The sequence below is a fragment of the Thunnus thynnus genome, chromosome 18 (genome assembly GCF_963924715.1).
Source record: "Thunnus thynnus chromosome 18, fThuThy2.1, whole genome shotgun sequence".
In the NCBI taxonomy this organism is placed as follows: Eukaryota; Metazoa; Chordata; class Actinopteri; order Scombriformes; family Scombridae; genus Thunnus; species Thunnus thynnus.
In genome coordinates this window covers 9,021,605-9,165,783 of record NC_089534.1, presented here as the reverse complement: position 1 = coordinate 9,165,783, position 144,179 = coordinate 9,021,605, and the positions used below count along the sequence as shown (strand labels likewise).

Sequence of the window (144,179 nt, the reverse complement as noted above, 5' to 3'; positions counted from 1 at the left end):
AAGTTCTTGTTGAATTCTTCAAATGTCTGTTTTTGATGCTCGCAGCACCAAAACAAAATTCCATTCACCTCCATTGCACTGAGATGGCGACAAGAATCTTAGAGACAGATATCTCAAAACTTGGCCAGAAAAAACTGGTCTGACTACCACTAGTGATGAATGGAACAATATGTCTTCTTTCTAATGTGGATGAACTGACCCTTTAAAATGGAGTGTAAGACTCCATAACAACTGAACTTCAGAAGGTCATTGTAGTAGAAAACTTTGTTGCAAGAGCTTTTTAAGAAAGAAAAACTAGTCTTTCTTCATTTAATATTGCATAAAATATTACATGGGGTTTTAATTAAGTATATACTTATGTAATAAGCAATATTAGTATTTTCATAAGGATGTCATATATTGCAATAAAGCATTTCCTTTAAGGGATGCAGAGTCTCTGGAGGTACATAACTATCACTTTCATAAAACTGTCATACTAGATTCTTGATTTATTAAAATGCAAGTCAGATGCTGTATATGTTTGTCAATAATGCCTTCACTCACAATGCAGTTATGAGACTTTGTGACAACATTTTACTAAAGCAAAGCTTTTGGATTTGGAGACACAATAACACCATAACACAGAGATAAACCAAATTGATTTGGTTTTTATTAAATAAATATAAGATGAATTGCATTGGAGCAGTGTGAGACCCAAATGATAAAGCAACAATTGACAGAAAACTAATTTAATCAGTTACACACATGCCTATGAAGAATTATTGCACTTCCAATAACATTATCTATCAGCCAACACTCGATGCAACACCTGCTTTTTCATATTGTCTGTGGAAACAACAAAATGGATTTTTGTTACTCACATCAATCACAAGCAATAGACGCAACAAAATTGTTTGATGTCACACAAATCAGCCATGCGGGGACAGTGGTGATACTGTAATGATTGGATTTAGCACAGAGAGGAATAACACTTTAGTTTATGGTAATTAGAATGAGGCTCATCCACAAGTGATAACACAGGTGGCTGGAATTTAGATTTCATGATTTTCAGTGGAGGCTTTTTGTGTAAAATTATCAATATGTGTTACATTAAGATAGACATATAGACAGACAGAGAGAGAAAGAGAATGAGGAACAGAGAGCAGCTGCAGCTGAGGAAGTAGGAAATTGAAAAGTGTTAATCAGCAGCTCAACTGTTTAATTGTAGAAGCAAATGGAAAATCCAATTTGTGTTTTTTCTGTTGTCTCACAACCACAGTGGTCTGTTTTATGCACCTGCAATGGTTGATTAAATTGTGCTTAGAACCTGAAACAAGCCCAAACAACATAAAACCAAACCAGCTCTTGTAGGGGTAGACACGATTTATGGCCATGACACAAAATGAAATTGTGTTTGCTATATTGTTACAGTTTAATTTTACGAACGATTTGCTATAATTTCAGTTTGCTTGAGCCAGACCTTGTAATGTTTTCCTTTTAAAAAGGCATTCATAAGCTTAACTCTTCCGTAACATTCAAATAAAAAGGCAGGGGAGGAGCAGAGGGATGGAATGAAAACGCTGGCATGATTCATTTGCAGCAGGATTTAGGAGAAAAATTGTATTTTGTTTCAAAATCGTGCTCAGTAACCCATTCTGTATCTGTGGAATTGCGAATCAGAATTAATTTTCAGAGGGGGGAAAAGAGACAATGGGGTTCTCTTGTTGCTGTGGGATGATCTGTCCTGCACGTTGAACACAAAGAGCTGATAAGACCACATGACTCAGCAGTGTCGCCTTTTATCACAGTGAGCTGTTAGGGAATCCATTATCTATCCTCTACAACACCATCTATGACAGAATGAGAAACTGAGGTAAGAAGAGGCTGGGAGGACTTACAGTAGGACTGATTTTGATAGAAAGTCTCCTCTACTGTACTGTCCTGTCCTGTGGCTGCATGGTCTCTCTAGCTGCGATATAATATGAAGCATAATGTGTTTCCTATTCAAAGACAGAAAAAGCTTCTACACAACTACAGTTTAGATACTTCACGTACAGTCATTAAAGCTGCACGGTAGCTTATTGCACGGCACTGTAAATGATTTGTTACCAGACATGGGCATTTTATAAGATGATGTAACTACAAGTCTGTCATAATCAGCATATCAGATCACTCTCAGAGTGTCTGTATCTGGCACAGCCGCTTTGCTATCTGCAGAAATCTCAGAGAATCATGCAGACTATCAGGAAGTAGCTTAGCCTGTTAGTCATGCCCACTGCTAGCTGGTTCTCAGTATGGAAGAAACATTAGCAACAGATAAAATGTAAGGATTTGGGATCAGACAAGACAGAAGAAAAAAATCAAACAACTGCAAAACTAATGACAGTCCCAGCCTCAGTTCTGTTTACTATTAATAAGCAAATGTTAGCATACTAACACGCTAAACTAAGACAGTGATCATGGAAAACATTATAGCCCCTAAACATTATCATGATAGCATTGTCACTGTGAGCATGTTAGTATGTTGAAATTAGCATTCTTGTAGAGACACAGAGAGCTGCTAGCATAGCTGTAGACTAGCTGCATACAGTTAGAAGAGCAACATTTATACAACAACTGAAAACTGTACTTTTCTAAAGTGCACTGTGTGATTAAAACAATTTTGTCAAATTCTATTGGTGTATCAAAAACACAATTATACTACCTGCTTAACATCAGCATGTTAGCGGTGTCATTGTGACGTATTTCTCAAAGCTATGTATAGCCTCACAGAGCTGCTAGCAGTTGTATAGCTGAAGACTCTTAGTCCTGTTTTCACCTATTTCTCTATCTTAAGCTGTTTTTCACATATGAACTCCGGACAATGTCCGAAGACTCAGGTCTGGACATTTTCTGGAGTTGCCCTTTCACAAATGTAGCACACAACAGGAAATTGTCCGTGTCAGACGCGTTCTCACTAATGGAAATACTCCGTTTAGTGGCATCAGGTGCAGGAGGCAGGACATGATGCAAAAAATATGCTGCGGTTGTAATTTAGCATTTTTAAGCTTTTCACCAGAAATAAAACTCTGTATATTTTAGGAGAAATCACAGGAATTCATCTCTCCCATTAGCACTAGCTTCACAGTGGAGCAGTCAAAACAATGCAGCCTAGCTGGACTGCTGCGTTTTTCTAGCGCCAGCCTCATGATAAAAAAAATCATCAACACGCCCATTCAGTCACTGTGAGTTCTCTGGAAAATGATCTGCTGTATTCACACATGGGCTCAATCGGATATTACACAGACTTTGCACTAGGGAGCTGGCAGGGGAAAGTCCGACTGTTTCAGACATTTGCGTTCACACACAGCTCCTCCAGATAATGTCTGGAATATTTGAGGGTTGCAGTGCATGTGTGAAAGGGACTTTACAAAGTATATTCTAAGCAGCAACACGTTTTTTCTCATGGGAGACTTTGTGTTTGCTAAAATGGGTGAATACAGAAAAGGACTACTAATATGTTGATAGGTCCCTTGGTCTTGGCACACACTGCGTAAAGTTAGCTAGTACAGAACATTACTGTGAAAGTTAAGAAAGTGTTTCGGACGGCCCATCAGCAAGAGAGCTGCCTTGGCTGCATTTTCACTGACCCTGCATATAGTCTGAATTGTAAATAAGGTGTAATGGTTTGCTTTAGGAATATTGTGTATTACTGTCTTGTTTCCCCTGCATCCAGGGGAATATTCTCAGTAGTCACTAAGAATATTCATATTAAATTCTGCAGAGTTATAACAAGGTACACTTTATCTGGACCAGTCACTTCACCTACTTTTTAGCATACTGTATAAAAAGGAAACAAACAAAATATGAATGTTCCAATATACCTTGTGATGAATGCAGGGATGCTGCAGCAGGAGTCTAACAAAGTATGCATTAAGTACAGATGTCTGAAAGATATACTGTAGATGAGGTGTGATATTTATTCTGAACTGCCTGAAGTCATTTTTATCACACTCATTCCTTCTCTTGCAGCTATTCTATAGCAACTCTACCACAGATCATCATCATATACTATGAGATGGAATGGGATGAATTATGATCTATTGTGCATTTTCTGTATTAAAGCTGCTATTGTCAATACTTTTATTAACAAGTGATCAAATTACTATGTGCAATGTGTTAGAGTTTGCTTGTAATGATAAACCAACTGAGAATGATCACTCAACTCTAGCTCCCCTCAGCTCTGCAGAGTGTTTTAGCTTTATCTTTCAGCTCATTGTTTTTGTTTAAAGGCTGCAACTTTACTGATTTGGTTCAGTCCCACTGCACCCAGTGTTTTTTTTTCCAGACAGCTGTGTTCACCAAAAAAGCTCAAAAATAACCTAATGAATGTTATACTCCCAGAACCAAACAACAGGAAGACAAAGTAAGCATCTAGCAGTTAAAGAGTAAGATACTTCCCTCAGTAGTTGGTGGAAACAAAGACAGAGCTAAAGGGAGAGTTAATATTGAATTTACAGTCATCAGAAGGACACAAACGTGATGTTTCATCAAACTGTCTTGTACTGGATCAGGAACAGTTGTCTGTTGTAACTGTTGCAAAGAAATTTTCTGAAATATTCACTATAATAATATTCACTGAGAAGAACTGAATGTTATGGGACTGTTCTGTTCTTAGGAACTGACATCTACCTTTGGATGAACCATTCATAATCCTCACATAGCATCAACATTGCCAGACCACCGACAGGTCTAACTAATAATACATGATAACATATGCACTTTCAGTCTGCTCTTTAAACACATCGGATACAAAGAGGAGAAAAAGTCAGCCATTGTCATCTAGCTGATATTATTTTAATGCGCATAAAAAAAGTCAGTAAACAAACGCATGCACATCCACACAGAGATACACATAACCATGTACTCAAACATAAACACAGTGACAAACACAGCTATCACCCCTAAAGCAAGAGGTGTGTGCTGTTATCACTTTCAGGAGGATAAACAATGTTAGTGAGAATACTAATCTTGCTGTACCAGCTCAGAGCGTCTCCTCCATTGCCGGGGTATAAATAGCATAATTAGCCACGGGAGGAAACACAAATGCCACTTATCTCACTAACCGCTGCACTGCGTTCCACATTCCTCACGCACATTTCTTCCTCCAATCCACCGTCCCGTGCCGTGCCTTTTATGACACACTCAATATCTGAGACTGAAGGGAAATGCAGTGATGTAAGGTTGGGAACGCAAGGGGAAGATGGGGGAGAAATGCCAATTTACATTGAGTTAAAATTCTGTTTCATCTGCAGAATCTGGAGGCTGGGACGTTCAGGCCTGAAGGGAGAGGATGAGCGAACGTGAGGTCTCATGTCAGATGTTATACCAGGCGGCTGCATGCATGCATGACAAGAGGCACAGATATATGGGTAAGAGCAGGCACTCAATCTCTCTCTCTCTCTCTCACACACCCACACACACACACACACACACACAAAGCAGCATGCAAGGCACAGGGTGCCGGTAGAAGTCCAGTGAGTCCTGTCTCAGAGGTCACCAAGCCAGATGTTGTCCACTGGTGCAGAGAGGAGCAGGGAGACATTCACCACAGTAGGCCAGTAATACTCAGCCAGAGGGCAATAGAGTGAACCATGACATTTTGCTCAAACGTAAAGAAAAAATGACAAACTTGTAACATACATTTCTAAAATAAAATGTTATAACTACACATACACAACTGAATACTTTTATTACAGAGAGTAGGATAGCATATAGTGGGCCATGTTTTTGCAAAGTACATCCCTCAAGCGAACCAGTTCCATATGTATTTATACCAGAAATACCAAGGCTACAGATGTAAATGAACACAGATGCAGTTAATCGGATTTACATAAAGTGGCGCTAAATAAGGCTTGATATCGGGTTGTTCTGATGTGAGTTGTGCATGCAAGGACAGTAGTCAAGTGCAAAAGAAAGTGTTTTCTACTGTTGAACTTGGACTGTGAGAAAATACTTGTGAATCTGCAGGTGTGCATTCATCATGCATGAAGGCATCTTTGTGTAAGATGAGAATTATTAAACAGCCTGATGTCAGCTCAACAAAAAGATCAGTGATTGAAAGACTTTCGGTAAAACTCATTTTACTAGATCATTTCTGTAAACAGATACATTTTAAAAAGAGAACAGCCTATTTAATTGCTGGTTGCTACAACCATATTGCACTGGACTGGAGCAGGTGTGAGTTATTAGAAGTCAGGGAGCAACTGAGGGAAACAGAAAGGTTAAGTCTAACTGGTTGTTCGATTGCTGCTGTTTTTGTTATGGTGCTGAGCTGTGAGCTCAGTACCATAACACCATATAATAACTTTATAATGCATCTTTTAACGTGTGCTTTGTCTCTCTTTCACTGTTTCTCCCTAGAGTCTCTCTCTGCTAAAACAGTGCTGCAGATTTTTCACCTGCTTTTCCCAGACTTTAAATTTCCAACACAATTTCCTCAGCTGTTATTGTATGATAAATCAAGTGCTGAGAGTGTTTGTACTTCCATTCCCTCCTCTCATATTTTGCGTCTCTAAATAGGAACGCCTTAAAATACATAAACATGCAATTTTCAGTAGTTCCGCTTTTCTATTATTTAACAGGTGCTAAATCTCAGTGTGGCTCTTTAATAAATAAGGACATACAATTTTATGGTTTTGCACCTAAAAGAGGGACACAAATCTTTAGTAAAGTAAGTTTCTTGCAGAAATACTGTATGTTAAGTGTGAATTGTCTTTACATTATTACCTACTAAATGTCAGTGTATTACCAGTGTGGTTACTTCCTTTGAATCCATACCACTAACCAAAAAATACAAGATAAAATATCATAACATATGTAATGTTCCTTGACATCCTTGAGTAGACTGTTACAATAGATGGTGGCTTTTGCATGAAAACCTTATGATTCCTAATAATTGCAGTACATGTTTAAGAACCTTAGAGTGAATAAACCCAAGCAAAAATTATTGCATTTTTTTAGTGATGGAGATAAAACCTAAAACTTTAAAACCTTTTGTTGTTTGTTTGAACTGCTAACATCTGCAGATACAAGTTTTTCCAATAAACTAACTGTCATCCAAGTGTCGGAATGACACATCATTTCCACAGAATGATGCTTGTTCTGACCTCCTGATTTATGAAATTAAAGAACATGATGTTTCAGTTCTGAACTTATGATTCATTTTGGGACTTGAGATTAGGACCATATGGTCCTTGTTGTCTCAGTGATGAGTGGGAGCTGACTTACCGCACAATAACAGTTACTCAGGCTGTGGGGCACTGTTCATTCTCTCACCTTCTTGCAGAGGACTCTGAAAGACTCTGGAGTGGTGGCCCACTTCGGAGTGATCAGATGTGACAAATGTCATGGCTGGTGGTACCAGCTGTAGCCTGTTAGAGGGCAAAACATATATGTAATGTACAGTAAAACAATGGTTACTCACTTGTAACTGCAGCTTGATATTTTCAAATTGATATTAGTACCTTAATAGTTTTACCTTTTGAAATCGAACAAAATGTGCCAAAAACTACCAAAAACTGGTCTAGAACGTCTTGTCTTATTTCTTATCTTGCTAATTTAAGACTATTAAAACTGACATCTTGGTTTATCATGTTAGCATGCTAACATGCTCACAATGACAACATTATACTTGCTAAACATGCCAATGTTTAGCAGGTATAATGTTTACCATGTTTACCACCTTAGCTTAGCATGTTAGCATGCTAACAACTGCTAATTGTCTCTAAACACAAAGTACAGCTGAGGCTGAGAGGAATGTCATTAGTTTTGCAGGTGCTGAGTATTAAACAAATGAAAATCTTGGCCATAATGATGGCTCTTGATGACAGAGGATCACCAAAGTTATTGAAATTCATTCTGAGTGGGACATAAATGTGTGAACCAAATTTAATGACAATTCACTCAGAACGGCAAGTTCTAGTTAAGGATACAACACTGCCTGCGGTAATGCAACTAATTTCTCTGTGCACACGCTTCCACAGACAGTGACTGTGCCATTCATCTCTGGCCAATGGTGTCCTTCATGGATAGCTCCTGACAATCCATATTTCATTTCCTGCAGGGTTAGGGGAAGCATCTCCCCAGAGGTTTCCACTTGTCAAACTGTCACATCTCAGAGGCCTCACAAGGAGAATGAATTTGTTGATGTTTGCCAAAACCCACACATCCTCCTCGTCTTCAGTTTCTGTTTCAATTTCTCTTTCAGTGATTTTTTTCATGACCTCTATCTCGAGACGTAAGTCGCAGCAGCTGTGAAAAAAACAAAGCGGAAAGGCATAGCATGTTGCCTAACAGATTGTAGAGCAACATCTCACATTTTGCACACATTTTGCATCATTCAAGCCTTTTCATACCATCTCTTTCAGTCTGGGACTTCCTCAAATATCCTGTGAATTAAATGTTATGCTTCTCTAAACAGAAACCCTAATCCAAAACTGCAAATTTAAGTATATGAGTTCATTTCGTGCAGCAAATAGTTCTTTTCTTTTTAATCTCTTCTCTTTTTTCCTCTTCTTTCTGCCCCTTCTTTCTTTTAATCTGTGTGGTATTACTGGCACAGAGTTCCACAGTAAATAACTTTTCAATTTGGATTTTTTCCTTTTGTGTTTGTATCTCTCTTCTTTATTACATCAAAGACATTCTTCATTCTTTGGCTGAGGGTGAGGAGCCCGATAAAAGTGTGAATTTTATATTTATTTTGGGCTTAATCGTAATTTATTTACAATGGTTATACTTGGAGATGTTGCATTAAATTAAACTAAGTTGTATAAAAAAAAGTTTGATTTCTACTGTTTAAAACATACTTCTGAGGACACCTAAAAGGAGTTTTTCTGAATGACAAATTGTGCACTGCCCTTTTTTACTACCTTATTACACTCCCCATGGGTTTTGTTGCCAAATTACTGCTGCCTTTTGTTAATACTCTCTTTTTTTTACTATTTAACTGGCAGTAATTTTACTAGGCTCACTATGACTGTCATTGAGATGACTGCTAGTTCTGCTGGCATCCACAACCTCAGGATATCACCAGTAAATGACCTATCATTAAACGGAGCCTATCCCAAAACCGTAACAATGAAACTATGTAATGGGAAAAGCCTTAAGGAATAATTTTAAAAAGAGATGTAATGAGCAAAATTACCCAAAAAGTTTCCTTTATAAGTCTATATAGTCTTATAAATGATGACTACAAGCACTAAGCTTGTCCCTGGGCTATCATTTAAGTTATCTCACCATGAAATGTAAATTACAGTCTTCATAAGGTTGTAATGGTTCACTATTTTATTCATAAGGTTATGATTACAACGTTTCTGTCCTTTGAATATTCAAGATGTGTCAAGTAGAAATGAGTGAATCTACTGTGATCACTGGGACCAGGACGTTTGCTGCATTCATTCGTCCCAAGGTTGCCACAAGGATTCATGAGTTGCTATTAAAGTTCAGATCCAGCCTGATAGTCTAAAACCTTTCATAATGAATTACCTTCAATAGTTGCCAGTCCCCCCCACCCCCCCACCCCACCCTCACGTTTCATTTACATGGGCAGGGCATGGTGTTGATATTCATTTACTGATGTAATAAACGTGTAAATGCGAACACGTGTGAAAAATGAATGCGAAAGGTCTACTACAGAGATTAATTGGGGGCTTAGAGGAACGCAAAGGGAGCGATGTATGTGTATGTGTGCTTGATTCCTCACTGCCTGAATGTAAAAGATGGATCGCTACAGAGACGGGATTGAAAGCCAGTAGGGAAACAGAGTAATTATGATGTGCTGGGAAGCAAAGTGAGAGCTGTCTTAAGAACTGGCCCTCTGGCCATCAGATACTGAAGCATACTTCATTGCATCACATGGCCAATTACAATGTGTGTCAGTGAGTGATTTATTGCACCAAAGCTAGATCTTGCTTGACAGACAGTCAGGAATGAGTGGGCGATTGTGTTGTATATTCTTAGATTAGGTCTTTTCTATTTGACACATGCAGCACACATACTGGTGTATTTTGAAGGGGTAACAGCATGTAACCAGCTTACGAGCATGCAGGAAAATGTGCACAAACATGCTGAAGCACACAAAACACATAACCAGAACATACACTCACATAAACAGTCACTGCTGGTTCAATTGCTCTGGGTCAACCCCTCTCGTGTATTGTGGTGCCTGAATTGGCAGTTAACTGATAGGGCTGTAGTCAGAGAACTAAAAACACAAGAGCAGCAGTGTAATGAGTGGATTAAAAAGTGTGTTTAAATACTCTAACGCAATAAAATCTGATTAACTAGCTGCCTACAGTAGAGTCACTGTGTGTTACTAGACCAAGGAGCATGTTAACTAACTAAGATTTGTTTGTTTGTGAGGTTTTAGTTAAAAAAAAAAAAAAAGCTCCATTCACAGCTAGCACATCCCCTGCATAGTATTTTCTCACAAAGGTGGTGATGGATGCTATCAGAGTGTAGGTTAACATTAGTGTCCTTGTCCTGCTCTTTATTGGATTTGGGGAAGTTCCACAACACTCCAGCAAACTGAGCCATTGTTACCCAAGCCAGCGTCATGCCGTCACATCACACGTCAGTCGTCATCCTAAAAATTTCTCTTGTAAAATTAAATGTAAAAACTGTATTTGAAAATACAAATTGTATATAAGCCAAGTAGGGTTATGTCAGAAGGGAATAAAAGTATGATCTTCCTAATCTTTTAATACAAGGACTAACTAGCTCTACACTTCTATGCAAGAAAAATTGAATTTCTTCATTTCCATGTCCTCTATATCCATCATCTATTGGTGAGGATGCTGACTGTTTTGCCTGGGACCTCAGTTGTCTAGTGCTATATCATGTAGCCACTAAGTGCATATTAAAGGCCCCTTTCAAAGGGTTCACATTTTAAAACAAGTAAGCTGAAAATATTAAAAAGACAGCCGGAGACTGCATTTTTAATCAACTTCTGGAGCTAACGTTAGCTTAACTAGCTAGCAACCTATAGCTTATAAAATGAGTGAAACTGTTGTCATTCAGCCGATGAAATCAATAGTCAATGGCTAGAAATGAGCTTGTATTTGTCTCCCTCTGTCTGAAAGATCTATTGTTTCAAAAATGACTGAGAAATTTGAGTTGTAATTCTGTCACCCTTATTGTGAACTGATATGTGCCATGCAAGACCAGAAAGCATGGCAGGTCTAGCAGAAGAAAGAGGAGCATGTCTTTTGCTCAGTTCGGTTCAAGAGAAAGATGTAAAGAGCCTTGCACAACGATACAACAACAAATGTTTATAATGACTCACAATAAAACACCACCTTTACTGCTCCTTAAATGTGCACTTATACCAAATAATTCTCAAGTATCTCTATTACAGAGGCCATATGTGCTGAAATTGACTAACCATATGTTTCGAAGCTGTATGCCAATATATCTGATGATCAGTTTGCAGCCTAATATAAGAATCTTCATCGAACAGATGAACTTAAATAAATCTCAGCTGCAGCACTGAGAGTATATAGAATACACTTGCAGTATTTGTGCCAACGCAACATTAATGGGACCCACATTCTCAGCTGAGTAGAAAGTAATTACTGTCTTTTTAGAAATTTTACCCTTTAGTGGAAAAAAAAAACCCAGAAGGCCACATTAAAGCACAGATGGGTGATATTTGCATGCTGATAATTACAGACTATCAGATTTTTGCTGAATGACTCTGTTTCCAACATTTTCCACTGGTAAATATCAACCACTTCTTTTCTCACCCATCAGTTGAATCGTAGGAGTTTGCACCAAAGCCACCTGTCAGAGATCTTTCATCATGTGTTACAAAGATCTCCCTCCGTTGTGTTCCCTCCACTGGTGTCTCTTGGTTGATATTAGATTTGTACCAGGCAGCTTTCCGAGACAATAAGCATGCAGACATAGGGGGATTTAACGACTGAAGATGAGAGACCTAGACAAAAATCGGAGATGACAATATGTTTTTTATCATGGAGATGCTGAAACATTCATTATGAAAGCCTTCAGCCGTGATACACAATACCGCCATCACTCCGCTGTGGGAAAAGGTGAAACTTAATCCGATTGGAGAGATTGCACAAACGTATTTTTATCCTCATCATTCTTGTCAAAGCACTACAAGGCTTGTCAGTCGACAGGCCCTTGTATCTGCTGTTCTGGCCTTTCATGACGCCCTCTTGTTTGAAGCCAGGGGATAAGGTCACCTCAGCAGCGAGGTGTTTGCAGTCTGTGTGTAGTGGGCTCAGGAGACACAAAGGTTCTGAGAGCTGTGAACGTCTCTAAGGTGCACACTCAGCCTGTGGGTTTAGATGAAAAACTGAACATACGGGGTCTCACAGTTGTCAAAACTAGCATGTTTGAAAACTAAGAAAAAAAACTATCCTCAAGAAATTTCTCTGATCTACACCTTCTGCATGTACAATATGTCTATACCCCATGTTATATCACCAGTCAAATAAGAAGATGAGAAAACCAAACGGTTCTTCAGTTAGAGGAGTAGGCTGGTGCTTGAAGTTCAGCTAAAAATCCAAGAAATTGTCTGATATTTTTTCATTCCCCCTTATAATGTAGCTGTATAACAGCTTTATATTCACAGCTTCGAGACGAATAAATTAGATGCCATCTACTGCGAGTGCTGCATTGTGGAAGTTAATTACGAATCATAACAGTAATAATTAGTTACAGAATGTAATTTGGTCAGCAATGTGCTTCACTTTTATTTGCCTCCCCCGTGGCCTTCTAGTCTGTGTAATGGTTTCTTTGCCATCATCTAGAGATATTGCATTTATTGGATCTTCACAAAAGCTTAATCTAAAATTAATAGATTATGTATAGATTCAACAGCTTTTGGAACACTATTGGTTTAGTAAACGTATAAACTGATTGGTGTACTAGGGTGCTTTCACACCTGTAGTTTGGTTCATTCATGAATAATTATGAACATCATTAATTGAGACAGTGGACCTCATGAATCACAAATAATGACAAACAGAAACAGGACAAATAGGTATTTTATATGGTATTATTACAGGGGGATAATTACTGTTTGTGTGCTACAGTTCTCTAACTTTTTAATGAGGAAGTGCTGAAATAGACACAAGTTAAACAAATCCCAGCACTTGTGATACATACATGTAACCATAGTTACAAAATGTTCAAGGCTGTCCATTGCCTATATAGATCGGGAGTTCACTTTCTTAAGAATTCACAATCAGCAGATGGATTTAATAGTAACTTTTGAATTCACGCTAAAATCACATACAGTATATACTCTCCGTCCAGTTGTTGCAGTGCAACTGAGTTTTATTGACAGATTTAACCAGTGTTTGGAAAGTTACTTGAAAACTGATTACACATTATTAATTGTACAAATAATTCCATTAATTTATTTATTACTCAGCAGCAAAATAACATGTTACATTAGTCGTCATTTTACTGTCATTACTCAGCTGTCAGCTCCGTCAAACTTGCCTTTAGACAACTCAAAATCCTCCAAACCCAGACATTGCATCCTTTGTATTTAACACATGTAGAAATAGAAAATGAGACGTTTGTGGTTTAACAAGCAGGCAGGATACAGTTTAGAAGGATTCACTGACCATCAACAGCTTCCATTCGCATAGCCTCAGCGACTGCACACAGCACTTCAGAAGTCCCAACCTCAGCTGCACAACACCCTCTAATTATGATCAAAACTAGATTTAGGTGACTCCTGAATGACTCTAAAATTGTCTTATGTGAGTAAGACGCAGAGACCATACTGATATCAACCCTCCATTAATATGGTCAGACAGCAAGCAAGCCGACCTCAAATATAAAAGTAATGGAGTATTACTGGGATAACTTTAATGTGATTACTGAATTTACTGAATTTCAAATTGTAATGTCTTACACTGCTCATTACTGAAAAAAGTAATTAAATTACTTTAATGTGTTACTGACCAACACTGGATTTAACCTGCCCAAACAAAGAACAGAATAAGAAATCAGGATATATCACCATATGTCCTTTTCTACATAAGATAAGAACAGAGGCCATTTTGAGGAGGAACTTAAAACATTAGTCAATGCTTGTCAGCAACCTGTAGGAAGTGCTACTATAGAGTGCTACAAAAAGAAGCTGTGCAATTACTGCATGATTTAGTGACTGACAGTTGACCAGTTATTTCTCTGCCTTTGCAAGCTTTGCCAAATTAATGCGCATTCAAAGGTCCATGAGACCTTTCTTCACATGATACTTCTTTCACATGTTTAATATAACATGATAATTTACCACAAGACAAAAAACCTGTAATATTCCAAGAGAGAGTCTGAGTTGCATCCTGTGAGTAGGAGCAAGCGAATAGACTTTCCTACAAGATAAGTGGTAATGAATGTTTGCCATGTTTTCTTGTTATTACTCTGTTGATTTAAACTCAGTAACGCTTTAAAAATTTTAATCAGTAAATCACATTTTCTTACTGACAACTGATAATTACTGTGTCATGTTTGTACAGACACATTCAGAATAACCTTAGAGACATTTAGAATAATAGAATAAAAACTACACCCATTAGCAAAGAAAGCTATGATTGCTCATTTAGTCTTTTTGAATGGAGATGTTTGAAAGCTAGTCAAAGGCAACATTGTCCTCACCAGACGCTCCAAAAGATGGTGCACTGTAGATTTAAAGCAAAATAATACAGTACCTCAGAGTCACTGAGAGACATTTTAGAACATTATTTTGTCTATGAGTCACTTGCCACTTGCTTCTCATTCAATCTTGACGGCCTGATCTCTGCAACTGTGTAATTATTTCAACAGCGCCGCAGAAAATGTCAAGGACATGAGTGTGTCAAGGTAGGCCAGGACGTAACTGTTGTCTTAACCCTACTTACTACAGGGACTTAAATCAGACAGAAGTGCAGTTGAGATTGTCCTGTCTGAAGCACATCACATCTGTTCCATATAAACATGTATATTGTGACTTGGCTGACTCCTTTGTCATGAAGGAAGCTGAAGAAATGCTGCTGCATTGAGTGTATAGTAGTATAGAAGATTTGCAGTGCAGTCCTGTAACATATTTTCTGAAACACTGGTAAATAATAGAAGAACCTCAACAAGAGTGTATGCCAGCATTTAGTAAAAAAGTTAAAAAAATAAATAGTTCTTGCAAATCACAAAACTGCACACCAACTCATTTCATGGCATTCACACTACATAGGGTTGATGAAAGTTGAGAGACTGAAACATTGTAATTAAATGTTTGCTGGTAGAGACAAACCCACAGAGAATTATCAACCAACTCTGCAGTTCCCATCAACATACAGAGTGTTACAGCGTTTTTTTCAGCCCCTTGTTTTGTTTTTGCAACTTTAATGCTTTGATTCAGTCTCCCATCAGTGTTGTGTCAAGACGCAGCAGGCAGCTGTTTTCAGCTTTATTTATTTATGCCTATCAAGCCAGTGGGGCCAGCTAATGTAGGTTAGCCTGAGCAGACAAAATGTAGATATAGGCCTGGGTCAAGCCACTGAGTGTCTGCTCTTTTCTTGAGGGTAGGATTCAAAGGCAGTTTAAAGGTACGTTAGGTCAATGTTAGAGAACGGTGTCACCTGTCTGAGGGCTTAGTAGATTTATGATTACAAAACTTAATTCCCAATGCAGGCCCTAATAATAGGCCAACACACAATTTAAGACTGAGACATTTCATTAAACATACTGATAACTACATAAAATGAGTGTGCAGGATTATTTGCTTCTTTTTTGACTTTATATCTTTTAATGACTAAAACTTTGCTGAAAGATCAGGAAAAATGCGAGTCCCACCTTAATACATGAGGTGACAAATTGGTACAACCAAAACCAATTCATAACTTTGCCCAACTTCACTACCTATTACAAAGAGATTTGATCCCACTGGATCTGCAGAACTGATATACAAAGTGAGAGAGCAGGAAGTCCTGTCAGCTGATCCCAGGTCTCCCCATAGTGAACTAGCAGTGAACTTTCAGCTAATTGGCCAGCCACTGTCCACTTAATTGATGGAGTCTAGGGATTAGCACTTGAGATGACCTCTCTAGTAGCACTTAGCTGAATACTTGTCACATGTCTACTGAAACAAATCTTACTGACCGCAAATTGAAGTATTGCAGGAAGTCAGTAAAAGGCCATCAAAAACAGTTACAGTTACTATGACCATATATTGGTTTGTCCATTTTTCAGCTTCACCTTGGACAGGAGCTACATTACACTGCACAGTCAGATGAAACATGAAATATGTAAAAAAAAATGTGTCTACTGTAAAGAGGACTTTATAAAGTATCAAAAAACTCCCAAGTGGTTGATTTTGGCCAAGGCAAAATTGTGACTGCACAATTAATAACTAATTGGGCCAGCAAAGCTAAGTGTTCTCTAAAAGCTGATCCCCCTTCCAGTCATGGTGTAAGTTTCGTCAGTGTGACGGAAACCTTCCCTTGGTGAGGTTCTTATTGATTAAGAGTGGCCATCACCCTTCTGGGCTCCATCTTAAACCAGGGCCCTGCAGATTTATGTGCTTTTCACAGAGGTTTATCTTTGCCTTAATGCCTCTTTGTTCAGCACTGTATTGGTGTTTCTGTCACGTTGTTAAAATCTATGGTGCAATATCACTCGCTTGGAATGGGCTCATCGAAGTGTCAGGCCTTGTAGATCTATGGCCCAATATGGCAGAGAGGAAAAAGGAAAAAAGAGGGAGCAGTAAACTCATAAACCTACACCTTTATTCTGATTGATGGTGTTAAGTGTCCCTTTACAAAATAAGCTAAAGAGACAACAAACAGCAGACACTGTGTTAAATATATTCCCAACATGACCGTTAAATTATCCTACAATTTGATGTCTGTGATGAGTGTTTCCATTTTGCACTGGCCTGGACAATTTTCTCTGACATCTCAGCTCATCCACAGCTCATGATTGCATGTGAAAACATTCAGAGGAGCGATTGATATGTGGATAGTGTCTGCAGTGTTTTTATCTTCTCGATGTAAATCCTCTCAGCTGCTGGTTTCAGAGACACACCAGCTGTTCTAACCTGCAAACCGTTTTAGACAAGCTTCTGAGTCAGCTACTCTCTGTGATTGAAATACGTTCCCTGTGATTATGGCAATCATCGAACCACTCTTTCTATTCAGTAATGCTTCCTCCAGCTGGCTCATTTGGTCCAGTTCCATGTTGCTTTGGAATTGTAACAAGGTGCCGTTACTGAAAGGCTCTGCCTCCAAATGACAAGTTTCATTATGTGAAATGTCATGTTATCGCTGATGACTGTGAGATCTGACATAAAACACCAATTATCCAATACTAGAATAGCTATGCCTTTATGTTTGATCTTTAAAAATGTATTGAATACATCAAAAATCTTCTTTTTCATCATCACTTTAAGCCCCTTCTTCACTTGCAAAACCCCGATATTTGAATATTTTGAATATGATCAAAAAAAACGAGCGAAAAAAAACATTAAATGAATGGCTATCTAACGAGTGAATACCAGTGTTGGGCTGTACTGGTGAAAAATCACTTCAACAATTTGAGGGTCTGCTTATCCGCTTTTTAACTGGATGTTTGATGGATGGTTGATATTATTCAGTTGACTGATCTGGTACATGTTAGTTTGGCATAGGAGATGGAGATGTAGGGAAACCAACCCGTCCTCACAAGAAAAAAACGACAGTATAGGTCTAAAATTCAGCTGGCAAAAACGGCCTATAGTTACATTTATGCCATTTAGCGGTTGTAGTAATTACGACCCGGAGAAGTGACGCAGTTCAGATGACATCAATATAAGGTGACATCCTTATTAGGTGAAGGCGGGTAGGAAGGATAGATAGTTTAGCTGATCATTTTAACCCAAACCATGATCTTTCCTTAAACCTAACCATGTGGTTTTTGTGCCTAAACCTAACTGGACCTTAACGACTGCGTTGTCACACCAAAAAACATTATTTTTTAACAGTAATTTGTAACGGTTCTGGAAAGTGACATATTAATGTTATGCTTCTGTAAGCTCCTATGAGTCATTCTGAAAATGCCTCCATGCTATAGAGGGCACTGAAAACACTCATATATGTCATTTTGAGAGTCATTGGAAATAGACCTGTTCTGCCATTTTGGTATGAGGGCATGTTGGAGGAGACGGCTGTCTTCTACCAGTCGGAGAGATATGTGACTGATAACTGAATGATGCAGTTATCCTGTAGGATACCTTGTGTGATGTTTGAAAAAGTATATAAACTAGTTTTCAACCCATTATTTCTGTTTGGCACCTGATCAAGGCCTAAGCAGAAACATTAGGCTTTGTTTCAGAATAATGTTTTTTGAATAGGGAGAGCAAGACTATGTGCTGTCCTCATCTTTCAAGCTATTAAGACTTCCAAGGCTGCCAGCAGCAGTATAAATCTGATGGGGTTGAGGTGCTTCTATATTTGAATGCTGGTTAAATGAAAATGTTGTGTCTACTTAGCTGGCTTGCTATGAGTCACCATTAGGACTGCATTTAGGGGACATCAGGGTTTTTGGGAGGGTGTTTGAACCCTACAGCTCCATTGAGAGAGCTGAGTCTGAGTCATCTATACAGATGATGTGATGTGTGGGTGTGGAGGTTCTGGGGTTTTTTAAAGGCACCTTTGAAAAGGCTCTACTGAGTAAGAAAGGTAAAGTTAAAAGTGATGTAAGTAATAACTTTTGCTGTTGAGTAATGAGTAATGTAATAACTGTTAATATATATTATAAATGTGATTGATTAAATGTAAGTAACTAGCCCAAAGTGGTAAATGCACATACCATACAACTGGCCCAAATGCTTGAATGTGCCTACACAAATGAAACCAGCTGTGAATGAGTCTTCTTAATCTGCCAGTGTTAACCTTGCATCACCAGATCCTTTTTTCCTTCCTGGCACCCACAACAGCTCAAATTGCCCAGAGGAACGCTTATTTTCAGGCATCAGAGCACAGGCCAGACAATGTCTGTCCTTTTCAAAGGGTATCAGGGATTGGCAGGGCCATGATCTCCTCTACTTGTAGGTCTTTTGTGATTCCCTGGAGGGGCTGAGGCCAGGCGAGCTCCCTGGCGCCATTCTGCTCTTTCACCCAGTCAGCCTTCATTAGCTTCCACCGTAACATTCCCTTTGCTGAAGATCCAGAATTCTTGATGGACTGATTCAGTGCACAAACACAATATGTTACACAAAATCCTGAGTAGTTGGCAAAATTTTGTGTAGCATACGTAGAACAGTAAACTGATATATCTAAATTAGTAGTTTATTACTCTACTACTCTATATCTAATCTGAATATCTACTGTTAATTCATGAATACCACTCAGTTACTTGTGAGGTGAATACAATGCTTTACTTGAGGGGACAAACATGTACAATATGTGCAAGATAAGGAAGTAATGGTTGGTCAGATTGTCTGCCATTTAGCACCTTATTCAGAATTAAGCAGGAATAATTAGTATTAGTATTCATCATTATTTAGAGATATCTAAGAGGTACTGTATTAATTATACCAAATTCCTAGTAATATCCTAACCCTAAACAAAAATGAGATCTGGATTCATGATAGCTAAGAAAATGTATATTATCAAGCTAACTTACACATACCACATACATTTAAACTGATGAAAAGAGTTATTGCATCTCAGAAAGAAATATGTCATGTTAAAGGTACAGTGTCTCATTCATATCATTTATGGTCCCCTAACTCAGCGTAAAACTGACTGTGACAGCTGTTTAGAGTAGGCTAACTAAATGAATTATGTGTTGGAGGGGTGCTTGTACCTTGAGGCCATCATTTTCAAATGTCATACTGAAGCTGAATTAGCAGAAACTACACTGTGGGGAAAGGGGCTGTGTACAGTAGATGATTGATTGTCGGTATATATTTGGATATGTGTCTTACAGTACATGGTATGTACTGTAAGTGTATGGTTGTTGCATCTAAAGTAAGGACAACAAAAACTGATAATTATTCTATACATATACTGTATTAGAACTGTTTGAATGTTTTAAAATATGCAATACGACGGTTTAACAGTTTGACGTTTTTCAATGCACCTTCCTTTAACATAGTACTATGTTAACGTCTCCGAACTTGTTGCCACTTAATAGTTCCTTAAAGGTGTGGAGTTTTTGACGCTAGTAGCACTGTGGAGCAATGCTTTTATGAGTAGTTTCCCTTTTTCTTTGTTCTGGTGAATGCGCACAAGTACTTATTCGTATTACATTAATGTGCAGGACACATTCCTGCCAACGTTTTCACACAATTTGACTGATCTATGTTGCAATGAGGTGCCAAGAAACGTGACTATGTTCCAGCAAAAGGCAGGGAAGAGGAACACTGCTAGCAAAACTTTACATTTGCAAATATTTTTTGAGGACAAAAATGCATTTAATGAGTTTCGTAGACCACAAAATACACTCAATGTGGTTTAGTAAGAAACACTGAATACAGAAACTTTGAAAGAAAACACCACAGGGCGTCTTTAGATAAAGAAAATAAAATTACTAAAAGTGCAGACAAGCTATTTTTGACAGTAGCACTGTCTGATGGTTAAACCTTACCTGACTGATCTTTTCAGCGCAACTTTCTTTAATAAAGCACTAATTAAGTGTTCTAAAATTAGATCCTTAAATACAAAGATCTAGGTCTTTGAAAATGAACATTTTAACAGAGTTGACCGTCATTTCTGGAGGTTAACTCTGGAAAAATTGTAGCAGACCTCCCACAGACTTTTTTCTTACCTTCTATTTTTTGACTGTTATGCACCACAACACCAAGGCAAATTCCTTTTACTTTGCAATAAACCTGTCTCTGATTCTGACATGTGATATGCTATACAGAGCATACTGTCTTCATACTTAATATTTGATTTGATCAGGCCCTTCCAACAATATAGAAAGACCTACAGACATTTTACAATTCACTTTTACTTCTAACCCACAAGGAAATACACCATGAAGTATATTTTTTAAATGTATCTCTAATTGTTGATTAGCATTAAAACAATTAATATGTTTCAAATATATGTCTAATGACGATAAAGGTAACGCTGAACAATCTCACTACGGATTATAATTAATCTATAAGGCATTGTATGCCTGAAGTGAGACACTTGGATCAATACCAGTCAATGCAGTGAATCAATCATTTGTGCTAGTTCAGCACAAATGCAGGTGATCAGTCATACTGATAGGAGAGGACCTCTGAACCTCAAATTCAACCTGTGCCGGCCAAGTCAGGCAGTGAAACTGAGCTCTCTGTGCACTGTGATGTTATCAAGCAGACGTCAGCTGTGGAGCACACACTCGTAACAACATTTTAAATTACTAAAAGTCATCCGTGTATGGAACAGCCCACAAAGACAATCAGGTCATGTTTTTTTTTGAATATCTGATGACGCCTCTCTTAGTGTGTGTCATGAATATCCATCTATCCATTAAAGGTAAGTTATTAAAGTCTATGAACGGCTGCCTTTCAACACTTTGTACTATAAGACTGTAATTAAAGGTTAACTCAACCATCCACATGTCATCCTCTGCAGTGGAAGTGGTCTAAAGCCAATATATGATGACTGACATTGGATGAAAGTGAAAAATGATGATGATCACATTGTCGAGATTGTCGACATTGTGGTGACACAGGAACATGAAGGATGAATGTAAAGCTCTGAAAAGAAGTAAAACTCTAAGGGCAAGACAACAGCTAGTAGAGCATTTGTTTATCAGCCTCAGATGTGAAAAATACTCCTTTTCCGCACAATTTGAATTTTGCGCTCGCATACATATATTTTCACATTGTTTTACTATCACCGGTGTAGGAAAGGAGTAGCAGAAAGAATGAGGCTTAGGGGAGAACGGGGTAACATGAGCCACTTTTCACATTTGAGGATTTTACTGCAAAATAAAAGCGTATTTGTTTCAAATAATAGTTACTATATATAGCTTAGGTTGTTGTGTGCCCATGGAAATTAAAACAAGTTATTATTTTTATAATTATTATTATGGTTTTAGAACAATGACCCATCAAAAAAAATTAGTCCTATGGCACAACTTGCCCGAAGATAGGGGTAAATTGGGTGCTCTACGGATAAATAGTGCCACCGTTAAATACTGATATAAAAATGACAGAAAATCAAACAATTTTGAGATAATTTTAAACTTTATTAATGCCATCATTTTAACAAAGGCAAAAACTCATACTCTTAAGTAAAACCATATGTTGAACAACAGGACACAATCCTGTTGTTCAACACGTTACCTAAACATTTTCAGTAAAAATTAAACTGTGATCTTCGTGAGAGAACACAGAGAGAATGTGTGTGTAAATGTGTTTTTGTGTATACAGTATGTACGGCACATTTGTGTGCAGCTTAAACTTAACATTAGTCAACAATTAGGTATTTATTCATCAACATTATAACACTTGTAACAGTGATTAAACATCAACATGAATAGTATCTCTAAAATATCATAAATAATACTTAAATACACCGGTTACTTTGTACATATGGAACCTATATAAAATTTTGGGGGTAAATTGAGCCACTGACTCAACATCACTGACACATTTTACCCAAATGTTTCACACAGTGGCTCAGATCCACAATTATGCTAAGTTTATGACCTTGTTTTGTAGCTTACACTGACTTAAATTAACATGTAATAATGTCCAAAACTTATCTATTTTAATTAAGATACAAGACTGATAACTTTAGTAACATGATGAATTCACTTGGCACTCTCTCCATGTGCTTGAGTTCAAGATGGATTGAGTAATGTGAACTATACTTGCTTAATTTGTGGTCACATGATTACTTTTCTTCATGGTTACCTAGATACAGGGGTGACTCATTTACCCACTGGCTCGACTTACCCCGTTCTCCCCTACACTTGTCAAACCCTTGAGACGGAAGTTTGTTATTATCTGTCGATTCCAAGAGAGCTGAAGGGTATCATACTGATTTCTGGGAACAAATGTTTGTTGTTGCTCTTTGCCTCCAAGCTTGAGATGTAGTCCTGAATAAAATGTACTATACGGTATGTGAAAATTTCTCTGTACTAAAATGGTACTGCTTACTATAGCCTCAGTGGCCTAGTGATTTAATAATTTGCAGAAAATCACACATACTGCTCTCTATAATGACATAAACTTTCTTTCACTGAACAGCCAAGAACTATTCCTTTGTAATCTTGCAATTGAGCATTTGCTAACCTCCTCCCCTGAACAGCAATTTTCCAATCAAAGCTTGGCAACTGTAACTCATCACAGCAGGTCTGTCAAGCTTTGGATTCCCCCACATGTTGAAGCGTTGTGTGTGTGTGTGGGGCTGTACTAAGAGTAATAATCCTTATATAGCCTAAACAGTTTGGATGGTGTTGTCTTTTTTTTTACCTTTTTAAAAAACAAAAATACACAAGCAAAAGCATCCTCAATGGATTGTCAGTTAATATAAGCAGCAAATGTTAGCATGCCCAGCTAACTATAGCATCAGTCAAACCTTCCCATTCACTTGAATGAGAAAGTGTGTCCACACTTGACTTTTTCTCTTGCAACATAGACAGGAGTGCAGGAAATAAAGCAATGGTTCAAAACAAAAAATCTGCTCCTCATTTATGGTGAAGTTATCACTTAGGTTGTTTTTCCATTTCAATTTATCAGACATTAGCCGAGGACTGTTTATTTATTTACATGCCGTCTACGTGGATGAACTGGTGAGGCTGCTAACTTTTTGCCTGGGATATTTACGTTCACCTGCAACTAAAAAAGGCCTGTGTAACAACTGTGGCATTTATATTGTCTCATTTTTTGTAAGCATTCATTTGAATTCAAATGCTAGATTATACATAGCCTAAAGCTGCAGAAGCTAAAAAGGATGTCTAGCCTTGTGTTCCCAGGATATCTCTTCACTGCAGAATACTATTGATCCAGTTGGTATAAAGAATCTGTTGGTGTGGGCATAAGTATTGGCTTCACCCTAATTCACTTGTAGGGGAGGTATTTTCATGGTTTGACTGAAAGAACATCTGTCAGCCAGGACACACAAACACACAAACACACACACACACGCAAACATTAACACACAGCCAGACACACAGACTCAACCCCCTCTCAGAGAGGCACAGGTTGTCTCCACCAAGAGAAAAAAAAAACACACCCAATACTAATCAAATGAATCAGTTTAAGTGCATTTCTGCCCTCCTATTTATCAGTTGGCTCTGTCTAAACAGCAGCTGATAATGCTGTGCGGTGCACATTGAGGCAGAGGCTAGAACTGACACATGTGGGCACCCATTTCACGCCTGCCCAGTTCAGGGGCTAATGAGTGCAGTTAGCATCTCACAAGTGGGCTAGCACAGTAATCGAACATCATTAATTCCAGTGCGATTCATTTTGTAACCAAATCACTGATCAAAGTCCATTTGAGCTTTTTCTAATAGCTCTGATGGAAAAAATAGATGCCTCGATGATGGGCTTCTGCATCTCAGTAAACAAATTATGTGGACTCCGTATGTGTCTGCATCCTCGATTAAATGCAATGATTATACTGTATGTGAGGTTTAATTTTATTTTTAATTTGTGAATGAAATGATTATTCTTAGTCTCTGATTGGCTTAAAAACTATAGCTGCATGTAATGGTTTGATTTCTTCCAAAGGACACACTGGAATGCCAACGTATTATAGAGCCTGCTTTTCTACAGGTTGCCCCTTATTGTTTAACCTACTGCACATCATTTAGCAGACAAACAAACAACTTTTTTTTCCTATTAAACCAGGAGTCATCTCATTTCAAAGGCTTGATTGAATATCAACAATCGGTGTCAAAGTGCATTATGGAAATTATATGGAACTCACGCGAATCACAAGTACATTGTCCACCCACCGTAAGTCATTGTAATCAAAGCTGCTTAAAGTTTTTAAGGTGTATTGTGTAATTGTCAATTGTCAATTGTGTAAACAAACATATCTATGTTTATGTCAGCAGGGAAGCTTTAAAGTTGATTTATTTCACAGCCGGTTTTAATCAGTAAATTATTACGTGGTTTAGTTGTACTTATTGTGCTTTATTGTTGATTGCATGTTTTGCAGTGTTTACTGTGTATTTATGCTGTTACCATTGTTTGTATGTTTTAGAGTGCATTTTAATGCCACTGTCATTTACCCACATGGGCTTCTCTCCTGGTATTTACATTTAGTGTTTCCCACCAAAACGCATTGTGTATATACACTTACCAAAAAAAAAAAACCTACAGATTTTTTTTATTTAATATTTTGTAGCTGGCACTGTTTAAAGCCAGCAGTGTCTTCCTCTTCACTGTCTTTTCCTGGCACACTGCTATGTTTCTCGGGCCATGTGTCAATCAGTGGAAAAGCAGAATGTGTATTTCATCATCCACTTGCTTGCGCCTACACATGTGTCTTCCAAACCCATGGGGACAGCACTAGGTCGCAAACTATCATGATTCTTTGACTGTTTTTGGATCTGAATTTGATCCATCAGGTCCAACAAACTTTTTCGTCTTTCTCGATACATCCATGGTCTCTTCACACCCACGCTAGTAGAGCAAGCAACACAAAGAAAACAAGGACCTCCATCCATCAAAATATAATAAAATAAGATACAAATAGTAAAAAAAATAAACACATAAAACATTGTGAAACTGGAAACTAAACTAAAATTAATAAAAAGGTAAGTTTTAAGAAGTAATTTAAAAATTGTCCCTAATTCTGCATTACTCAATAGCACCACTAGTGGTCAACATCTCCACAGTGTACCTTTAAATTGTACAATTTAACTGTAGCATACCAATCAGGTTAATGAGTGTAATCTTTAAATGCTGAAAAAGAGTTCCAGCATGTAGCAGTTATCCCTTCTCCTGATAAAAAATGTAAGTATAGCACCTACATTAAGCAATTTTTAAATGCCATAAACTGTGACAAAGTATCATCTCCAGCTTTGAGGGACAGATGGACTGGCAGACACAACTACATCCATAAAACTGATTTTCAGTGCAGTGAAGACAACAAAAAAGAAGAAAGGCATCACAGTACTTAATAGCCAATATGGCATAATAATCTTCAAAACATGCATTTACCAATTCTTTCAGAAGCAGGAGATGAATTCAGCAGGAGTGCAGCAAGAATGTAGCCTTAACATTCTTTGGGTTTTGTACAAAGGCTGCATGTGTTTGTCCTAGCCCCTGCCTCATGCATTTTCCAGGTTCATTGATGTGTATGTCCTGTTGCCTGCCTAAGATGACAGAGATGGCACAGTGCCTGAAGACCCTGCGCTGCATTCCAATGGCCATTAATTGAGTACCTGCCCGTCATCTCGTCCCTGATTGATGACATAATTAGAGACGGGCCTGTTTGATGGAGATGCCTGGCAAACTCCTCTGTCTGTTGGCCTTTGTGTGGATGTGAGGCCCAGGTCCCAGGAGCTTTAGTCTGTCGCTAACCTTGCTTCAGCAAGAGGAGGAGTAGGCCTTCATGACTGTGTGTCTCTGTGTGTGTGTGTGTGTGTGTGTGTGTGTGTGTGTGTGTACATGTGTGGATAGTGCTCCCTGGTCCTGCTCTCCTTAACAATGAGCACAGCTTCAAGCTTGGGGAAGCTGATTAAATTAAAGTGCCTCACAGGCAATCATGCCAAGGTCAAAGAGATGCTGTGCAAACTGCTTTTGGCACCAACTTTCCTCGGTGTGTGGAGACGCTTATCAGCAGATGTGTGTGGTTTAGGCTCAGGAGTGGCTGAGCACTCGTGGAACATGGAAAATTGAATTGTCACTGTTGATTTTGTTACTTGCATATCAGGGAGAGAATGAACTTTCCACAATAGCACAATATGAGGTCTTGGTCTGCGCCTTGTACGACAAAGATCCCAAGTAGCCTGAGAGAATGGGATCGCTGCCTGCTTATCTCTGTCAGTAAAGATAGGGTTTTTTTTATCATCATCTCAGCTTTATATATCATACTGTCCCTTAGGAATGCAGATTCTTCCATGCAGAGCACGAGGGGTCACTGAATGGTTTAATGAACATGATGTGAGTCATATGCTGTGGCCTTCAGAGTCACCACATCTCAACTCAACTCAGAGCACAGTATGGTTACTTGCTGTAGACTTGCTATATTTACTTCAATAAAGAAAATAAGGAGAATGGTGTTCATCTCATCCAGAGATGTGGAGAATCTATTAAAAGATGTGTTTCTGGAGGCTTGTATTGGTCCATCATGCTTTGATACTTTAAGTTTTACAACATTCAGATGTAAATGGATTTTTTTGACAGAAATAAAAGACTGTTGGATGTCAAAAGTAAAAGTATATCTCTATAAATTGAAGAAGCAAGTTGAATGTCTGAGTCTATTGACGCTTTTTATTCTCTGGCTTTTAACTGTATTTAATGTTGTTTTTCTGTCAGATTTTTGGGTTTTAATTTGTGCTTAAATGTGTTTCTATTTTATATGTCTTTATGCTTGTATATGTATACATACGCCTGTCTTTGTGAGGCACTTTGGTGCAAAACCTGTTTGCTTTTAAAGTGCTATATAAATAAAATAAACTTGAAACTTGAAACTAAACTTGAATGTGATCTTAGTCAAAATATGATAAGTGATTTTAGGTTAAATATGCCTCTCTGAAAGGCGTAAATCTTCAGCACAACTAATACACATCAAGGTTAATTAAAAGTCATAGCAAGTAGAAGAACACAAGAAAATTCCCAAGACCTTCTGAGTTCAGAAAGGTCAATTATGAAAAAAAGGAAATAATACAGCACAGCAGGAATTTTGTCCAGAGGAGGCCATCCTCACAAATTGAGAGGGGCACTAGTAAGAGGACCACCAAAGGATGTGTGTCAGCTTTGATGGTGCTACTGGATGTGGTTCCATAATGAGATGGGAAACGTTGTGTATTCAATGGGACAAACACTGCTGTATAATGTATACGACAGAAATTTGTGGTCTACTGAGACCAGAATTAGATTTTGGCCATCATATTAAAGGCTGGTATGGCTGGTATAAGCAGATAAAAGCACATCTGCAAAAACACACCATTCCCACCATGACGTCTGGTGTTGGCAGCGTCATGTGGTGGGATGTTTCTTTGTAGCAGACCCTGGAAGGCTTGTAGAATTAGAGGGTCAAATGAATTCAGCAAAATACAGAAAAATGGTGTTCTGTAAGTATGCATATCTCAACATATGAGAAGTTAAACATAAAGCCAAAGCTGCACGGGAATGGCTTCAAAACAACACTGTTAATGATCTGGAATACCGAGTCCAAACCTCAATCCAATTCAGAATTTGTGGCAGGACTTGAAAAACACTGTTCATGTTCATGCACCTCATGCAACCTGACAGAGCTTGAGGAGTTTGGCAAAGCAGAATGGGGTAAAATCTGCAGCTTCCAGACATGCAAGCTGAGACAGACCTTACACACACACACACACACACTCGAGTCTGCAACTGCCGAAGTTGGTGAATTATGCAATCAGGTCTTTTGTGTTTAGATCAATTTGTAGAGATTTCTTTTCTCTTTGAGCCTTTTTAATTACACACGCTGTGAGTCAATATTGTCAAACAATAAAACAGAAAAAAGCCCAATTTTTTTAATCAGCTCTGTATATACAGTACAAGAGTGCCTATAAAAAGTAAGGCATTTTAATAACTGTGGAATTCCTTCCACATCAGTAATAACACTTTACTGACTTGATGTACGGTCTAGACCTGCTCTATGTGAAAAGTGCCCTGAGATGAATTGTTGTGATTTGGCGCTATATAAATAAAATTGAATTGAATTGAAATGCATGTTGCGTTGAAGGTAACATATACTCCTTTTCAACAAGTTAATGTAGGTCTCTGAGGTCCCCAAAACATTTCTTTGAAGTTTTTTTGTTGAAAATATCACTGACATTATACATTTTAGCATGCCTCTATACTCCTCTGTTTCAGTCCTGTTCTTGATGAGCTGTTTCTGTGTCTATGCAAATAAACTGCTGGTCCTCACGACCTACTACGGAACTGGTTGTGGCTTTCCGGCCATGATACAATGCAAGATTACATGACCACAACAGGACAGACCAAGGGCTGTTGACAATATTCATATTTACCACATTCCAACCTAATACTGTCGTTATTTAGTTGGTTTCACATGAGGTTTAATGTTCACACAGTTTCTCTTGACTGTTCCTCAGTATTACATTAGTCCAACATTGCTAGCCATATTAGCTGTGCAGCATGCTAATGTCAAGTTCAACAGGCTAACCTCCATACCACACATACAACAGTTTTACAGTCTTTGTGGGGACATTTCCATCAAAAATACAGTAATTCCAACGGGTCTTCATTTCCTCAGATAACGGGGGGGACATAAAGACTGTTGTGTTGGTTCTTGCAGCCAACAACAGAACTTTGATTCAGTTCAAAATTTGATTCAGTAGGTTTTCAGTGGGTGGGGACCGTCCGCCTGTTAAAGGGCTGGGGGAGGTCTATGGTCAACAGATCCCTTTATGACATCATAAAGGGAGTGAAATTTAAACACTGTTTTTGCGCACACATTCACTGAATGATGAAGCAGGAGAAAAAGAGAGATTGTCTTTTCTAATAGTTTGGGGGTCTCTAGATGCAACAGGAACACATATTTATGTTGAAAAGACATGAAAAAGTGCATTTGCATAATATGTGACCTTTAATACTGAGCCATTCCTCAGCTGCTCTGTACTTTCACAGAATAATTGAAGTGCTAAAGCACTGGAATACAGCTTGTTTACTTCACAGACAAACATCATCATCACTGAGTGTTAGGCTAAACAGATGAGTGAGAAACAGAGATGAACGAAAGAATAAAATGTGGCAGAGGAGGATGGAGCTGAATGAGTGATAGCCAATCAGCAGCTGCTTATATTCCTCAGTGGTTTTCAGGGATGTCTGTGGCTAATGACTCACCATTGGAGTGTCTCCATGTCCCATGGAGAGATTCAGATCTGCAGGCCAAGCTTGAGCGCTATCAGATGGTTGTGTCTGAACACCAGTGGCGTCTGCAACATATGCCTAATTGGCAGTTTGATCCTCTGCTCTGCTGTCTATGTTCCAAGTCATTAACATGTAATGTGCACTCCGGACCCGGGGCTCATAAGAACCATTCCTACTCGCCATAACATTTAAACAGCTTTGAGCCACGCTTTGCCCCAGCTGTGAGACAAAAGGCTTCTGCTTTTTGTCTCGGGTGGACTCCTCTACGGTCTCCCTGTGTGAACTGTCACCACCTCTCCACAGCGGCCCTCTCCTCGACGCTTTCTCGTGGGATCTCGCTCCCGTTCAGGCCGCGGCTGGTTTTTGTCTCTGTTACTTACAGAAAGAGATGAAAGAGGAGGAGAGAGGGAGAGGGAAAGCAGGATAGTGAGAGTCGTTAACAGCTTGTTCAACATGTCTGTTTAATTCAACGCCATTCTCACCCTTCTGCTGATCTCAAACGCAACGTTCATCTTCTCTAATGCTAATGCACTCGGTTTTTATGGTCCAGATATAGAGAAGTCAATTTATAATGTCTCACATTTCCGCGTTCTGGATGGATGTGTGAGACTCTAATGAGCTCCCAATTTAGACGGAAATGTTTGCTTGGGATGGCAAGAATTTGTTCCCTAAGCATAAGTAGAGCAGGTTCAGCAGGAAGACATGAAAACGAGAGTTCAAGAGTAGGACACAGGCACTTGAATTTTCAACAAGTCAAGAACTAGATTTTCATGTTGTCAGCAGGTCGAAGAGTAGTTGAAACAGCAATAGTACATTTCCTGTTTATTTCTTGCAGCCAAGGACGGAACTCAGATCATGAAGTTCCCTGTGATGAAAACGATTACTGAGCTACTGTACCACACACAGACACACACACACACACACACACACATAATATCCCCGCTTGTGTGGATTCTATTAGCCATGTGAAGAGTTTAGAGCTCATTAGGAACTATTGCAAACTCCAGGAGGAAGAAAACAACAATTACATGACGGTAAATAAACACAGCTAATATTCTTTAATTATCATACAGAAACTACTTGGCTAAAACATAATATGTCATGGTGCAGTATCAACTAACATGATTATGAACATGAGAGTTGGACTTGACATTAACCAGATACAACCCAGCTTTTCTAAAATTTCATATTTTTCCTTTTCTTTCCCCTGCCCATTTTTCAACATATAGTATTGATTAAAACACTGTCAAAGCTTCATTTTTTTCGCTTTATTTATTCAGGGAAGTTGCACTGAGAGGAAGCCTCTCTTTTGCAGGAATTCACACAGATTCACACATTCACACCTGGAAGCTCCCCAGTGCAACCACAGTCTGATCTGCTGGCCACTGAGCAGCTTCACTGGAGCAGTTAGGGTTAAAGGCCTTGCTCAAGGGTACCTCAGTGGGGCTAATTTAGGAGGGGCTGCTCTTTCACATTTCCCCACCCAGATTTGTCCTGCCGGTCTGGGGATCAAACCGATGACCTTCCAGTCACAATCTTGCATCTCTAACCTTTAGGCCACCACTGCTCCACCACTGCCTTTATGCTGTAAATGTCCATGGTTCACTACCAGCTGGAAATGTCGTAGCTCTATATACAAATGTTATTTTCTCCCTTTTTCAACTAACCCTCATAGGGTTGGTTATGTAGCATTTAGAGATCTGAAAACACTGCTGCTGCAGCTCCGCAGCGCATCCTATGATATGTATCAAGTGCCACAGCACATCAATATAGTAGTAGTTAGGCTACTTGGATGTAAATCCAGTTCTATGAGTGCACTGTGGGACAGCAAAATGCCATGAGTGAGTCTCCCATTGCACTTGAAAAAATAATAATCTGAGCAGTGAGATTGCTTTGAAAGCAGCAGCTCAACCAACAATTAATTTATTTTTGCCTTGTAGATAAAGGCACAAATGAAATAGTTAAAACTCAAGTGAAAAGCAAGCAACAAACTAGTAAATAATGTCTGTAGCTGGGCCAACATTGTATTGAAGTGCAAAACAGCTCTTTCTCTGGAAAAAAATGCATTTTTTTCAGGGGTGGCAAGGCTAGAAATAGGACAGTGGCGTGAAGTGTTATGGGGTGGTGCGTCAACATGTGCCAGCGCACACATTGCTACCACTGGTGTGGGTGCTGTACATAGAAAATAATAGGGTTGGCTGTTTTGACGTGTGGTGTTCAGCGGAGGTGTGTTTTGGCCTTTAGGAAGATCCATAATGATGTTAAGTTTGTAGGCCTATTCCAAGCAAGCAAGGATAAACTGAAGTTAAACTTAAGCAAACCACAAGGCAAGAGTGTTCCATATCTACACATTATTGAGGATTACATTCAGTGATAATGAAAGATAAGTATTAAGTGTTTGATATTAATCTATAAGTTAAAGCTAGTTAGCTTCCACGCAGAGGGTGCAAGCTAGTTAGGCTAAGTTTTGGTTGGCACTGATTCCCAGTTAATGTTATCTTTCTAAATTTGCACCAGCTGTCTGTCTTTCATGGGTCCAGTTGCGAATTTCTTCTCTTTGGGAGTTGCAGTTTTGAACAAATAAGTAGAACACAAGTCAGAACAAATAAAAAATATATTTAATTTTTAGCAAAATTAATTTTATGAATGAATGAAAATGAAATAACAAATACCCGCACTGTGCCCAGTTTGATTCTAGATACTGTTGCATGCCCCCCGCTCTCACTGTTTCATGCCTGCCTCTATACTGTCAACTGTCCAGAAAAGGCAAAAATAGCCAAAAAAAGACTTGGACACATCCAAAGTTCTTTTCCAGTGTTACATCAGCTGCAGATGTTTGCCAGGCAACAAACTAATATTACTTTCCATCACAAATTGGGAAATACTGCATGTTTTCCTCATAAAAGCCTTGTTCTGAGCCTGCAGTACCGAGACTTTTTTTTTTTTCAAGGAGGGTATTTATTACTCCAGCCTAAAGAATGTGGCTGTGAACATGAACTGCGAGTTCAGGACTCCGGGAGACTTTATTACTCAGGACAGTCCTCACTTTGTTCTTATATTACAGTTGCAGGAGTTCTCATATCATTATGAATGCCAGGCAGAGGAGAGTCTGAAACAATGGAACGATGTTGGAACTTGAGCCAACAGTATATCTGAACCAACATCACCTGACTGCAGACTTGATTGTCTATTATCAAAGACCCTCATAACTCATGTTAAGAAAACTTGACTCTCAGTGAGGAAGTCACTGACAGTGTCATAAATAGATCCCACAAGGCCTTTGTGGAATGAATTTATTTAAAATGCCTTGCCAAAAATAATTATTCAACATTTTTTTCTCATCTTAGTCATCCTCTTGCTATTCAGTATTTCTCCTCTCACTGCTCTGTCATTTCTTAGTCTTTAATTTGAAAGAAAAGCACAGAAACAACCAAACACTTTGACGTTTACACAGGAAATTGTCTGTTTTTCCCTCTTCTAAAAATGGTGCTTGGGGTTGATCACAAATCTGATTATCTCCATGAGTAATCCACCATCTCTTACATCTTGTATCTCTGCAGAGTTCTAATGACGTTAATAAATTTCCCCTTGACTAAGGCCTTGTACACATTGAACTTAACACGAAACAAAAAAAGGAAAACCATTTTCAGAGTTTCCTCCTGGTCACCTCCAGAAAGCCGTGAGCCTTTTGCCTTCACTATTCATCACCATCTTCATTCATTACGGGCCTTACCAGACGGTGAGTCTTGCTCAAGGTCACAGCTGCTCGGTCCCACCTGGAATTTTGACTCCCTGTGACCCACTGGCCCAACATATGGAAGCGCGACCATGCTCCATGAGGTCCAGGGGAGAAAGTTAAACTTTAATCTGGCCAGCTACTGGGGAATTTGCTATAAGTTTCCCTGACAGGTGGTGTTTTAATTATTGAAAATGCTCAGTTCATATTTGGTTTAGCCATGAATGGCTTTTTCAATCAAGCAACATCTTGCAGCCAGAGCTATGAATTTATTGCAAATGTGAAGCAATTTTGAGCATTTCTGCCTTTTCTCCCCATTGTGCCGTTATGTACTGTGCATGCATAAACATCTCTTCTATTAAGCATCCAGCGTGCCTCTCTACAACATTAATATTGCATATTTTTGAAAATTCAAGAGACTGTTAGTAAAAACGCAAATTCCTTTCAATCAAGCAAACCAGACATACAGGAAGTGTTCTTTAGACTCGTACCAATTATATCCTCCACACTGATGTGTTTGGAGAAATCACCTGTCTCTTGATAACAACCTCGCACTATATGCTAGATCGAGAAATCACCAATTAGCATACAAATAAGCACAAGTTTCACTCTGTGTAGATTTGTGTATAAACTAAAGAGGAAATCTATACCACAGAAAAACTGAGTTGGAGACAGCAGAGACGTACACATTGTTAGTTTGAAAAACAAGCAGAGCTGCTTGGAGGACTTGATCATTTATTCCATGACTGAGCTGAGTCTACTCAGCCACAGTTCCACTCAGTTGTGAATGCAGATAATTAAGGCCTACTGAGGAAGCTCTTTAAAAACAGATAAGGAGAATTTAGGCAGTATCATGCTAAAAAAAAACTGTGCATTGGAATAGTTTGATTACTGCACGTTTTAATGATCTGCTCTGTGATCTGCGATGTATCTCATAGCATCAAGCATGACTTGCACAAGGTACATTTATAATAAAGGAACTCATAATGTTAAAGCTGACCACATGGATGTGTATTTAGAGCAGTGGCTTCAAAGTGAAACCCTTAGAAAGCAGATTGTTTTTATTGTATCATGTCCAAGCTAACATTCTACATTTGAGTGATGGCATGTAACTACTGTAAGAACATTTAGCCGCATACTGTATTTTTTTCTTATTACCATTTCATGTTACTTTATACTTCGATTTCCACTACATTTCAAGAGAGTTTAAGAGTTAATCTTAAGAGTTAACATACAAAACATATGAATTTATGGATTAACTACTCAACAGCATATAAATTAGTTGAAATTAGCTCCACCTTAACCAACTACAACAGTAAAATGCCTCTTATAGTACACCTCAATGCATCAGTATTAACAATCCTATATAATAATGCACGTCAGAGGCTCTTCTTGTGCATGAAGAGTGCAGCACATTTAATCAATAATAGTGGTGGATATATCTCGGTATCACTGCCTTTGCTTACAGTGAGTAAAAGAGCTGAATACCCTGCAACATTCACTATTATCTCACCTCCCCGCAGTCTGTTACTCAGTCTGTCTTACACTGCAGGGAGTGGAGAGTGCGACGGTAACACAAGGACAGCAGCATCATTCAAACGATGATAAATGTACAGTATGTACCTCCCCAGTCTCCTTAAAGTACTAGCACAATGTAGTTTATCAATCAAGCAACAGACTGGCAGAACAGGCATTTAGAATACAGGACGTGCACACAAAACCTGTACAATATAATCCATGATCTGTGTGAGAAATACCACCTTTGTGAAGTCAGAGAGGTGTTGATTCACTTTTATGTTGTAGTAGATTAAGTTAGTGTTGGTATATTGGATTGTATTACATTAAAAGGAGTATCAATTTTTGTAACCCTAGCCCTAAATGTTAGGTATACGATAAAATATAACAAATCCAATACAACAACGACAAAAACTACAGCCTTGAAAACTTGAAAATGACTCTTAATAGTTGAATCAGTGCCTCTCGGACACAGTATCAATACAAACTGGCATTGTAAGCTAAGCTTTGTTGCAGGGCTCTTCTGGCGGGTTGCATCACACTGTATACAGCAGGGGGGGTTGCTTTTATTGTGTCAACACCTGTGCCCCGTAGGCCTGAAAGCATTTCAGGCAGTTAGACAGCAGTTTTCAGTGTAAAATAGTGAAAGATTCGGTGCAGCTGGTGGGTCATTTTTCATAAAAAGTTGTAGAAGAAAGAGAAACAATGACAGTGTACATTTTTTTTTGAAGAAAGTGTTGTGGTTTTCCTGTTTTGAAACCAAGTCCTTGCAAACACTTAGGGACTTGTCAGGCAGGATGCAAAGTACTCATTTTGGTACAGAAAACATCTTGCTTATTGTGGTAGCACTGAGCTTGTTTACACAGGCAAGAATTCTGTTCGCATTTTACCCTCAAATCAACTCAGTAATCCAGAACTGGGAGGACAAATTGAATTTGCATCTCAAACAGTCCTCTGATAGATGATTGCTTAAAGAATCCCTTGTGTTCAATTTTTAAATGTTGTCAGAGGAATTTCTATAGAGTCTGCTGTGTTTTGGTCTCTTTCAACTCATGACATCAAATTTTAATGACTAGCATCAGATGGAGTAAGCACCTTCAGGAAACAGCAGTGCTAAAGAGAAAACAGAACCTGCAGGAATGCACCATCCAAGACTTTCTCTTTCCCAATCACACAGAAATAAACATAAATCGTACTACCTATTTTGACCAATTCCCCACTCATTTAGTTTTTCAGGTAATATTAAAGTAGAGCAAGGTGATCCTAAATTTATTTAGTTGGTTTATACTTAATGTTCATGCCATTCACTGTTGGCAGCAAACAGGCAGAAATCCACTGACCCATCCTGACACACATTAGCCTGACAGACTGTGAAAGAGGCAAAGGCCTCATCTGCATTCAGTCTTTAATTAAAGGCTTCTGAGGGCACTGAAAGATAGGGATAACAACAGATCAAGGCTTTAAACCAGCCAATTCAATGTTAATTCTACCACATGTTGATGTTTGTAATACCTGAAATAAGATTGCTTTAAATTACATCCTTTAATGACTTTTCCTCCATATTGAGGCCGATTAGAAGATGCTTAAATGTGGATCACAAAGTGAAGCTGTTGGAGAGCTTGTACTAAGCAGAAAAGTGAATAATCTGTTTGTAGGGAAAGATTAAAAAAAAAAAAAAAAACAGCTACTCAGAGCTAACACCTGTTCAGTGAACAATTCAAAGGCAAAAATCCACACTTCATTAGTTCTGCCAAATGGAATTTGACCAACAAAACCACTTTTTGTAAATGAAAAAGAACATTCATAAATATTAGATACTGTTTTTCTGTGTTACAATGACAATTGACAATTAACTTAGTGGCCTGCAATTGTAGTAGCTCCTCACAAGTTCAACCTCCGCCTTGTTATAATGAACGTTACTCCTAAAAGGAGATTTACACTAAGTTATTTCACCACACAAAGTAGTTATTATGTGGAGATAGTTGTTAAATATAAATATTCACACCAACTAACTACAAGGTGTAACTGCTGTATAGCTAACTGACAAAAATAATGTTAGCTTTCTAATATGACACATTTATAGTGAAGAGTAAAAGAGGTACTGTGGTAATATGGAATACTGTCAACACATCTGACCTGATACTTGATAAAATGCTGTTTAATTATAAACTGTGAAGATTGTAAATTACATTTCACAAAAATCAATGTCCAAATGTCAGATGGGTTAGCATATTTGAATATGTCACGCTCAATTTAAATTATACCAAGTGAAACACATATAAACAGTACCAGTCAAAGGTTTGGACACACTTTCTCATTCAAATGAATTGGACGGTGTGTCCAAACCTTTGACTGGTACTGTATCTCCATATATGAATGTATAAATAAAACAAAATACCCACACTTGCAGGACTGGCATGTGAGTTTTATATATTGTTTGCCCCCCTTAAAACTGTAATTTTTGGTAGCATCTTGTAATGCTACAGTGACCTTCTTAGCTGACTGATTTTGACTGAACAGATGTTTCATGGCCACAAATTTACAAAATACTTGAGTCTGTACAAGCTAAGACATTTCTTATGTTTTACTGGTGCAACCAGATTCAGTAATCCACTAGTCTGAAACTAGCTAATAATTACTAAGAACTTAGGAAGGATAAACCACAAACTTAGTGACGGATTTACAAATAGCTGATGCAACCCAATCCTGATGAATGCACTGGGGCGAGATCACACACTCTGAATCTTTCATGATTCAGAGTGTGTGAATCGTTACACAACACACAAGGAGGGGAGAAAAGCAAAGCAGATGATTTTAGTGCCAAAGCCTCGGTTCTTTTCAACCACTTGGCCTCTGCAAAAAGACTGCAAAAACAAATCACATTTTGACATTTTGGGATTTTGGGAAAAATACCAATTTCCTGCTCACAGCACCAGAGTGGCACACCCTCTTGTGTTTCAGCTGAATGCATGTGGTTAATTGTCATAGTGAATTAAGATTGGGCTAATGTGAGTTTTAGCGGGCTGGAGGTTGCAAAGGCAATGTTGGGATGTGGTCAAAGGGAGGGAAAAAACATTGGACTTTGGTAGAACACAGGGATTTGGAGAAAGAGACCATTCTGGGATTTAGTTGTGCCATACAAGTAGAATGAGAGAGTATCCTGGATTTTCCCCAGCTGAACACTAAGCTGTGGTGGCTACGCTAAGATGTCTCAAGCTTCCAGTATAGAAATAAGAAGATAACTTGGCATGGTGTGGTACAGCACAAATCTTTGACCCAGAATTGCTAGTGTCTGACCCAAAATAGATTTAACTAGGCACATGTTTCTGTACAAACTCTTCCCTCAGATAGCTTGACAGGGCATGCCAGCACACAAAACTAATATGTAAAAGACAAAGAATGTTTTGTAGGATCACTCATCAGAGCACAGCAGAGTATAAACTTTCATTTGTAGGAGGGGGGAATGGTTTTCTAAAATGAAAAAGAGTGATTGCTCAAATCCCATGGCTCTTTTATTTTCAAAAAGCTTCACTTAAGTATTTACAGTTTGTGCAAAAACATTTAAAGGTTTCAAGGACTTTACATTGTAAGTTCAACCTCAAGGCACATACATGGAACAACATCAACATTTCATCATGAGAACAGAAATTTAACTTTGGTTCCTAAGAAACATCTTGGTGTGGATGGCTAAACGTAACACTGTGGTGTCTTGATGAGAAGCCAGGATGGCAAAGTATCCCAAAATAGCCATTTTACATGCACTGTAAATTTCCAGCCTACTTTCCCTAAACCTTCTGTAAGCTCAACCACCGCTGGGTGATTGCTTGAGAAAATATTTTTAAAAGTCCAAAAACTGGTAAGTTCATGAAGAAAATGAAAGGCTATGAAGCTAAATACAGTACATGCAAAAATCCTTGAATGTATGTTACTGGCTAATAGATATTTGCAGTGAAGGATTTGCCTACAAGAGGAAAAGAATGGGGTTAAAAAAAAAAAAAAGAAAAAGAAAAGATGACTTTCAATGTATTCAGTTTGCGTTTTGTCTGCATTGACCTCTCAGTGATTAAACATAATTATTTCAATGCGAATCAATGAGCTTTAAGGAAAATTACTTCTCGGCACCCTGAAACGGTAATAAACCGACGCTAGCAGTCTGTCTAAGTCTGTGATACGTTTTGTGTAATACCATCGGTCACGGTCTTCTTTCATCAAGCAAGTAGAAAATTAAGAGTAATTTACGCTGCATAACAACCACCAAAGCTCCTTCCCAGTCTGGTTGAATCAAGCAAGGTCTGGCACTATGGATGAACAGTCTCTTGTTAGCTACTGTATGTCATGCTTAGTGTTGCTTCTCCTGTTAATACTGTTATTGTTGCTGCCGTGGCTGCAGAGATGTGCTTTCTGTTCAGCATTCTTGTTGCCGTCTCTTTATGTCTCATATTTTTTTCTTCTCTCTTTCTTCCTCCCACTTAACTCCCTCTCTCTCTCTCTCTCTCTCACTAATCATTCAGTCCTGCATAAAAGGTAAGGCAAATATCTGTCTCCGTTACACATTCACAGACAGGGGAGATACTATATGTTGCAATAGTTTGACCTGACTTCTTTGATCAGCGTGTGATTTAAAATAGGGCTTTCATCTATAACAAAAAAAAAATCCAAACAATATCAGATGGAAATGTTCAAGTGTTTCTACGTGGGATTATGGTCAGCTGGTGCAGCATGTAGCAAACCACACATGATGAACTGTTGGTTAGGTGCTCAATCAGTTAAGCTTCATGATTGTTAAGCAGGGCAGATCAAAGCGCAGGTCAGGGCAACCTGGTGCGTCTCGATGGACGGTGTGTATTCCGGTGTGCTGATATGTGGATATTAGTAGAAAAAGATTGAAATAAAAAGTGGAGATGCTTTGATAACCACAGAAGATTTCAGTATTTATAAACCCAACGTGAAAAAAAAAATCCATCTAAACAAGTCACATAATGAAGTACCGAGTCTTAAAATCTTATTTTGCTTAAAAGATGTGTATTTCATCCGCCAAGGGAGGGAGATCACTTCAGTCACTACATTTTGTTGCAATACAAATTAATTCATTTTTTTAATTTAGTTTGAGTTTTTTCACTTGAAGGAACAGTTTGACGTTTTGGGACAGCTTAATCGCTTTCTTGATGAGAGTTAGATGAGAAGACTGATGCTACTCTTGTGTATGTACGATAAAAATTCAGCTACAGCCGGCACAGTTAGTCCAGCTCAGCACAGGGGCAAACAGCTAGCCTCGCTCCGTCCAAGGGTAACAAAATCCGCTTAGGCTAAGCTAAACTAACCATCTGCTGGCGGTAGCTTCATACTTAGCAAAGAAACATGAGAGTGGTTTTTGATCTTCTCATCTAACTCTTGGCAAAAGAGTGAATCACCTGATTCCCCAAAATGCTAAAGTATTCCTTTAAATATTTTCTTGATAACATTTTGTCTTTTCAAGATATTGCCACTTTTTTCTAAAATAATGTTAAACAAATGAAACTCTAACAAATTGGTCTTGTTCGGCTGGAAAAAAAAAACATTTAAATTATCTTATTAGCAACAAGATTGTAAGACATGACACTAAATGACATGTTAGGACAGATGATTTCATACATTCATTGTGTTTGTCAATGTTTAAAATGTTGTCTTGGTTGGAAGTCTGTGCGTCGTGCACATTAAATTAAAGTAGTCTGAGCTATTGCTGGAATTACAGTAAGTGCAGCTTCTTTAACGTACTCCGACTGCAGAGGTAAACCCTCTCAGAGATAATCTCGACACTCTGGAATAACTGGAGTACAAGCCCTTAAAAATGTTTTTTTTTTTCTACATGTTCGGCCTAATTTGTGTTGACTCTCTACAGTGTATGTTCAAGCAGCTAAATCTGTGCGCCTCACAAAGAGTTAACAGACTCTCTCTCTCCCAGCGTGAGCTTCATGCAGCCAAGTGAAAATAAGGTCTACATATTTTTCTCCCTTTTTTGGTCGAGGATTATGAGGAGAGGGGACGAGGGGGGAGTGGGGGGGGGAGAGGAGGGGTCGGCAGTGGGAATTCTTTAAGCTTGGCCCCTCAAAATAAAATCTTGTCAAATCAAATAAAGTCTTCTTAAGAAGTGCATAATGAAGTCCTCTCACTGGCACCTCACATGCAAAGAGCTGCCACCACAGTCCATGAGCTGAAGGGCAGGAAAACTGCTTTAATTGGGCCCATGCAGGGATCAGACGTGTGGAGATAGGGAGACAGACGGGCAGAGAGGAGGAAGATAGGGAGAGAATCATCATCGCAGAAACTAATGTTGTAAAGTGAGCAGGTGTATTGTTCAGGTGAGCAAACCATAAATGAAGAAGACGGCCTCATAAAGGATAAATGATGAGACGCGTGACGAGCCGCTCAGTCACAACTGCACCCAGTTCATTGTGAGGATCATGGGCGGAGTGCGATCTTTTTGTTGTAATTTCCTAATTTATCAAAAAGCCTAATGACTGCTGGGATGGGGTTGAAATGATGAAATAAGAAAATTCATCATGCTCTCTTACACACACACACACACACAGACACAGACACACACACACACACAGAGGAACAGGGGGCTTTCCACCATGATAGACCACAATGGTGAAAATCCCTATCATTTAGCCACCAAACACAGAAAACACTGTTAGTTTTAAATGCTTCCACATCATTAAGTAGCTCGATGAGCAGTAATACTCTAAACAATGCTGTTTGAGCATGAGTAATGTCGTCTGGGTAATGGACTCTGGGAGAATGGTAGAGGTAAAGTGATCTATGCAGCTCTCTTTCTTTCTCTTTCTCCGTCTGTCTGTCTGTCTTGCCCTCCGTTCCTCTGTCCCACACTCTGCTATGCTGAGGGAAACTGCCCCCTTGTGGCCTCCCTCGCCAAAACAGGGAAAACATGGGGGGGAAAGAAGCAGAACAAATTAGGGAATTTCTTCAAAAGATTCTGCAGCGTCTCAGCACATTCATGCCCCTCATTACGGACAATAATCCTTTGTTGCTTTTTAAGCTCATGTTATTAATTGCACCTAGACATGTTGCTCCTCACTGAAGAAACTGAAGAAACTAAAATGGTGAAAATGGCATGTCCTGTTTTAGAGTTTTCCACAAACATCTCTTGACTAAGCCCACCTTTATTCCACTGCAAACCAATAGAACAAAGATGCTTTTAGTGTTAAAGCACTTTTGGGAAATCTCAGTCCAGGCTGTTCAACACCACTGATGACATTCTCCCTACACAATCTTCCACTATCCCTTACATGTGAGTACCACCTATACTCATTTCCTGCCTTGCTTCCATTAATAAGAAAGTGCACTTCAACTCTTTTTTTTTTTTTACAACATGCCTCCAATGAACCAGTGCTACATTTCCACAGCGCTCTAATCATCAGTGTTTGTGTTTCCCCTGTGCTGTGTTATCTTTACGACTGTTCCGTTGTACTAGGGTTTGCAGTGTTTCAAAGCGCAAAAAAAAGGCCATATTTTTGCTTCTGTGGTTAACAAAGGATCCCAGCCCTCGAAGCGCCCAACGTTTCCGAGGCTGAAAGCGTTCGTCAGAAGCTACACCCAGGGTGCCGTGATTGTACAAATCCATGTTCATGTACAGTACTGACCATTAAAACAACTTTCAAAACCCTGCTGGTTATAAAAAAAGAAACACTTGTATCTCTTTTTCTAAGAATAAAAAAGATAGCAGAGAATCCCACATTATTATCCACAGTATAAATTACATCGTAGACAGAACTTGGAAATATATATAGTACAGTTATATTTGACTAGAATTTTTTATGTTTTTTTTTGTTGTCTACACAAATGGTGTATGTGTGTGTATTTTATGCATGTATTGTTAAGTGTTTCTGGTGTGTATGTGTGTGTGTGTCTGTGTGTTTGTGTGAATGTGGGGGTATTATTTGCTGTTGCATCACGTGTGGCAGAACTCTGTACTGGGCACGTTGCTGCTCTTGCAGTAGGCTATGCTGTTGTTACTGAGGTGACAGTCTCTAAATCCAATTCCCCCATTGGGCGTGTAGATGGGCTGAATGCGGAAATCTCCCTTGAGCAGCTGCTCATTGTTCAGCGCCACTATCTGGAAACTGGTTTCAGTCATCTCCAGAATGGAGTTATCTTTCTTGGTTCCAGCCTCACAGTAGTCATCTTTTCTCCTGCCCCGGTTGTATTTCCACTTGGTCGAAGATGACCTGCTCTTCCTGTGCATGTGCCAGCAGAACAGGCTGAGTAGCGTTACCAAGATGATAAGTACCGCTCCACCTATGATGCCGGCCATTAGCAGCGTGGAGTTGATGCTCTCCTGAGGCGCTTGCGCTGAACCAGGAGACTTAGTAGGCAAAGCTGACTTGGTCCTGGCCTCAGAGCATATAGTATCCTCTCCGGGCCTGTAGGAGTTAAGGGTGTCCAGCACATGCACACAGATCCGGTACACAGACCGGGGCTCCAGGTTGGTGAGGCTGATATGCCGTCGGTCCCCACTCACCGTCCGCTCCCGCATTCCTTCGTTTATTTGGCTTTGGCCCCTTTTGACCCAAGTGACCTTGTAGGCTGTGACGGTGAAATAGGAAGCCCAGCTCACCTCGATACTAGTGGAGTTGACCACAGGGAAGGAGATCTGAAGGGGGTCCTCATAAGGAGGCAGGGGACCAGGAGGATTGTTATGGATTGGGGGTAAGGGAGGGGAGGGTGAATCAAAGTAGTAAGGAATGGATGTGGTTATGAGGGTGGAAATTATAGTGGTGATAGGGGTGGTGGTGGGTGGGGGAGGAGGCGTAGAGCGGAGGGTGGGCCACGGCGGCACGTCAGCATCAACCGGGCACTCGATAATATCCAACGTGAGCTCTCTGATTGCCATACCACGCACCTTGTCTGGACTCTGGCACACAAACCCTCGGGCATTGATGGAGGAAGGCAACGACTTGAGCCACACCACCACCCATTTCACAGCACAGTCACATCGCCAGGGGTTATTTCGCACCATGAGATGCTTTAGGCTCGACAGGCTGTCGAAAACACCCTGTGTAAGAGTCTGAAGCTGGTTGCTGGAGATATCCAGTCTTTCCAGCCTGTTTAGGTCAGCAAAGGCCGCCACAGGGATCTGGTTGATCTGGTTCTCCTGCAGGCTGAGTTTGACCAGTGACTGGCTGGGTAAGAGGGGAGGGGGAAAGGTGAGTGAATTGCGGGCCAGGGCCAGCTCACGGAGGGTGGCCAGGTCCTGGAAGGTCCCTGGTGCAATGCCCTCATCCGTCAGCAGGTTCCCGTCCAGCAGGAGGCGCTGCAGGCGTGTCACATTCTGAAAGGCCTCCTCTGCAATGACAGCAATGCGGTTCTCATCCAACCGCAGCTCTTTCAGGTCCTCAGGAAGGCCAATGGGAACACTGCTTAAGTGGTTCTTGGTGAGGAAGAGGAGTTTGAGGCTCACTGCCTCCCTAAAGGCCCCTTCCTCCACCCCCACTGTGGAGATAGAGTTATCATCAAGGTGCAGCTCCTCTAATCGAGTCAGCTGGGCCAGGGCTGCCCTGGAGATCGTTTGGATATTGTTCTCCTGGAGATGCAGTACCCTGGTGTTTTTGGGCAGATTGATGGGAAACTCATCCAGCTGGTTGCCATAGAGAAAAACAGTCTCCACGGAGGCCAGATTGTGAAGTTCCACAGGGAAGCCAGCATTGTTGATCTGGTTGTTATGTAGGTAGAGGACCTTGAAGCCCTCCTGTATCCCCAGAGGCACTGATGTCAGGCTGCGTTCATTGCAGTACACAAACGGTTTGTCACAGCGACACTCTTCTGGGCAAGAGGCACCCGGGCTGAATTGCATTTGGAGGCTTAGGATGACAGTCAACCAAAATTGCAAGAAAGAAGCCCAATCTTTATTCCAAGGTCCAGCCAGAAACTCCATAGTGGAAAAACAAAACAGGAAAAGGGAAACCAACAATAAAAAAGAACTGGGAGGGAATAAAAGCAAATATGAAAATCAGAAAGGCAATGACGTATATATCCACCAAAAACCAAACCCAATAAAGTCCACCTAGGAGAGTTTGGTTATGATGTAGTTAGCTGGGAAAAGAGCAGGAAAACGTGGGAGTAATCCTGTAAATGCTAGTCCTCAGCTGAAGAGCGATGGTCTCATTAGTGGTGGCCAGTCCTCTGACTGACTCCATCCATGCTGAGACATCAGACCATAGCAGGACTCTTCACTCGTTGCTCCATGCAGAGCTCAGCCAGGGCCAATTTGAAGCCACGCAGTAGAGAGCCACCGCAGGCTCCACTCGCCTGTCCGTCACACACTGCTGGTCCCCGACCGGGGCAGAGTCCAAGGGGGGTGACATTTGGATCCAGAGACCTGTGGGAAAACAAAGAAATACTAGATTAGTATTTTCAGGGGTGGCCTGTTCTCAGAAAAAGGGGCCTCTCTTTTCCCTCTTTTCCTCTGTCTCTTTATTTGACATATAAACACACACATACCAACTGTCTGTCTTTCGTGCTCACTTTTTCCTTTGCTTCCAAACAGAAAGACAGAGTCACAAACATATCGTTTCACTGCTGATGTTAAATTATGCACTGACTGTTTGGGCAAAAAAAGAGTCAAACCATCTGATAAATATTCAGAACAGCTCTTGCACATCCGGTTTCACAGACATAAAGAAGGCTTTTATCCCTTCCGCTCTATCAAAGGAGGGAATAGAGAACTGCAAGGACACACACTCATGGATTCACAGAGGTTCTAAGCAACATCAATGTTGTTAGGTTGAAAACATGCAAAAAAAGAGATAGGGTTAATACAGACACCAGCTCTTTTTGTGCCAACATGGATGCACAAGATATTTCCTGGAAGAAGAAGAAAAAAAAAAATACAGAACAGAAAAGTCACAACTGCCTTTTCTCTGTCTGCTTGAGCAGGCACTGTGGGCTGAGGCTCACGAGTAAACACACAAGTGCAGCTTACAGTAAACAGAGGCGATGTTTTGCCGGTGGCCTAAGGAGGAGTTCGTTATTACGTGTAGGCCTGAACACACCATCATCAAACTGAAGATTTAAGGCTCTGAAGAATGGAATTACAGGTGGAGAGAAAACAAAGGAGGAAAGAGAGAGAGAGAGAGAGAGATAGTCGAGGAATAGAGACCCTGCATATCAGCTCCTCCTCTCGCTAGAGTGACATACACAAGCTGTCAGATGAAATGGGATTGGAAAATAATTTAGTCCCTTCACCTGCAATAAATGATCAATACAGGCTGTTTTTCAGCATGGAGAGGTTTGTAGTAAAGCACAAGGCCATTGGATTACTATAGACCCCTAGAGCCATTATTCTAAGTTTTATGACCCATCAAACATTTTTTTCCCCCCTCTTCCCTCATATGATTAAAAGATACTGGTTGTCATCGCTAGCTCTCAGCTTAAATGAAGCTCCACCTTAAGTCAACGTTGGACACATTGTATTGACACACAATATTGGGAACGATGGGCTGAATGTTAAGCACAGAAACGGCCATGAGCATGGATTAAGGTGTTCTCTGGTGTCCTGCAGGGATTGTCAAGGAACAGGAGTAGCCAGTTGGCCACATGATTCAGAAAATAATTGGAATTCTTGCTGTTTTGGCTATTTCCCTTTTAACTACATTTCCGATTTGTGATGTTTTGTAGCCATGGCAGGGAACCATATTTTGTAAAGAAAAGAAACAAAGATACTAAAATTAAAAAAAAAAAAGAAAGAAAAGGAAATCCATTTATTTGCCTTTGCAGCCCTGCTTCTTTAAATTCACTATGCTGTTTGTTGACGAGATGGAGCCTGCATGGGGTCTTTGTGGCAGAAATGGAGAAACAATCCTTTGACACACATCTGTGATCTACTTTTCTAAATTGAAAGAGCTAAATTTAATCAAATAAGCTTCGGGGGGAATAAGCAACCACATGAGGCGATAAAATGTGCTGCCACAGCAGCAGAATCAACAGCAGAAGGCAGCAGCATCAAGATTATTATAGCTGCATAAATAAAATGTCACCAAGAATCCAAATAATAACCTCAAAAAGAGGCATGGTATCAAGCTGGTGTCTACTGGATGATACCAACCGTGATAGACGGCGGACATGGGTAGATCAAGGCGTAGAAGTTACCAAAAAAAAAAGACTTTTCTTTTTCTTTCCGTTTTTATTTAATTTCCAGCCGAGGGAGCACAGTTTCTCACCACCAGATGAACGGTGGTGATATGTGGCCAGGACAATCCGATTAGAACTGGATTTACCGACAGAAACGCAATTAAAAGTTTAAAATGGATAGGGTATTTAGGGGGTAAGAGGCGGATCAGGTACACTTCAAAGCCTGCCCAGTGAGGGGTGTTCATTTGAATGAATTATTTCAAAGGGGAATTGAAAACCGTGCAGTGCATTGAGAGTGAAAGCCCCTCCAAAAAGAAAAAAAAAAAGTCAGGTTTTCTCCGGGGTGAAAAATGTGAAGCAGTGCGCTTTGTAGTGCAGTAATCCTTAACTCGATGAAATATCTAATTAACCTACAAATAAATTGGCCAACAATTTTAATTAATCTTTGAAAGTCACAATGAATTGGCCACTTAATGTCAGTTTATCACTACATTTCCTCGCAGGATGCTTGGGGCTATATTTGGAAACATAAATTGAAGAGCTGTTTTTATCTTTGTGGCTTGGTTAAGATAAGGTTCATAGAACGTAAATTGCTTTCCGGGTTTAATTTGAAATACAACTTAGGCCTGTAATTGTTCTACTACATTTCTCTCCAACTATGTCCTGGGTTATTGAGGAACACTGTACCTTTGATGAGCCTTTATCCATTACAAACCACGCTATCGCGTTCAACTTTTCCCCGCTGTTTATGGCTCTGTCCTTCATGCGGTCCTGCTGTATGACCGTGCGTAAAGGTCCGTTTGGTAACGCTGGTGCGAGTTGGTTCCGATCAGCAGCGTGAACCCGGTGAGTCTACTGAGCAGCATATTATCCTGCACGGGTCCCCAGATTGTGGCTGCGCGTCAGTCCGCACCGCTGTCCGCACTTTTCTGTCTTTTTTTTTCTTCTTTTCCAGCTCCCCCGCGCTTCCCAACGGAGCTTCGCTTTAACTCAACACCGTCTGCAGTGCATGAGGACCGAAGAAAGCGGCGGCAGGGTGATCGCAGCGCCCACTTCTCCCCTTTCTCTCAGCCTGAGCGGTGAGGACGCACTCGCCGAAGTGCCCGCTGCCTGATCCGCCACGGGCCATGACGGCCAGCTGCGTCCGTCCGGTGCGCTGTTTAGTGGGGAGCTCAAACTTGCCTTTGGTGTCTACGCAGCTCAGACCCGGACTCCCTGGGAGTTGTTTTCTTAGATGGATTCAGTTGATAGTGCGACGTGTGTGCTCTGCTCACCTCTCTCTCTCTCTCTCTCTCTCTCTCTCTCTCTCTCTCTCTCTCTCTCTCTCTCTCTCTCTCTCTCTCTCTTGCTCCAGTCCCTCCTCCCCTCCTCAGAATAAAGAATGCATCTCCTCCAGCAGCTCCGTGATGGCTTTAAGCCACAGATCCTCCCTGCTGCCCTCACACTGCAGAAAATAGTTTGTCTCTCAACACACTTTATCCCTACATGCTATTTGCCTGGCCTACCTTACCTCGCGACGATGCCTGAGCTCTCATTTGCATTTTAATCAGAAAATCCAATCCGTCTCGAAGTCACATTCTCAATGAAAAATCACCACAGGCCAGATTCTTTTAATATTCCTAGAGTTAGTTACTCTGCGACTACATCCTCTGGGGTCACAAAACGTCCCTGAGGGATCATATTAGCTGGCTTTGTTGGAATATTTGTAGGCCCACTGTATCCTTGAAGCCAGATATTTTTTTAAGGACCACTACAGCCTTTTTTTGTCGGAAGGGTTTTTTCTTAATTACAGCTGGATAATTAGCCCCGAGTGAAAAGCACAGTCTCATCTGTAGCCTACTTCCCGTACTTTCTTCTAGTGATTGGAAGCATTTAGACACACGCTGACAGCTAAAGTAATTTCATCTGACTACATTGCTCCTTTGCACTAAGACTGATTCAGCAGTGCAACGCTGCTCTGCCCACACTCTGCGTCGCTCACGCGCACACATCCGCTGGCGCGCACGGACACCTTTGCCTTCTCCACTGGCTCTCCGCGCGCGCGCACACTCATACTTGTACCCAACTATTACACACACACACACACACACACACACACACACGCATTCACTTACAGCAGATTACCATTAAACTACTTTGTGGTGTCTTGCTGATGTGTGTGCAGGCTACTCTTTCTGCCCCCTCTCTCTCTCACACACACACACACACACACACACACTTATATTGCCGTTTAAAGTCGAACTGAAATTAAAATGAATTTTGCTAAGACAGGGTTGACCCATATATACCCTTAAAGTTTGTTCTTATTTATTAAATGTTTATTTATATAGGGACAAGTAAGCCTGCTATGCCTGTCTCTATGAGCATTTAAAGGCCTTCTTCCTTGACCTTTCACTAAGGAAGCAAGAACATTTTTTATTTAGAGTTTTATTAAGTGCCAGTAAACTGAGATTTTAGACACTTCTATATAGTAAATAAGGAGTGATTCACACACTGCCAAAGTCTGTTACGAGCCAGACTAGCTTCCACATTCCTAGTGGAATAAAACTCAACAGAGACCCCCAAATGTTGAATGAAAGGGGCAGACGGCTTAAAGGTACCCTGTGGAGTTTTACACCACTAGTAGCACTATGGAGTAATGTTGTGTTTGTATGGCACGCATGAGGTGATGCGCCGACAAATGCGAACGGGCAAATGCACCAAAAAAAGAAGTTGTGAAGAAGAAGAAGAAGACTGCTAGCAAGCAAATACAGTAGTAAGCAATGCATGAGTTAAAATATATTTTTTTTAAAAATCGACTTTGCTAAGTAGCTATAAAATATGATGTTCTCCTAAGATGTTGACAGCACATCTCCAAGCACTTAGAGACTGAAAGAGTTTTATCCTCTTTTGAAAAATGGAGAAATGGCTGCAGAATCATTATAGTTTCTGTTTCCTTACACAAACAGTGAGGGGGATTGAAATTTCAGTTTGACAGTACAAACACTAAAACTGTCATGTTGTGTGTTTCCTATGTTAGTTTACAGCCAAAACCGGGGTCAGAAAGGCACACGGGAGTCACAAGATCCCCACAGGTCAACAGGTGCACGTTTGCCTTTGATCTTTGCCTTCAGTTGCCAAATAGTATTAATGTAGCAGTTTGACTTTTGGTGACCCCCTTCACCATATATAACTCACGAAAACTTTCCAAACAAATTATACGGCCTCCCGTTCGAATCGCCTGTGTCGTTTTGTCCATTCGGGCCGTCCATTGAAGTCCTCTAATACGTCAGCTCTCCACCGATGATTTGGTTGTTCTCAGTGTTTGCCTTTCATGTTTAATTTCGGCTGTCACGTCCCAGAGATGGACGGCAGCGCAAGGCCCAGTCCACAACGTTTAATTCCTTCATAAATCAAGCTTCTGTGCACGGCATGAATTATTGATTGAATGAATTTAGAGGAAACAGCCTATTTTTATTTTCTCCTTGATGGACATGTTTTGCAGTAGTGCGCTGTGTTCCCGCTCGGTACAGCATTATGGAATGTCTCTTTCTGGCACGCAAATGAGGATAAAATGACAAGACACTTAAATGTGTGAAAGAAGGGCCTATAGGCGAATATACCAAAAGACGGTGTGTTAATTTGTTCACTGTTGTCAGGCGAAATAACCAAGCAGGTTTTAGATGTCTACAAATACTGACTGCAGATCAGAAAATGACATTAAAAATCCAAAGTAGGATGAATTGAGTTGATTTTAAACTTCTGTAAGTGTTACATACGCTGTATATTTAAGGTCTATATTGCAAAAATGCAGAGAAATATTTGAGTCAACACCCACTCTTTAAGCTCACAGTGGAAATTCCCCTTCTCTGCCTTGCCCAGAAACCTTCCCAGAGTTTTGGTGTGGCATATTTACTCTGCACGCTTGTGTACCTTGATAAAACTGCAGATACACATGACCCCAAAGCACATCAAAGCCTGCTCTGTCCATCTGCTCCTGTTCAGGCCCCAAACAGTGTTAAAGGAGGGTAGAGTAGGAAAAAAAAAAAGTCCACTCAGATATGTAGATATGTTTATCCCTTGGTTATATTCACTCCAGTCCCAAGAGACATCATTAGCTTATCACATTTCTCCCTGCATGAATTTACATCTGGACACTGTAAGGCACTTCAAAGGTGCCAGCAACATTAGTGTTTCGAAAATCTCCCCGCAAGTATTGGCAAGATCTTTGAAAGAACTAACTGTGGGAAACCACAGTAATATTGCAAATCGCTGAAGCCGTGATATAATCACACCTCGTCGCTCGAGATTTCACTGGCTTAAAGAAAAATATGCTGATTATGTTTAGAGTGGGCGATCAATGCCTTCATTAATTTCTAAGGCAATGTAATTATGTTTACCCCCGTCGATTATCAATCTACATGCATCTAATGTCACAGTATGGTTCCCAGAAGAGAACGGTGCATTTTCACAGCAGAGGGAAAACTAGTCAGCTAACAACACTGTATATTTTACTCAAGGAGTGAGTTGAGAGCAGGCGAGGGAGTCAGAGGATTGCACCAACTCGCGAGCCCCTCTAGACCAAAAAAATTCCTTTTTTTTTCTTCTTCTACTTCGCATTTGGATTTTTCTTTCTTCATTGCTCTGTCTTCAGTGAGTGCAAACACATCAAGACTGACGGACTGAGAAATACTTTACTGTACAGCTGCACACTCAGTGCTCACACAGCAAACGCTAAATAAATTGTGAGACGACATGGTATCTCCCAGATGATGTCGCCCTGTAATTAGGTGACAGAGTTAGTGTAAACAACATTTACCTCCCCTCCTTCTACCCTTTTTCAACTCAAATAAACTGACCTCTGACTGTCCTGTAAGATGACTCAATACAGCGATTCATCTGAGCCTTCCTCCAGTCATGTGGTGTTTTATATGTGGTATTTCGAAAGTGTAAAAGATTGCGAGGCTTAAAGTTGCTTTTTATAAGAGGAGTATGTCGAGCTGTCAAAAGGCGAGCGATGCTCAATCGGGGTCATTTCATGAGTGAGAGGCAGAGGCAGCGCGTTCTCACACGAGCATGTGAATTATACGGGAGGGAAAGTGAATGCAGGGTCCTGACTGAATGCTGCCCTGTGCTAATGCCAGGCTGTAAAAACACTGACTTGACAACAAGCAAGCCCCTGTAGTTCTGCTGAGGGAGGGATGAGAGGGGGAGAGAGAAGCAGAGAGAGAAGTAGAGAGAGCTGGAGAGGTGGAAACATGGAGGAGGGTGGAGGGTGGGGGGTGGGGGGGGAGGAGATGGAAGAAAAGGAGATAGAGAGGTTTGAAATCACTCAACAGAGGACATGAATGAAGGATTGTGGATGACTGCTGTTTTTGACATGTGGCTGCCATGTCATCCTTGTCCTCTTAAGATTTAATACCTCAGACAACTGCTTAGCAACGTATAAGTAGCGGCTATTTTGTGCTGACACATGCTGCTCTCTGCTATGAAAAATAATATACCTTAAACAATCAATCCACATCAGCCTGTGATGTTGAGTGCATCTCTGGCAGGGCATCATGGTTTGTGCTCCTCATTCAGTTATGCCTTATTTTCTGAAAAATACATCTTTGAAAAACTCACAAGGTTCTCTGAAGATATATCCAGAATCCTCAAAGACTCTTATAACCATCAGGATGAAAAAAAACGTCAGGTCTGTTACACCATAAATAAGATTTTTAACTTGTTTTTCTGAGTTTGCGACTTTATTTGCTAATCCAGGTATCCGGATACACAAGCTAAATATTAGTGTGTCATTTTGTTTGAAAATATAAAATGTTGGAGAGACACAATCATATCATTTTTATTCTTTTTGGTTCACATTCTGCAAATCGAGGAAGGCGACGAGTCATTTTTGGCCACTTCGATAAAGATAAATAAAAACTCAGCGAAATTTTAAAAAACCCAGGAGGTCATTTAACAACACTTAGTGCTGTTCTGGTATTTTCTGGTATTTTTATAATCTCAAAGACTCTTTTAATTATCTAAATGAATAAATAAACATTCAGTCTGCTGCACACTAAAAAGATGTTTAACCTGTTTCTCAAGCCTTTTTCTTAATCCAAACAAAGATGGGAGCCAGAAATGACATATCTCCTTGTTCAATTTGTACAATGTGAACCACAAAATGAAAAAGTTTTATTATATTTCTTTCTAATATTTTACAAAAAGAGAAAGGGCATATCAAGACATGTTATATCTGGCTACGTGAGTTAGGAAATACAGATGAAATTTAGAAATGCGTTTTAAAAAAAAAAGTTTATATTGTGCAACAAGTGGAATATTTTTTCAGCCAGATGGTTATAAGAGTCCGATAATTCTGGAAATACTTTCAGAACAGCTGTTGTGAAATGAACTTCTGGATATTTCAAATATGGGTGTTGTCCAATTTTTTTTTTTTTTTTTTTTTTTTTGAAATCCAATGTAATTATGCAAAAGATTAGAAAGAAGCGTCTAATTTTTCATTCTGCTGCGTTATCTCCAAAACCTGTTTAATTAGCAGTGATGTTTTATAGCTGAACATTTTTTTCGGCGTAATCTTCACTGAAGCTTTTCATCATGTTGTCATCCAGAAGAACAAGATACAACGCAAGGCTGGAAAAAATATGAGATTCTTCATCTGTGGTTGTTTTTAGAATCGAAAGCCTTAGGAGTGTGAGATCAGAGAAAGCCCTGAATTTCACCTTATTTGGAGAAAACACGTCGCTAAACAAGATTCTCTTATCATTTTATACAAGATTTTCCCGCACCAAAGTAAGAATGACACTTTTTTTAAAAAAAAAACAACAAAAAAAAACAGTGCAGTTCAGGAGGAAAGTGAAAGGACCTGAGAGACAGCAACTTACAAGAGATCATCAGAGAAAGAACAGAAGAGGAGAAAAATAGACAAATGCCAGGAAGGAGCAGGTCTTGGGGTCATGCGAAAGATGGGCCTGATCCCACCTCCAATCCCTGCAGCTTTTCTTTTGTTTGAAGTCACATCTGGGCTAAATTTCCCCTCCTGAGCTGAGCAAAGAGGAAGTCTTCTGGGTGGGTGGACGGGGGCTCAGGGTTGCTCCTGCCTCCCAGGCTAAACTGTACAAATACTGTAGATCCATGAGTCACTAAACTCAGAGGCTGAACAAACCCAGAGCCCAGACCCTGATTCAGTGCTCAGCATGATCGGGCAATGATGACAAATGGAATGAAACAGATGCCCTATCAGTCATTCAGAGACACATGTGAGCGAAGGTATGTTGTCCATCTATGGACTGGTAAGGGTGAGACAATAATAGGTGTAACTATAAATCAAAAAGTAGTTTAAAAAAATGTTATGCCGTCATATTTATTATATTGTAATAACCCTCTTTATCTCTTTAATATTTGCTTTGCTTTCTCCGCCACTTACTCATTAGCCAAACAAACACTGTGGAGTTATTTAATTACAAAGGTCATGATAGTCTTAAACAACACACGTTATTCTGGTGACCAGTAAAACGTTAATATCTGCTTCTCGATAAGCTCGAGGCCAGTTTGTTCAAACCAGTAAACTAGTAAAAACACTAGTTTTACAGTAAAGATGCAAAATTATTTTGACATATAGGAATATTTGAGATAAGTAGTATTTAAGAATAAATAATTATCAAGAGTGTACATATAATTTGTGCGGAACTCCATTGAAAGCAAGCTTTTATTCGAGTGTTAAAACGAAAATGGTTTGAAAACTTATCTAGAAGAATCTTTAGTTGCACAGCTGAGAAGTGGTGATAGCGGACTCTAAAATGTTGAGGAGGAAACAGATGGTGTGAGCTGTGTGATTTTGGGAGGAGTGGAAAGTGATTTTCTTTTGTATTCTCATACAACAAAAAGTTTAAGAATAAGGCGTTTTTCCACAAAACGGCTCAACAAAATCCTTAAATATCCCGGTGCACACATTTGTTGTCTCGTTTTGATGTGTTTAAGTTTGCTGAAAAGCCCCGGGAAAAAAAAGGTAAGGTGCACTATTTAATTAGTATTTACTGTGATTTTATTGTGATTTACACATTTTGTTGAAGACAATGACAGTTCTGGTTTATTTGACTTTGTGGTGTCCATAGGGGAATGAATTAATTCATTGTATATCACGTAAATTGAGTATTCTGATTATTTTAGGCCTTTTTAATTGCTCTTATATTGATACATGCCTGATTGATTGAGGAAATATTAAACATTTCTCATCTCTTTCGATTGTTTGTTTTCTAAGAAAATTCAGCAATGATTAAATTAAAAGTTTCAGTGCGGGTTTGGAGCATTTTCATCCATTCAATCAACAAACCAACCGATCAAACAAGCTGTTTTTATACAATTTCTCATATGAAACAGTGCTTTACGGTTCACAGGTGGAGACAAACGAGAGAAAAAGATGTTAAAGGCAGATTAATTTGTTAAAACGCAGACGTATGAATAAAATATTTAAAAGAAAGCTTAAAAAAACTCAATTACTCATTCTCAATGAATTAAAGAATCATGTGTATGATGTATGTGATCATGTAAACGCTACCCTGAGAAAGTAATTTCTAATACTTCACTGTTCTGTCTGACCAGCACCTTGACCTGATCAGTCTCTTACAGCTGTGGACAGCTGTTTGAAGGCTTTGCCTGCGCTTAAGCGACAATCTGTGTTTATCTTCGGCTTTCCCCTCGAACTAATTAACTAAGCCCCAAACCACCAAACACCACAGTCCCATGAACCTTTTCTCTCTGACAGCCTCTCCCCCGCAGCTGATTTATTATTGCACAATTTTAAATTAGTGCAGAGTGGAGAATGTCTCACAACAGTTTACACTCACATGACCTGAGACGCTCATTAATTACTATATTTTAATTAGAGATAATTACAATATGGAACATATAATGTAGTTTCATATAGACAGATAGAATTCCAAACCCTGTGAATTTACTTTACACTGAATAAAATAAAGAGGAGATAATTATTGTTATCATCATCGTTATTATTATCATCATCGTTTTTTAATTTGTCGAGCTAGATTATCCAAAACAGACGCACAGACACACACACGCTCAGGGGATGAAGCAAGGAGGTTGTTCTTCATTTTCGCTCTGCCTCTATACTCCTGTGTCTTCACTTTCAAATTAAATGCTGGGTATTGTGTTTGCCAATCTGTATTCCTGTTGGAAAGTTTTAATTGCCTCAAGTCAGCTGGGAAGCAAAGAGACATTTAAACAGCTTGCAGTATGGCTGAAATCATACATTGTAGGGGATGTTTGAAAGGGCTGTATTATCTATTTTAGCCCCCCCCCCCTCCCTTGTCTTTCAGTTTGAAAAATCCCCTAATGCGTGAGGCGGGAATCTGGATAAATCCAGATTACATCAGAAGCCAGGTGAAACAGCTCACAAAACAGACGGCTAAAAATATAATTATAGTGTCAGACATCGCTAAGCTACAGCGTTTAATCCTTTGCCATACTGATGCTATTGCTTGTCTCTTCCTATCAAGTGTCATAATTTAATATTCTTATCCCGTGCCTTAATATACACATCTTTCCTCTGGTTAATTCATCATCATCAACATTTTTTTCAGGTTATTTATACAAGTAACAATCAGCCGCACAGTATTAGCCTTGGCAAGCTTGACTGTAACTTAATGCTTTATGGTATTAAAGCCTGGCAAGAGTGCGTTTGCTGTTATTTTGGAATATTGCTCACAAGTTGAAATAAAACTCCTCATAACAACTTGCCCCGGAGACACACAGATGCAGATGAGACTCCTGGATTTTTTTTCCCCCCATCACGTGTTGACAGCACTAGTACTTTATCTGTTGTTTACAAGATCCTCCAGTGCTGCTCACCATGTCGTGAAAAACATAAATGAGATTTCGCTAAATAGCATTTTTGCCCCATATGGTTTTGCTGAGGCAGTAGCCCCTTTAAAACAATCTGCGGTTCCATCTGGTCACTGTGGTTTTTGCCCCCTCGCCAGTTTGTCCTCCTCCCCCCCCCACCCCACCCCACCCGCCCCCTTAGCTTTCACTTACTGCCTCAGCAGCCGCCCCAGTTTGGAAATAGTCTCACAAAACATCCTAAGGGTGTCTCTAGGTGGACGCCTACATGAGAATTACTGCTCCTCTCAGCGTGCTTCAGGGAAGCCTGATGAATCAGAGCGCCTTGTTCAGCCTTTATTAGCCTCGTCTTTGCGTCCCATGAAGAAGGAGAACAAAGAGGCTCAGAGGACGAGAGCCAGGGAAAGAGGAAGAGGAAGAGGAGAGGAAAGAAGAGTCGAGGGGCTGAGTTTGGTGTGGGCAATAATGTAAGGCGTATTGATTCGAGGGGATCTGTTTTCATTGCTCATCCCTCACAGAGCAGCGGATCGCTCTTCCTCTCTCGCTCAGGTGGCATGGGGCCCAACCCTGGCGCCTGCCACCCTGCCCAGATTAATTGAAGCATGCTGTTGTAAATGAATCACATATGGCTAATATCTCCCTACTTTCCCCTCTCCAGCGCATGAAAGCATCACCTATCCCTGTTTGTTTTCTAATTTGGGAACAGACGACTTCACACATGCCTGGCTCTGTCCTCATGTTTTTTTTTTTTTCTTTCTTTCTTTCAAGGAAGTACTGCTCTGCACACAAAAAAAAAGAGAGGGGAAGAAGAAAGTTTAAAGGTAGCCAAGGTCATCGGTTTGAGTTCACTGTAAAATTCATGACTTCCCCTTTTGGTTTTTCATTTGTCTTTTTCCGCAGTCCACCCTCTCTGCTTTTAACTTGGCACAAAGCAGATTAATTGCGCTGTCTTACAAAAGGTAGGAATCAGCCAGCGCACCTGTCCCTGATGCCACCTAGCATTAAGATGAATGCGTCATAGCTTTGGTCTTGATTAGTTATTTATAAGACCCGCTGCCCAGAATAACAGCACTAAAAGAAGGGGACAGAGTGAGCGGCCGCTAACTGTGTTTTTGGCACTAATGCCCACAAGGAAGTGATGTGAAAGAGTGATAAATGTTGACCGAAGTGACATTAATATACAAAATACAAATATACAAATACAATATCCTGCCAGGCAGGTGGATCCGGTTGATCCACATCACGAATAGTCAGAGCAGTGAGAGAAGCATGCATGAGGAGGATTTATCACTTTTGCAACTCTTGTAACCCTTTTCTGACACGTCAGATGTTTTGTTATACAGAACCAACTGAGAAGGCACTTTCAAAAAATACTTGGCAGGTGACTGGTTGAACCATCTGTCTATCACCGTTTTACCTTTGCGAGGAAGCTGGATTTGTGAGATCACAAGAGAATCCTCATAGGACAATTGGTCCAAACCACCGATGGCTCGGACTCAGGCGCATAACTTGAAGCCTAACAAGATGGATTCTTGCGTGATCTTGTGTGATGTTGTGATCTCGTGAATCCAGCTGCCCCGCAAAGTAAACCCTTTCCTGGCATCTCTTTGATCCTTGAATTTAAAACATCTGCAAAAGGTCTATGAAAACATACTGATATAATTTCAACAAATATACAATGGAATGACATCAGATTTATCATATTTGCAAAAAATCTTTGTATCAAATGGCAATATTCAGTCTTGGTTTGAGTCAGTCAATACAGTACCACCTTTACCATTAATGGACATTGTGGATTGGTTGTGCAAGTTATTATGAGGTCATCAGACTTTTAATTCAACCTTCAATCAGGTTGAATTAAATACAACTAATATTATTAAAATGTACTCCGCCACTATCAGTAGAGAGGACCATCAACGGGAGGCTGGCATGGGCTTTGTCTCACTCGTGAGATCATTTTATTCCTTGAATGAGATTTTCGAGCTCTGCAACACAGGAGGCGTTAACAGGCTATGAGCTAATATTCTGAACTGACTCAAGATGTCTGATGGCTAACGAGAACGCGGCCCTTTCACAAAGCCACAGTGCCCCGTTGTTCCCCTCTTATCATCCGACAGATCAGGGTGTATTCACTAACTTGGCAGAGCCTCTGATTGCATGGTTAGAAATTCAAGTGGTAGATGTATCAGGTTTGATATGAATATTATGCGGTTTGCCCATGGGGACAATTCCATTTGTAAGACCTGCCCCCTTCTTTGTCTGAACTCTTTTGGATTTGTCACTTTGCATTTTCTTTAAGACGTAAAGCTTTTAGACAATCGTAATAATGGAAAGCATGCTTTGGTGGTGACACCGCTAGGATCTATATCAAAGCCATCTGGAAAATAAAAGTCCCCGCTGTCTTTAAAAGCATGTTCGTGCTCTTTAAACCCCCTTTCTTAAATTTCCACATAACATCCTGCATTGAGGGGGCAAGTAAATCAGTTCATGCATAGGTTCTGTGCGATTACACATCAAACACTTTGAGGATGATGATACGTTAAATTTAGACGCTGTAAACTAAACCCTTGTCTATCATTGCGGTTGTGTTCATCCCCGAACGCCCTCACATTTCCTGATCTATGTACAAAAACAGATGTTAACAACACGTTCCTTTATGAGTCTCCATACATTCTCATATGCAGTGGCCTCATATTTAAAATGTGAGCATCCTGTTTTTTATTAAATACAATCTTGATGTATGTAATTCTTATGTTAAATGCAATGTTTGGGCTCCCAGCGTGCACTGCCCACATCCATTTGTCACGGCGAGCCACTTGTTCGACCCACCGTTGTGATTAATTGTGTGGTTCTGCGTAGATTTACAGTGATAGTGCCTGCTGTCAAAGAATGACTGTGCGGCTCACACCCGACATCCACAGCGCTTAAACAAACAGATGAGAGCCAGAACATGCACACGCTCGAAGAGTGGGGTTTGTAGGTGCTTATTCCACACACTGAACCTCTTTGTTCTCCCGCCGACCTTCATCCAGACACTTTTATTTGACGACGAGGTGTGCTCTGAAACAGCCGATTGGAGCTTATATCGCTATGGAGCCGCCAGGGGTGGTGATTATGACTGTCATAAAACAGCCTTGGCTGTATCTCCCCAGTGTATAAAGGGAGAAAAACAATAGCCTGGAAATGTGCAAAAAAAAGGGGACCGAGGGAATGGCAAAAATTCCCCCTCCTGTTATTTAAAACTGTTATGGCAACTAAGAGCTAGCAGGTATTTCTCATGACTATCTGCTTTCCCCTGGGTATCGGGTATCTTCAGGGAGAGTCTTGAAATGCCTCAGAAAGGTAGTCGGAATGCGGAGACGGCACATGGAAGCATTTTAGACGACTGCAGAGCAGGCGGCCGCTAGAGAGATGTAAGACGAAACATTGCTCAATGTCCTCTTCAATGTATCTCTTGGAAAGAGAGTGTTAACACATGTTCCATTCCCGGGCTATCTAGCCCTTTGTGCATGTGTGTGTGTGTGCATGTGTGTGTCTGGGGTTGCAGAATAGTAACTGCCGTGTCATAGCGGGGGTTGTCTAGAAATACGCCCCTGGGACTTCAGCGCTGGCTCAGGTCCAGCTCTACTGATACGTTAACAAGAAGAACTTGTTCTTATCAATGGGGTGCTTTATTCCTGCTGTACGCACACACACACTGAATTGCACACACACACACACACACACTGAAACATCAACAGACACACAGACCAGTGACAGACACACAGATATGCAAACATCAAGGATTCCAACAAACTCACACACAGACACACACACATCTACACACAACTGACAAACACACACACAAATACAAACATCAACACAGGCAGCGACCAACAGACAGACGTGCACATAAACCAGTCTCAGAGAGCAATAAACACAGACAGATGGACACACACACACACACACACACTGCCTACAGGCACAAGAGCGGTGCTGACATCAGGAATGCCCCTCCAGATCCTCATCGCAGCACCTCAAACACACACACTGCCCACTTGTTATTATTCCTGGTAAGGGGAAACTGAATCTTTCAACCAGGAGGAATTATGCAAAAAAAAAAAAAAAAAAAAAAGACAGAAAAGAGAAGTGAGGGGCAGGAGAGAGAGAGAGAGAGAGAGAGAGAGAGTTGCAGGGGATTTAGTGTGTGTTATTGTAGATACAAGCATGCGCCAGAAGTGTAGAGGTGTCTTGGTTGCTGTGTGTACTGTAGCTTCCATCCCTTCCATGACTCCATGAGTTTAATTTGAAAGTGAAAAATGTGGCATTCACAAGCCTTAACACAGAATGAAGTAATAGTGGTCTGACACTTGTGCACCCTATAATGCTGTGGCCACGTGACATCATCAGCTACCGCTACAGACAAAAGACACTTTACCCACAACACTATTCATTTCTCTCAAGTGCTACTTCTGTTCAAGGGCAATTTTTGTATTCAGTTTTTTATTGTCCCAACACACTTCAGTTACAATTAATGTTTGGTGTATATAGTTGCATAGAATAGTAGTAGAATAGTGCTCATAATGTACTTAGTATTATAGTTTTCAAAGGTATATATCTATACTTTTATCTTATCTTATCCATCTAATTGCCTTTGTATCAAGATGCTTCTGGCTTGTGATCATCGGTTTCATTCTTGTCAGACACTTTTCCCTTTTTGATGAAGTTTACTGATGCAGTCGGTTGTGTTTGCTCCATGTAGTGCATGCACATGATTAGCATGCTACTGGCGTTTTTAACTATATTTTTGCATTTCATAAGCTTCCCACAAAACTGGGGGGTAAAAAGTTGTTATTGCCAATGTTTTATCAAAAAGTTGCCTATTTACATATTCAGCTGACACAGGGCAACATTAGCATTCATTTGGAGTTGTGCTTTCAGCCACCTGGCAAATGTATGTCCAATATTCACTCATGAGGGAAATATCTGGCTCTTTAGATGCTAAATGCTGCAGTATGTTCACCAGCTAGTCGCTAACATTGTGTAGTCATTAATTATCTGCTATTTGGGGCTGACCAAGTACAATGCAGTGGGTTTACCAGGACTTCCTTGTTGAAATTGTTTGTGTGTGTGTGTGTGTATGTATGTGTCAGAGAACCCTCTTGTAAATGAGATGCATCTCAAGGGGCTTATTCTAAAATTAAAATTTCAAATAAAACTGGAAACAAGGTGAGAGCACTGACCACTGTGAACCAAAGCATTAAAGTTGGAGGCTGGAAAACCAAAACAATGAGCCAAAAGAAGCTAAAAAAGATCCGTAGAGATGACGGGAACCTCAGATTTGGGTAATAATTCTCTGTGGGTTGAACACTACAAACAAAACCTTTAACATCACAGGTAGTAATTTGATCCAGTGTTCATATAAAAATAAAAATAAAAATATTGATTAGCGCAGCTTTAAGGCTGCACTTCTCTGCGTGGTTGATGTTATTTTAAGGCAGTCTTTACATTACTTTAAAGGCTAAAGTCAGGGAGCAAAAGTCTCCCATGTACAGTAAATGCAACATATTACATGAAAGATTGTAACATGATTGGCTGCACTATACGGTAAATCCTGCTTCCCAGAGGTGTATACTTGCCTGTAAGGTGGATAAGAGAGGTAAATGCCAGGGAATGGAAAAGAGGCTAAAAAAAAAAAAAAAAACAGCAAGTCTGAGATCACTGATTGCAACGGATGATAGTAGTAATAGGAGTTAAAGGAGGAGGAGAAGGAGAGAAGAGCTCTGTCACCTCCTTGGCTGCTGTTTGTGACAACTATAGGGTGAAACAGAGCAAACACCAGCCACCCCCCCTGCTCTGCTGATCTTTCATCGTGGCCTACCTAACTGAAAAGGCTTTTTGACAGAGTTTAATTACAAACAGCGTTAGGTACCCTCTCTCTCTCTCTCTCTCTCTCTCTCTCTCTCTCTCTCTGTCTTTGTCTTTCTCTCTGTCTCTCTCCACTGCAGACCTGTCTTACTTCCTCTCCTATTGCAAATTAGACCCCTTCTCCCATGCCAACAAAAAGCCTTGATTTTTCTTGCTCAGACAGACAGACACACTCACTCACACACACACACACACACACATATATATATATATATATATATATATATATATATAAATATACAGCTGGTGTAAAATACAGCTCCCACTCTCAAGTAATACCAAGGCCAAGTGCTGCATTACTCACACTCTGTGTCACATTACTAAACAAAGAGTAGAAGTCTTTGTGGAAGCAAGGTATTAATATTTTTTTTTTCCAACACGCCATTATTGCTGGAAAAGTCTAAAAGCTCTAGCATGTGTTCACCACTGTCAGAAGCTTTTGCTGTCTGTTCGGCGGCTGCTTTTTGCCTTGCATCCCGGAAGTCACCAGATCCTGTTGTTTTCTGAAATCCATTAGAAACAGCTTGCAGAACATAAAGCATATGGCTGCCTGGACTAACACACTCCATCATTTTTAAACAACACATGTATTGTATTTTTCTTCCTCATATGACTTAATCACACAGCTCATTATCGTGTTTAATGAGGACTATTTTCACTTCTGCCATTACTGAGCACTTTTACCATACGCGTAGTTTCAGTACTTCTAGTTAAGAGGTCAAACGAAAGTGTGGTGGGAGACAATTACACACAATTTCTAAATATTCCAGTTCCACTTCTATTGTTTCAGGATGGAAGTGGGTTGATTGTATCAAAGCGCAGTAATTGCAGTAAAATAAAGTCACGTAAGGACAGAACACATGTTACTGTAAATGATGGATTAATTTAGACATTCATTGCAGCAATATCAGTTTTTGAACAGGAGCCTGGTTTCTGGGAGGTTTGAGAGCCGGCAGTAGACCTGACAATGAGAGTTATTAACCGAGGCAAATACAATGATGTGCGTCTGATCTACAACTTTAATTCATGTGTTGTTGCTTGACAATCTCAAAAAAAAAAAAGAAGATGAGATTTGCCATAAAAACACACATTTATCCCTTGGCAACAGTAAATACAAAAGCAGAGAAATGAAAAGGATTGATCACACAAGTACCCCCTCCACTTCAGGCAAGACTGCTGTTTCTTCACTTGAAGAAAAAGCTTAAAATATATTGTACAGTTTTATATTAACATGGACAAGTCATTCAAGCTACAATATCTCTTCTGCCAGTAAAGTGATGATTAACATGGCGACAAGGTACTCAAAATCAGTGTTGGGCGGTCACGCCTTACTTAGTAACAAATTATTTTACAATAAACTTTATTCAGTAATGAATACTGTTATGGATAATAATTGGAAATTCTGTAATTATATTATTTCAGCACTTTGGGGGTTGGATTGTTTGTTGACTTATTGAGAATTTGATGTAAGGTTGATATTAATGTTGCATCTGTGTGCTCAGTAGTGGAGAGACTAGCATGGGGCAGGTCGTGCTAGCTAATGTTAGCCACTGGTAAGCCTGCCTTTAGCCTGTGGAAATTGTCATTTTAGCTGCTGGTATCATCAGTTTTGCTCAAAGTTTAAAGGTGTATGATGTTTGCAGCTTCACTGTGAGGATGGGACTTCTGGAGTGCTGCTAACGTTAAGCTAGCTGTAGATGGTCAATAAATACCTCTAAACTGTAGGCTAGCTGCTTGTTAAACCATAATGTTCTCTATTTCTACACTGCATAAACACTGCATACTTTACTAATTATTAAACAAATTGCTGATGAGTAATCACTTTTTCAAAGAGCAATAGTGGTGAATATGTATAATTCATTTAATTACTTCTTGTTTTCTTCTTTTGGAAATGTAAGTTCGTACCCACTGACACCTAAACAAACACCTTCTATCATATTGCTTTACTAGTTACTATGACCCAAAAGCTAAAGGTCAAGTTTTATACAATGAATGGGGTGAGCTAGTTGCCCTTAATCACATTTGATACATTTACATTCAGTATACACCCCCAAGTTGATGATGAGTCATTGAAAATTGCTATAAAAGTAAATAAATATTTTTTGGACATGTATTTGGCATAACACAATTAACACAGGGACACAGGATTAGAATTTGGAAAATAGATTTGTGTCTTTAATAGCTAAAGATTACTTGAGGGACACATCGGAGCTAAAATGATGCAATAAGCTGACATAAACAGACAACAACATTCATTCTAAAAAACTATTGTGATTATGTGAATATAATTAGTAATAGTAATAGAATAATTTCATGTTCACAGTGCATTCAGTTTCGCTTCAGTTCTGATATTATGTTGATATTATTCTGCAAATGCAATAGTTTCCTGAGGTAAAAATACATTCAAAACATTCCAATTATATGGACAGACCTCCTTTAGTTATGTTTAGGGACACACTGAGCTGGGATTAAATACTACTAAGTAAGGCAAAAAAAAAAACAAACCGAAAGAAGGAAATAGTCGACATGATGTGGAGTTAAGTACTTTTCCAATCGAGTTCTCCATAGTCATTTAAGGCTTTTATGAAGGTAACTTGTCACTCCCCTAATGCCCGCAGTGCTTATGGGAAAAACTCCCCAAACTTTATTCTCCCTTGAAACAGTTTAGTGATCTTTGCAGCCGAGTCAATAAATAGGAACACATAACTTCTCCGACCTCCCCCCTGTTCAGCTCCCACAGCGCCCCTCCTCTGTGCACGATCCAATTTCAGCCCGACGGAGGTGAACCTTCCTCTGGGCTTGTTCAGATGGAGGCCGCTGGGCCGTTTACACAGCAGAGTGAGAATGAGGGATTTCTAATGACTCTGCACTCTGATAGTCTTCCAGTTGTGCCCAAGGCCTCTCGCCAAGGACCTTCCAACCCGACACAACTACTCATCAACCAGTCACATAATTCTAGAGTATAGGCAGAGCGTGGGGGGCCTCTGAATCCAGGAAGCCCGGCTACATCAAGTGTTAGCAGATGGAGTCCTTGCTGATTAGTTAGTGATTTTTTCCTCCTTTTATGCTGAAATCATCTCTCTGAAAAGTCTGTGAGAGTTTTTTTTTTTTTTAAGATTTGTCGTATTTATCAACATGATCGTAGTGTTGAGATGAGGAACAGATTATCATTATTATTGGAACATTTTGAACTAAAATCAATGACCTGAGGAAAAGCTGAGGAAAATCCTTTGTCAATTCACCAAGTTTTTACCTTGTTAATTCAAATATCATCTATGAATCTGTGTCAAAAATATTAATGATCTTTCATAATTGAGTAATTAGTGGTGAAGTTGTCCTGCGGTATTAAGTGACCTCAAAGCTCTCTAATTGTTTTTCAGATAGGTAAAGCAAAGGGACGTCTTAATTCTGTCAGTGTAAAACTAAAGACTGTCAGTTTCAGTCCTGAACCCTCAAAAAAAGATCTAGATCTTTTTATCAAAATCATTGGAAATTTATACTGTGAATTGGAACCTTTTTCTGTTTATAATTTAAATCATTTTCACCCTTATACAAAGTTTTTGTGTTCTTTCTCTCTTTTTCTTCGGTGCAACGGTCCTCATTACAAACCCATCTATTCTTTAAATTGCCAATGAGGTTAACAGAACGGGGGGTTTTTCAGTGATTCAACACATTGTTTTTCAAGCTTACCTTGATTTAACTTTGTTTTGGTTCTCAACTTATCCAGAAGTAACAACTGTCAAAGTTAAATGATGGACTGTGGTTTTGCATTCGACATCAATGCCTGTCAGTGTGATGTTTGATGAGTTTTAAAATAATGATCGCTATTTTTTTGTTGTTGTATTTTTATTTTAGTCTTTGCACTGCGCTACCCTCTAGATCACTTGTCAATCAATCAGTGTGTTCCATACTGTGAGATCTTTGTTCCTCAGGTTTTCTGATCATGATGAGTTTTTTTTTTTTTTGGAGAAGTTCAGCTGTTGTTCTTATCACTGCTCTTCTAACCACTACTTCCTCTGTATATGACAAACTGCTGTTCGTCATGCTGGAAAGTGTAGTTTTCTTTCATTATCATTTTGTTTCATCTGCTTTCGATGTAAATGCTCATTTTAACTCCTGTGTGTGTGTTTAATGTATGTGTTTTAGCTAACGCTTCAAACCCTTTCAGGTCATCAGAAATTCACCTTTGAAAAAAAGAAAAAAAAAATCTTCTTCAGCCTTTCTGAGTCACACAACTTACACTGTCCATTCTGTTCTGTCACTACAGCTGACATCTTTCAGTTTATGCACTTGAAGCGGCGTTCAATTCTGTCAGAACTCCAACTTCAAAAAAAAGTAAAGTGACGCTGCAAGGCCACAAACTTCATCTATGTGTCCCTGATTGAGCGTTGAGGTATTAGCATGCAGAGGGGGGAAAAGGAGAGCACTTGACCTCTGTGGTCTGTGCATTTAGTCATATTTCCCCTTCACAGTCACGGGACTGAGCTGAACTCCCACTTCCTTTACCGTATCAGTGTGTCAAAGACAAAACATTACGCCACAGGCACGCAAGCAACATACACTCAGACAGAATGTCATCGCAACGTGGGTTCATCACCTCCATCAAGAACGGTGCAGCTTATCCTTTCAGAAAGGGAGTGAACGCACACACACACACCCACACACTCACACTCACATGCACTCACACAGCTATATTTCTGTTCTTCATCTGGGCATACTAAGGTGTGCATGTCTTAGCAGCGTTCCTTCACTTGACAGCATAGCTCCTTTGACATTTAGCCAAAGCAAAACAAATTCCACTCATGAGTGCATTTTCAATACACAAAAATAAAATGTGTAAAACGACACCCAGAGTAATCAGAGTGTAAAAAGTCTCCTGATAATGAATACAGGGAGAGGGGGGCGGGGGGGGACAGCAGAATACCTCCTTACTGACTGGCTGGTGGTGTTTGTATCTCTAAATGAGGCCATTCTTGTGCAAATAATGATGCCACTTTTACTTTCACAGTTTACTAGCTAATTTAAAAGGAGACCATTCTGAAGTATAAATCAGTAGGAATCAAGTGGTTTTATTTCTGAGCTCCGGTTTAAGGAAATGGCCTCACTAAACCGCCGTTACTTTTACACGTCTGGGTCCATTTATGCGAACAGTCCCAGTTGTATAGTTTTTCCCCTTTGTTATTAATGCTCGCCTTGCTTTTCACCAGCTCCCTCTACTCCCTTTTTCCTCTCCTCTTTGTCCCCATCTCTTTTACTTTCCTTGACACCATATGGGAGACAGAGACACAGCATGTTTCCGAATGGAAAATTGATTATAAATAGACGATGTGAGGGACACACGGTAATGATGGCGGAGAGTGCTCTGTCCAAAAGCACAATGTCACCACAAGCAGTCAGCTGCCCTGGTGCTGTGCTTTGATGCTGCCCAGTGCATATTCTTATGCTTTGACGCTGGTAAGTCTATATGCCTCTGGAGAGCTCACCTGGGGGTCAAATAATGGGACCTCTGCCATCCTCCTCTTTGCTTTGGAAAAGCGGCAATTCCCCTTTTTTCTCCCTCCACTCTTTCTCTTTCCTGAGGACTTGGTTACAATAACTACAGCTCTCACAAACCCAGATGGAGGACAAGACGGAGCCCTGGCCGTGTAAAGAGATGGAGAAAAGGAGTGTATGTAACTAGCCTGAGCATTCGGAGCCAACACAAACTGACTCACACCTTGGAATCTTTCAATTTGCCTGTAATAAATTGCAGTAGGAAGCAATTGCATCGCTGATGTGCTGAGGGGGTTGAAATCGAAACCCATGCAGGGACAGTGGCACGCTCTCAAAGAGAACAGCACCATACAAGTTTTTATTTTTTTATTTTTTTTTTTAGTTATTGTATAGTCTTGCGTTTGACTAGTTCAAGAAATGGAAACAATGTATGATTCCTGAATCTCAGGGCCACAGAAACTGCTTGTCAGGCTGAGCACGCAAGCCAACAGATATGCCTCTACGTTAACGTGTCAAGTCGCTACCTCGGCTCGCATATTTTCTCACAATAAAAATAAAAATACAATTGACAACAGCAGCAGCAGCGGCAGTATCTAGTCTAGCAATTATGGAAGCAACAAAAACAGCTTTCAGAGAGAGATACGGAAGTCTAACTGCTACATAAAACTGGCACGGGAAGTCCTTACAATGTTTGAAATATATGTACGTATGGTATGTACAGTCTATATAAATACCCTCAGCTGAGTGACCCGGGTCAGCCGACGTAGTAATTCTGCCCTAATGCTGGATCACTTTTGCTCTAACCTCCCCTCTTTTTCTGCTGCATTAGTGCCCAGCTGAGTGGCGGTCAGCTCTGTTTGCTCTAACTGCAGGTGGCATCGGTGACATGCATTAGTCCCCCTCTGCCCCCATAGAGGAGCAAATGTGAGCTCCCCAGAGCGCCGGGCCCAGACGTAACTGGATAAAGGCTGTCGGAGGGCCTCGTCTGAGCCACAAGTAGAAACGCAGGCAGAATCTAATAAGAGTCCAACCCGCAGCGATGTAGACTGTATCAAAACAAGGGCTCTGAATACGGACTTCTTTTTGAAGGTAATTTGGTCTCGGCTGGGCCTAAACTGGTGTTATTCTGTTACATTCCCTCACGTTCCCTGTTCTGCGCTCTGTCTTGCTTTGGTTCATTGCTTTTACAAGAGAAAAAACAGACATTGGCTGACCTTACAAATTACATTCTCTCACAATGATGTATAGTCTGCGCAGACAGCTGATTTGAAATTAATAGCATTGTCAGTGACATCTGGGCTTTACTTTTATGCACGATAAAAAAAAAACCAACAACAACAAAAAAAAACATCTTACATAGAAAGCACCAATGAAGGTCTTGTTTTAAAAAAAGTGGCAGAAGAAAAGAAGGAGATTGGCAGAACCTTGTTTGCTCGCTGAGTGTGTGGGTATCAGATAACGCCGTGCGTGTTTTATTGGGTGACAGATAAATAAAGAATAGCAGAACAACGTGTGGGAAGACAGACACCGGTCTAAAAGCCTCCATTCATCCCTGAGTCATGTTTCACCGGGGCTGCAGTGTCAGGTTGGACCCTAATCTCCTCCAGATGCCCTCTCAGGAAAACAACATCCCCGCCTGGACCGCCATAGAACAAGAAAAGAACACCAAGCCTTGATAGGATAATTGATTTGCAAGTTATGCTTTTCTCTTACAGTTGTTTTGACTCTGTATCCATGTATTTGCTCATGTATCCTCTCTGTTTTGTTTTTTTTCTATCCTCACATTCGAGCCTTGATCAAAACACCGTCTCCTTCCACTCATCAGCGCTCCCTGTACGCCCCGCTTGTTCCTGTTGGATGGGAAGAACAAGGGAAATATATGCATAACCCTCAGCTGACATGCCGTCTCGTTTGATGTGGGATTCTCAAACAGATTCCCCGTCTCTCCGACATTATTGGGGATATTAAAGTGCTGCGTGGCTCTGTCTATCTGACTCCTTAATGCAAACACACAGCTCAAAGATTTAGCTCAAAGATGCTAAAATGCTCTGTAAATCTGACGGGAACTGCAGAATTGGGTGATAATTTTCTGTTTTTACCATAAAAATATTGATTAGTGCAGCTTTAAGCAATTAATCACTGTTCAGAATTGGAAAATCCACTAGTTGTTTCAGCACCGGTTCATTGGTTTCAAACATTAACGCTGCCCAAACATAACATCCAAATCCTCTCCATGACAAAAAGGAAAGAAAAATACCTGAAATGACCTCAACAAACGCTGACACCGTTTGACTGGAAATGTGTCTGTCCTTGTAAAACAAAACTGTAAATACACATAAATGAAATTTACAAGCCACTTGCATCTCTGGTGGAGTCGAGTCAAACTTGTAAACAGTGAGGAGGTCGAAGAAGAAGAAGAGGAAGAAAAGACAAGCAGGCCTTGAATTATCTAGGCCAGTCAAACGGAGGTGTGGTTAGGGACGGACGGTGCGGCTCTTGCTCCAGGCCAGGTCTGTTACAAGGTCATGTGAAAGTGGAATGTGGCTGAGCTGGATGCTTGCCTGAGGCTGTGTTCAGTCAAGAAAGCTTATTTTTCTTAAAACAAAGTGAAAACTGTATACCACCTGGGAGAGATTATTCCTCAATACAGTTCAGTTTATTTGAATAATTGGGTTTTGAAACATGTGACAATATCTTGCCACAAGGCAGAGATCTCTGATTTGTTTTTGTTCTTTTTGTTTGTTTATTTGTTTGTTTTTAAGGTGTATTGTTTCAAGCAACTCAACCAATTCAACTGATATAATGAGAGAACAGGCGTTTGCATGCTGCATTACTGGACAAACAATTACCCAGCAATTACTGTGAAGGTTTTGAGATAGAGGGGAATGCATCAGTCAGCAGGCAGCTGACAGCGTGAGCTAACTCAGCAAGCGACATGCAAAATAGGAAAATAATGGTGTAGAGTGCCAGAAGTGAAGAGCGTCCGTACAACACACAGACACACAATGAAACAAGAAGGGAAAAGGGCAATGCATAGATGGGAAAAAAACAGTTTAGGTGCACATATACAAACAGAAAGACACTTTTCAAAAGAAAAGTGAACATGCAGACATGTATTCCCAGTCTCCAGTGAGTGCTGTCAAAGCTTGGCCGTCAACAGAGCCTGCCTGAGCAGTCTGAGTGAAACCGAGAGGGGAAGTGAAGCCTCACCCTGGATAGACTTGCTCAGAACAGTTATAGAGAATGAATGAATCATCAGTTGGTATTAAAGCAGTACATACACAAAATGATTATTTTTTTTTGCTCATATGTAAGATTTCATTTTGTGATATTATGTTGTGGATGAGAGTATTATGTTTAATAAAGAAAAGCTTCAAGGTGACCAGTAACAGGAAGTCCAGGGAGTTGTATAACGTGCTCTACGTGCTGTTTACCAGTGTCGCTACTATTGTGTTGACTGAACCTTTGATCCAGCCCTCATCGATGAGTCACATGTTTGAGTATTGCAACAACGAAACTAAGGGATGATGGCACCAGGTCTGGTGAGGAAAAGAGGGCAAAGACAGGGCTGAGGACAGATTCACACAGTAGATAAATAGGAGAATAAGAGAATATGTATAAGGACAGGCGTTCGGTTATGTTCAGACTGGCAGCCCAAATCTGATTTTTGGCATATCCAGATTGGAATCAGATTGCTTTCATCAAGCAAGGAATATGTAGAAGTCATACTGTAGGTTGGTGTGAAATCTGATTCAAATCAAATTCCAAGTGATGTGAGTTAGCCTAGCCACTCAAATCAGATTTCCAATTGTCCTTTACGTCACTCGCAGCATATAACTCACAACACATGATGGTGACATCACATCTGGCTGTGATTGTGGCACAGTGGTTGAAGAAATAGTCAGTTCCTTAAGTAAAAATTACAGTAAAACAATGTAAGAAGCAAGAGTCCTTTATTTAAAATCCTAATGAGTAAAAGTACATAAATTTAATCAGCAATTTGTACTTTAAGTATCAAAAAGTACTTATTCTGGAGAAAAACTGCCCCTTTGAGTGATATATTATATATGATATTATTACATTATTAATACTGATACATCAGCGTGTGTATACAGTTAAGGGGTTCCCAACTTAAGGGACACACAAATCAGATGTGAGATGAAAAAATAAAGTTCTGCTACATAAATTTGTAGTTTTGGACTTCTCTCAAAAGAAATTAATAAATAAATGAAACATCTGAGAAGTTTAGAGGAAATGGGGAAAGTGGTTTTGGCTTTTGGTTGGGATCTTATTTGGAGAAGTAACTATACTATATCTGTCAAATAATTTTTGTAAAGTTAAAAGAGCAATATTTCTTAAGTAGAAGTAATAGTAGGTAGTAATAAGCAGAGAGTGGAAATACTCAAGTAAAGCACAAGTATCTCAAAATTCTACTTAAGTACAGTACTTGTGTAAATGTTATTTTCCAGCACTGCTGCCGCATGAAACATGGCTGCACATATTAATCTTCCTGGTCTCTGCAGCTACCTGCATTGCCGCTATTACTGTGGTGTGAAAGTGTGAGAGGATACATCTTCATTCCTCATCTTATCTGAAACTTTATACTGAAAAAAAACAGTACCGTGAGTCACTGTACATGCATTAATGTCGTAACCATGTAACTTCATGCTAGGTAATAATAATGATAGGTTTACGACATCTAAGCACAAAATGCAACATCGCTTGTAAATGACAATAAAGATTTCAGTCCTGAAGATCAGATTCAGGAAACAAATTGAATTTTCATGAGGTGTGAACATGAAGTCTGAGATAAGGAGGAAAGATGAGGGTAGAGGGCTGGAGGTGGGGAGAAGTGGTGGTTAAGTCCAAAATACGTCAGCAGCATGAAGCCTCCTGAAAGTTCAGTGTGGTTGGAGCAGAAAATCAAGGAGCGGGGCTCTGTGTTGTGTGCTGTACGCCTGCTGGCAGCCGGTCTGGCTGGCATTCACCATTGCTTTTTTTGGCCGCTTTCAGAAGGCTCCAAAGCAAACAAGAATGACCCTGCTTGCATGCTGTAAAACTTGTGTGTCAGCCTACTCAATCATACACAGCACAGTACCTCACAAAATGGCAGAAAAGTGTTCACATTTTCTTGTCAAGCTGATACAAAATATTTCTGATGTCAAATAACGATAATAAATTCACTATTTTTCAGAATTTTTCAGTCAAGTCAAACTGGAATTTGAATTTGTTTCACCTTTTGTATAAATGGCATGAAATTATACTGTAGCCATTGATAAAATCTTTTTTTGACATATTCGTGGAAGCGGTATCTAAGCTTCAAGCCTCTGTGTGGGCATTTCCTATGGCAGGTTTTAACATTTGGGGGCTGGTATAGCTGAGAGACATGGTTTTAACTTGTGTGGTGTGCTACCGAATGGAGTACTTTTATAACCTACAAATGAGGAATACAAAACATTTTTTCGCTGCTTATTCTCAAAGCCCACAGTGCTGGTTATGTACCAGAAGTGATTTAAAACATCTGTCTCTTTACAACATTAAAATATTTGGGTGGACCCATCATGCTGTTAAATCACTCAGAAATTGGAAGACAGCGAGCTAGGCTAATTAGCTTCCTCTCCGTAAGTTGAAGCTAGTTAGCTTAGCTTGCTAATTTTAGCGTTGATTCCCACTAGAAATTACTTTCATGTTCATTCAACACTTGCTGTGTCACCGGCAGCTCCTGCACACCTGCTATGTTCATCCCCCATTATTAAAAGAAGGGGGTCTAGCTAGCATCAGCTGACTCACTTTCATGGATCAAGGTGTGGGGATCGGCTTAACTAATGTAGGAACTCGTGGAATAAAATACTGAAATTACAGATGGCACTGGGTAGCTAGTGCCTGCGAACACAGATATTGCATCAATCAAATGATTCCAACAGAAAACTTAAATTTCTTCTTTTTGGTCATTATAGTTTTAACCAAATAAGTACACAAGCAAAGAAAAAGTTCAGTAGCTTGTTTCTGTCTTGTCTTGTACAACTCTTATTGTAAAACAAAATTGACTTGAAGCCAGCCCACTTAAGAGCCAGTGTAATAATGTAATTTGTTATTTACAATGTCGCAGTCCCTGGGCCTTTTCCATACAGAGAAGGGCAAGCAGGCCAGATTTTAAATGGCTGCTTTGAATGTTTATGGGGTTTCTTCGTCCCTAAGTGGTTTGAATTGCAGGCCTTTTCAGAGCATTGTTGCTGCAGCAATCAAAGCTTTGATTTTCCTTTTATACTGCTCCATAAAGAACAATCAAAGGTCTCGGTAAATGTTGAGTGATTTATTTGAGAAAAAGCTGATGTTCAGACGTTATTTACTGTAACACCATGAATGTCAGTTGCACTTGCCAATAAAAGCATCTTGGAAGATGATGAATGGCAAAAGCAACTCATTTCGTCCTCTCTTGTTTATCTCTGGTCATCTTCTAGAGGTCAAGGTTTGTTCTGAGGTGAAGCAATTTTACTTTTGCGGGGGCAGGCTGTTTTCAGAATGACAGTTTAGCCATAAATAGGGCATAGATGGTCAAGAGTGGTAGATAAAGAGTGTTTGATGAAAACAGCTATAAGTGGGATTCATCATGGGTGGTGTTGCATTGCTCTGTCGGACCTCCAGACGTGTTCAAGCTAAGTCACTGAGGCAGCTTTATGTTTTTTACATTGCTGTTCATGTTATTTTAATCACATGTCTGAGCTATTGACTATAATCTAATGATTGGACCTCAAATGTCTGAGTATTATCTTCAGAAAATATACTCTCGCAACATTCTTTCTGAACTATTGAGTTATGTGTTTATTTTAAAGGCAGCAGTAAGAATTCAAGCCCTGTTGGCAGAATGTAGGTTGACCCGCTGTATGTATATATATATAGGCTCTTTTTTTATAGACACTTAACTCCAATTAACCTTCATTCTCCTATGTGCCTATAATCACATTATCCTCTGGTATTTGACTCTATTTTTCTTTCATCCAAAGGAGGCCATGTCGTCCTGCTACATGCCCAAAGAACGGCGAGGCAGTGCAAGAACAAGCTTCTCCTTGTGCTGGATCTCCCAGTTGGCCAGAGAAGCAATCTCTGGTCTACTCTCTCTCCCTCTCTTTCTGTGTTTCCCCCTCCTCACCCTTGGATCTTTCTCAACACTCCTCCTCACTCTCTCTTTTAGCCCTCTCCTTCTGCTCCCTCGCTGCATATCTGAGCTCTGCCCTCGGGCCATGTCCAGCGCCAGACAACGTCTGATTCATGCCTTCAGTTGGCTGCTGCGGTCAGCTGACTCTATAGTACTATAGGATTGGGTTGCTGTAAGTGCGCCTAAACAAGAAAGTAATTTAAGAGAACAGTTTAATAATTAAAAGACATGAATTCAAAAAAGAAAAAAAAATTGGATGTAACATAGTTTCATTCATAATTTTCCCAATATCTTGAGATAGACTGACTCATTCCCTCTGTCAAAATAATGTCAAAAGATTTTAATTCTTGCTACTAAATGGCTCAAACTGGACAGCATGTAGCAGAGGCTTGAATCTGTGCCTCTTTCTTCCCCCCTGCACCGAACAAAAACACATTCCAGCTGTCAAATATGTTCATTCTTGTACTTCTATGTAAAACCGTTCTTGACTACCTGCCTGTCCCCTAAAGCAATTACAGGTGAAAGAGCTCACTCTCAGCACTTGAACCCCTGCGCTCCAAAAGCTGCATGTTGAGCTGTCACCTGCAGTGACACATTAGTATCATGTTTTCAGAAATGATGTGTGAATGAGGATGCATGTAATTTGCAGTGATGTTGAAAGATTTGGAAATGTCACCTCAGTTAAGGGCTCTGATTTTGTCGTATTTATTTTCCAAACGTGTGTATGCCTTACAGTAAGATAATTCTAGTGGTGGAAAGAATCTAAGTACATGTTGTCAACTATGTTTTTTTTTTCATTTTATGCTACTTTAAACATACTGCACTACATTCAAAACAGAAATATTGTACTTCGAAAACTATGATTTACCAGTTTTCTTTACAGACTAGATGGTCTTATAAATTAGGGTGACATCTAACTTTCCCCCCTGTTAATTAATCTGACATCATTTTCGGCATTAATCAATTAATAATTTGGTCTATTTAATATCGGTATATAGTGAAAAATGTCCCTCAAACTATCCCAGACCCCAACGTGACATCTTCAACTGTGTTGTTCTGTCCGACCAACTGTTAAAATCCAAAGATATTCAGTTTACTATGATATAAAACAGAGAAAAGACACAAATTCACAATGATCAGTTGGCTGATCATTTCAGCTTTATTATAAACTAAACCAGGACGGCCTACAAGTATTTACCTCATCCTGCTACAACATTAAAAAATACTGTTAAATGTGTTAATTCATCAATAATAATAATCCAGTTATTATTAATATATTGACAGGAGCCAGTCTGTCTTTATAAAAGTACATTAAACTGATAATACTAACAGCTATTTCTACTTAAATAACACTTTTAATTGTAGTGGAGTATTATTACATTGTTGTATTGCTACATTTTTACATATATAAAAGATCTTCCATCAATGTATAATCACAAGGTAATAGTGTATACTAGTAACTCCCAGTTTGATGGTGGTTGAAATAATCAGCTAAAGTAGTAGATAAAGGATTGAAACATCCAGCTTTTGCCGCTCTAAGTGGTGGCACAATGCGAACTTGACTTAAACAAATATTGTAACACTTAATTGTAGTGTGACCTTACATCCATTTAAAAATGAATTGAAGTGAACACATCTGGAACATGATAGCGGTACTTGGGCTCATTTGATGGGAATATGGCGACACATGAGACAAAAAAAGTTTGGAACTACTGGACATAGTATACCGTAGCTCTGACTTCTCTACTATTGGATGTACGAGCTATGTAGCTATGGAAAAAGCCCCAACATATTGTTGTAAAATACTAAATAAGTGCATTTATTAACATAATTAAGTGTTCAAGGTTACATGATGATGCTGGTGAGGTATATATATACACGTATATTCTTTGTACATTGTAGTGTTTACTCATTAATCGCATCCATTGGCAGTTAAGGTCTGGGATTTGGCATGCTGGTGGTGTGTTAAGTAAAACCCGTGAATGCAACAGCTTTGTAAATTGAGTGCATTCAGGGCAGCTTTCCCTGGCGAAAAAAAAAAAAAAAAGCTTTTGATCATAGAGATGTCATTATTTCCTAAGAAGCGTGGTGTGTTTACCTGCGAGGAGCAATGGAGCACTTCACACCCATTTAAATAATGAGACCATTGCAAAGATGTTAGAGATAATTGTTACTGTTTCACCTCAGACATTTTTTAAGTTATTGCTGGAAACTCTCACAATTATTTTAAATTGCTTTCTGCTAGGAGCAGGTGGCAGATTTCAGAATGTAAACTGGCCCTTACACTGTTCTGAATTTTTAAAAACAACCCATGAAAAAGGAAGTGAATTCTCTCTTTTATCATACTTCTTTAAAAAAAAAAAGTGCACTCAACCTTTTATTTAGTGTTTCCAGTAGGCAACCCATTAAAATCATCAACCCTGTTTAAAACTTTGCTTCAGAGGGATTTGTCACCCGAAAGGTTGACAAGACAAGTGCACGAGGTCACAGAGAGGCACGGTGAACAACAGGCAGTGAACTAGAAAGAAACATGTCAGCCATGAATAATGCATGGAAGGTTTATCTAATGGCACTCTTAAAACTTTTAGTTTCATCTTTGCTTTCAGCTGGAGATGCTCATGCTTTAAAAAGCCCCTTTTCTACCTTGCATGCTTTCCACATTCAAACTCCAAAACTCAGCTTGAGAGAGACACTGATTGGTTTAATTATGTTTGCAGTGATTAAGCATCTTAATGGTACTTATCGTAATATGAGACTTGAATCACAATGATTCAGAGGTGTGACATTTGGGGTACAGCTTTGGAAAGATGTTTCTGGAGCAGATGAGTTCTCTTTTTTCACTCACATACACTTTTTATAACGCACAGACATGAGCACACAATCCCCAAACCGTGCACTCATACAATGTCAGACAACTTAAAGAGGGACACTTACCGTCTTTGGACACTTGGTGGTCATGGCAGGGTCAGAGAAGAACAGAGACACAGAGAGTGGAGAGCGGGACCCCACTGTGTTACACTCACATCCCAGCCCGGATCCCAGACATGAGGACGAGACCGACGGGGCTCGTTAACTTGAAAGCGCGGCCGGGATGGTGGCAGGCTTGCTGGAGTGTGTCAAGAGGAAACTGCAGGCAAGCAGTCAGTCAGTCAGGCCCGCGGAGAGACAGCGAGAGAAGGAAAACCAGACAGACAAAAGTAGGGAGAAATCAAAGACGCCAGCAGTTTCTTCTTCCCTTTCCTCCTTCGCTTTCTCTGGTGTAACTTAACCCCTGAGGAGCCCCGGTGAGCAGACACACAGAACCAGTTCCAGACCCGTCCTACACCAACGGCTGCCTCTCCCCCTTCTCTCTCCGTTTTCTCTTCTCTCTCTCTCTCTCTGTGTTTTTTGGTATCATTTAACTCCTGATTCCGTGGCCGACGATGAGCTCACCGCTGGCTCAGGTTTCAGCGCCTTACTGGAATGCGAGGGCAGACGCACAGAGAGGCAGAGGTGCTGGGGAGGTCAAAGGCTACTGGGGTAGTGTGGAGGAACGGGAACGAGAGGGGTGTCTGTCATCTGGGGGAGTTCCAGTGGAGGGATATCTGAGGGGCCTGGAGTGCTGTGAACAAAACAGGAGTTACAGGGGTCATGGGTTGCGGATGTTATGGGGCCAGGCAACATTTGACAGCACTGGAGGCTATGGACTCGAGGACACTGAGTACATTTACACGCTCAAATACACACACACTCAAAGACAACTTCTCCTAAGTGCCAGATTTATTGCTCACTTAGAGTTTGGGGTGTTTTCCTCAGGGAGAAAAGCTTCTTTTTTTTTTTGTTCTGTGTGGAGCTTTCACAAAGCAGTCTTGGGTATTATATGATATGAATTATACAATGCAGACACATACATAACTAAAGAGGGTGAAGAGGACAATGAAAGGAATAATACTTTTATTTCATTTTCAGTAAAGTTTTTGACAAGGTGCTTTAAAGTCACGATGAAATGGCAATAAAATGGAATTTCTAATATTTCATTAGGAGATAAAATGCAGTATAAGGACAAAAGCTCTTAATGTGTCAAGGACAATAACAAGATGACCTGCAGGAAAACACAGAATAAGAAGCAAGGAGAGATCCAAAAGTTAAAACCAGTATGTGTTTGTTTAAAGCTGCCATGATCAATATTTTTATGTAAACAATGATTCACTCATACATGTATGAGGGACGCACCCACAGTGTCTGCTGGATGTGTAAATAGGCAGCTGCTACACGTTCATTATATCAACTTTATTAAGCGATAACACGTCAATGTTGTGTTTACAGTCTGTTGCAGTGCACTCAGGTGGCCAAAAAAAACAGTTATTGTCAATTCATTTTGATTTCATTGTAGAAATTGCTGTTTTTTTCTTTTTCAAAAGTCTGTTTTTACTTTATTTTCATGACAGTGGAGTTGTCACTAATCCCTGTCCTCTCGCCTTTCAGTGTGTTTTTGCTAAAAAGAGAATCACAATGCTGCCGAGGTGACTGAATGAAATAGCTAGCTGCTGCCGTTAACACTGTCCACTCAGACACTGAATAATAGTGCAAGCTGACAAGACAACATGGCTAGGTAGGTAGCATCTGTAGCCTTTTAAGCTAAACAAAAAGAGTGCAATATGTTTGCAGTCTTTCAATAATAGAATCTATCCTCATTGATATACATTGGATGGACAAAATATTAAAAACATCTCTCATTATAACGCAGTACAATTCAACAGCACCACAAACTACTCCCAAACTTACCATAATCTCTGAACTGTATAAACATAATGGAGGTACTGTAGGATTTATTGCAGTATTTATACAGACCAAAATCACATTTGCCTAGAATGGCTTTACAATCTGTACAGCATATGAAACTCTATATCTTTAAACTCTTGATTTGAATGAAGAAGATCCACTTTAATAGGAAAGAAAAACAAGGAGAGAGATCAGCAAGAGAAACAGAGGAGGGATCCTTTTTCCAGCACGATCAGACATGCAAAAGATGTCGAAAAATTCAGAGTAGACAGAAATGACAGTTGTAAAATTACAATATGGAGAAAAAGATTAGTTTTAGCTAGGTGTATCTAATAAACTTACAGCTACGAATATATTGTGGCTGTGTCACAGAAGTGCTAAACACGCTGTAAACAGTCTTATTAGGAACAATTTCTTGAACAAATGGTTCAATTAAGTTACAATGAAAACTTTTGGCAGTGTGTTCTGTGGATTATCAAGAGCGCTGGTGTTTTTATATGTGACTGTGTTATAATATGAAGTGTATGTGCATATACAAACATTATACTGTACACAACAGTGTCTGTCATACGATACAGGATTTCACATTGCCAGGCTTTCATCTTTAGATTGTTTCTCTTATCGGCCTATCAGTCCCTCCAGGAAATTGCGTTTTTGTGATCGCAATAATCAACAAAAAATCAAGAAATCTCAACAATATTTGTGAGAGATTGCAATTTTTCTAAATTACTGCAACTTTTCCCCATGAAATGGCCAAATCAACAGGCCGCTTGTGATTTGGACCAATTGTTGCATTTTGTTTGTTGTGGTAGCTTATCTCATCGCAGCGCAGTCAGCGAGGAACACATACAGGTGGAGGATGGACGAATTTCACCTGCCAACACAAATGATGCAATAGACCAAGCAAAATTCTCAAATGAGGTTTGTATTCAGTGAGTCAGAAGAATACAAGTTAATGTGTTGCTCAGAGGGCAGAGATGGACATAATCTACTTCAAACATAAAAATGGGCACTTTGGAAATGAAACAACATTTTTATGTTAATGGATTCATTTTAATGGCATTATTGGCTGACTTCATTTGGTGCTAATGTTGAGGTGAAAGTTTATTTAATAAAGGCTTCTAAATGGAACTCAAGTACAATATTTTTCTTTTATATATAACTTTGAGCTCATGTTTAGAAAATAAATTTTAAAAATGAATATTGAAATATAGTTGTTTCTGTGATATGCAGTATGCTGTTAATCAAAGGAAGTAATAACATATGAATTTTCATTGGTAATAGTTCTTTAAAAAATGCATAATTTTCCTTTACGTGCAATTTTTCCCAATTCCTGCAGTTTTACCACAAATAAGAGCACATAAAACACTATTTTTATTGCAATTTTTCTGAAAAGCCGCTGCAAAATCAAGTGTTTTTGGCCACAATAATCACAAAAAAACTGACCTATAAACTAAAGCCATGGCAACAAATAACACCACTCTCAGCTTACAGTTTCTGTGAGTGAACCTTTGCTGACTGCATTATTTAAATTAGATCTGCGGATTTATATGTACATACATAACCGTTAACTGTCACTGACACCTGTTTTGCGGTGCATTTGCATTCACTTCCATAAAAGGCTGCAGAATTATTGCAGGTACACTCTATACTAATTATATGGTGTTAGTGCCACCTGTGGTGATGCAGCAGAGGAGGGGTGTTAATTCCCTCTGATGACTACCGTGACAACACAAGCAGATTACCAAAAGAAAGCAGAGAACAAAGTGATGCCTTTAAAGATACCATCGCCAAACTGATTTTTCCCTCCTGCATCCTGCCGTGTAACAAAAATAACTGCAGCTGACTGAATCGGCCTGGCATTTATTTGTTTATTGTTTTGCCAGTCGACTTTCTGCTGTTTACTTTCTTCCCCTCTTTTCTGCAGCCCCGGCTAGCTTTGAGCTGCAGCACTGCCGGCCCAGCGCTGCTCCAGCCGCTGGGAATGTGTGGTCTTTATTAAGGAGAGGAAGTGTGCGAATGAGCACTGCAGGCCCAACATCTCAGGAATCTTGATCCTTTTTCCCCTTGTGGCACTTTTCACAAGCGGGGCCAGCTAATCGCTTACACTGATAGCAGGGTTCTGCATGAGGCCCCGGTTCTTGGAGAAAGAGGCTGGGGGTGGTGGAGGCTGTGCAGCAGTCTACCCCCCCCCCCCCCCTCACCTCCCCACACACACACACACACACACACACCTCCTGGTTTGTGTAGCATGCTAGGGAGTAGGATTGCATACTGTTTGTGCAGATGAGTGTCAGAGCGGGCACACCCTCTGCGGGACTGTTCCCATGGGAACGGCAGTGATAGCGAACAGCTTGTTTTTGTGTTTTTTGGCAATGCTGCCACTGCTGGAATACTGACAGGCACAGGGAGGTCTGATATGCAAAAACGTTGCCAGGTAGGCCTTATGTGAAAAAAAATGTTATCCCTTCCACATTCTCCTGTGTGTTTTTACATCCATGCTGAGTTATTTGGTCATAGAGCTTCAGTGGAATTCAGTGTTTTTCACCTATCAGTGGGCTATGTTGATCAAATGGAGTTTATGTTTCAGCGCTCACTCCATGCCACAGGCTGACAGGCTGAACTTGTTCTTGAGGGTTCACAATCCTCAGGTGGATCATGAGATCCGTTTTAGTCAAATGACTTCAGGTTAGTGTTACACGTCTCCACACGCTTGGCCGACACACACTTGGCTCTGGTTTTGACCTTTTTGTGTCTCCAAGGGAATTCCATGCTACATAAACAGGAAAATATTTTTTTTCAAATCTCCCTTGCACATTAAATGCTGAATGATAACATCGTTCTGTGGGTTAGCTGACATCATTAGCATATCTGTAATTGAAGCCTTTTCTCATAAGAAATTGCCTCTAGAAGGATGAAAAAAGGTGCCAAAATTGGCAAAAGCACTGATGTATGGTTCTTTCCAAGAAGTCAATCTCAAACTGTGATGAAAACAAAAGTATGCTCCTGCAGCTTTATGAAAACCAATAAAAGTTTAATGTTGGACAAACAAAATCAATCGCCATCTGTGTCCAGGAACAAAGAACAAACGTCCCCCGCCGCTCTTCATACATCAAAGAAAACTCCAAACCTATATTTTTTATATTTTTTGTTTTTACAAAATATTAGACACACACCAAGCAGGGGAGCTCAAAATGAAATTAAAGCATGCGTTTATTGTGCGAACGACTACCTCACTTTATGGTGTTTTGATTCCTAAATGAAAACATACTCCAGGAAGCCCTTCACCAGGCTTCTTGCTGAGAGAGCGAGCTGCACAGAGAGCAAACGCCTCTCCTCTCCTGGCTGCCCTGTCGCCTGGGACGGCGGGGTAATTACATCATTTGGAGATGGAATGAAAGCACTTTACAAGCGAAAGTAAGTGAAATGCTTTATTGCTCACGGAATTGCCAATTAAAAAGCAACACCTGGAACGTAGAGGCTCAGCTAAAACAGCCCTCTCCCCTACAAAAGGACTGGAACCAGTTGGTCCCCTGCTCCAGAGAGGCCCCCAGAGAATGTTTTTCTTTCCATCTTTTCCCCCCTTTACCCATGTCTTTATTTGTGAAAAGTTGCCGACAATGCAGCTTCACATTGGCTTACATAGCCCATAAGTCACCAAAGGCTGGCGTGCCCTTAAACGTATTAATAAAGCCCATTTCCTGGGTAGAGCATATGGCACTGCTACAGTGTAAACCTGCTCAGGGCACGCTACTGAAAAAGAAAACAGTGGTGATTCTCTCCAGCACCCAGTCTACACTACGCTAGGTTACCCCCCGTCCAACACACACACAGACACATTCAGACCGGTCCAGTCCTGTCCAGTCCCAGATGTGTTCCATGCTCAGGTCTGTTTCCCCAAGGAGAGAGAAACTGAACAAATATAGAGGTGTAGAAAAGAAAAATGTCTTTCTTATTCCAGAACACCCACTGACCACTATGAACAGTGTACAAGGGAGACTTGTTTTATAAAACCGTGTCACCTCCCTGAATGAAGAAAATGAACTCATGGTTCCTCCATCATTAAACAAGACTAAGAATCTACAAGCATGCCAGCAGCCACGTGAGGCTGTACTTAGGCACAACAGCTCTGAGGTATGTTAACCATGTTCTCTGTCTTAATTTAGGGGGCATGAATGCATGTACCAACTTTCATGACAATCCATCCAATAGTTGTTGAGATATTTCAGGGGATCATCAGTCAGCAAACTTCACCCGCTAGAGATCATACATCTCTGTACAAATTTTAATGGCATTCCAGCCAATACTTGTTGAGATATGTTAGTCTGGATGATTGGTTCCCTAAGTGGGTGCCGTGGCACTTTGGGGTGTCTTGACGACAGGCAAATGGTGCCACAAGATTTGTTAATTTGGTTGTTAAAAAAAAAAAAAGGATCAACATTTAAATGAACCACATTTTATGATGGTTTTCAAACATGTCAAAACAGAAACCAAATAAAATCACTGTATTAAAAACACTGTTAAATAACCAGTAATTCCCCAGCTAATGACATGGTAATTTATAGCTTCCATTTGGGGAAAAATTCCCATGAAGGGGTGTTGTGGTTTGAAAAAGTCTGGGAACCACTAGTCCAGCCGAAAATGGTGAATCGACCAACCAACAGACCAACCATCATTGCCCTCCCTACAGCCATGCCACTAGCATGGCTGAAAAAGCACAGCATGAAAAAGAAAAGAATTAACTCAAATACAAGTTTTTGAATAAATGTTTTATTTAAGTTAAATAGTGAAAATATGCCTTTTCTTTTCAAAAATATGTTTCCTGTCCTCTGACTTCATCATGGTCCTTTGCCCAAACGGTAGCTGACTGACACGTTTACCACACCCCTGCCTCTGGAGTTCCTACTCTGCCCAGCCACAAACTGTCACACCAGCAGAAAAGATTAACATCAGCCCACACTACCATGACAACACCGGTGACAACGATGCTGACAGGCGGTACCATGGCGACAGCAGTCACAGGCGCACATTTGTGGTGTCAGAGAGGAGGCCTTATTTACTTTGCAAATGTCTTTACCAGCAGCACTGGCTTATTACTTTGGAGCCTGACTGACATAGTCTTATGGAAAATAAATTGCCAGAACCACACTTGATGCATGGCATATCACTTATGATACTGGTTTGGTCCCTGAGGAGACACATGAAAGAAGATGGATACTCGACGATAAGATGTATTGTCATGAATGAGAGTGAAAGGGATGAGTAAAACCCTGAATAGGGCTCATAGCCCCTTTGTAGCGCCAGTCAAAGTGCTTCTTGCAAATTCAGAGCCGGCAGCCAAAGATAATGTGCCTCTCATGTCCAAATAATGGCTGCTGCGTTTTCACATCCTTATAAGATCCTAGCTACACAGTTTACCAAGTCCAATGTTATCACTTGTTAAGCCTGCATAGATTTCAGGGGTTTATATAAAAGTACAGTGTCACGTTTCCTTTTTGTGCATTCTTTTTCATTAAATACTGCCGGGGGAAGAAGTAAGCTCTTTCACGCGTGGTTTACGTCAAGTATTTGCACAGTGACTGGTTAAAGGCAATTCCTGTGCTCGGCTTTATAATTGTGGGAATAGAGGTCTCAGCTGAAATACAAGAACTGTAAGGAAAGCTTGTCTTTTGATGATGACTCTATTGCCTTAAACCTTCTGGATGACACATAAGCAACTGAAGCCTCAATCACAATAACCTGCAATCAAGCTGAAGAGTAAGTCATGCTTTCTATATGATACTGTCATCATACATAGGCAGGTGGGTGAAAGGATGTCAAATGAGGAGAAATCTATATTAACATAGAGCAAGTTAAGTTTGCACAATCCTTTAGAGAGACACATACATGCTGGTTCCAGATCTGAACTCAAATTTTAGGGAAATGGAGCAAATATCAAAATGATAGAAAAGATATTGCATCCATCCATTAGAACTGAAGAAAGCCTACTTGTGATAGCAGAGCAAAAGCTAATAAATCCTTTCTAAAGTCCTTTGTAACTGCAGCTAAGTCTCCCACATGCGACCTTCTTTTATTAGAACAGGAAAAAAAAAAAAAAAACCTGAAGTGACTTGAGCCCATAATACTTATATCGATACATTACCCGTCTGCTCTGAGCGTGCCTGGCCCTAATGCCCCACCTGTAGAGCTGCAGCCTGTGCCAGCACGTCTGACTCAGGCATAATATCCATTTTGACTTGCTAAAATATTCATTGACACACCTTGGGTACACCAGAGGAGGTATAAAGTGTGTCAAATAAGGAAATGGCAGCGGTGCTCATCTAACCCCTTGTAAATACAGGCTAATCACAGTGAATCATCATAAAACAGAGCCTCAACTGTGTTATCAGTCCAAATGACGAAAACTGAGGATGAATATTTAGAAAAATGCGTTTCACATCATTGATGATTAAATAATTGCTTTGAGAGGTAGTGTGAAGCTTGATACAAATACATGTTAGGAACTAAAATAGTTACTGTATTCGCTCTGAGGCCACAATTACTGATCAGTCTTAACCTTTTTTTTCCATGACCAAGACAAGACGGCACCAATGTCATTAAACACTAACCGTGACTAAATCAACATGCAATGATGTTGATGAAAAAAGACGAGATTAAAATGTAGCTTGAAAAATAAAAAAAACTTTCCCAAAGTCTCTTTATTTTCATCGACAAAAAAAGATGAGACAAAATATTATAGCCTGTTTTGTTTTTTTTCTAAATTAAAAACCAAATATCCTGTTCATTGGATGGCATGTGCAGCAATTCCATTTCCTGTGCTGCGTGCAGTGAGGAGTACATCAACTATTTTACAGAACGCAAGTTAATAATGGCAACAACAGAGCTCGGGAGAAAGAGACGAGCTGATATTTGGGCCCATTTTCGTTACAGTGAGGCTGAGAAGAAAAAAAAACCCCTGTGAATGCATTGCTTTATCAGAAGGGAAGAAATGTGGCCATAAAATAGCTGGTAAGAATACCACAAACCTAAAGAGACACATTAAGGCTCACCACAAAGAAATTGAGGTAGGTTAACATCATGGTGGGAACTACAATGACAAAAAATTATTGGTTTTGGCTCGACTAGATTGACTGAAATGTTCAATATAGTCCGGCTATAATATGGCGAAAAAAAAGACTAAAATGTCAACAGCTTTCATTGACTGAAACTACTCTAAAATAGTTTTGTTTGACAGAGATGAGTCTAAAATGCCCAGACTTTTAGTCAACTGACACTTGACTTAAAATAAACAGAATGAGATTGAGTAAACATGATAAAAACTAACGAGCTGATGTGACACATGAGTGAGACTAAATAAAACGATAGTGATGATTCACTCTGATGTCATTCAGGCCATGTCAGGTTGAATATGACTCATCATACAGAGAATAAAACTATTGTGTTATACAAGTCATAACAAACAAATATGTTTGCCTCTCATACGCACAAGTTACAGTACATTAGATCAGGTTAAGCTTTTATAGGTGTATCGTTCATTTATCCGTGGAGAAGACTTTGTATAACAGACAAGGTCGTGAGCCGTCTCAGGTATTGTGCAGAATCATGATTTCAATTTTATTACAAAGGAAAGTTAAGTTTCATAAACCTCATTTGTACTTGTATTTTATACAACTTCCAGTAAATGCTAATATCTGCTGGATGTCAGTAGACAACATTTTGCTAATAACTTTATAGGGTTATAACATGTCAACATGTTTAAAGCTTGCTAATTTTAATTAATGCAGGTTTCAGTGCTTGATTTTGAGGAATCAGAAACACTGTATCGAACGAAATCGAACAGTCTGACTTGTCACCGTGCCGTCTGGATGCTATTCACCATCCACCTGGTGCGTCCTGTCCAAATGTTTGACTCTTTCTTCATTTGTTCAGCTGTCTCGTCATCTCTTCAGACTCCACTTAAAACACACACACACAGACAGCACAAAGAGTACACAGAGCGCATGATTTGTAAGAAGAGAGAGAAACTCTAGCACGCACAGCAGGCATGATTGAGCAAAACATAAAGGCAACGGAGTGAAATTCATCCTGTGTGTCGGTACAGAGGAGATGCTGGACGATTTACATTCGAGAAAAACAATTTTACAGGAAACTCCACCTTCATGTGGCGTACTCTACTTCATATTGACCAAACCGATGCTCTGTAAACACCGCAACGCTCCACCAGAAAGGAAGGGAGAAAAAAAAAAACACTTTGAACATCTGGCTGTGGATGAGAATAATCATTACAGAGTGAGCGAGTTGCAATGAAGTGCAGCTAGAGGTTTGAGATATTTCAAGACAAACGTCATTCGTTAAACAACTCTCTCTCTGATACCCTGTAAAAATTCAAACCAGCAGAGATTTTTCCATTACCTGACACTGCTAAGGTTGATTTTATGTAAACACATTCTAGGATAGTAAGAAAAACTGGATACCATCCACGTTTTCTTTTTTTTCACACAGCTGTAAAAAGAAGCTCTTATCTCAAAAATCCAAAGTGGTGCATTGTCTCACCGCGTCTGCACGCACACATGCATACCTGGCCCAGAGTGGGAACTGCATTGTGAATCAAAGCCAGCTCCTAAAACATGCAACATATGGGCAAATTACAAGCAGTGTTCTCATGGTTTGCATTACACAGTAGCTTGAATGATGGGACGCTTATAGCTGCAGTTTAAATGTGACTTTAGGTCATCCCTGGATCTGAGAAAAGCGATGCGAGTGAAGTGCCTCCAAAACATTGTTTTGCCATTTGGCTGCGTGCCTGTCGTTCGACATGCTCTGTGTCCCATGTTTCCACGGCTCGATAGACAGACGACCTCGTGTCCCCCCTCCCCGTCATCTCTCCTCCTCCTCCTCCTACGCCCACCCTGGGCTTGGCACCACCAGCTGTTGAATGCATCAGGCCCCAAAATGGCTCCTCAGCTGCTGCTGTGGCACAAAGAGAAAAGCCTGACAGACTGAGCAGCTGCTGGACCGAAACAGGGCAAGGTCACTCTCGGAATGAAATTTAGCGCTACTACCTGTTAAAGCATTACTTGGCACCGCAATTATTAGATCATTCCAACTCAGTAGTGTTATATTTAATGTTACTTGGGCAGGCATTTTGAATCGGGCAAAAAGGACAAAGAGATTTATTTCACACAATAATCGGAATAGTTGTGTCAATATTTGCAACCATGAAACATCTTAATGCATATGCCTTCAGGTCTTCAAATGTGTCAAATAAATGTTGTGAAGTATCCCCATTTTACTAAATTACCACTTTTTGTAATAGGATTAGCATAATTTGTAATCAGATTGATGTAATTATGCTCCATGGAATTTGTCACTCTCCAATCCTGTTAACTGCTGTGGCAGCGCAGAGATAAAGAGCGGGCAACTGATTTATTGTTGCCGTTCACACACACTGAATGCTGCCCTGTGGCAATATACCACTGCACCACTCCCATATTACAGTCTTATAAGGCGGCTGCGTCTAATAAACCAGTCAGTGGTGTCAAGTTCATGGAACACGCGACATGAAGTGATTTGATGTCATTCGCCGTTCACCGATCTTCCCAAAGGTTGAAGCCACCAGTGAGGTTCAGTTTGCTCAGTTGGTGGATAGATTAGTGATTCCCAGCCAGGGGTACTTGTACCTCAGGGGGTAGTTCTGCAGCTGCCAGGGGGGGCACATGGAGAGATTGTAAAGTAGCTCAACTAAATTGAAATAATGATTTGATTAAGGAAATTTTCACATATTTGTGTTTAGCAGAAAAATAAACAACCAAATAGGATTACAAATTGGTGGGATTCTTACCTTTAATGTATTTATAATCACAATAACCAGTAGGCAACAGCTAAAAAAGGCTGACTGCACAGGAAACACCTCCTACCAAATTGAGTCAGTTGTAACACATGAAGGCCATGTTACAATAGAGATTACATGAAAAGTCAAAACGGTTAGCCAAAAGTAATGGATAAGAGGCTAAAAATAATAGCTACATGTAATGGATAAATGATTTAATTAGTTACAGTTGCTAATTGATAAATGGTTGAAAGATCCAAGTGGTAGTAGAATGCAACATGACCAAACCAACCTAAACACTGACACATGTATGAAAAAACACATAATATCTTCTACTGTTACTTAACATCCAGTTTGAAATCAATTAAAATTACAAATTTGTAACATAACATTGGTGAAGGGGTGTTTGAGCTAATCTGATAGCAGGGTACATCAGACAAGAAAGGTTTGGAACCACTGGATTAACCTAATTGGACATCAATATGGCACATGCATAGGTGCCTGAGCAATGGAGCAAGTGGAGCAAATGTATCCCCATTATTCAATTACAGGGAGCAAAATTATGGTGGCTACCCCACTTTTTTCCTTTTTAAGAATAAACTTATCATCATACAGTCCCTGCAATCAGGTGATTATATTTAAGCAGCCTATATCAAATTTCATTTTACTGTTTTCAGCAACTGACAAAGACAAGTAATAAAAAAATCTGACATATTTGGACCACGCTTTGAGTTGGTTCAGTCCAATCCATCGTGAGAGAGAGACAGACAGAGCGAAGCTTTTCCTCATAGTGCCAAAAGTGTCTGAATTAACAAACAGTCAAATGTTAAGTGGTGGAACGTAACTTGTTTAGACTCCTGCAAAATACTCTGCTTTAGTTTTAGTTTTAGTCAGACTTTGGATGGAATTATTTTTAAATACGATGAGGCATCACTGCGTGTAATGATCTCTCATCCGGCTGCTCTGCGCTGTGCTTTCATTATTATGATTATTCTCTCATTTTCTCATACTGCTCCTTTTAAGTCTTGAGGAGCAAAAGTCACCTTCTGAGTTGTGTTTTAAAATAGTCCTTGATTTGAAATAATGTAGGTTAAAATAATCTGCTTTTGATTTTCATTCCTGTATAACATTACAATGACATCAGGTAGTGGTGCTAATGTGTGTGGGATTGGAATTAGATAGTTGTTGTGAGGCCATTGCATTCATCCAAATTGTTTAAACTTTGTTGCACAAATCATATTGTGATGTGTTGTAAGACTATTTCATTTATATAAATTGTTTGTCCTTGAAGATGTCCTAATAGCCTGCAACCTACTATGTTAGGCTACATAATGGTTTTATGAATATAATTCCAAATATGAAATAGCCATTCTTCTAATAATCATTTCCCGTCCTGATCCACACAATTATACTACTGTTACTTTACTACTGCACGGTTCTTGATGCATTCCTGGTTTTTATAGCACCTTCAATCTAACTAAACTATACTGGTGCAGTTGCTGTTTCTTGACTTAATCCAAGAGGTTAGGTAGTGTAGAAATGCAGGAAATTTGTTTTAAATTACTTTTTTTTTCTGGGGGAGTCTTGGGGTTCTCCCCCCAGAAAAAAAAAAAGTTATGTATCTTTCCAAGTTTGCTCCCCCATTTCAATACATAACCAGGCACCTATGGGCACATGTAGTTTTAGACTGACTGACCCACTTATTAATGTGCACTAAGTAGCCTGACTATTCTCCTCCCCAAAAAGGGCCTGATCCTTGGCAAGTCATTTGATTGACTTCAACAACCCCTTCCCACCCACCTACTCCATCCCACCGGTGCTAAAAGGGTGTTTCCTGACAAGTGAGGTCGTTTTACATTTATGCGTTAAGGTTTTAAGGCCAAGGCTTAGGTTGAAAATTTATTGGCTATTGTATAATGTTTCACGCAGGAGCCTGGGCGACTTTGCCTTGTGTTTTGCTGTCGGGCTCACACTCAGGAAAAGCTGATGTATTCTGATAGCAGTGAGAGTTGAAGCTGTCAAAGACTCGGCCTGAGGGTAGCTCACCTTTTGCATTTCTGACTGATTGCGTAAACTCCTGTCACACAACAAAAGCAGCTCTGTGAGGTCGTCTGCACTGTAATTACCTCCAACTTTACCTCTGCAGATTATTTTTTCATGAACTCCAAGGTTGCAATTTATTGAATTCCTCCTCTGCAGTGCACACCAGCTAAATTAATGAGGTTCGTGTTTCAGATTTATGCCGTTGGAACATGTATTTGCACAACATGCCATCCTGCGAGGTTGGCAGAAGTCCAATAAGGAAAACGGGTGGAAGTTCTTGACACAAATAGCTTCAAGAATAGTGGGAAAGATCGACTGAATTCATGTGTCTTCACATATTTAAAAAGCCTACAGCTTTCTTCTTGAAGTAAGATAAGCCTATGAGGCAGTAATTTGCAAGGACAAGTATCAGTGTGGGTGCTAAACAACACAAAGGTGTGAATGGCTGTGCTGTCACTGTACAGCCCCTCTCAGCAATGCATAAAATCTGCTCTCTGTGCCGATTCACTGGTCAATGAACCTCCCAAAGGTTGACGAGGACAAGCTGAAATGGTGTTTTGTTATTACTGCCTTGAACTTATTCTACAGGTTCAAGTCTGCTCTGGATTAGTATTTCTTCTGGATGTATAAATACACTGTATATTTTCTATCTGGGCTCCCATCTTCTCTACAATATATTTCCTTTCAATTTGACTCCTGACAAATGCTCCTCCCACCTTCACCATCACTCTCTTCCTTCTTACGCACAGCAAAGCTCACCGGGGGGAGTATGAGAAAGTGCCCTGCAGGTTTTCCTGTCGACACATTCTTACAATAAACCTTGAATGTCAGCGTTAAAAATGTAGACACAAACACATACATCACACACTGAGAGACACTGGCTCACACGCTCAGCACATACACAGAATAACCCCTAACCCAGTATGACACACAAACAATAATGAGTCATATGATGGGCCATGTGTGTGTCACCACACAGATGTCAAGTCAGGAAAAACCTCTTGTTAGTCGGATGAAATATGGATTCAAATTACGCCTTAACTCTCTCCCTATCTACCATCTAGATAAACAGGAAATCAGCTTTTGCGGTTCCAGAAATGTGAGATGAAGCCATGCTGATCTGTAATTTTGTTTATTGCAGGGCTGCATTAGGCTCTCCACAAGCCGCATATTTGGGTTTCTTTCGGCTTTTGCTTTGCTTTTCAAGCCCCCCCCCACTTTTTTTTATTCCACTTTATCGGTACTTTTTAACGTTTTGGTGTAATTTATTATCACACTGCAGCCTCTCCTATGCTCTCTGTGTCGGAGTTGAGTTCCTACACACACACACAGACACACACAAAAACACACACCCACACAAACACAGCAAATTACATAGTCCGGGTGAGCATGCTTCAGCAAAAGCAGTTATTATTGTACATTCTTTACATCATAAACACAATTATGCAAATGTTCTGATTTGGAACTATTTTCCAACCTTACTTTGTGTAAAATATCTGCTGGGAATTTTTTGTGTAGTTATCAAAAGTGTTAACCTTGCATATATACAATGTGAAAACAATACTGCATTTCTCTGCTTGTACACATAAAGTTTGTTTTTCTGGGATTAGTAAAAAATGAGGTGTTAGAAGTCAAAGCGAGACAAATTAAGTAGCACGGATTGCCCACTGAAAGGAATTAGTGTGCTAATCATCGGCAGGATGTTTGAATGCTCAAACAGATTTGAAAAAATGACAAGGTAGTGATTATTTAATGCACGAGCACATACTAATAATAAGTCTTCTGGATGTGTTCATTAGTTTAATTTTGAGAATGCCCATAACTCACTTTGTCACCTCGAGAGATTAGTACAGGCAGGAATCCCTATTATTAGAGGAAAAGTGTCAGAGTCTGTCTGTGAAGCCAAAACAATTCAAACTGTGAGCAGACTATGCGGTTTTAAGAGCTCGCTCGCTGAAAAGTGGAAATATCCACAGCTTTTGAAAGCTGTCAGCTTGCTTGTAGAACAACAGCGCGTCTCCCATAGTTTCTCTTTGCAGTACATACATCAAGTTCTGTCTCAGACAACGCCTACGGTCTCACTGAAATTCACATAAGGGATCATACTTTTAGTAAAGAAATTAAAGAAGTGGTTGATCCGTTTGAAGAGTTATAACATGATATACCCATAAAAGTAAATCAGCTCTTTCTTAAAGCAAAGACTCATAGAAGTACCACAAAGCAAGACTATATATTTGAAAAAAGAAATAACACATTATTCTGCTTCAAAATGAAAAATTGAATTAAGTATTGTTACATACTCTTGCACAATTCAGTGCATTCAGGGGTGCTTCTGCTACAGTTACAGCCTACTACCATTCTACAGGATCTAATATGACCAGTAGCTTATAGTGGCTAGTGTGTAATGTGAAAACAGACACTCGTAGTGACAAATCCACAGAGAAACATCTACCAACTCTGCCGTTCTTCTCAGCTCACATGGGCATTTTAGCGTCTTTCAGCTCATCATTTTCACCTCACATCCTTAAACTTTACTGTTTTGGTTCACTCTCACTCCTCTCCTCAATCTTGTTTCCAGCCGCAGCCAGCAGTTGTTTTCAGCAAAAAAAAAAAACCCCCAAAAAAACCCTGTATACAGACTGTATGCTACCCACCCAGCACCAAATGGCAAACAGAAAAAATAAGCGACTAGCTGGAGAACGTAGTGGAGCATTTAGTTGCTAAATAGATTCTTCGTTCAAGATCAAAAGACCAAAGCAGAGCTAAACAGAGAGTCAATATTAGACTTAACCAATTTGCCAGAAATAAAACTCTAAATGAATACTAATGTTGCTCTGTGTCTGCTGGACATCAGTTTTACAAGGTCATAATGTCACTTGTTTCGCTGCCCTCAAATGGCCAAAAAATAAATGAATTATTCCTGCATAATGATTCACATTAGGGATGCAAACTCTCTGATCATGCTCTGGCTATATACCATCTATCAGGCGATGCTAATCTTTGTGTGTGTGTGTGTATCCCTTGTGTGGCAACATGCTTGTTGTTGATAGTTTACTCAGTAAATCCGATTTAGCTACTGTGATTCTGTTATCTTTGTGTTTTAGAGTTCATTTGGGGCTACAGAAAGAGAGAAAACATAACTGACAGGCAGATAAAATATAAGAGAAAACTGAGGCAGATGTAATGTTACCAGGTATGACATCATTCATAGTGAGCCCTTCAGGACTAAGAAAACTAACTAAGAACAAAAAAAAAAAAAAATACTACCAGAATGATACTGCAATGTGTAGAAAGTTGGGATCCACACAAGAAACTAACCTTTTCTGACCATACTCTCACTCTTAATGCTTCTCTCTTGACCTTAATCCTCACCTCTTACCAGGCAACTCACAGTTACCTGACAGGTCGTGCTGCCTCCCGCAGATGGAGAAGAAATGCTGAAACAGGCCGTAGCAGCTGGGGGCATCGAGCCGCACACTGAGCGATACCAAAAGCAGCATCATTACGGTCGGTCACCCACCGTTTAGCAGACACACCCCGTGTCTCCTCTACTTGCTGATGAACAAAGTTGTGAGGCTGTTTCGCCCCATTCACTGCCACGGAGCTGGGCAGGGAGCGGTTCCACCAGCACTGCAGTGGCAGACACACACACATGAGTTTGTGGAGAATGTGAAAGTTGAAGGGCAACAGCTCTACTGTGCAGGGTGTCCCTGTTCATGCACTTCAGTTGGGCAAAGTCATATCCTTTGATAGCCTTCAGGCAATTCACGCTTCTTTAGTATTCTGTCATTTTCCCAGCTAGTGCAGTGGGAAAATAAGTGAAAAAGAAAAAAAGGGCAGGCAATAATATGAAGGTAAACATGTTGCAAAATGCGAGAGCTTGTGGGATACAATGTGAGGACGTGTGGGATACAATGTGAGAACTTGCAGAACAAAAATCTGAAATTGTATGTTTAAATCTTCGCTTGCATAAAATATTCACACACATGTGAGCTGAATTTGAGGTCACGGAACAAAAACACAAAAGTCACTCATTCATATAAAATATTCACACACCCGAGTTCTGCATATGAAGTCAAAGAAAAAAACATTCACAAATGTGTAGATTGATATTCGCAGCTGCAAACTTATAATCCAACATTCACTCTTTCTATTCTACAACTACAACTCTGTGAATACAACCTCTCCAATCTGTCACTGCAACTTCACAAATGTGTTCTCTCACATCGCAAAGTGACGAATCCGCACGCCTTGACTTTTGCAACACTTCTCGCAATAAATGTGTTGCAAAACTCGCACTTGTAGCTGTGGGTGCAGAGGGGACCGACAGCTTCAGTAATCTTGTGACCTCTCTAGTAGTGACCTTTATCACCAGGCTAAAATTTCAATTTATCTTGATTTATCTCCCAATACTTGCAAAACTAATAACAGTTCCATCAGCCTCAGCTAATTACCAAACATTAGCATGCACATGTGAACATTTTTTCACTGAATGTTACATATTCAATATTTCTTACTGAAGACAGACATACTTATCATTAGGAAAAACATATTGCAATAAGAATCCTATGATAAAAGCACCAGATGGCTCTAACACTACAACATAAAAAACTCTTTTGTGGTGACCCTGTTTGAACTTTTCTGAGACACAACATTGACTGAAACACAGCAGAGCTCTGAGCAGCATCAAAGCAGAATCCCACCAAACACATGAAAATTCGACTTGAAACATTCTAAAAATAAATTTCACCTAATGCGTGTTTGATGTGTCTCCAGACTATTTTGCATTAGCAAAATGATCTATGCTAAATGTTCCCAAGGTAATATTTTATCCAGACACTTCACACATATCTCACTAGTCCAAAGTGTGAGGAGACCTTGATTCTTGCCACTTTTCTCCCCACTTTGAATAGACCTTCATGTGAACATTATTATTAATTCATCAACCCGCCAGACTGGGTTTTAACTTTAATAAATTTCAAGATTGAACTATCTTCGCCCGGCAAAGACTCTGACTGAGTGATTAATGATTGAAGAGAGGTGAGAGCATCATCTTGGTCCACTACACCGTCCCGTCTGGGGAAAAAAGATGGAAAAAAAAACAACCAATTGAAGGCCTGGTTCAGAATTCAAAATGACATAAACACTTTGCTACTGTGTCCTGCTCAGCATCAAAGCGTTCAGATAGAGTCATAGGACGGTATCAGTGAAGGCAGAAGCAAGAACAGCAGCATCTCTCAGGCCGCCGTATAAAGTAAAGCATCTCCGACAATGCCGCAGGATCAAATCTGCTTACACACAGCTCTAAGCTGATCCTGTCTGTGTGATGGTTGCTTTTGTCTAGCCTCAAAGGCTTCTGAGCGGTAGAGTCACGTCACCTCAAATGCGGAGGGGGGGTTGGGGGGGAGCTCAGAGATGAGGCAAAAGAGAGCGAAAGGTATCCACATATGCACTAACAGCTAGCAAGAGCCTGCGCAGATTATTTAGAGGGAACACACGCTGCATGCTCAATTGCATTTCTTTAGCTTTTTTCTCTTGGCTATCTCGTTTTATCTGCTGCACACACACATTAAAAAGAGTACAAACAGACAAACATCAGACAGACCCTACCTAGCGCACACACACTCACTTGCAGGCAGCACACATTCCTCCTTACTCAAACTACCAGACACTTTGTAGACAAAAGATAAAACAGGACCTTTTGAAGGTCATAGTGTAACAGGTGAGAGATATTGGGGCCTCAGCGATGCGGTGGTGTTGTTTTGGTGTGCGTGTGACGCCTGGCCTTTTATCTCAGGTGATGTGATCCCTTCATCCTGCTCAGCCCCTATGTTACTAACTCTCCACCTGTGCTTTGATGTCCTCACCTCTGTCTCTCTGTGTCTGTGTAAACGAAGGAGCTGTCACGGCACTGTCAGTGCAGCACTGTTGATTTTAGACTCTTTTTATAGGTTCTCAAGGACACCCAAATTTCATCTGATAATTATTATTATTATTATAATTGTTGTTATTATCATAATTGTTGTTATTATTATTATTAATATTATTTTTTTATTTTTTTTTAGTCTCAAACTGAGCATGCAAGATGTAGCTACTGTGGTGTAATTTTATAAAGACTCATGAGTTGCTAAACGGAAAAGAACCTAATGGTGCAGAATGATTATGACAAGTATCATAAGTAATAAGTAGTAGTGTGTTGAATTGTCATTATAATGAATATATAACCTCACAGACCACATATAATCAATGAAAGGGCACAAAAAAAATGTTAAAAGAATCTCACTTAATGAACTGGATAAACTGGAGGGTATGTTCGTGTTAAACTTCACTTTGAAATGTGTTTGTATCAAACTCAGTGTTTCAAAAAAAAAAAAAAAGGAAAAAAAAGAGTGGCTGTGGGAAAGGAGCGAGAAAAAGGGGGGTGTGTGGAGGCAAGTATGGCAGTGGAGAGAGAGCCAGGGGAAGCTCTGACAATAATGGTATGATATGATCCTTAGCAGTTACAAAAAATAAAAGAGCATAACTGGATAGAAGTGGTCATGCCAGATATGACCAGCTCGGGCCAAAACCTATTTCAGAGATTTTGGGACAACAACAGGTGACGTAAAAAAAAAAATATTGTGGTTGGCCAAGTACGAAGAGGATGGACACAAGGCGTGACCTATGCCGACCCTAGGATATATAAGACAACGCCCTGAGTTGTGAAACTCAGAGCAACGGGGTGGTCTATTATGAACACTGTATTGCTCTCCTTTATTGCCTGGCATTAAAGTCCATTTTTGCGGCTCAGAAACTCTGATTCCTGATTTTTGAACAACAAAGAGAAGTTTGGCCTTGACTTTTTTCAACAGAGACCCAGCGGAACTGATATGACACTAGGTAGTGAATTAATGGTGCAGAAAAACACTAGTAAGTTGAAACATTAGCAAATAAAATTGTTGATTGTTCTGACGTTCTGAGAACGTTGGGTCAAAGTGGTCGTTATTATTGTGCAGCTGATTCGATTTATTTGGCGATGTATCAACGTGATTTTAACATAAGGCTTAGAGGTGAAGAGGTTATCAGACACTGACGTTTCAGAACGAGATATAATGTTAACTCCCGGTAGTTTCAGACGTTTACTTTATTAGCGAGCTCACAAGCTAGCTAGCTAGCTAACGACTAATGTAAGATCATCTCTGAGTAAGCTTGCTCGTAAATTCGCTAATTTCAGATTTTAAACATGGCGGTGCGTGATGTCATTTGTGTGGGTACTTACTTACACTCTGTGTCTCTGTCGCTCTGAAACTCACGATTCCCAATAATAGGTTTTTAGGTAACCTTCTACCATTTTAGGCTCCATAATGTTTTTATAAATATAATTTCAAATATGAAATAGCCATTCTTCTAATAATCATTTCCTGTCCTGATCTACCCAATTATATACTGTTCTTGATGCATTCTTGGTTTTCATAGCATCCTCAGTCTAACTAGTGCAGGTGGCTCTTTCTTACCACAAGAGTTTAGATGGGGTAGAAATGTAGAAAATTTGTTTCAAATTACAATTTTTTGCACAATTTTTAAAAACTCAACAGTGATAACTTGCATAGACTTGGAGCTGTTAAAAGTCGGCTCCCCCTTTTTATACACACTTCCTTAATAATATTTATTAATAAGGATACCCGTCTGCAGAGGAACTCTGATTTTACTACTTATCTCTATTCATAGCACTTATATTTTTTATTACTAACCCACGGTATGTTTAAGTGTGATTTAAATGATCTTAGCACTTATTTTTTATTTATAGGATTTATATATTTCCTATTTTACTTGAATTGTTTCATACATATATTTATACATATATTATTTATAATTCTTTTATTATCCTTTTTTTTCAAAAAAATATCTCTACTTATATGTAATCCATTTAAACTGTAATTTTAACATAGCTCGAAATAATATGCTAAGTTAACAGTGAGCCATGGGAGCCTGAAAAGTGCAATAACCAATCCTTCCTCTGTCTCTGAGCGAGTAGACTAAACTGATTTTATGGATTGATTTTATAATGAAGGGTTTAAAGTATTTTTACTTACCTGGTCCTCATGCGTCCGTGCTCCTGGTAACACTCATTCAGAGTTTTAACTCAAACGTAACCCCCCCCCTGACAGGAACAAATCTCAAATTGGGCCTTATGGTATATTTAAAGAACATTTATGGAAAATAAATTGAAGCATTGGAACGGAAAATGTGACTCATGCACTTTTTCTCTTAATGCAGCCACTGAATTTTCTCACGGTTGTTTTTGGTCTCAGGTTGTTATCTCTTACCAGTTTGCTTCTTGTACACAGATTGGAGGGATGGTGGCCTGATTTGACAAAATCTGCATTGTCTGATGCTTCTTTCATCGCTTGATGATATGGTGGACTGTCCCCATGTAGTTCAGAGACTCAAACAATGTTTTGTAACGAGCCAACATTTCTCCTATCTGCTTTACCATAATTTGATCTTTTGCTTACTTTGGAAAGTTCTGGTCATTATGACTGAGTCATCGACTCAGTTTTCATTAACTGACTGAGGGTCCTCTCTAAAACTGGTGTATTATATTGAATTCTGTGATAAGTCATTCTGAACCATTATTATTATTATACACATTACCCAACTAATTACATTGCTTCAAAAGATAACATTGAACTAATTGAACTGAGGTTTGCCAAAGTGAAAGGAGTGAAATACTTTTGCAAACAGCGTATTCCATTTTTCATTTTCTTAAAAAATATTTTGTGGCGTAAAACTCATGTCACTTACTTGTAATCCATTAAAAGTATTATTGTTGTAAATTAAAATATCATATATAGAAAAATATAAATGTATTAATTGTTATCGAGTGAAATGAGTGATTTAGCAGAGGGGTTGAACACTTTTGCAAGGCACTGTAGACATGTCACATTCTCATTAGGGGCTGAGCCCCCCTAAAGGTCTGATCTTAGAATTGCCCCAGCAACGCAGAACACAAGCAGCCATGTTCTCAGCTCTGTTTGTAATTCTCAAGAAAAAAATGTAAGCTTTGGTAAATACTACCTCTTTTTTAAATTCCATGACATTTTCACCAGCACACCTGAAGAGAAGCTTGTCAGTGGATTCATATAAAATGTCAAAGCTGATGGCAGGCTAAGCTTAGTCATCAAGCAACAAGCAGAAACTCGCTCCTTGGTTTTATTTTCACACAAAACTCAATGTTTTGAAGTTCTGAAGTGCCAACAGGATAAAGTTGCAGTAATGTACATGTCCAAACCGGAGACAATCTGCTCGCATCTGTGACAAGAGATAATACAATTTCACCACACACAGTTCCTGAGATCTGTTGAAACTTGACATTGCCCTGCCAGTCACATTTCAATTTAACTCTTAACCTAGGCTTGAACTTAACATCACTGTAGTGCAAGATTTCTCAACTGCTTTTGGCCCTTGACCTTGTCTTTTTAGGTCTCACAGTTCTCACGACCTTAGAAATTAGAGAGATGTCAAGTTGTCATGTTAATTTTAGTGTTGCATACTTTTGTCGCCTTATTTGTAAAGAAGTTGGACGAAGCTCTTTTCTGTTATCAAACATTTGGTGGAAGAGAAAATTAGCTTAGGTGGCTAACATTAGCTAACTTTAGAGAAATATTGTTACTATGTATAACTGTCATTACTTTAGGTAGAGTACTGACTTTATGAGTCTTCTCTTCTTGTGCTATTGTTACAATTGAGTATATCACAGATATATATTTCAGTGGCTTAATCACAAAAATCAAACAGGAAGTTAACACACCATTTCGTCAAGGCCTACGTAGTGTATAGTGCACTATATTGCTGCCATTTTATTTGATTGAGAAATGTATGCTGTAGTCCCCCACAAGGTAACGTAAAATGCATTGTGCACTACTTTCTGCTAACAATCCCACAATGCAATACGTGTTGCATTAGATAGATGTGAATATTAGTGTTGTACCACTCTTCATGTGTCAGTAAAAAATGACAATGATTCATGAGTGTAAAATCTGCTCTTTGTAGAGTGAACCACAGAGTGGGTATTAAAATGTGTAATAATAAATGAGTGAACAAAGGGGTGATTTTAGCTACAGCACAGGAAACATGTTTGTTGTTTCCTGCTTGTGTCCACCATCCTCGCTCCCAGTCAGGTCACCTCATAAAGATGTCTTCAATGCGACTGATTTAAGAGAATCTTGGGAGATATTGGGAAAATTCAATGTGCCATTATCCTGTAACTGCAACATTTCCCAAGTTTAGCAAACTACTGTATGTCATGTTTTTCTAAAACTTTATTTTCGAGCAAACTTCCAGCTATACACTCCACTGTGATTAGTCTTACTTAAGTTATGGCCAGATGGCTGTCACTAATTACTTGCATGAAGATTGTGAAATGTTTCAGAAAAATATTTCAGGCTTTTAGAATAATGACAAATTTGTCATCTTTGGAACAGTTAAGACAGTTACCACACAGTAGCAAGCATAAATAAACCATGGGCCCAGCTGAACTGAGAAAGGTTAATGCTCCCAAGATGTCATGCTTCTAATGATGTACAAGAACATTGTCAACATAGCCTTTTATCATTAATACTTATAACTATAACCCACAACACTGCTATTTTCTCTGGTTTCCTGCTGGCTGTTCGCAGTCATGGTAGAATTAGTTGGCTGAAGAGTTGAAAAACACTTTTAATGTACTATTTAATGATCGATTAATCTGTATTCAAGTGTTTTATTTGTAACTGTATCCATTAATTGTATAATTGTGCACAGTGTTCATCTCAATCTTCTGCAGATGAGAGGTCACTTTGATGTCATCTAAAGAATCTAGATGTAATCACTTAATGTAATTTCAGTCACTGTGCCAACCAGGCAATTCTCATTACGCCTAATTAAGAAAGTATTGCATGTACACCACCACATGTACTTCAATGCAGTGCTTTTCTTATGCCCTTAACAGCCAGAGATGTTATCTTCATTGTGGCATGAGCTGCTTAGTGTGCCTGAATCCTTCTCCAGATGCAACCAGGGTATATGTGGGAGGAACTGACTCACTTTGTCGCAACAGGAGGTCTATGCTGGGAGGCAAAAATATAAGATGCATAAAATAACAAGCTATAGGGTTTTAATGTTGATTTATGCTATCCTATTCCTTGCCTTTCTAGAACATATATTTTCACACCAATTCCAAGATGTAACCCATGTAATTATAATGAGCTACATATAATAAGCAATACCAACAAAAGGAGGTAGTTTAGACGTAACAGTCCAACATATACAGTCGCTGTAGCATTTAAAAACCAAACTGTACTTTTTTTCATTCTTTCTTATTTGTTTAGCTTGATACTATTCTTGGAGTTATGTTTTTATCTTGATTCCCGCAGTCAAGAGGAACCAAGAAGTGGCGCCAGTAGTGTGTGGCAACACTTCTCTGTCTCCTAAACTATACTGGTGATTAAAGAGCAAGCTCCCCTGCTTAATAAGCAACTACTCCTCCTGCTCTTTCGGTCTGTCAGTCCAAATAGATGAGCTAGCAGGTCATGGGGATTCATCAAGGCAGGATCACTGACTATTGCTATTGTAGTGGTTCAACTGAACTCATCCATAACCAAAGCAGTATATGTTTGTGGAATCATGTCACATAACTGAAAAATGTTACTATTAAAGCTGTTCTGATCAATATTATTGTATCATAGACTATGTGTACTGTGAAAGGTATCACTCGTAGTGATGACCCTACAGAGAATTATAACCAAACTCTATAGTTCGTTTGACTTCTACTGAGTGTTTTAGCATCTTTCAAATTGTTGTTTTCATTTTACAGCCTGCAACTTTGTTGTTTTGATTCAGTCTCAGCTCTCTCGAACCTCAATCTCAACCTTGTTTCTGGCTGTAGCAGGCAGCTATTATTAGTGAAAATACACTGATAAACCTACAGTGTACTACTTGCCCAGCACCAAACAGCAAACAAAGTTAGCAACTAGCTGGTGAACATAGAAGAGCTTTTAGCAGCAAACAGCCAGATATTTTTCTCAGGAGTTGGTGAAGACAAAAACTGAGCTGAATAATGGACTTATCAGTTAATGTAGGTGTAAGTGTATATATGACATCAAATCAATCACATGTCCTGGAGTAATAATAATAATACATTTTATTTATAGAGCTCTTTTCAGGGTACTTAAAGACACTTTACATAAGTTAAAATGATGATAGAAAACAACACACTAAAAACATAGCACACAACATTAATCACACATTAAAAGCAGTTCTGAAAAGATGAGTTTTGATTAGTGATTCAAACAAGGACAGATCGGTGCAGCCCTGGATGTGTTTCGGGAGAGAGTTCAAGAGGGGGGGCAGCTATGGAGAGGGCTCTGTCGCCCCAGGTCTGGTGCTTGGTCCTGAGTGGAGGAGACAGGAGGTTGGCATCAGACGAGCAGAGGCTGTGGGAAGGAGCATGGTGGTGGAACAAGTTGGTGAGGTAGGAGGGGGCCTGATTATGGAGGGCTTTGTGAGTGAGGAGAAGGACTTTGAATTTGAGTTCTGGATGTACTGGAGTTTATTTAGGACTTTGGATGATGTGCCATAAGCCCCTTTCACACATGCAGTCTATCCCTGAAATGTTCAGGAACATCTGCTGCATGGGGTCATATGTGAATAGGAGCTGGGATTGACATTCAAGGAAATCTGTATCGCCAATTTCCCACCTCAAGACCTGGTAACATTTCAGGGAAAATGCCGGTACAGCTGTGTTGTGAATGAAAGCAGTAACATTGCAGGGACAAGCATGTAAAGGGTTACATCTGTCTCACAAATGACACTTTCAGCGAGCGAACCAGTCACAAGATTCCACTGATGATGTATTTGAATCCGCGACTTTTTAACGGTTGCTTTGCCAATGCTTTCATGGGTGATTTGTCTCGCAAACCTGTTGAATATTAAATACATTACAAGAACATTGCCACTGGACAAAAACAACTCCTCATCCGCCCTGTTCCTGAGAACAATATGAGATGTCATATCATTACGTCATATTATACGCACACCCAGCTTTGCCCCTTCTTCTTCTTCTGTTGAGTTTTATCGTGGTTGGCATCCATAAGTGTTGCATGACCACCATCTGCTGGACTGTCCTGTGCCCCATCTATTCCAGCATTGCCATTGCATTTGTGAAAAGGCGCAAGATGGAAATGTTCCTGAATATAGCTGCATGTGTGAATAATGAAAATCACTACTGGTACCTGAAAGGTTATTCCAGTAATTTACTGGGGACTATGTGTGAAAGAGGCCATAAACAATGCTGTGTCAGTGGTCAATTCTGGATGTGATGAAAGCATGGAGCAAAGTTTGGGCAGCAGAGAAGGTGAGTGATGGGCAGAGACAGGCTATGTTTTTTAGGTGGAAAAAGGCAATTCTGGTGATTTGATTGACGTGGTGTTCAAAGGAGAGGTTGCTGTCGAAAATGGCTCAGAGGTTGCGGATGTGTGAGGAGGGAGACAGACTGGAGTTACCATGTCTGATTCATCACAATTCAGTTTGAGGAAGTTGGCTTACATCCATTTAATTTCAGTGAGGTAGTTGGTCAGAGTGGAGTGAGTTGCAATGGTGATGGATTTAGTGGCGATGTAGAGCTGGATGTCATCGGTATAGCAGTGGAAGTGAAGAACATGACGACGTATGATGTTACCAAGGGGGAGCATGTAGAGGATGAACAGGAGAGGACCAAGCACTGAACCCTGGGGGACGCCTTGGGACAGAGGAGCAGTGGAGGAGGTGCAGTTGTCGATACTGATGTCTGTTTGTGAGATATGACTTTAGCCAGGATAGGGTAGTACTGGTGTTGAGGGAGGATTCAGAGCGGGAAATAGTGTGGTTAATGCTGTCGAAAACTGCAGTGAGGTCGACGAGGGTGCGAACGCTGACACTTATCACTCTCAACAGCTTTCTACTGAAGAAATAACCCATAAAATGTCAACATGTCAAAAATTTTCCTTTTGTAAAAAGTACAATAATTCCAGTGATAATGGTCCACAATGAGGTCTATAGATTTTTCAGAGTAACCAGGACACTGTTTGAAAAGACAGGTTGGCACTGAAGTTTTTGAAATATAATTTAAAATCTTTGTTGTGAACACTAAACATTTAGTTCTATTCATCTCTACTGGGGTAGAGACAAAAATGTCAGATATCTCAAAACCTTGTCAAATTGATATAAATTATCAGCATGACTAGATACCACTTGAGATAACCCCCTATGTTCTGTACTTGTGAGTTCTTTGTAGTCAAGGCTACATAAATCACCAGTGAAGCTAAAAGCACCCATTACTCGCATGGGAAGTTGACAGACAATGACAATTGGTTGAAAAGGCAACATAAGTAGGGTTTGATTGTCACGGGGATAAAGTTTCATTTCTTTTGTTGCAGTGCGGTGAGTGACCTCTCGCCCCTCCAAACCCCTCTCTTAAATCAGTTGCTGTGATGTGGATCACATTCCTGGCTGTTTACATTATCCCCCATCCCAGACGCTGCCACCAGCCTTTCACACCTGTCCCGTCACGTCCGTGCAAAGAAACTGTGATACATTTTTGGGGTGGAACAGAAAGGCCTTTGTGTGTGTGTGTGTGTGTGGTGGTGGTGTGTGGGGGAGCTTAGTGCACACGCATTCACACAAATTCAGAAATGCCTGCATGCATGGACTTGGACACGCAGCTGAGAGGTGGCCCACACAAATTCACGCAGACACATATTCGCACACACACTCATCGGGCTGTCAAACCATCAGAAGAGTGAGTGATGGAGCCAGTGGATGTGTCTGAACATGGAGGGGGAGATTCCATTGCTGTAAGGAGTGATAAATGAGGGAGAAGTGAGGAGTAGAAGCTCCTCACTCCGACAGAGAGGCCACTGGAAAGACCAAGAAGGCAGATATATGCCATCACCCCTGTGCCATACTTCCCAGCTTCATACTTGTATTTACAGCATTATTTATCAGTTAAAAAATGTGGTAAATTTCCCATTATAACAAGAAGAAGAAGCCCCTGAAAAAGTGTTTCTCTATAGTGTTGAAGGTGCCCTGTGGAGTTATCTTGCACACAAACAAAAGTTACGTTTATATTCAATGTTACCCACCAAAATGCAGGTCTCATAAACCTGTTGAGTACTTTTCCTTCCCCTGTAAAATATTTATTAAGACAACTTTTTGAATATTTCAAATCCTGCATCTATGTTGCTAACAGTCTTCTTCTTCATTGCTTTTGTTGGCACTTTGCTATGTTCGTTGGTGTGTTACACCTACCAACAGTTGTTCAGCGGTGCAGCATTAAACTAACAGCAGGATGTGAAAAGCATGCTTGGGTGCATGTCTTTGTTCACATTCACGATACAACTCACTCAAAAAATAATTGCTCCATTGTGCTACTAGTGGCCAAATTCTTCACAGGGTACCTTTAATTATTCCTGACTACATAAGCAACAATCAAAGTAATATATCAAACATCTTTAGGCACTATTTATCATGACTTGAACTCTCAGCTATTTGCTAATAATAATTTTCAGGGCCTTTAAGGATATATTTTCATGCTATTATGACATACCAACCTTTTTTTGATTAAACCAGAATCTTTTCTTCAATCAATCAGACTTTATGTTTATAGCACTTTTCATACAAACAAAATGTAACACAAAGTGCCACACACAATAAAACAATAAACCTCACCCCACACACAAAGTGATAAATGACTTTGTAATTAATAAAGAACTCAATAATGACAGCACTCAATGAAAACATGAACTGAGGAAACACTATCATAAATCTCATCAATTTGCAATGAGGAAACACCACATACAGAATTAGAAATAGCAAAATAAGGTAATAATAGAAAAGTGAAAAGTGAGTGAAATAAATGAAAACTCCAAAGAGTAGATAAAAAGTAAATGAAACATTAAGAGCACAAGAAAAAATAATAAAATACTGAAAGAGAGGAAATGTATTGAAGTGAGTAAAACCAGAAATAAAAGGTAGGTAATTGTATAGTATAAAAAGAAAACAAAAAAATAAAAGTATATAACAAGAACTAAAACAGACTGAATATAAAAAATAAAGTTCAATGAAAAGTTTTTTAAAAATATCAACATTGTCTGCTGCCCTCAGGTCTTCAGGAAGGCTGCTCCAGAGCTGTGGACCACAGTAACAAAGGGATGCCTCACCGTGGGTTTTTATTCTGACTTTGGATATAATAAAAAGGCCACTATCAGAGGACCTGAAGATCCTACAGGGTTCATTGGTTAAAAGCAAATCTGATTAATAGGTAGGACCAAGACCAAAAAATTGATAAAAATTGGTGTAATGTGTGCTCTTTTTCTGGTCCTAGTCAGAAGTAATTGTAACTGAGCTATATTCTTTTTAGGGAGACCAGAAAGTAGAGCATCACAGTAGTCCATCCTGCAGGTAATAAAGGCGTGCATTAGTTTCTCTGTGTTGGCTTGAGAGAGAAACGGTCGCACTCTGGCAATGTTCTTGAGATGATAAAATGCATTCTTAGTTATGTTTCTAATGTCAGGTTCAAAACTAAGATCTGAATCAAAGATTGCCAACCATAACTTGATATCTAAAATACAGTTAAAAAGGGCATCTATTGGCCCTGAGCCATCAGACAGGACAATGTAAAGCTGTGTGCCTCCTGATGACATTTCCAAGTGGCAGCATGTAGAGGTTAAAACGTGTAGGACCTAAAATTGAACCTTTGGTTAACACCACAATTAATTTTATAGCATTTAGATGAACATTCATCCATGCTCACAAAAAAATCTCTATTGGTAAGATAAGGTTTGAACCTATTAAAAACAGTACCAGAGAGGCCAATCAGACTGTGAAGTCTACCTTAACGAATGGAGTGATCCACTGTATCAAAGGTTGCACTTAAGTCAAGTAGTACTAATACAGAAAGTTTTTTCATATCCATATTGGACCCGAGGTCATTTACATCCTTGACTAATGCCGTCTCAATGCTATGATTGGCCTGAAAACTGGTTGGTACTGATTGGTATTTTGGTATTGGTATTGGTATTTTCAAAAATATTGTGAGAGTTCATAAAATCAGTTGCTTCTTGTTATAACAACAAATCATTATATTTTGTTTTAACAGTAATCTTTGTTCATTATAACAAGATATTAGTATGAGAACATGCAGCTAGAATCATAAAACTTTCTCATATTTTTTCCTAATTTTTGGTTTACATTTTGTCTCGATAATGAAATGTAACACATTGCTCAGAGAGCATTTCCCTTGTTGATTATTGCCAAATGAGTTATTTTCTACCTTGAATAAGCTTGTTAGGTTGTTGATTGCAAAGGTAAAGTCTTCATAGGGAATATTATTGTTATTGCATATCAACAGATTTTGCACTCATTTCAAACAAGACAGAAGTTTATTATATTGTTAAAAGGTAGATTTCAGCTACTTCTAACTAACAATATGTGACTGATGATGCATCTAAAAAAGTCTTCAGTCCTGTCTAATCTTTTAATGCCTTTGTTCTAAAAGAAATGTTGATTTTCATTTCACTTTCCAATGAATACAGTTTAATTTAAAGAACACTTGCTCCACTATCAGTGGAAAATCTTCTTCCTTTTTCCTTCTTTTTCCATTGAGACACTTTCTGTAGGATCTCATCTTTTCTTTGTGTATTATATGTTCCAAACAAGTTGTTGTTTCTTCATGCAGGAACACATCACTTCCAGTGCTCTAGAAAATCAGGGGATTTTTATTAGTCACAATGTTGGTTTGCTAGTGTGTTCACCACTTTGGTCCAGACTAAAATATCTCAACAATTGGATAGACTGCTGTGACCTTTTGTACAGATTTTCGTCGTCTCTACAGGATGAAGCCTACTGACTTTGTTGATCCCCTAAATCTCTAATGCAACCATGAGGTTAACATTTTGGTTTTTTAGTGAAATGTCTCAACAACTATTGGATGGATTGCTGTGAAATTTGATATGGATATCCATGGTGCCCAGAGGATGAATCCTAATGACTCTAGTGATCCCCTGACTTTTCATCTTGTGCCACCGGTTGGTCAGTAAGTTTTCACTTATCCAGTGAAATAGCTAACATCTACTACATGCAAGATATTGATGGGCTCCAGAGGATGAATCCTAATGACTTTGGTGGTCTTCTGACTTTTCCATTACCACCATGTGGTTCAAATTTGTGATTCAGAGTTATTGGATTGCCATTAAATTTGAAGACAGGAGATAGGACAGGATCCCCCAGAGTCTAGACCCTGGTGGTGGTGTGAAGCGAGCAGGTGGTCGATGGAAACCTTTGGACAAGTCTCAATGGATACCATGGAGGTCATGGTAGTGATAGAGAGGAAGTGGGTTGTGCATAAACAGCAACCTCTGGGGCTGAATGAATGAAGCCAGTGCAGAAGTGTCAAAAACTGCAGTTCCCCGAAAAGCCGCTTGAGCCTGGCTCCAAAAGCAAGTCAATTCCCATAGAACCCCATGTTAAAATGCCCAACTCTACAGCACAAATAAACATGTTTACAGCCTGGTACAAAAAACATTTTTGGTCTCTATAGCTAATTTCGCCTTTCATGACAACTGTACAGGGGGTGAATTTTTATGAAACTCACCCATTTATATTTTATTAAGGCTTAAATTTATGCACAATTAAGGGCGTGGCCACTTTGAGTGACAGGTTGCTAGCCGCTAGGTGGCTTGTTTCAGCAACCAAGCTTCATTCGGCCCGCCTCAGCTCCACCTCTTTGGCCATTTTGGATTAGCTGGGAGTTAGGCGGAGTCCATGGCATCCATACTTTTACAGTCTATGGTTGTGTAATTGTAGGTCTGAAAGACAGAATGGCAGAACTGCAACAATATTTAAAGAACAGCATCTAGGGACTGACTGGCTTGAGGAACACGGACAGAAAGATCATTGGTCAGGTGGGAAAGCGGGAGTTACAGAGACAAATAGAACAGGAGGAAATAGTAGTCATAGAGGTATAAAGGCAGAACGGAAGGGAGGAGATCTTCCTCATTGAACTTTCACCAAAGCTTCATTATATGAGCGTTGTCATTGTGAGCATGCTGACATTAGCATTTCGCTCAAAAAACTGTTGTGCTTAGGCACAGCTTCAAAGAGCTGTTAGCATGTAGCTGTAACTCTTAGTCTTGTTAAAGCTTTAATGACCTGTGTTTCAGTTGAGTTGATATGGTTAAATATGTATAGGCAATAAAGAGCAAAAGCTTTCCATTTAAAAAATCTCAAAATGAGTTCACCTCTTCATCTCCTACATATGTACACCCACTGGTACACATGTATGAGATACTTTTCACGTGAAATACATACCTGTTACTTTATATTACACACCTCTTTCCATATCCGTTTCTTTTATCTTTTTCTTTCTCTCTCTCTCTGTCCCTCTACCACACACACTTCACAGCCATCCATTAAACCACACACTCATCATATCCACTGCTGCCCACACACACACACACACACACACACACACACACACTTACAACTCACAGCAGTGCACGCAACCCGCATCACCACCAATCCATTTCTCATCGTCCCCACTCAACACTGGGATATTGGACTAATGGGTCTAATAGCACGCCCACTGCTATTGCACGAATCACTGGATGTATTGGAATAAAGAATGATCTGTGTGTGAGGAGGAAGAAACAGAGAGAGAGAAGGGAGACCCGGAGAGAGAGGATGGAAAAACAGATGGTGAGAGATGGTGAGAGAAAGAGAAGAAGACAAAGTGATGAAACTGACATGCTGAGAGATACAGAGAGAGCTGGGATGACAGGGCCAGACTGACAGGAAGCACCAGCAGAAGGGAAATGTGAAAGTGCATCTCACTGTAGTCACACAATGCTGGTTAGTTGTCAGCACCCCTGGTGTACAATCTAAACATCAGGATCCTTTGATTGTGACATTTTTTTGTTTCTTTGTGCCTTTTGTTTGAGCTCAAAGTAAGCGCTGTCGGACGAGATGAAAGCGGCTGAGAGAAGCTCGGAAAAAAAAACATCGTCTCGCCAGTTGCACACAAAAGAAAACACTTGTCTGGTCGGACTCCAGTGTTCAAAAATGTGTATCCCCGGAGCTTGAGTGATTTAAGCGCATTCTTCCCACATGCTGTTATTACTGGTCCGACACTGAAATATTGCCTTCGAGATGGGAGCAGTTCCTCCACCTGACGTTTATTTTCTGAGGCTTGGATGAGTTGGTAGATTCTGGTCTGCCATAAGGAAAAAAAAAGACTGTTTCAATTTAGCTTCTGAAAATTCTCTCCATTCACACATGCCTGTATGCATTGTAAGAAGCGGTTATTGGATTGTTGTAGAATTACATTTCCAGGAATGCACTCATTACTGGGTAAATTAGCACAGCTACAGTTTCCTTTTGTCTTTAATAGTCTTGATTTAGTAAATGGTAATTATCTTAAGGAATAAAGGCAAAAAATGGAAAACAATAGCGCTGACGGGTGTAGAAATTTGAGACTGAAAAGTAAGATAATAGTAATGATATTTGTACTTTAATGAAATATGTTTTTAGAGGGGGAAAACTGGAATCGCACAGCTCAGTTTCTGCTGATGAAATGCATTCCTCCTCCACTAATGTATAACAGAAACAGATTTGTTTATTTGGTAAACCTGCAAGCACGCCGTCTTTTCCCCCTCTTCCTAAAACAGCCTCTTCCTGCTATTTTTAAATGTGTCAGCACAAACTAACAATTTGAATGTAAATTGTCTCTGTCACCAGGTCCCATTCATTAAAGCTTATTTCGGTTAAATCCCTCTGAAAAAAAAAAAAAAAAGGCAAACAGGATTCAAGTTAACACAAACAGAAAACATCTGCAGCTGCTTGTGATCTTTTTTAACTAAGGCATGAAAATAAATAAATAAATAAATGAAAAGAGACAAAAAAAAAAAAAAAAGCCCCACAACAACAGTTAAATGCCTTAAATCTTACAACTGACTCACAAACAAATGCCTTTTCACGGATGAATTATTCATGTGTACGACTGACTTGATTGCTACAAGGGGCAAAACACAGCGCTCTTTTTTTCTATATCTCATTTGGGTGTGTTTTCTCTTTTTTTTTCCGCATCACAGAAGTTTCCAGATAAGGTTTCAGCTTTCTCCCCTAATCAGCTAATGTTAGATCCCTTTAATTAGCAAGGCGTCCCCCACTTGATTTCTATCACTTTTCAACTTTATATGTCTGTTTAACATTCCTCCACAGCAATGAACATATCTGCATTTTGCAAATACGCAGAAAGGTTGAAGGATAGGAGTAATTAATTAAGTATGTGTGATTAAAATGTGCTTTATATGCTGCACTTTGAAGTGTTTGCTTGTGTATATAGAAATATAAGAGTATGCATGCCTGTGTATACTTCTTGGGTGTCTTCACTGTCGTTTCTCAACACTTCCAAGTATTTTTTTTTTTCCCCTGTACTGCTCCATTCATCTTTTTTATTTTGCTGCTGATACGTTCCAGTAAATATTCAGCAGTTGTCATATTGGTTCATTCAGTTTCAAGTCTGTGAGGACATGTGGCATAATAGACTGAAAGGTTAGCTAGTGGAGCAGCGAGAGGCATGTTCCACTTGAGTCTCTACTTTAAATTGCTGGTATTCATCAACTTAAGTGATGAGTCTGCATGATGAATGGTCTCTCATTAATATCATTATGCTATTAGGCTGCGTCTCTCTCACTCCGCTCTACCTAGAATATGCATGCATACTGTACCTTTTTGCACATGCATTATGTAGGTCTCTGTTTTGTCTTTTTTCTCTCTGCGTTAGAGTGTTTACCATATTTACACATCCCCCCCTTTTCACTCCCTTGCTGTCTTTTCTTCCCTCTCTGTCCATTCAGATAGAGATATGCATTCTGCCTCTGACTTCCTCTGACCCCTCTGCACACACAAACACACCTAATATACCTATCACAGTAGATTTATCCCCACCAGATATATAACTCACAGAGCTCTCCAGCCACAGCTGTCCTCCTGGTGGAGAGCTTCAAGCAGATGTTCTTGAACTCTCGCAGCCCATGGGCAGGATGATGCCTTATAATTATGGATATAAACAGATTGTGCACATGGTTTAACCTGCCATGGGTGATGAATGGCAGCCCAGTACTGCTTCATAAATGGGCCGTGCCAGAATATAGTCCTCTTGGCCACACAGGGTCAACTGCACGAGGAGGATTTAATGAGGGGGGCCGTCCAAACAGCCTGGGTGTCCATCTGCCCAGTCTCTCTGCTTTTACATGTCACACATTTGTGAAGATGGCATCAGCGCTGGATGAGTGCGGCTGCTCAGTGAGGTGTGTAAAAGCATTACTGAACAGCACATATTCCCTGAGTAGGAAAAGCCTTTTACAACATGTTCTTTTTGCTTTAACCACTGTTTTTATATTGACAAGTCTTCTGTCAAAATTAGTATGCACACAGATAAAGCCCTCCCAGCAACATAATACACTTTGATACAAGTTAGTATGCAAAAACCAAAAGACCTGAGTTTAAAAACTGCTCTGTTGGTGGGAGCGTGTTGTTTCAGGTACCGTGAGATGATGAAACAGATTCCAAGAAATCTAGTTTCAGTTACAAATCAATGAGTTTGATGGCTTGTCAGATGCCAAACACTGCATGGTGGACCAGATTTTACAGCTGTAGAGAGTTATCACGCCAGCCATCTGTTTTGTCACGACAATTGCAAAGTAAACGGTAGAATTACAGCGTTCACTTTATGGAGTAATCTACCAGGAATGTGCACGCATCTTGGCATCCAGCGCATTGATAACGTGCATAGCATTACAGCAAAAGTTGACCTTTTTACACACAACCCTGTTTTTTTTTGTTGTTATTGGTTTTTTTTAAGGAGTCTGCATGCATCCCCTCTGCATCAATGGACTGGCCTCATTCAAATAAATGTGGAGGCTGCAAAACACGAAACTAGAAGCCAACAGTTTACTCTCTTTGCATCATACATTATTTCATAATGGTTACTTACTAAATTTCAAGAAATAGATTGATGTCTCAGCAACATTCCGGCAGTGTCCACAGATTTCATTTAATGTCAGATGCTGAGAGGTGGTGATGATGGACTGGTTACCTCACATACTGGCGACAACCTTTAATTAGAAATCAGTATATTGAATTTAGGGGCAATGATGAAGAAAAATTAGTTTGTCGAGTTATATTGTTTCCTCGTAGCACAGTAGGAAATGTTCCCTGGCCTGATACAGCCCAGGGCTCAGGAACGTACAGCCCAGCCCACAGCCAAGAATGCAATAATAATCAGTGGAAAATTAAATATTAATCATATACAGCAGTGACATATTGATTTTGTAATTGCAAAAAATACATTTCTCATATCTCATATACCAACAGCAATGTCAGATAAAATGGCTACATCTGTATTCTGTGCATAACGTCTTGTGTAATCAGCAGAATGGTCTGTTTTTCCTCAGAAATCCCTGTAAAACTGAATTTGTCAGAGTCTCCAAAAAGCCAATTGAACAAAACACACAAACATTATTTTACCTTTACTTAAGTTTTGTTATGGTATGATGAGCCATTATGAGTATTTACTGAAATTTGAAGATGTACAGTACATGCGAAAACGTTCACAGCCTACAAACTCACATGAAGTACTCAGGTAAATGCTCCATCACAAAGAATGACCATTAAAGCAGGAAGGAAACACTGAGATATCACTGATGATGATCAATATGGCTGGTAATACTGGTTGGCAAGAAAAGCTTGAGTCAGAGGAGATGTAATGGAAGTTGTGCTTTTAGTAATAATTGCTGGAAATTGCTGGAAATATTGTCTGAACATGTCTGCTGCGTGTGGCCTGTGAGGTGCTACGACATGGCCGAGAAAAGCTCTAGAGATAAAAAAAATGCAGGAGGCTATGATACCACAACAAACATATGTAATGACAAAATTGATCCGCAGCTTTCATCTTGAAAACAGAAATGGAAATTGTTTATGATTTTGAGCTACTGTGGTTTGTCCAACAATTCTCTTGCTGTAATCTCCACTGGCAGAGTGCTGAAAACATTCTGTTTGAATCCAACAGCGACAGCATTGTCTGGTCTTTATAGCCTCTATGCTGGACCAATGCTTTCCTCCTCATCAAATATTCAGACGGAGGTTGTATGACATTCCTCAGGGCATGTGCCTGACATTTGGAAGTAGACTCTTATAGATAGAGTAATAATGTCACAGGAGCTGTGGGTGTATTTTTGTCTGAAAAACACAGAGAATCAACAGACAGACAGTATTGTCTAATGCAGAGAATGATTTACTCTCTAGAGACAGAGATGGAAATAACCTAAGACTATATTGTGTTTTCTTTAATCACAAAAGACTGTCGATACACTACAGTTAAGACATCATCTGCGAAATGTGCACGTCATTATAATCAGAAAATGAAGCCTGCTGTTTCTCAGCCACTGCTGTTGTGCCTTCGACCCCAGTAGGTTTTTCATATCTTTGTCGTCCACTATTAAGGTTATATCTAACAAATATTTTGCATTAATTTAACACAAATCAGTTCATCTTGTGGTTATTGCTTCCAACATTGAACTTCATACCTTGTTCTTATGTCAACAAATCTTTATAATGATGTTGCAGTCTACTTTTGTACAACAAAACTGTACTTACAGGAAAACTCCACTACAAATCTTTTGATTATCCATAGCTGTATTAACCTGTTAGGTTAAGGGCAAAAATTGCCATTCGGCCCCTATTGACATATCTCCTACATACACAAACACAAATGTATGTACCATGTGGGCACAATTCTAACCGAAATAACTGAGTTCTTAAAACTTTATTTTGACACAAATTAAGAAAGACCAAGTGACACGTTGTGAGTCTGGGACTCTGATGCAGTTCCCCATTTAGCTCATTTGGTTATCCAGCCTTGAAAGTGATAAATACTCACCACCTGTAGGCTTTCAATGTGAGTCTGAAGAGGCAGCTCTGATGAACAAAAATGATCAAAACATCCATAGAAACTTCTCAAATCATTGCATAATCACCACAATCCCTGTTTTGATCTGTGTTGAACATATTTCAAACAACTGTTGTGCTGCTGATGAATTACTAAATACGCTTCTTTTGTTAAAACCTTGTAGGAGGTAATAGTGTGACATACTAGCAGCATGGTATTGTCAATAAATCAAGTGAGTCACCCACTACTTTGGTCGAGACTGAAATATCTCAACAATTCTGTTGCATGAATTGCCATGAAATTTAGAATATTCATGTTCCCCTAAGGATGAATTGTATAAACTTGGTCATCCCCTTACTTTTCTTAGTGTCATCATGGGGTCAAACTTTTACGTTGTCCAGTATTTTAGAATGATCAAATACCTGCAAAACTAACTAACTAACTTACCATCAGCTTCAGATCTACTTTGTGTTTAATGCCAATTAGCAAAAGTTAACGTGCTATCACTCTAAACTAAAATGGTGACAATGATGAATATTTTACCTGCTAAACATCAGCTTGTTGGCATTGTCACTGTGAACATGTTAGCATGCTGATGTTCACATTCAGCTGTTTCAAAGTACCTCCGCACAGAGAGGTTTCTATGGATGTAAATGGGTGAGTTAACAATAATTAGGTGATATATTTTGTGCCACCAAATAAAAGCCGTGGTATCCACTGGGCTGGGACGCTCATGTATTCTCGGGAGTACATGGAGGAGTACTCTCAAAACATCAAAAGTTGGGAAAACCCACACACTACTTGCATAAAGTTGATTTCCACATGAGATCCTCTGCTGTAAAGGTGCACTAGTCCATCACTGCTGAAACCATATGAACAGGCAACACGTGGAAAACTCAACGCCTTCATGCTCTGTTGGATAAGATTTATTTCTTACTGCTGTACTTTCCCACCTAAGTAACAGTATCGAAGCAGCGCAGTTCAATAAGAGTGTGTGGGAGAGGTGCATGTGGCTGTGCATAGACTTGCAGATCTGTGCGTGTGTGTTCCTGTGTATATACTGTGCAGGTACTGTAAGTGGGTGTGTGCATGCAGGGCTGTCTGTGCAGGCTGGTGTGTCCTTGTATATGTGTGTGTGTGTGTGTGTGTGTGTGTGTACGGTAAGCACAAGGTGTAACGGATAAAAATGTGCACATGTTGCTGTCAGTGGCGTTTGATGGATGGGGTGGAACATCGTTTATTGACACAACACCTTCATGTTTCACAAGGCCATCAGTCATAAAGAATGCCCATCTGCTACTCTAGGCATGACCAGCAATTCACACACACACACACACACACACACACACACACACACACACACACAGAGCTACTCAGTGTTTTTATACATTTCCTCCCAGTAGTCATGACCTTCACCCACTGCCCCGTTCAATCCAGAGAAGGTACCGATGAGAGCTTTGCACAATAGAGGCCTTTCAGCTTAAAAGAATACATATACATATTTCAAAAGGACACTTACTGTTAGCGTCACCTATCAGAGACTGGCAAGACCTTAAAATGCCAAGAAAATGTCTTGACAAAAGGAACCATTTTTGAAATACTGAATAAGGTCATTGCTTTTTTTTCCTGTTTTCTCTTTTTTCTATTATTCTTTAACAATCTAACTACAAAGGAAGGAATCTCTGTATGTCTATATGTATGTGTGTCCTTTGCATATCTTAACAACTGTTCATCCAATCGACTTCACACTTGGCAGGTATATTGCTAAGGACCCAAGGAATTACAGTGTTGAGTGTGAAGTTGTTTGGATGAGTGGTTTTTGAGAAATATTTAAAAATACCTCATAAGCAACGTTGCTACTAATTTTTCTTTTGGCAATAGAGTCAACAAGCAGAAATACGGACAGTGCCACTCTGCCATTGCAACCCACATTGTGGTCAGAGGAGGGATTACATCCATAGTGATAATAACTACCACAGAGAATGAACTAGAAAAATTCAGAGAACTACACTGTACTATTCCTGTTCCTCACAAACAGAGGAACTTGGTATGTATGTTGAAGACATAGAGCAGCGTGTCTCAGGCACATGTTGAATGGGCACTACAATTAAATCCTAAACTTTAGCTCATCTCAAAATTGTAGTCTCCCGATAGACAGCATGTGACGCATTTAGGGGGCATCAGTAAATTGAAGTGTCTAGTGATAGCATGCATGTGAGGCGTTTAGGGAATGTGTGTATATTATAGTGTCTGCGGATAGTCTGCATGAGAGGCATTTAGGGCATGGGCACTTTCTCTAGGTATTGACAAATCGCTCCATTCTGAACAGGCATATTTTGAACGGGCAATGCACTAGTGGATCTGATAAACTCACTATGCAGTATGTGCATCAAACGCCAGACAGACATAGTTAGCAACTAGCTAGTCAACATGGCTGAGACTTTAGCCGTTTGAGAGCAAGACTTTTTGCTTGGGAGTTGGTACAGACCAAAACAAATCTATAAGAAGAGTGACTATTACATTAACTGGGTCATCAGAAACACAACTCCAAACGTGTTGCTACGTGTCTGCAGGATGTGCAAATAGATAACTGTTTGCTAACATGTTAGCCACAACATCTTTATAAGGTGATAATGTCAGTGTTGTGTTTACAGTTTGTTCCACTGCTTCCAAATGGCCAAAAAATAAATTAATGTTGTCTTAAAATGAGACCACAGAACTTTGGAAGTGAAGGGAAATCTAGTGTGACATTATTCTGTAATTACTGCTTGTGACCACAGCAGCCACTGTTCAATAAAATTTAAATATTCCTGCTTTAACATGCTCTTTGACGTTGTCACAATGCCATACTACATACTACGAAAGTCAGAATACTCCAACCTCATGACCCAGTCAGATTTTGAACTGACAACCTCGAGGTCACAAGCTAGCTTCTAATAAATCAAAAGTAACACCTTGCAAGACTCTGATTTATAGTAAAAATGAAAAAGTACATCACATTTTTGGGTTGCACATTTCTTTTATTTGGCACTTAGAGAGAGCAAGCAACCATTTTCTTTCCCTTTTTTCACAAACTTATGTCAATAGAGAAAGATAAGAGAACCAGGAGCAGTCTACCTTTCATCAGTCATAACCTTTTTCTCTCTACAGCTGTGCTCTTATTATTTTCCTTGGCTGCCTACGACCTCTCCATCTCCCCTTTCTTACAATCAAGTATGCACTCCAAACAGCCAAGGATCCTCTCTCAGTCTCAAATTCACCAACCATTTCAAAAAAAATTTTCTTCTGAAAACAGCAGGAATGATGCGTTGCAATCATGTTTATTTTGTTTGTATGTGTACTTGTATGTGTGTGTTGGCTATGCCCTTGTACTTGAAACCAATTCATATCATGTAAATCATTCATGTATATCACAGTAGCATAGCAAGGCATCAGATTAAAAAATGGGCCACACTTTGATTTTACAGCAACCAGGTTGTCTCATCTCGCCCTCCCTTATTCTCAACAGCTTGTCCTGATGATCTGAAAATCATGTGCTCAGGACAGATGCTACAGCAGCATGATGGACTGCTTTTCGCCGCTCATGCTGCTCCGTGCCCCTGCAGGAGAAAAAAAGAGGCACGCGGTGTGAGGAAATAAGGGAGGAAGGAGATGGGTGAGGAGGGGGAAAGCGCTGTCGTGTTTTCAAGCGTCGTCTTCCTCGCCGGTGACACACTCTTTCTCTTCTTGCCACGGTGTCCTCGTTACGGTTAATATGAGGCTGGTGGCAGGGGGCTGTGGCGCTGCCTGGGGATCTCAAGGGAGTAATGATGGGGGCCAGTGGCCAAGGGCCCCAGGGGGGAGGTTTGTTGGTGGTGATTCCCTGCTACTTATGTAGAGGCCAAAGAGGTCAAATCCACCCGCTTGCGCACACACACACTCAGACAGCTGCAGCTCGCTCGATTCTCTGTTTGCCCTTGGGAGAAAAATGGGAAGAGAGAAGCAAACAGCAGGGAGTGTTTGCCCAGGCGTACACCACACCCCATCCATCTCCCAGCTTCCTCTCCCTCCCCACTTGCTTTCTTTTTCCCCGCCACGAAGACACAATCATTCCTCCCTCTCCTCTCTGCCTTAGTCCTTCCCTCCATCCCCTCGGGTGTATTGGTCCAGTCTCGGTTCAGCGCAGATATAATCCTTTAACGCCTCTAAATGATCCGGAGGTTGAGTGCTCCTCCTGGATGCCAATGGGACCTGCTGGGCTCACACCTGCTGGAGCAGGTTAAGATAAATGCCAGTGGCCAGTCGGGCATCTGGTCCCTGCATTAATATTTAACAGCCTGACTCTCATCTCCTCCATGCTGAAGGTGTGAAGGTGCCAGACCCCAAAGACATATCGGAGCTTAATATGGATTTGTGCAAACCGGGGAAATGGAAGAGCAGTGATAGCATAGCGAGATTCAGACTGCATGTTAAGTTTGTGGCTGCCCACACGTACTAGGGTGAACTTTACTTCTGGGGACGGGGAGAGTAAACCTGCATGTGTGGCTCTCAGAGCAATCATTCCAGCATTATGTGGTTTTAAGCCCCTGAATCTACAATCGATTCTACTCATCATCTGTGTCTGGCTTTTTGAAAAGATGCTCAGGTTTCATTTCATTAGCTTGCTAACGATAAAAGTGTTTTTTTCAAAATATCCCACATTTGTCAGCTTGGAAACCAACTTGAGTTTTTCTTTTGCGCTGCGGTTAAACTGCGTGACATGCGTGTACTTCTCTTAAGAAGTACTAAACAGTTGCTAAGTAAGAAGCAAGCAAGAATCAGCAGAATGTGGACCTTGTTAAGAATCCAATCTGACACTTTTAACTTCACTCAGGTCAGCTTGTCTCTCTGAATCACCTCGTTGCTGGATGTACCTAATTGCCACGAGAGCCCAGAAAGATTCTGACCTCTCTAACAGGGTTAAATGGTTCACATGTTTTCTTTAGAAGATCCCTGAGCAACAGCTGGAACAAAGATCAGGTGCTGTTGACCTGTAAAACTAAACCCTTTTTAGGTTATGAATACAGCTTAACCACAGGAAAGAACTTGTTCCTTCTGTTTTACGCATGTGAAATGTGAAATTTGCTGCATATTGTGTGACTGAAACTGTGGACTTAAAGGGGAAATTAAGTATTTATCTACCTGGGTTTTAGTTTTCTAATTTCCCATTATTACACTTAGTCATGATTGCACACTGCCTTCTTTGTAGAGACTTGGGAACTATTCAACGAAAACTCATCCCGTTGAAACAGAGTTTTCCACGCATCTTCCAGCAAAATGCAGCTGAATCAGGTTCTCATTTCGAGGACAGAAGACTTCCAGAGAACAGAAGGAACTGGAGCACACTGATTAATTTGCAAGCAGACTAACGTTTCGACACTACCACTGACAAAGTCATCCCTCTTGAAAAGTTTGTTAGATATATACAATTATATACATATATACAATTGTACAAGTACAAAATACAATTGTCTGCCAGGCAAAGGTACTCATTTTATTTGGGTAAATTTGTAGAGCAATTAGCTATAGCTGGAGTCTCTCTTTAAAGCAGTCAATAAAAAGCAATTCAGAAACTTACAGACCCAAATCATCTTCTTGTGTGGGTCACTGCTTCACAAAATACAGAAAATTTAAGTTGGACGGCACATTTCTCCCTAAAGAAGCTCTTTATTTATATTGGTGTTGTACCGTGGGGCAGCCCTCTATTAAAAATGTAATTAGTTTTTAATGAAAGTTTACTTGAGCTATTAATCTGTTGTTGTATTTAGGTGTATTGATTTTTTTATTTTAAGTCTACGTTTCAAATTTATTGCACAAGTTTTATGTCTTAACTTGCTGGGGTCATTTTGGAAATAAACGTTCTCATGTTCTTGGTTTGGTGTGTTTTTCAGATCTGTAATTAAATCAAATAAAATCAAAAGCACATCAGCTTGTATGAAACAGCTACAAAGATTGTAGGGAATTACTTCCTGTGTTTATTTTTAGATGCAAAGAGAAGTGTTTGAGTGGATTTCTGTCAAATTTCTTTTGTGTGTGTGTGTTTGTTTTGTTTTTGAAGCTATAGGAGGCTCCCACTTCAAGATGTCCAGATTGACCTTGTTGTTGCCGGACTCCACACTGTTTATGGTAAGTAAAATTTTAGTTATGAGAATGACATCCAGGTTAACAAATACCACCATTTTCCATCAATGTAATTACATTTGTCTCCTCAACTCCCCAACCCTACCCCTGTCAAAGAAAATAAGCTGTCATCCTGATAACACCTAATCTTTCATGCATCTTTTGTTCACTGATTTCTGAGCAGCCTGATGTCACATGAAAGCAGCATTACAGCTGCTATCATGTGACATCACCCAGATAGATTAAGGTAGTTCATGTGCCAGCAGGGTAAAAGCAGATGCATCAGGCTAGCTGTGTGAGTTAGATTAGACACCATCCCTCCTCGCTACAGGGATTAGAGCATGAAAACCCAGCAGCACAACATCAGGTCAACCCAACCTCTTTACCCACCATTTTGCTCTGTGGACGGGAAGCCATTTTCACAAAGAGGTTTTGTTTGTCGCTGTGTATAACCTATACATGGAGCTTAGAAAATATGGGGGAATTAATAAAAATACTGCAAAACAGTAACAACTAAATGGATTGCAGTTTTTTTTTTAAATTGCAGAGACACTTTGCACTGCCATTAATACAGATCAGTATCATTTTCAGGGTTGCTGATAGTTTCAGAAGTCAGTCTTCTGCATACACATTTAGCTTTCTAATAGAGACAGCTTTGTTTATGCATGTCTAAGCCAGGACTGAGGAGAGTGGGGGGACTTGTGTTTTTTGTCTGTCTTCTCAAAGGAATATGTTTCTTTCACCCCAGTTGAGCTGATAGCAGAAACCTCAGGGGTGCCTTTTAGCAGCGCATCACAGTTTTCCTCCTCTAACTTTTGCCTGTCGGTGGCCTTTTCATGCAACAGCAATATCAGTTCATCCCGTGGTAATGGGTAACAGCCTCAGAGGCAGCCGGGATTGAGATCATGTTGAATTATTAATATTCATTCTCCACAAAGGGGCAGGCAGGGCGGGACTCCCACTCGTCAACACAGCCGAGTGTTCAGACTGTCACCGAGCCAGTGTCAACAGCAGGAGTCAAGCTGTGTTCTCCCACACAGACACACACACACACACACACACACAAATTAGGCACATGCATGGATGACCTTCCATACCTAAATACAGACTGTGACAAATGCAAGCGCAAAGAGAGGGCTGCACACATAAACACACAGACACACACACACACATAGTATTTTACCAACGTTTCAGTCAGAGGTGGGGCTGCGGGCTCCCATCTGTGCACACAGCTCCATTTCCTCTGAGCTGCTACCGATCAACAAACACTACAGAGGGCAATTCAAACTGCAGGAGTAGAGGAAATAGTCTCCGTGGTGGTTTTATGTGCCTTCATGTAAAGGCTTCCTGCCCTTGTGCAGATTCTATTAATCAGAAGGTGCGGGAATGATCATCAACAGCGCTTGATTTAGAGCAAACACTTCTCTGCTTTACAACCTCTGTTGTTGTTAACCATGAGAGAGTATCGCCGTTTATTCAGTATTTCCTTAAAGTTTTAAACTGTGAGCGCAGAGCTGACGTTTATATTAGTTGGGAGTTTTTTTTTTTTTTTTTTTTTTACACTTCTCTCCATGTCTCTGTGCTTATTTATAACCGTGGTAACCTTGGTTCTCATCACCTTTGGGCTCTTTCAGATGTTGTAGATGTTGCTTTTTTTTTTTTTTCTCCCTCTCTTCCCATGCTGAATATACGGCCTATTCCAGGTACATAACTAATAGTACCTGCTGCGGTGTGGCTTCAAATCCCAGAGCATGAATATATTGTTCTAAACAGCACGTGTACATGCAGTAAAATACAAATGCAAATGTAAATGCTTGAGATTCATGACTCATTCAAGCTTTAAACTGGAGAATTTACTCATACTGTAACTCACATGCCCACCATCTACTCCGTGTGGTTACAGGCTCCATATTTCTGCACATGATTTATTTTGAATTATACTACAGGAAATATTGGACAGCATACTGGGAGCTGTGGAAATCTGAGCTCTACAGAGGTGGATGGGCAGTTGACTGTGTGTGTTGTGCTTGTGAGCGTCCGTATCATCGTATAGAGTTGGGGAATAGGAGGCTTAATGGGAGGCTGAAGGTGCGGTCAGTGAGAGTATAGCAGTTGCCAGGTCAGGATATGTCCCGGTGGAGGAGGTCAACTCTTTTTGTATGTCTGCCTTTCAGTATGATTGCACAAACAGATGGAAGCTGACATCCTAACATCAACAGGAAACACTTGGTTTATTCTCTACAGGGATATGACATCAACAGGCAGCAGGAAAACCCCTGCTTCATCTCTGTAGGGACATTCGCAGTCGGTGCGCCGCAGGCCAAAGGAATGTAAATGAAGCCTGTCCCTTACCTGTGGAGATCTGGAAATATAATAGACTTAATCCATAAATTATCCTTCCACACAAACCTTCAATTCTGTATGTAAATGTATTGTTCAGCGTTTCTTTTGCGTCAAATTTCTCTTTTACAGTCAGTTGTTTTAGAAGATAACCTAGTGTAAAGAAACATTCCAGCAGCCTTTGAGTTTTCACTAATTTCCTGCATTCCTTTACTGTTTACGTCACTGTACATTGTTTCCATTTTATGGGTAGTTGCCATTTTTACTTTTTCGTCTCTGTTTTTCATGATGAAAGTTCTGACACAGCAAAATGCTGTCAAAATATCTCATATTACTTTCAATAAAGGGCACTTTTACAGTATGATTTTATAAAAATCTATTTTTAATTCATTTCAGTGCTATTTCATAGACTTCAGCTGGCTGCAGTGGCTTTGCTTTGGTTTGTCTGTTGGTTTGGACAGGCTGTAAAAGGAAGGCATGTCGTAATTTAACCACACAGACTGAATTCCTGCATGCAGGCATATGAAACAGTGAATGGAAGCGCTTCCAATATGTAATGTGAGCCTGAAAAATACAGCAGAAGTAAACTTTGCGGTGCATGCATTTTGGAACAAGCATTAAAAGATAGGCCTGGTGATATTTTATACTGTTCTTATTGTCACTAAATCCCATGAAAAGACCAAAGCAAACAATGAAATGATCCTACTAACAAGTATTGGCTGTGTTAGCTGGGCTTGAGCACCAATGTTCCCCAGAACTATTAAAAACGCATCACTGGGTGGCATATTCCTGCATTACTGTGAACACGGGTACTGTAGTTCATTTTGAAATACTTACTGGAAATACTTGCTAGCACACAAATCCACAGCTGTGCCCAATAAATGGACTATTTACACATGTTTGAGTAGTATTTGCTAAAATTGACAGTGTCCAGCTGTTACTTGGCCTTTTAAAAATGAAACCATATTATATATTTGTGACCTGTTTATTAAAAATTGACATGTTAAGTAGGGACCAATGACCTCAGAGCTGTGACCCACACAGAGAATAATGGCAGCCTTATCCTTTAAAGGATTAGAAAGTATAAACAGCAGTGGTTGAATGCAGCTGAGTACACTGACTCAAGTACTGCACTTACAGTAAGTAAAGTTTTGAGGTATACTTCAGTGTTTCCATTTTATGCTATTTTACATTTTTGCTTCTCTGCATTTCATAGGCAAATATTTTACTAAACTACATTTTAACTGACAGGTATAGTTTCTAGTATCTTTGCAAATAATACATTTTACATACAAAACATATGATAAATGTATAAAATACAATACATTTTTATGGATTAAAAACAATCCAAATAGTATAGTAATACAATTGGCTTCACCTTGACCAGCTACAACAGTAAAATGCTAATTACACATGAACACATCAGTATTAATGATACAGTAACACTTTATAGTACAATAATATAACACAAATATCTCAGCATAATTAGTACTTTTGCTTTTGATCTAAGTAGATTTTGCTCATAATACTTCTGTACTTTTACTTAAGTAAGATTCTGAATGCAGTACTTTTATTAGTAATGGAGTGTTTTTACATTCACGTATTACTACTTTTACTTACATAAACAGAAAAATAGGAAAAAAATCTCTTGACTTGTACTTTAATATACTTGCTTTTAACGTGGCAGTTTTGAATTTACAGTAGAGCTGGAACAATTAGTTGATAAATCAATTAGTCAATGCACAGAAAATTAATATGCAACTATTGTTATAATAAATCAATTGTTTAATCAGCAGTTGCAGCCCTGATTTACAGATAATGTAAGTCCTGAAATAAAAAAATTCAAAAGAAAAAACTCAAGACCAAAGTTGAAGTGAGCTTTTTTTCTAAAGTGAGATCAGGCCTACCAGAAGCTGAAGGCTTCTGGTAGGCCTGATCTACATCACTGGTGTGTTATCTCCACAGTACCATCCAGTGCAACCCCAGACCCTGCCACTTTATGATGCCAGCATGCAGATGTCATAACTCACTGTCCTCCCCGTATGAGCCCTGCTATTGTCTCTTAGACAGCATGCTGCGTCTGCATCATGTATGACAGCATGTTTTCCCACAACAACTGTGCATAGAAGACGACGTGGAGTCTGCTTCAGAAATGATGCATGCTCGATTGGAGCGTCCTGAGGATGTCAGTGGCGGCGGAGGGAGTGTTCAGCATGCCTGCAACCGCTGACTCTCCCGGGACAGCTTTAATGTATCCACCTGCCAGGTGGCAATATGCCATACACACAGCAGTCATTCAATCATTTGCTCTTGCACACCAGATGGTATCACCTATGATAAGGCTGATACACTAGAAAGTTTGGGGCTTTGGGATGATATGTAAACAAACTTAAAGCAGAATTTTCAAGCTGAAATAAAGCGCTCACTGTACATATGCTTATATTTTACTGGCAGTGTTTGTGAGCCAGCACCAAGAGTTGGTTTCAAGTCAAGCCAAAGCAACAGTACAGTACAAGAATCGCTGTCAGTCTGCAGCTCCTGAATGCAGCTTCACTGAACAGATGCCCATTGTCGTGCTGTGGGCGGTAATGAATTAAAACACCATGTTCTCTCATGCAGGTTAATTGCGCTGATTTGAGTGAACAGGGGGAACGTTTTTGGCGGTGCACGAGAGCTCGCAACGCTTTTTATTACGACTATATTTTCCAGAACATTAATTCTGTGGATTTTCTTTTTTACAGTATGAAGTGAAGGCGGAGAGGATACAGTATACAGCCCTGTGTGAAAGTCATTTGCTAATGAGAGCTCGTAAATAACCTGGATGGCAAGGGCCGAAGCGATTTTGGCTGAGGATACATTTACATAGCTCGGTGGCTGGAAATTTTTTCCTCACAAATTCATTTAGATCCTATGACTTCTACTGTGGCCTGTGTGTTTATATTATTAGTTTTTAGAGGTTAAATTTCATCATGCCCTGTGGTAGTAACTTATAAGCTGTATGAATAAGTGGTCCCAATGCACTCGGGTACTACCTGGGCGAGTGTAGCATATTTACAGTATAAATGTGTGATTTATTTCAGGAGGGGGGAAAAAAAACACATGTAGCATGGAGAAAACATTAAAGCGCAGTAGGAGCAAGCTCAGAGGAGCTCTGTTTGTCTCTGTGTTTCGTACAAACACTTATTTCCAAGGGACATCTCTGAAGGGCACACCAGCCTGATGTTCTCCCTGGTATCTGTCATGTCGTAGCATACTCATCGACTATGAAAAGAAGCTGTGAAAACAAACAGCAGCTTACAGTGTCACATCTGACAGTGATCTAGCAGCCCCCATGGAGTTTCCGCAAATCCGTTTCTTTCCAGCGAAAAAGGGAGAATTTTACAGACATCCAGAATCAAAAACAAATTCCGGCGACGCTAAAGACACCTCACAAATCCAGTGTCAATACCATTACAGCTTAGCCTTTTATTTTCTATAAATTATGCAGCAGAAGTCATATTTCCCTTCCGCTGGACCAGGGCCAAGCACATATTTGAGATGTACCAATGTACACCCCGGGTCATTTAGTATTCATGGTTGAGATGATTTCCTTTAGCACCCCTGCAGGAAGCGCTTAAACACTTTCCGCTCAGCGAGACAGTTCCTTGTGAACACTAGGGCCACACCTGCACGGGTCATGTTGTGTTTGGCATCAAGGAGGCTTTGAAAGTGGCAATCACCGCTACGGTAATTCCCTTGAGAGGTAATTAAATTCACACATATGCAGTAGTTTTAGTAGGGAGCTGCCACTGAAAATTATCCGAGGCATGAGAACACTATAAATGGCTTACTTTGGACAACAACTCGCAACTCACACTCTCAGTGTCTTTTATGTCCCTGAGTTCTTGTGGTCTGTCTGTTTGTTGACATCAAGTGCCTGACTCTTGCAACATGTACATTTAATCCGCTTCTGTTTTCCCTCGTTCCAAGGCTACTGACACATTATTTCACTGCCGGTTATATTTGGACACCTTGCAAATTTTTCTCTCTGAATGGATGCAAGCACAACATTCAGTGTTGTGCAAATCAATTAGACAGTACAAAGAACTGTTTTGCCTCTGCCTGCAAATATACAAGATTTCCAGAGAAAAAAACAAAAAAAAAACAAACTATGATGACCCTGAGAGCTCAACACATTGCAAAACACATAACAAGCATAACAAACACAAATTAGATTAAAATAACCACAATCAAATGTAAGAACACCAAATATGAGCATGTTTCTGTATTTGGTTGCGTTTCTCAATTTGCAGCACATTTCCATGTTTGGTATATATTAGTTTTGTATCTGTTAAATGGTCAAATTGCACATGTGTTGTCATTTTGCAAAGATGTTTTCTTCAGTTTTTTGTCATGTGTTTAATTGAGTTGCAGTGACAAAACCACCTAGACCCACCATCTTTATCCTGTTATGTTTCAAGGTCATGACTTAAGATGCAGAATCTATAGAAATACATCATGTCCCCCTTATAGATAATGCATATACTGATCTGGCTGGGCGTGTAACCTTGTAAAGGTGACGTACATGTAGGTGTGGGATAATTCATACAAGCACATGAGACATCACATGCATGAACAGGCATTTACCCCCAACTGTATGACATATGACATGCACCCATTCTATAAGGCTATAAGCCAGTCCTCACCGGGACACATTTAAAAATCAGGGAAAAGTCAAAGTCGTAAATTCCAACATTAATAAGACACACCTGGCTGAGTCACATGTCAGGCACAGACAAGCTGTTCATACCTTTAAGTGACAGTGAATTGAGGTCTCCGTGGGATTTGCCATTGGACTTGCTGCAATAACCAAGTGAGGCAATAGCTTATTATCTGCGCCCCAGACAGTGTCTCTCCCTACTGGTTGCCCCCAATGACCATGGCTGTTTGTCTGTCACCCTCACTGTCTGTCTCATATCTTGTCTGTTCAGCCGCTTCGATGATACGACTCTCCCTCCCTCGCTGTCTGTGCTGTCGCACATTTTTGGGGCGAGGAGGGGAAGAAAGCTCTCTCTCCCAGTGAGCTGTATCACACTTTAAGTGGCATTTTAGCATGATACTTGATCAGCCAAATATCATTATGAGCTTTTCATCTCATCCATAATTCACCTGTGGGGGAGTCAGCTAAGAATAGCTGTCTTTATGTGCTTATGGCAGGAGAGGGAGAGACACAGAAAGACTGAGAAGAGAGAGATGACATGACGTGGAAAGGATATGGGTACAGTGCATACTGTAGTGCAGTATATTTTGGTGCTATACGGTAGCCTGCATGTTTCATTATTTTTATTCATCGTACAAAGAGAGCCAGTAGGTCATGTTTCCCCTTTTTAAATAGAAAAGAGAAGAGCTAAACTGAACCCATCTCCACCCTCTTTCCTGTCTCATTGTGTCATTGCTGGGCCTTATCACTCAGGATACAAACAATTACATATAGATGAGTCAAAATCATTTTTTGACTCATGGCATTGTTCTGTCCTTTCCTTCTTGCCACTTGGTCAGCCAAATTCTGCTCAGCCAAATTTATATCTCATACACACATTCTTCTGCAGGATGTGACTTTTGTGAACTCTGAGGTATACAGAGGGATTGTTTGTCTACCTAAATGTGTCTACTTCATCAGCAGCCAAGTCTGCATCATGAGGGCACACACACACAGGCTGTAACGATGAAACGGGGAGAGACAGCTTAGTCCCTCCAGGCCATTCTGCTTTTGTCCACTCAGATGGTCCTTTTTCCAGGGTGACGATATGGACGTATCTTACCATTAATCTGTTTGGACGAGATGTCAGTCTAAGCATGACACATCGCTCAACTTCAAGGTTCGGGAAAGCCTGACAAGGGCTCTTAGATTTGCCAGTGGGAGAGAAATCAAAGTCCCAAATGTCTTTGGCCTTTGTCTGTTTCAGTCAGGGGGTAGAGCGACCTTTTTTTGAGCAACACACACTATTCTTAGAGCCAAAAAGGCTGACATTTGACCTGAATTAAACTGCATATCTGGTCTCAGAGCTGCAGTATTGGCTGAGGAGCCACTCAGACTATAGAACCCTCTCATCTTCTTGCAATGTCTGAATCAGCACAGAAAGGCCATCAACTAACCACACTCCTCTCCCAGTGCAATTCTCACATTCCAACAGCTGAGCAGTGAAAGTGTCAGATTGTTCCCCATGCAAATAGGATGGAAAGAGGAAAAGAAAGTCTGTGAATGGGCCTGTCTCTCCATCCTGATGGGAAATAAATAATAAAAATTCACGGAAGATTTTGGGAGGAAGTTAGTCAGGGAGGGCTGAGAGTCACCCAGTCAGTGCTTAATTCATGCATACCAGGGACATAATGTGACAGTAATGTAATTTGTTCTGGGCCAAAAGCCCAGTCACACTTATCTAACAGTTACAGGCTTGATTTGTCTTTTTACCCTTCCTCTCAGACCACCACGCATTAAAGAGGCCATTTTTTTACACTCCTCACCAGGTTGGGGGACAGTGCCCTTATTAGATGTGACTGCATGATAATGAAATGGCGTAATGCAATGTCAGAACAGTTGACACGACACAAAAGGCTAAGGCTGGTGAAATTCCTAATCAGCTCAAAATGTCACAGGGCTCACCTTGGGTCTGAATCACAGCCTGCAGGCAGATTAGTTCTCCACATCGATGTCAACCTCAAGGATGCCTCTCCTCTTTGGTCTGTCTCAGAAAGTCACTCAGACTCTTGGCTTACTCCCTCTTCTGCTTCTCGCTCCCCTTGACGTTGTTATCATCAGAGCTCTACAGATAAAGAACAGGACACTTAATTGGTGAGACAGTTGGTGAACAGCCTGAATGCTCGAACATTGGCCTCAATCTTTCAGTGAAAACAGCACATGCATTTACCTTTATTTGAATAGAACATTTTAGTCAAAACCATGTATCCTTCCCTCTTATGCCAGGTGACTGTTTCCTAAACCCGTCCTCCAATAGTTACTGTTGCTTGAACTGAAATGATACTTTTTGGAAAAGATACACATTAAAGTCTCTGAGAACCTAATTCCAGTCTTTGTCTTTCCATTCTCACATGGCGCATTTGAAATTCTTAGTAATTTTTAAAAGAATATATTCTTGATTTCAGACAGTGGTAGACAAAAGCAGCTTTTAGCCGACAACCGTCAATTTTGCTGAAATGACAACCGTCACTAGCATATTATTAGCTCTAGTTAGCTATGTAGTTAAGCTAACATTAGCTCTATGATTTGGTTAAAAAAAAGTTTTCTCCAGCTGACTTTTTAAAATTTCCGGCTAACTTGTTTTAAAAACGTATTCCTGTTGAAGTTGTCCTTAAATCTGCATTTGGTGGCTATAAACATGATATTGTGACAAATGAAAGCTCTATGTCCGAGGTAAAAAGTCAGCATTCACCAGCTGATGACCCAGGTAAGACAACAAAAATAGCATTATTCTAGTACTGCAATGTAGTAGTACAAGACAGGTACTATGACAAGGAAAAATGTAAGATCAGATTGTCATTTTGTTATAACATAACCCTATTTGGCTTTTCAGATTACATACGTTGTAGTTTCAACCTGTATGTTTCACTTTTAGCCTTCACAACAGTACAGATTTTAGGTGTTTGGCAAATGTGATGCCATCTCAGTTACTCATTACTGGGGTCACTGGGGTCGCTGGGGACCAGCTTCCTTACAGTGGGGAAATACTATGTAGTGGATGTACTAGTTTGGTACGCACCAACCCTACATACTAGTGTAGGTAGTTCATGATGTGCTCTTTGGCTTTGGAGGTAATGCCCGGTTACTACTGTAATTAAGTGGTAGGCTACTTAGTATGCTAGCAATTGCACATTACACTTTTGCTTTTGTGGTTTTGGTTTTGGAAATGATTGGACAATCACTGTTTGGGGGAGGGGTGTAGCGAATGCTCAGTTGTGCCAATTTTTGATGATGAATCTCTTCATCATTTAAAGTCTTACATTTAAAGAAAGAGCTAAACATTTTCCATACTGTTAACAAGAGTGGGGAGCATGCTGATGAATGGATACCAATGAGACAGTATTTCAATAATGCAATAAGAACTTCCTCTCTGTTCAATAGTTGAAAAGCTCCCAGAGGAGTAAGTGCAGTAAGAGATATAACCAATTTGCAGTAGTTCCACAGGCCCTGTGGTGTACAACAAATATGTGTCTTCTTGTCATACAGAGTTTGCCTGGGGGATGAATTCAGCTTGCAGCTACACTTCACCCTCCACTTCCACAAAGGGAACCCCTGCGGAGAAAAAATAATTTTATCAAGTGCTAATATGAGATCTTTGAGACAATCTTATAAAGTAATAATCAAAAAAAAATCACCATGAACCCTTATGTACAAGCCAATCTACTTTGGATTGCTCTAATGTAATAGATCATGTTATCACAGCGCTCGAGCATGGTCTGTTTATTTTATTTCACCCTCAGACCCAATTCATGTCCACAGTCTCAACATAGCGCTACATCACACCTCATTAAGTACCAAATCTGGATCTGGTTATTTGTCTGGCCACACTTCTGTGCCCAGTCTGGTCACAGTGAAGCAGAACAAAAGCCAGCTCACTTTGCAAGTCTACAGAAGCGCCTTCACCAGGCCACTGGTCACTGTGGGGCTAATTTCAGGGTAAGGGTCAGGACAACATCTTTGAGAAAACAGCACTGGCTCTCTTTCTTTTCAAAAGCGGAAAGGCTATTTTAGCCATAAAAGCAGTGTCCAACAGAGGAGACAGAACAAACCAAACGAAAGCATGAAATATCCTGATAAAATAACATTTAAAGTACAGCATGACCTTACTTCTTTTTCTTTTCCTTCAATCATCAATAAAAAATAAAAAATCTTGTTTGAAGATATATTAATGCTCTTGTAAACTAAAAAACGTGCATGAGCATACACAAAGAATTTCAGTTTTGTACCGTTGCTTCGATTTAAGAGAGAGAGTAATAAACATGCACTTTATATAAATGTGTTAGCAGTCAATGGCAATCTTACAAGGCTGAACCTAGTGAAGTTTAACTGGTAGCACTTTTAATAAGGCACAAGTCTGAATATGAATACTGTAGAGTTAATACAAAAGCATACAAAAACATAAGATTGAATAGGCTACCCTGGGAGATAATAACTTTTCACCTGACTGACATCACTGTAATAAACGTGTCACGTAAGTCATCATCTATCCTTAAATCACCATACCAACATGGATGAAATATCCAGCAATACGTTTTATATGCAGCATGTGGTCAAAGAGGAATTAACCCAGAGTTCCAACTTAATGTCTTCTCATTCTGTGCTTGTTCACTGTCAGATGTTATAAAACAAGCTGCAGAATTCTCTAACTAATAATGTGAAATGATGAAATTGATGAGAAACTTCATTAGGGGAAGCGGGGGCTAAGGGTGTAGGGGGTGTAGGGGGTGTAGCGTGAGAGAAAAGAGAAAACTCACTTTATATTAATATATATGTTAAACTTTTCAAGGCTCCAGCAGTGATACCAAGCACACAACTTTCTCTGTAATTATAATGTCTGAATAAAAATGTAAAGAACAGTTAGATAAAAGTCATTACTATTAGAGCTTGATGCAGCAGTGCTACGTATGGTATTTCATGTCTGAAAAGGGCTTTTAACACAGTACTCTCAGCCCACCTAAGCACAACAATTAAATACCACATAGTCTAATTCACTTATCAGAAACATGTGCAACTGGTAGAGCTATTCAAGGTCAAATTGAATTCATAGTGTGGAGGGGGGGGGGGGGGGGAGTCAAATAATGTGACATGCTTCCTCCGCTACTGAAACAGATTTTAAAAATGTAATTTTTTTTGGATCTGGTGCAGAGAAAGTTGCTCCCAAAAGCATGGCAGAGGCATAGCTAACAGAATGGCTAGGATGTAATTGCAGCTCTACACTGGGGAGCTGTGCAGTCGGGAGCAGAGCTTTAATTCCACAAAGCACTGGCCTTGCAGCAGTTTCCTCCCTGATTGATACTGCTATTGGACTGGTCTGGTTAGCCAGTGGAAACTACCATAAATTCCAGGCCCACTTTATCGTTAAGCTTAGTAGCCCAGGAAATAAAATTAGCTGTGTCCAATTTTGGAAAGGGCCGCCTAACACTATAAATAACAATTTACAGTAGGTGATAAATGAGCAAAAATGGAATTAAAAAAAGAAATACAACTTTACCCATTTTATTTATGTGTGTTTTGTGTATTTATTGAGTGGCATTTACTTATACAATCTACCATTGTGATATAATAATTAAACTTTTATTGCTTGTGCATTATTCAGGCAATTTGCTTTTGTTGTCAGCACATAAAGCCAGCATGTAAAGCACAGTCTCAACTCTGTTACACATGCCAAAAGGCCCATCACAGGGAAATGACCAGGCCCTTTTGCAAGGTTTCTCCTGACTGTATATATAGCACAGGCCTGGCGGTTTGTTGAGGGCGAGGATAGCTGTAGCTGCGGCTACAGTGAGGGAGCTACTATTCTTAATGTCAAATGAACATGTAACCATACTTTATCATTTTTGACTGCTCCTTATTGTTAAATCTTTAGCAGGCCGGCTGTGCTACCCTTTCCCCCTTTCAGACTGAGTTCGAAATCCTGCTGAGGAGGGAGCAGGAGTGAGGTAAAATAAATGACATGTCCTACATCTCCCTGTTTAGGTATGTTTTCACAAAGCCCTTTGTGTGTGTCTGAGTGTATGTGCGTCTGTCTCTTGGTATCCTCCCTCAACAGACAGGGCCCTCTCACTCACCAGCATGTGTTTTTGATTACAATCCTGCATTCCTCTCCCTCTCCGCGATTGGCTGCCGTAGCATCACGTCTCTCTGCAACGGCTGGCGATGGTGCGGTATCCCATGAAGCCACAACACATGAAGCATGATGAAGCTTCCCATGCCCGTCCATCCATATGTCTATTTGTCTGTCAGAGGAAGCTCCTTTGTTAACAGATGGTAATGTAATAAGTTGACCTCTTGACCCCAAAGTAGCTGCCATGCAACCTTCTCTTCATGCTGGATGATATGTTAAGTGTGTCCTGGACAGCTTGTCAACAAACACATAGGGGAAGCCAATAAATGGCGCGCGCTGCGGTTGTTTTAACCCCAGCAGGGCAAAGCACATTAATCACAGTTAAGGCACAGACAATGATGAGGTGTTTGGTGGTCGGCCCAAAATAGCTGGTAATGGAGCTGCAGTGCGGCGAGGTGTCTTGCTGTTGGTTCCATCTTGAAAGCAAACAGTTGACTGGCTGATGCAGCGAAGGCCAAATAGCAACAATAGCTGAGAGTCTGCAGCCGAGCTAGCAGTGCAATAAGGCTGTAGTTGATGCACAGCTGTGCTTTGAGCTAAATGCTAAAATCACCATGCTAACATTGCTCAGAATGACAATGCTAATGGGCTGATGCTAAAGGAGGGGCTCCACCAATTGCTCATATTAAGTTCTAGTCTGTCTGTGAAACAGTTGTATCATTTTTTTTGGCTCTAGAAGGAGCTTTCCAAAGTTTAAAAAAAAAGCCCTGATGATGTAATTAGGGTGTTCCTCAGCTTGGCCGTGAAACTTTAAATTTTTAACAAAAAGCCAATATTACAAACTGGAGGTGTGCAGTTCAAAAGAGGTCACTATTTATGAGATGCAAAATAACATAATATTGAGCTAAATTTTGAAAACTGTAGCTGTTTTTTGAGCTTGACAATAAAACCTGGGGCTTTTGCTGCTTTAAGTTTGACCTTTTTTGTTATCGAAGGGCGGTACTGAATCTCTGGAGTGCGATTTTAAGCAGGTAATATTTATCATGTTCTCTATCTTAGTTGAAGGTATTAGCATGATAACATATAAGAAATGCACAAAGTAGAGCTGAGGCTGATGTGAATGTGTCATTAGTTCTGCAGGTAGTTGGTCATAACCCAAAATATGTGACAGATGAGTACATTTTTGATCTGATGGTGGCACTAGATAAAAACTTAAGGGATCACCAAAGTGATTATAATTCATCCTGAGGGGTACATGAGGCTCGAAAATTTTATGGCAATCCATCCAATACTTGTTGAGATATTTCAGTCTTGATCAAAGTGGTGCTCTGGCCGACAGACAAACCAATATTCCAATCCTTAGAGCCATGACCCTAGCTAGCTAAAAACCCAGTACGTGTGTATGTGCATCTAGTAATTTCATGTGTAATAAATGAATCAGTGCTGGATTCACTGATCGTTGAGGATCCTTGAAGTGTTATTGACCCATTACATCACTCACTAACAATGTGGTGGGTGCATATTTTCACACTGTAGACTTTAATATCTGATTATTTATATTGAATTGAGAAATAGGTTACCTAATTCATCTAATTCTGATACTACAACTGCAGTGACATTTAAGAGAGCAATTATTTTCAGCTTTTCTGCTGTTATGGTCTGCGGCTGTGATGCTAATAAGCTGATCGAAATCCCAGGACTGTCCAATATTTAATATTTGAGTCGTGCCAAAATGATGAACCGTGACACACAGTTCAGTGACAGTGACATTTGGGGCGGGCAATCACAAATACATGCGGATAATATTTTTGCTTTTCCCTAAAATGACTCCCCCCAGGGTCAGACGTTGCTTGCAACGTTTGGCATTCCAGGCGAGGCCAGACTCCCTTACCAGGCAGAGCAGGTCCGCTGCAAGGTCGGCACACGTGGGCGATCAGTTTCATAGTGAATACCAAATGTAAAGCGCATTCAAACCCTGAGAGATGAGACAGGACATTAAAGCTACAGTCCTCAGAGGAAGGAGGAGGATGAGGACGAGGGGTAAGGAAGAGCACTGGGGGGAGAAAACAGGTGGCAGCACTTCAAAGCAGGAGAGTTTTATGAATTATGGGAGATAATGTGTCCACTGACTTCTGCAGGGGGTCCCAATGGTGCTGGGTATCATTCTTTATGGACAGTATAGCACTCTTTTTTCTTTTCTTTTTTTTCCCACAGCAATAAATAATACACATTTTCATGCTATCTGAAGGGTAAAAGTAATGGCCCTGTCTTCCTGGAATTATTCCTGAAATCATTTCAGTTCATGTGCCATATTTTTTTTAAAATAATGATATACGTAATTTCCTTTATCCGCAATCTGAATACAGTGACCAGCAGCCAGTGCGAATTAAGTGACTCATCCCTCACAAAAGAAATATAATATCATCCCTACCCACGTAATTCAAATGCAATATCAGTCCACTAATGCTACTGTAGTTCTAATCATTTTTCTTGGAAAGGCTATTATTATTAGTATTATTATTATTATAGGCTATTTTTAGAAGATTTAGAGGATATTTAAATGTTTAAATTGAAGGGCATTAATGTGTGTGTGTGCTACAATTTTATGACAAATGTTAGGCTACATTATGTGTGAAATGTACTTATTGTTCTGATCTGAATATGCTGTGTGGGAATCACATGTCATTGATGTCACTGATGATCCCATGTGACTAATATTTTCAGGTTCTCACTATATAAGGCTGACCCCATCTGTGGGTTGAGAATAATGAAATACTGTAAGCACTGCACATCTAAAGGAGGCTTCAGTAGAGGTCACAGGAGAATACAGAAAAGAGATTCCATTCACTACATGTATATTATGTGTATATACATACATACGTGTGTGTGTGTGTGTGTGCGTGTGTGTATATATATATATATATATATATGATGAATGGCATATAATTATAATTTTGTACTTTGTATTTTTAACCACTTATTTTTATTACTTTTCATGTTATTAATACGTGTGTAATGCAAAGCTACTATATGTGCCTGTGCATTTTATAAAAATATCTGTAATAAGATTTATACCGGAGGGGTAGCCTACATTTTTAGGAATCATCTAGACAGCTTCATTTTCTGTGTTAAATTGTTTTCTACTCATAGTATATAAAGTATATAAAGTACCAGTCAAAAGTTTGGACACACTTTCTCATTCAAGGGCATGGGAAGGTGTGTCTAAACTTTTGACTGGTACTGAATATGTAACAGGTAGTAGTATAACTAAGTGCTGTTAGCTGCTCATAAAATAATATGCAAGATAACATAATATTTTAAACTATCCAAGTTCATCAAATAATAAAGCATAATTTAATAATTACATATTCAAAACAGTAAACTGTGTAAGTTGTGTAACTCTTTGTGGTCTGGGTGGAAATGAATAGTGGAAATAGAACGAGGAGGTTTTAACAGCCAGATTTTCATTGGCCAATATTTCATTATTTTTCTTTAAAAACTGGAGGAGGTCAAGATGAATGTAAAGCTGGTCTCAAGTGTCTATGATTCATTTTCTATGATGAAAAAGAGAAGAGCTATTGACAGAAAAAAAGGTCATAATAGCTCATTGTGGCATGCGGCATAATTTAAAAAAAAAAAAAAGAAAGAAAAATGAAGGTTGTGTATTCAATGAGAGGAAGTCCTGATAAAAATCAAGTTTTGCCTTCATTTATCTGATAAGTCTATGAAAAAAAGAGAGAAATCTGTGGACAAAAAGCTGAAAAGCTCTCTTGGCCATTTTGCACTTTTGAGATGATCCTTAACAAGATTTTAAAGATTTGCCAGGGTTCAATATTGGATCATGAGGCAAAATAACAAAAAGCTTTATCCTGAAATACCAAACTAATCTGGTGAAAAGTGGTAAAACATCGTTGAGGACGAACCTCACTTCATGTCTGAAAAAAGAAACTTCCACAACTATCTATCCACAACTCTGTGTTTTTAGCCTTTACCTACATGTCTTACAGTTTGGCAAATCTGCAACAAGGAAAGTCATACTGGCACTTCCTGTTCACACACTGTCCAGACAATAACCACTGGCAAGATCTGAAGTTATAAGAAGAGCCTTTCTATTATTTCTAAATTCATTTTGGATTTAATCTCAATAGAAATCAGACACTGAGGATAGAAGAGAAAGTTGTGCAACATTTGGGAAAATTATGTGACCGGATACAAAAAATACTACTGCAGAAATTATATCTGTTCAGAGCATGTTATCACTTAATGCCCGAATAATGTATTTCTAAGTTAGTTAGTTTACATCCCTAATGTATAATCAGGTTGGTCATAAACAGTGAAATTATTAGCAGTTATTATTTGTTGGTCATTAACAAACTATGCTTAAATGCTTGAGGGAATTGTTAATGAATTATCTGCTCTGAACTGCACTCTTGTTTCATAGTACATTGATTTGTTGGTCTATTAGTTTAATGTGTATTGTACAGTTGTTTATAATTTCTCAACCTATACTCTAAAATGGAAACTCTCCATCATGTGCTAACATCCATTAAGCTTTTCTAAACTAGCTTTCAGCGTCGACTTTGAAGGATATTTCTAATCCTTTGTAAATGTGCTGTAAATGTATTCATAAATCGCTGGCTCAAATTTGATGCCCTACTCTAAGGTTGCAACAAATAATAGTCTTTAAATATTTATAGGGGTTAGTAAGCCATTTATTGCAATTAGGATGAAGAGAGGATAGAAAATGGTGATGCACTGAGCACATTTTGTTTTATTCCTTCCTGGGTAGTCTAATTTGTTTTCTACATCTGCTCATCTCTGATGATTCCTGGGGGGAATACTGTAATAATGAATGATTAATGATAAGGGCTGATAATGATATATAGTATATTGTTTTTTCATTTTACTCAGTTGGTCAGTTGAATTTGCTTCTGTTTCTATTTGAACGGTTTATTGGTGCACTGGGTTATAGGTTTACCCCATAAATCATGTAAAACAACTGTCACCATTTAGTGAAACAAATAGCTATCAGTGTAATGTCTTCCTTTCACTCTAATGGCAATAAAGGGCTTACTATACCTGTATGAAGCATGGTGATTTTATGCATGTGCTTATGCATACCTTATATTGGTAGTGAATCTGTCCTATGAATGCGTATGAATCATTATTTGAGTGTGTGTATTTGCACATTAATGACTGTGTGTGCTCTGCATCTCCAGTAGAAAGCTGACATCTTCTTTCACTGTCTGATTTGATCTTAGCTCAGACAAAAGACACCCCTGCCGGTTTGCTTCTATTTCTATGGGTAACTGTCAGAGCCTACGGTTTCAGTATTCAACCTCTATCATTTTTTTTTTTTTTTTTTTTTTTGCATTTCATGATGTTGCAGCCTGAATACAGAAAGGACTAAACGAAGGCTTTGTGGAATGTGTTCAAACACGAATCAACCGCCACACTAGAGCGTCTGTGAGGCTGTTATGTCATTGTAATAAAAAAATTAAAAAGACCATGAATTTCTGCACCAAATTACAAGGTAATCCATACAACAGTTGTCAAGACTTTTTACCCTGAGCCATAAATGTCAACCAGCTGGTGGTGCTAGACGAAAAGTCAAAGGATCACCAAAGTCATTAGAATTTAACCTCTGGGAACCATGAATGTCACAGGATTCACAAAAGCGGACAAACCTGAACAAGACAGAACTGAGAAGAGCAGAACAAAGGATCCACCAACACTGAATTAAAAGCAGGACTTAAATACAAACTGAACTAATAAAACAACAAGGAACAAGTGGCAAGACACAAGGGCAGGCTGGGAGCTGATTGGCTGGGGAAGACACAGGGAGCAAGGCGGGGCTAACGAGACTGATGCAGGGCAGGTGTGAAGGGAAAAGCAGGCTTAGGAGGACTACATGAACAAAGGGGGGAAACACAGAGCAAACAGAAACTAAAAACCCAGAAAACACATTAAGTAGGTTCAAGAAAGCCTAAAATGTCAGCAGGCCAAATGCAACCACAAAAATAATCTGGCTATTTAACAAACATTCTCATAGGCAAAAGTATTACAGATTACACTCAGCTCTATTAGCTCTCCTAATCTATATGAACTAGGCAGTTAAATGGCTGAACAATGTTTCAATAAAATGAGCAACAGTATCTTAAGTGGTCCTTTAATATAATCTGCAACCTATCTTATATGTCCATCTCCCACTCAGTCCAACAGCATCTGGTGGACTGGTGGATAATGGCAACCATGGAAAATAGAGCTAGACTGGGACAGAACCATGACATGAATGTCTATACAAAATTTCACAGCAATCCATCAAATACAGACATATGGCAATCTGGAAAAATGTGGTAGACCAGCATACTTATAAATCAACCAACATTATAATGCCTTGAGCTACGCAGCTAACAAGGTGAAAAAAAATCCTTTAATTAAAAAAGGGAATTCTTTTTAGATTTTCTAAAAAAAAAAAAAATCAAATGAATTGGGAATAGAATAAAGAAGTTGGCCTATTTAATTTGAATAAGTATTCACTCCTAATTAAATACTATGTACAATATTGAATAGAATGTACGGATTTTAGAGTTGTCTCAATTCCCTGTCGGAAGCTGGATATTAACATCAATGTCAAGTCATTTAGCAGAATTTTCAATGGACTTCAGTTCTAGCCTTTTACTGGGCAGCTACAGGACTTCAACAGTCCTTTTCTGAAGCCATTCCAGTGCTGATTTGGCTGTCAGAACACAAGTGGCCGTCCCTCATCTATGGTTTTTGGCACTCTAAGGCAAGTTCTCCGAGAAAATTTGTTCATTTGGTTCCATTCATTGTTCCTTCCATCCTTACAAGTCTCCCAGTCCCTTCTGCTGAAAAGCCCCTCCACAGCATGACATTGCCACCACCATGCTTCACGGCAGGGGTGCTATTAGACGGGTAATGAGCTGTGCCCAGTTTCCGCCTGACAGAGAGCTTTGTTTTATGGCTGAGAGTTCAGTTTCCATTTCATCAGAACAGTCTCTTCTGCCTCTTGTGCTCTTCAAGAGTCTCTCGTTTGACTCTCTTTACCAAGTCCAGGCTGCTGTCATACCTCTGTATCAGGGAGTGGCTTCCTTCTGTCTGCTTTGCAGTACAGCCTAGATTTATAAAGTGATGCACTCACTCTGTAGTTCTGTCAGAGAGCCCCTTGGGTTCTTGGGTTACCCCTCTGATCCAGGTCTTTCTTGGCTGGCTGCTCAGGATTGGATGGATTATCAGGAAGAGTCTGGGTAGTTCCGTGTTTTCTTTTTTCCATTTCCAAATGTCTAATACCGCTGGGTTATCTGAGCCACTGACACAGAATAGCAGCTGGAATTCTATCTCTGAAGTAAACTATCATTTGGCTTCATTGTATAAATTCTCTTTATGGTCTGTTGGATCTTACTACGGAGGCCCTGAGAGGCAAGTTAGAAAAAAAACACCTGGTGATCCATTTTCTAAATCTGATCTA

General features: G+C 39.8%; 1 protein-coding gene across 2 annotated transcripts; it reads right to left on the bottom strand.

Annotated features, from left to right (window-relative positions):
* Nucleotides 1-38,746: 38,746 nt before the first annotated feature.
* On the bottom strand, nt 38,747-79,310 carry flrt2 (fibronectin leucine rich transmembrane protein 2). Of its 2 annotated transcripts, none has more exons than XM_067572215.1 (2): nt 78,712-79,310; nt 38,747-45,630 (listed from the first exon to the last, which is right to left on the bottom strand). In XM_067572215.1, the coding sequence occupies exon 2, from the start codon at nt 45,184-45,186 to the stop codon at nt 43,204-43,206; it is 1,983 nt and encodes a 660-aa protein (XP_067428316.1). In that variant the 5' UTR covers nt 45,187-45,630; nt 78,712-79,310; the 3' UTR covers nt 38,747-43,203. The 2 variants fall into 2 exon arrangements, with proteins under 2 accessions (XP_067428316.1, XP_067428315.1); XM_067572214.1 differs by lacking the exon at nt 78,712-79,310 and adding an exon at nt 48,069-48,694.
* Nucleotides 79,311-144,179: the final 64,869 nt, after the last annotated feature.

Excerpts from the sequence above, each read along its gene's own strand:
- flrt2 (XM_067572215.1), bottom strand. The coding sequence starts at position 45,186 with ATGGAGTTTCTGGCTGGACCTTGGAATAAAGATTGGGCTTCTTTCTTG.